Genomic DNA, 122,426 nt, shown 5'->3' with positions numbered 1-122,426 from the left:
GACTGCAGTAGACTGAGCAGAAGATGACTGCAGATTACAATGCTACATGCCACCTCACTCTGCAGAGTTAGTTTTTGCAAGTGGCAACACACAACTGTGTAACTGATGCAAGTTTTGTTGCTGACTGCTGTAGGGTAGCTGCACACACAAACATGAACTGCAGGTAGACACAGAACTGCTATACTGGTGATATGGACAATTCCAAACCCATAAACATGTACCCATCTTTTACTCTGGGATTGCAGATGTCTGTGTAAACTCCCTCATCTGGTTCTGATAAGGAGAAACAAAATTACTTCTGTGGGGCTGTTGGGACCTGGGATTAAAATTTCTTTGTTCTCTCCCTGAAAAACAGTATTCACTAAGCAACTCTGACAGTATGTAAGATTAAATGAAGAGAAAGAGAGACAGCGTATTCTTTTTCAGGAAACAGTATTTTTTAGTTTTGTGCCCAAATACTCACGCACAATTACAATTTTTCCAAACTAAAGCCAGCCTAACAAGCATGGTTCTTGTCCTCATTTCCATCTATGCACATCACGATTACAAGCTGTTAACAAGTGTATTTAGAAACCAGATCAAAATTTTATGACACAGATTTGGAGACTGCAGCAATTAAAACAAACAGAAATCTCTCTCCAAATTGGAATCACAAATCATAATTAAAATGGTTAAATATAGCTCTCAAGGAAAAGCAGATGCTACCAAGGTCTGGTATAATAAATCACCAACAGTTATCCTCAATTTTGAGTGTCCAGTGTGAGCTTGCTGCAGAGCCACATCAGAAGTGTTGCTGCCACATAATGCAAAGTACTGAACTAGCAGAAAATCATTCTGTCTGTGGTAAATTGCTGAAGGAGTTCTGAAGGGGCAATTTTTATCCTCACAGACATTATAACTGCTCAGGTATTAAGCAAGTAATAAATATAATATGAGCATAAACACTAAGATTCAGTGTAAATTATTTCCAAGTCTCAAAGCCTCAACATTCATGCTGATCTGTGATTGATCTTAAAAACCTTTTAGATTTTTTTTCCCCAAAAGTCAGGCAGATCAGGTAGGGAAGATAAATTTGCAAAGCGAGTTCTTTAGCAAACTGAGCCATAAAGCTGGGGGAAAAGAGCAAGATCTTAAACAAAAAAGCACAGTTCTTCAAACTGCCCAAAAGCTCTCTTCTATTTTGAAATATGTCAGTGAGTCCAATAAGAAGTATTTCATCTTCAGACCTTCAAGGCCTCACTCAGACCTTCAACTATCAATATTAAATAACTCCCCTGAGGGAATGAAAGAAAAAGCTGAATCATTTAATTTCTCCTATAAAAATATCTTTAGTCACTGAATATATAGTTGTTTCTGTCAATGGATGATACTTATTGCATATACCTCACTATGTACCTTGATGGAAATATTGTTCTATGTAAACTTGGATAATCGAGTTCACATAAATTGCTAAAAAGGGAAATATTTTCTTAGATTTGTTCATTGCTTCTTGGAGAAAGAACTTAAAATTTACTTAGCACGATGGGCTGCCTATGTAATTGCTGCTGCTGTTGAAGGATAATTTAGCTCATCAATATATTAACTTTATCGAGAAAATTCACACAATACCAACCTTTGTCAAATCCCTTCCCTCTCAGTCTGCTCCGTATCTTTCTTTTCTTTGCCTTGCAAACCTTGCAAATGAGAGACTTCAGATTTTGGAAGGGTGTGTACAGTGACTCCTGCAGAGAACACAGTTAAAAATCCATGACCCTTCTGCTCTTCTTTCTTCTGGTGTAGCACAAATTAAACACATACAAAACAACTATAAGACTTAGCCACATTTGTGCACACATGAAGGTGGTAGATCTGGTTCACACTTTTACAGGAAATAAAGTTTGATCATTTAATATTAAATGTGGATACTTGGAGGGATGAGTGTGGGTGCAGAAGAAATGCTTCCCCCTTTCTTAGTGAAGTATTTTTTCCTTCTCTGCTCACATCTGTAAATCTCTTGCTGTCCTATTCTATGACCTTGCACCTGCAGATATACTTAACTAGACTTCCATCAGCAATACCTCACGCAGAGATGGTTAAAGCCTCCAGATAAGGACTGATGAACTCATGGAAAATACACCAGTTAAAATCAGTCTCTTAATCTCATACATTAGAAACAAAACTTAACCCAACAGCAATACATCTGCTGCAACTCCTGACTGATAAAACATACCTAAGTCAAAAAAGAAATAGAGGGCTTGAATATAAGTGTTTACCTTGTGGTGTGATAAAAAATTCTACTGTCAAAAGGACAAACTGAAGCTATTTAAGGATGCAATATTGAGAGATGTGATATATCCTTAACTTTCTCCAATTTCTGTGAGATTTGAAAAAGTGACATATCTTAGAATGTATTTTTTATTTCCTCATTGGTACAGGGCATGTCAGATTTTCTACACAATGAAGAGAATTAGGGAAAAGAGAGATTTTAGAACAATAGCATAATTTGTGATTTTCATAAAATTGAACTCATTTTTACAGGATGACAATTCCTTTTTTTAGGAGCAGGAAGGAGAAAAGAAGATGACAGGATAAGCTAAAAAATCTAATAGGTAGCAAGACCGCAGTAACTAGAGAGGTTTCTGAAATTAGAGGTAGAATCTGACTCCCTGAACCCTGCTGAAAACTTCCTTGATATATTTTTTTGAGTTAACAAACCTCTTTAGAGAGACTTAACTAAAACCCACAGATTTTTAAAAAAATTTGGTTTTACCACACAGACTGAGTCCAGCCTGTGAAGAACACCCTCTACTGAGAAAAACTTTTCATTTTATTCTTGGGAGAATGAATTCAGAATGTATGGAGGTTGGATGAAAAACAAGATCAGAAAAGAACAAAACATATCATTTACGCTGACCCCATGATATAATTTGGTTTTAATTTTAAAAAATTGATCATGAACATACTCATTAGTGAGAAGCACAATAAAAAGGCTAATAAAGTGATAATATCATTGCCTCACTTCTTTATGAGACTATTATATGCAATTTTCTGTGTGGATAAACAAACTAATATGATTACAGTTTTGAAAAACAGAACTAGCATAATATGAGCTTAGCATAATTTTTTAAAAAAACAAGGTGGCTCTATTTTTAATCTTATCAGAAGCTGTCCATTTTTTAAATCTTTAACAGCTGTTAGGCTACCAAGAGCTGAGCTACATAAAAAATTGCCCACAAAAATATCAACTGTATTTAATGCATACATTTTCTTCTTTAAGCAAAGAACCTGTAGGAAGCAAACCCTAAAATGTTCAAAATTTTTGACATACATGTAAATATTTAACCAGGATTGTATTTCCATTGTAATTGTCAGAAACCTATTAACTGTATTTAAGCCTATCATATTCAAAACAACACTGATTCAGAGATTGCCTCAAGTCCCTGAAATAATGCAACTGTCCAGATAACAGAAAATGGACCCTAAGAGCTAGGAGACAAGCATTGAACAACCAAAGGAAATACTTTTTCAGATTATTTTTCTTTTCCCTAACAAAACATCCCATGTAGAATAACTTTTTTTCCGAGTACTAACACCAGATTAGATTTATGGTGCTCAAGGTTAGACTGTTAACAAACAAGTGCTGAAAGATCTTGGCTTCCAGCAGTACATTAAGCTCTGCCAGTAACTAAGTACCATTTTTATTTATTAAAGTTGAACTTATAATAGGAAGAACCAATCACATATACTTGTTGCCTTGCCAGTGTTCCCAGCTAAACTGGCATCTCTTGGCAATTCTCCCCAGAACAGATTCTTGCCTCAAACTGATAAGCTGGAAAGCTATTTTATTAGTCTGGGTACGTATCTCTGCCATATACGTACCATAAAATTGTACCTAAAAAAGAAAAAGGTATTTAAGTGACTCTAAAAGTTCACATAGCTAGAGTATTTTTCCTCACAACAGAACAGTTTATCTGGGGTTTGTTTAAAACAGAGCATCAGGCTTTTAAAAACCCTAACCTAGATATTTCAGTTGACCAAGCACATTTCTAACTCTGGTCTAGGAAAGTAAGATCTTTCTTCATCTCCATTATAACACAGAATAAAACAGAACTCCCAGAGTATCACAAGATTTTAAAATGTTAGCTAAAACCTACTACATAACACATTTAAAAATACCTGTATCAATTAATATAAAAGTTGTACAGATTTAAATATGCATTGTCAAAGTTATCCACGAAACTGAATTCTACCCAAATGGAAAACAAGGATCAATTTCACAAAGATATGGATACTTTTACATTTTCCCATTTATTCTTTAAACCCTCTATTGTTTTGCTAAAGTCCTGCACAAAATTCCTGGATGAACCATTAGCCCAATCCAAAATCTACTGAAATCAACAGACCAATTAATAGGAACCACAGGATTTGGATAGAGGTTACGGTCCTAATCATATGATTGAACACATGTGGAAAGGATTATTCTTCTCCTTCATGCTAAAAACATGTTCATTCCACCCACCCACAAGAGCTGCACTCCTCAGTCCAGACCAGCATGGTATGCTGGACACAAAATCACAAAAGAAAACCAGTTATACAAAAACAACTGGCATTGAATGCATGAGATTAAAATAGATCAAAACTGAAACATTTTTTCTCTGTGATTACTTTAACCTCACATGATACATTCAGTAGCAGGTAAAAGCATTTCAAAGGTAAGATTTTCAAAAGTAATTAAATGATACAGGCTTTTCAGACACATTCATTGAAAAAGACACATCAATTGAAGGTCTTTAGAGCTACCTTCCCAGATGGGTACAGATCTACCCAAGCATCTCTCCACATATTCTGTGCTGGTGGGGCACGAGGCAGGTCTGGTTTGAGGCTTCACCAGCGCATCAGTAGTCTTGCACCGAGTCTAGCTGACCCTACCTCTGAGCCTGGACACAATGCCACTGCAAGGCACAGTGCTCAGCAGGACCCTCCCTGCCCAGACATGTCTGAAATCATACTGGCCTTCTGGTAACACAGCATGCAAATCTTATAAATCCTCAGATTTGTAAGACAGAATGGGACTGAGAACTAAATAAGTACTGAGAGCCACAGGGAGGTACTTGGTGAGGTGCTAAAAGAAATACCCATATTTGACTATTCTAAAAGAATGTACCTTCTTCTGATTTCCAGTTTCTCTTTCAATTTGCCAAAACTTCATTTCAAAATTTAGGTTCCTTAATGCCTTTAAAAATACCAGTCTTAAACTTTTTTTTTTTTTTTTAACTTTTTTTTTTAAAAGGTGTTCTTAATATGTTGCTTAAAATCTTACAGGAGAAAGATCTCACCAATATCTCAGTACTAGAAAACTATTTTCTTTTTTGAAACTGACAACTATTTTCCTTCTATTATTTTCTGAGTAGCGGGAGCAAAAATAAAGGTAAAACTACAGCTTTCCTCATAAGCTTGGTATTTCTACCTTTTTTTAAAAATTATTTTCTGTGGAGAGAATGAAAAAGGAATAAGAAAGAGAAGAAAAATACACAGAAAGGGGAAGAGTGTAAACATAAATATTAAAACAACAAACAAAATGGACAGGTACATTTTTACAAAGACTGCAGAACTAAAAGGAAGTGATTACTTACATTGCCTTCCAAAAGTTCTTCCATAGAGCAACCTCGGTGTGACTGCTGGTATTTTTCTTGAAAAAGTTTTCCATCAAACACTGCCCAAGGCATCAGATCATCCATCCTGAATGGAAAGCCACAGGCACTGTTGGCCATGAGCAAAGTCGTAAGGCCACGGATAAGGACAGCACCCAGATGCACAGCTCTGGAGTCTACCTCTTCAAGCTGTGAACACACAACACACACACAGACACACACACACACAGAGGTAGGTCTCAGAAATCAGGAAATATGAGCCATCTTACCATCATCTTACCATAAAAACATGCAAACAGCAGAGAAAATTATCAACTGTCCTGATGTTGTGGCAATGATGGCCCTCTATTCCACAGCAGAATTTGTCTAAGGGTTCTGTATCTAGTTTTATTCAATAAAGTGAAAGAAGTGAATTTTAACAAATACAGCATCTCATTTGAATTTTTAAAACAAATACATTCAAAATGTAAATGGAAAGGCAAAATAAATGGCTCCACAGTAGTGTTCAAGCATGAGCAGTTCTGCAGAAAAAAAAGTTCTGTTAGTGGAATGCAAAACATGAACTGGGAGTACAAATTGATGTGTACAGTAATCCACTGACCTCCCAGAGTTTGCCTACCCCGGAAATGTTACAGCATTTAGAGATCATTTAAATTGTAGGATCTGACAGAACAAAGTTCAAGTATCCAAGCTTTTATTTTAAACACTCTAGAATTTCCTTTGACTGTAATCTGAAAGTTAAATTATTTCACTTCAACCTGGATGTCTCCAGAAAAAAATACTGGAATCATGTGACAGCATTTAGAAGATGTAAAATGAGAAACTCAACAAGACGATTAAACCTCACAGCCAAAATAAACTCCATGGGTGAATTTAACATCCTGTTGTGGTAGAGGAGAGCAAAATATAAAAATCTTGAATCCAGTATGAGGAAAACTCTGGTTTTAAGTATTTTTCAAACAGTACAAAGCTCCTCAGTGGGCAATACCTTTTCCAAAGCAGTCTGTTAGGATCAGGAGAGATTCATAACAGTGTGATCATCAATACCGTAATTCATGGTAGCTGTTGTGCCCTTACAGTATAAATTACACCAGATAAGCAATAGTATCCAAAACACTGCAGAACAGAAAGGGCAAAAAGTGACTCATTGTCTTAGCCCGAGCTCCTGGAGGGCTGTGAACGGTTTGTCTGAAATGCAATGGAAAGGGCTGGTCATTATTACTGCATCTTACATCTTGAAAGATCTCCAAAAGACTTACAGGTATGAACATACACCATCACTGCCATATGTTTTAAAAAACGACGAGTAGTAGCAAAATCTGTGAAATGTAGTAGTAATGAATCAGAATTCTTCCTTCCTTAAGGTCCACACAACAAAATCAGGAAACCTTTGATAGCGATAAAGAGCTACAAAACTTCTTCCAAAAATGAAAATAACAAATCATTTGGAGAATAGAGCCAGACCCTGGTGAAGGAGTTAGGTTTTTTGCACTATTATGCAATGAGCTAAATTCTGTTGCATAATTTGCCTAGGTGAAGCTGACTTCTGTGATGGGGTTCTCCCTAACCACAGAACAAGGGGCAGCAGGGCTCTGTTAAGCTGCCTTCAAGATACGAGGTGCATCTCCACGGGCTGCTCTGTGAAATGCAAAAGCAAAAGAGGACTCAGATATGAAAATGCAGGCAGGGAGATGCCAGGCAGGGAGGTTCAGAGCCCTCTGGGAAGAACAGCTTCTGTCTCTAGCGATTCCTGGAAAGGCATCAGGCTGGCCACCAGGGCACTGACCCAACATGACAGTCAGTAGCTGAAATCCATCCAGTGCAGACAACTGGAGACATCCACTGACATTCAGACAAATGCAGACAACACAAGCTAATTTCACAGAATTGTACAATGGTTCTGGTTGAAAGGGACCCTAAAGTTCATCTCGCTTCAAGCCTCCTGTCATGGGCAGGGACACCTCCCTCTAGAATTTGAGCAGTCATTTAGAAAATGAAAGGTCCATATTTTTCTGATTGTGACACTTCATATTTGAGTAAGGAGACTCTCTTTTGCCCTCCCTTTAAAACAAATGTATTTTCAGTAGGGGATCAGGCCATTGAGCTTCAGGAAGTTATTGGCTCCAGATGTCAGCTACCATTTTGCCAGCTGAGACAAGTAACTACGTGCACACTCGTAACTGTCTTGCTCTGGCAAGTAGAGCAGGGGTTTGCAAACTGTTCTAACAATGCTAAAGGGTACTTGAAAGAGGAATGTGGTGTAAGTGAACCAGTATTTGTACTACAGTAAACTGCTAGAGTGCACACGGTCACTTACCATGTTGCAGCTGAGATTCTTACATTGCATTTACTAGATTGTTTCTGATCACCACATCAAATCTTAAGACCTGCTAAGGAAGTGTGTCCACATCATTCACAACCCTAGCTGTGCTCTTTTCAGTTAAACTTGAGACACATTGACCAAAAAGATAAAATCATGTTGATGGTGACAGGGTTCACAATTAGAAGACTTCACTGTCTAGGGATATCAGTCCAGAACTTTCCTAAAGCACTATAGTATCGGGGGGTGCAGGGTTTGTGTGTGTGTTTGCATGTGAAGATATCAGGTAAGGCTTAGTGTTTTAATGGAAATCAGTATGAACAAGACCAACGCAAGAACTATCAACAGTGATTTCTTTATTTTAATAGGACAGAAAATACATTCACTAAAGGGTAGTTTCTGTCTTCCGTGTCTGGCAATGAAAACCAAAGAAAATGAAAGCACAGTGAGTCTGTAACAATGAGGCTGTGCACATGGCAAACCACAGAGTTGCCTTGCCATGGGAATGCTCACAACTGCTTGGTGTCTGCAATGTTAAGACATCACGATGAGAAGTGGAAAATTCCAAAAGAAAAGAAGTCTTGTCTCCCAGGGCATTACACCCTAGAGATTACTTCCTTTCGGAAATTGTGTCTGTTCTTTTTACCATTTCTATAAACTCAGGACCCCAGTGAACCACGTGAGACACAGCCCTGAGATCTCGCTGCTGCTACTCCTACCACCAGCTGATGACATTTGTGAGAGAGACACAGGGAATGTGTGAGAACTGCTCCTCCTACACCAGCTGCCTGTGCTGTGCTCCTGCTGCTGAGCCTACCAATGGCAGCTCCACACCATCCCAGCACTTGGGGAAAAGGATAACTTTTTCCTATTTGGCAGTATTAACTGAAGACTGAGAACTCAAAAGTTCACAGTGCTCTAGCATCATTGCAGCACAGGTTACTGATAACAGAGGCCTGATCTCAACTGGGTAAGCTACTTGAAAAGAGCAAGAGAAGTGCTACAGCATCCACAACACTATGTATAAAGTTTTTTTCTAACAATTTCAGACACCTCTTTGCTAGAAGACTTACAGATTTATCTCGTATCACCGAGTTCAGGCTGATCTCTGTGGCTATGTGCATGTGCACTGGCGACAGAAAGAGACTTGGCAGGGTGGAAGGTGTTTGCTCACAGCAGCACTTTGCAAGTCTAGACTGAGAGACTGCATATCCTGCTGATTTTAACTTACAGGAAGAGAAAACACATAGATCTTGTATATGAAATGCAAATTTCCAGTTCAAATTTCATCTAATGAAACAGTAATTTTAAAAATAATCAGGATGTAAAAATACCTTTATGTTTTAAGGAAATGCTATTAGTCTTCTGACTCTTCTTTGTAGATTCGCAAGGGATTTTTTGATAGTGTAAATCTTATACTATGCATTTTGAAAGCTGCACAAACTATTTCCTGGAGCATACAAAATACCCCAAAACTATTGCCCCTCAACTAATTGGAGCTTAAAGACTTCAAATTCTGTCAAAATGACAAATAGGTTCTATGACAGTTGAAATGTGTGGGCAAGTATCTAAACACACCAGATGTCAGCAGATACAGCAAAGCCATCTCAGCATCTGAATTTCTTGAAACCAAGAAGAAAAGATACGATGAAAATTTCACAGTTCTTTACTTGTGCTACTTTACATGTCCTCTGTATCTCAATGTACTAAATACAACACTTCATTTAAAAACTGGTTCCTTTAGTAGGATTTTCAACAACAGTCTGGGCATGCTCTTTTTCAATGTAAAAAGACTTCATTAATAATTGTTACTTAGATTAGAGCTTACTTTTTTCCTGTTCTGTTCCCTTCTTCCTGTGGTGAAGTCAAATACAGAAGATATGGCTATGGCTAACATTTTGATATAGAAATTTTAAAAGAAAAAGCTTTAAAATTACATAAGGCATTTCTCTCACTCCTCCCTTCCCCACCTTCTCCACCCACCTACAAAAGAACATATCTGTTTCTGTGATAAAAGGGAAAACGTAACACTCAAGGACAGGTTAGTATTTGATGATTTCTGGTTGAAATGAATCAACTCAATAACAATAGTTACAAATCAATGTAATTTGTCCCATGCAATAAACTGCTGGAATTCAAGTGGTAGTGATCAAAATCTGTGTACTTGTCTAGTTTAACCAGTTCCTTTTAGATCCATTTGAACTCAGTCGGTACATTATCAGTATTACTGCTTCTTACATTAACTCCCCCGGCAGCCACCTGTATCTTAAATTATCAAATATTTAACCATAGGCAATTTGTGCTTGAGCAATAAAGGCAGCAGGTAGATCCTATCTCAGGAACTTGTCATTAAAACAGTAAGGCTTAGCTTTGCCAGAGAGCACTAAGGCACAGTGTGCTCTAAATATAGAGAGATCAAGGCTCAGCTGATGACAAGCGTTTGCAATGGAAAGCATCACTAAACAACCTCAACCCGAAGACAGAGACCAGACTGTCCTGCCTTCAGCCATTAGTATAAATTCCCAGTGGGAGCTGGCAAAGCATGCTAAAGCCCCTGCACACTGGAGCTCTATTCTCTGTTGTTGAGGAAAAGACAATTCAAACTGGTGCAATGTTGGTACATTACAGGAATGTCACTCTGCAGAGGTGGGCTGGTGAAACAGTGCATTTACTAGGCATCAGTCAGCTCTAAGCAATGAACTGCTGGGTCCTGTCAAACTGAGGGGGGAGAGGAGCACCAGTATTTTGAAAACAGACTAAGGTTTATTCTGATAAAAGATTATGGCTTAAATTAAGCTCTTCCTGCTTAAACAAGGTGCGTGCAAAGGAAAACAGGGTTTGAAAAGAGATCCTATGAGGGCATTGGCTGCAACAGAAACTAGAAAAACCAGTTTTTAAACACTTCTAAGACTTTGAAGTAAATATTTAGCTGTAAACAACCCAATTGTTTAGTATTTATATGTTCAGGAAAGTTTATTTACTGGGTTTTATCAGGACTTTGATGTAAAATGATACCTCTCTGTGGAACAACACTCATATTTACATTAAGCCAAAACCACTACTGAAGTAAACTTAAAAAAAAAAAAAAAAATTTAAAAATTGCTTTTACCACTAAGCTCTCTACAAATAATAACACAAAAGTACTACTGCTAACCAATTTGCAACTAGAAAAAAATTTCCTTCTGTTCCAAAAAGATTACATCTCATATCTTGTTTAATTTTCAGAAACAGTTGCCTTTTTAAGAACTCTTAATCGTACCCACAACAAACCCCAGCATAAATGACTCTTCTGTGATAATAAATTACACAATTAAAAATTTAGTCCTCTCAGCTTATTTATTCAGTTCTGCAATGGACAGCACATTAACACCTGCAGAAAGACTGAAATAACATTACTTCTCTTATTTTAGCCACAACTGCTCAACTCTGATCTACAGTGCTAGTGGCAGTCCACAATACCTCTGACATCTCCAGAATGCTGACATTAACTCTGGATTATAGTCACCAGGCTAACCATCTGATTGTAGCCCAGCCAGCAGCCATGTCCCTTCTACAAAAGTGAATAGATTCATCTGGATTTTAATTTTTCATGTCTTAAATATCTACTCATGTTTTTGGTGACATACTTATCCTCGAACCTCCTCACCTTTCCATCACATAATTAATACTGAATTTAGTTGGTAGGAAAATACATTTTATTTTTTTGGGACTCTGAAAATTCTTGTAGCCTGTAGCGATGTCTCCCTTTCACATGGATTCCCTGATAAAAGTGAAGCCACAATAAAGTTTTATCCTGTTGGGCAACTTAGAGCACCTTCTCCAATCTTCCCGGCTGTCTATTTAAACAACCAGCACTAAGTATTGCTCTCCCAGACTCCTACATCTCTGTCAAATGCAGCTGAATTTGGCCAACACATTCAAACGTTATTAGGGGACACAGAGAAAAAATTTAGAAAGCACACAAAAGGTCACTTCTCTCCCAGTAACTTTCCATGGTAAGCCTTCAAACACCAAACTTTTTCCAATCTTACTTTCTGACACTCACTATATATTTCTGTATTCTACTCTACACTGTCTAGCTCCATTACCAGAATCTTCAAAATGAGGGTCTTCATTTGCTGCTGCCTCATCCTGACCATAGTCCTGAACTGAAGTCCTTATCCACACCTTAATCCAGTGCTATACCTTTGTTTAATCATGGGACTGGTCCACAGAACACAGTTTTAGGTGTAAAAATTCTACCATCAACAGAACTACTCAGCAGAGTGTGCCTGGCTGCCTTTGCTAATGCAGTCTGTCCTTCCACAGCCTCAGACTCTGTTGGCAAATGGCAGATAGTTAGGCCTGCAACTGCTCAGTTCACTGCTACAACTGTCCCAGGCTAAATTAACCAAGCTTAAAAATTAGTGTTCTTTATTTTCCTCCCTAGATTCAGAGAGGAAGTTCAAGATTTATTCAACTGTCCTAATGTAGGACCACCCCCTCTCTTAAGCTGTTTGAGCTTGTATTTCTTAAGGGTCTGATTTATTTCCCACTGAAACAAACAGAAAGATCAGCGAATTTCAGCAGAATTAGATCAGGCAAAATTTAGCATATCTGAAGCACTGCAGCTTCCAGAAACATTATCACAACTGTTATTCATGTAATAAGCTCTTCAAATAAAACTGTCATTGAACCAAGATACCTTGTGTAGAGAATTCCAGTAGAGCAAATATTGTTTGCCAGTGCAATATAGGTTTTGCTGGCTTTTTTTTTTTTTTTTTTTTCCTTTTCTTTTCCTCCTTGGGTTTCTTTGTATTGCAAAGCAGCTGCACAATAAGATTGTTGATACTGCGGTTCCCCCTTTGAAGTGATATGGTCCACAGTAAACAGTTCTGGCTAAGGAATTTTCTAGGTGTTAAGTCCACAGGTTGAGGAGGAAAAAAGTACTTGTCTGCTTCTATTTCATGACAATCCCAAGCTCCAAGACAAATCCAATGAGTCATGCAGCAGCATCTCAGATGAGCTGTGAAGGGAACTGACAAACTCTAACCTGTGATCAGGTATGTTGAAGATATCAGGATTTCATTTCTAACTAAGCTACAATAGAGTGTCTACTTCCAGAACGCCTATTCCTTTTAAAATGGAAAATTGTCATACACAACTTGAAAGTTGTGTACGCCTTTTGGCATGCAATGCCAACCCCGTGCTATGGTTCAGATGCATACATACAGAGAAATTAGAGAATCCTTGTTTGGTGCACACAGCTGTTGTCCATAAAGTTGGTCTTCTGAGCTATTCAAGAACTGACTATAAATTTAGATTTTAAAGAAAACAAAATTATTTACAGGTAGCAGTCTACATTTTCTAGTATTAGCACTATGTTGGAACAAATTAAAAATAAATGGGGAAGGAGTTTATGTGAGAGTAATTTGGCCAAAGACTTATCGAATACAGAGAAGAATGCTGTTTTAAAGAAAATGCATGCTTTGTAATAAGCCAAACTTTGGCATTGCAGCCCTTCAGCCAGCATTTAGGCACTTTGCTGATAACATTTCAGCCTCAGGAACTGATCCACAGATCCACAGCCATTTTAAAACAAAGGGTACCTTTTTTTTTTTTTAAATGCAGAAGGTGCTGTGCCAAAACAAACTTCCTGCAGAACACTACTACGCTTTCAGCCTCCTGTAATTGAAAAATACTACGTACCATTGCTCCTAGCCTGAACTATTCCTCTATTGTACTGAAGCCTCAGGGTACAAATACAACATACAACTGTATGATTTTGCTAGAAAGTTAAAAGCACTGAGCAAGTTGAGGGATAGACTTTTAAAAGTGTATTGGCAGAGCTCAGCTTTTATTACATTCAAAAGTAAAGCTCTCATTGAGGATCTTATATAACTTAAGTCCTAGCATGGTAACATTTTCTGCCAAGATGTGTTTGTGTATTCTATACAGGGAGAGTATATAGAAAGTTATTGTTAAATAGGAAAAGATACTTAGGAACACATTATCTGTCCTTGCTAAAACCAATACCAGCATAGTTTTGTACTTGGCAAGGAACTGAATGTCTCTTCTTTTAAATCTGTCAGGGTAATATATAGCAGCCTAGATGAATGTAGTACAGCTTTTTAGTTAACGTGCATAGCGCTGGTGTGACACTAGACATGCTGATAAGATTACTAAACAATTAACTAAATTTCTTCATAAATCACTAATTTTCTTTGGAGGTAATACACAACTACCTTTACACACTTCTTGTTTATTGTCCTTGTATGTTCTTTTCTCATGTGTAACACTGGAATGAGAATGTCTTAACAAATGATGATGTCTTGAGATGCTAAAAAAACAATGCTGGTAAGCGATATTATAATGTACTTTTATCACTTTTCTCTTAACACAGCTCCATTTCTTTATAAAAAAATCCTTTAACCACATCTCAGCTGTTTCTCAGTTAACATCAAGTGAAATAACCCGAAAACAAAGATGAAGGGGGGGAGAATATTTGTATAACATCAACATTAATGTTAATATATTAAAAATTCACATTTACACAGCACTTTTGGCTAATAAACTTACATTAGTGAGACTGCTGCTTATGACTGTTACAATCAACAACTAAAATACAAGAAAGAACTGAACGATTTGACTAAACTCATAGAGGAAGCAACAGATAGGAACTAGGCACTGCCTTGACTTTTAACTCCTGGACAATGGCCGTGTCAATCAAGAATATACTTGAAAAGAAAGGCAACAAATCAGTTCTTAGTTAGCCTTGCTGTTTCTGATATCTTACAGATGAACATTTCTACTATAGTGATCTGAAAACCTCCAGTACGTCCACCAAAGCACCGTAACCACACGCCTAAAAATGCATCCACCTCTACCAAAATGGCCCATTTCAGAAAACACCGGCCTTCTCTGAAGCTGCACACAGCCATCTGCTTCTGCAGGGAAAGCCTGGACAGATGTGCAGCTCGCATTCCCGCTCAGGCGTGACAGAGGCGCGCGGGCAGGTGCAGCCGGCCCCGAGCAGATGACGGGCAGGTGCGCGCGTGCCACCGCTTCCCGATAGCTCCGTTCCCTCTCTGCTCCAGCCCCTGGATGTCACCTGCCCCGGGGGACACAGGTCAGCCCTCAAAGGCAGTGGGGAGCAATCCCGCCAACGCCACGCAAACACCACCTCCGAGCCTCGTGGGCTGCTCGCTCCTTCCAGCGTACAATATGCAAGGAAGCGAGAACTCTTGAACTCGGGAGTAAACGTACACTTTGACCAGCACGCACTTGGCACGAAAATGTCAGTTGATACCAGAAATATTTATTTTCCCCTCTCTATAATAAGTTATCTCTGGCTTTTTCAAAGCTGTCAGTTTGCTTGATATTTTGGGAGAGCTTTATTACCCTCACTGCTAATAACCATGTTTCACTTCCTGCAATATTATTTGGCGTGGATTAAAAATTAACAGCAATTTTTTTATCTGATTCCAGAGTGTCTTTTACCTTAAGCATCCTGAAATATTCTTTAAGCTATATGCAGTCTAAAATCAATTTATAACTGAAACATTGCTGCTACTTCCATGTTGTTGAAATCTTGCTAATTATTAGCTACAGGACGGTAAAGGGGAAAACTCACGGAAACACGCAGCAAACTTAGTTATGCCGAAAAATGCAAGACAATCTTCCACAGAGGAATAAAAATCCTCTTTTTAAGACCCTTGCTCAAAACTTAGTGCATGATTTTCTCCCTGGGTGAACAGAATCCATCTAAAAAATTAGTATTTTTCACAAAGTAGAAGAGATGACCTACAACTCAGCTCTCTACAGCTACCTGAAAGGATGCTGTAGTGAGGTGGGGGTTGGTCTCTTCTGCCATGCTTCAAGTGAAAGGATGAGAGAAAAATGGCCTTTAGCTGCACCAGGAGACATAAAGAATAGATAACATAAAATTTTTTTCACTGCAAGAGTGGTTAGGCACTGAAGTAAGCTGCCCAGGGAGGCGGTGAAGTCGCCATCTCTGGAAGTGTTCAAGAAGCATCTGAAGGCAGCACTTGAGGATGTTGTTTAGGAGTGAATATGGTGGTGCTAGGCTGATGGGTGGACTAGGTGATCTTGGAGGTCTATTCCAACCATGACAATTCTGTGATCTAGTTATGCTGTGGTTTATATTTGTGCCAATTTTATATAATAGAATTTTACGCAGCTATGTGAATTCTGGTACTGGGGCTCACATCAACTGCAAAAAATATTCACAGAAATAGACTCTAATGATACTAATAAATATACCAAATTTTGTCAAGAAGAAAATGGGGAGAGATGGGCAGAACACCAATCTTTTCTGCAAATTGAATAGGTTAGTTAAGCCTAAGATTTCTTTTAATATGCTTATAAATCAAGAGCAGCAAAAAAGGCAGAGCTAATTGTCAGCGGACTAAGAAAACTTTCTTCAGAACTTCAAAAGATGCTTATGAAAATAGCCACATATTTAGAGATGGGTCTTGGAAAAGTGCTCTAAGCAGTGAGTAACTACAGCTCCTGAGACTTAATTGTATTTGCACTAATGCTTGACCCATGTAAGTGCAGTGGAACCGTTCTATTTGGACTGGTTCATCTAAGACTATCCTGACTATATGAGAATAGTATTTCTAATTTTGAACAGGGACGGAACCAATCCCAACTCGAAATCACATCCCATACTGCGCACTTTAGTTCCAGATTAGCCCAGAACACTGAAGAAACCCAAAGACCACAGATGAGAAAACGGGCTGGGAAGAAATGCCAAGATCAGCAAATCACCTCAATCCCTCCTGTTATCCACCACCTGCCAGTTACAATCTTGCCTATAATTTTTAAAACACTTTTGACAGATGCAAATTTTGAGGGAATATAAATCCTGATGCAGTAAATCATCTGGGAATGCACTCAAATTCCATTTTCGTTAATACTAATGTACATCACAGAAGCAGGTCCTTTGTATATAAAGAGGGTTTATCGCTAAGATCTTTACAATATTCTTACTTGCATTTTATGTTTTACTCAACCCAATTAGACTTCAAAAAATATTAGTTAGGAAGCAGTAACAAGACACAACAAACATACACTGCCTGAGGGAAAAAAGGATTTTTTTCAACAATCATATTTTGAAAAATACAGATAGCTCACAAAGGCTGTTTGGGCGTCTCTTTGAAAAATATCACACATAATGGTGTTGAAAAACATAGCTTGGCTTGCCAACACATCAGGAGATTGAAATTATCAAGTGTTCAGATTCTGGGTATTATTTATGCTTTTCTGTCTGCATGGCATAGAAGAAAAAACACAGAATAGATGTAGCAACATCCTTCTTTAAATCTGAGGGATCCCAACCAAGACATCTACACTATTACTTATGACTCTAAAATATGCTGCTGTTTTAAATGGATGTGGCCAAGTATACCTCAGGAAAATATTCAGAGAGAAATAGCTTGTGTAATATTGGTATAATACCAAGGTAAACCAAGGTATAAAACCGAGGTGATTTTGCTTCCAAAATGAAAAATGAAAGAAGAGTCAAAAGTTCTGTGCACCTAAAATTCTTGCTAAAGTTATTTCCAGCTTTTAAGCTAATTAGTTTGCTGAGTATTTATTATTATTATTACTATTCCAAAAGCAAATTAAATACCTAATACATATTGTGTGAAAGATAATTTGCAAAAAAATTGCAAAGACTCTCTGAATCTTATAATTTCATCTAAAATGATTGTGCTCATTTCACATCAGTAACAATTTTAAATAACAAAAAGCTCTTAAAAAATTGAAGGAATATATTTCAGCGCTTGACTGTTTTGTACCTCATACACAGCCAAACTGCTCCTTTTACAGGTGGTACAAAAGATGTTAATACTCTTAAGCAGATATTCTACTGCATAATGGGACATTTTAAAGCAAAGCTATAAAGGGTTTGCAAATGCCCTAAATTCCAGCAGTGATGTGTATGCTCACCCATGCACCTGCTATTAACTTTGATTTCCTATTTTCTGACATACATTTCACTTTTAAAATAATTTATCAGGACCCAACATTCATCTACCAATTTCCTTTGTTTGTATTTCCTTTTTAACCAATTTTTTCCATCTCATCTTTGACCACAACTTTCAGAAAAGATGTGATTCACAGCTTTACACTTCCAATATGAATTTTTCATATAGTCACGTATTTAGAGAAATCTTAGAAAAAATGTGATTGTGTTTTTAAGTCATTATGGTTTTTCCTGTTTGGACAGTATCTTACATGCATTACTGGTGAAAGTCGACCCGTAATTGTACTTGTAAACAATCAGGGCCAGCACAATATAAGAAACAAGTCTGGAAGCACAACTGCTGGTGCCTCTTTTTCTCTGCAGTGGCCTCAAAGTTAGACTTATGGCTCTCCGGGCTTTTTGCCAACACCACACACCAGATTAAAATAGAAAGAAGGGAAATAGACAACCTGGGGTCCAAAATTTAATTCTGACCTTATGTATAAGCTCTATGGGAGGCTTAGGCAAAGTAGAATGCTAATCTACCATATAAGGGGGCAGAACAAGAAAACTAGAAAAAAAATCTAACCAGAAAAATATCTTTTCTATCATGTGCACATTTTGGTATTTTGAAACCATCGGTCTTGAAAAATAATCAAATCTTCGTGTATAAACATTATGTTATTCTCAGAAAGTAATATTTAATGTACAGTGTAGTTACATGTTCACAGCCCACTTTCTTTCAGCATGAGATAAACTATATTTTTTATGGCTTTAACCCACTTTATTCAAACCATAGACTTTTCTGTTCCATAGACTTGTGGGTTTATGGATCTCATTAACTATGAAATATGGACAGCATATTAGAAAGTAGATTTGAAAGTGAAGGCTGAAATGCTCTCTTCATTCCATCAGAATGGGCTCTATTTATATTTTCTCTCATATTTCATAGTGGAAGTTAAGTATTCAGCTAAAACATATTTGTTAATGGACCTCTTCACAGAAAGAGAGAAACTTCCTTTTAAATCAAATTAGTGTTCTTCATAGAATTGTTTACAAGAAATAAACATTTTTTTTTCTACATTTAAATAATACTATAATGTTAAATCCAAAATGGCAAATGTGAAAATATCTTTATAAAATATTGCAGATGCTGACTAATTTTACCATAACTTCTTTGGAAGCTCTGTGATTAAGCTGCTTCTAGGGATCGTTTTTAACTTTTCAATGGAAAATAAAAAGTACGATAAACAGATTAAACTCTATTCCTGATTTCTTAATACAAACTCCATTTATTAATCAACTATATGGTAGTGTAATTTATTGCACTTGGATCCTTTGATTTTAAACACAAATATCTAGAAAATTAAGCTGTTCATTATCCATTGATACCTTATTCACTATTAAAATAATAACTCTATCAAAGATAACTCAATTTTGTAAAATTACAAAATAAACACAGTAATGAGTAAAAACAGTTTGAGCTATTCTGAGATGGGATTTTGAAAATTAGATGCTTGAATGGTAATTCTCAGAAAGCTTGCTTTATTGACCATTATTCTTAGAATATTTGTATAAGATATTCTGTTTATTTAGTCTCCTGCCCTTTCAAGAGAGAATTCCCAGGACATTATTAAATTCTCTGTTCTTGATAGAGCTTGACAAGACACAGATACATGTAGAACTGAGAAACAGCAATTTTTTTCCACAGGGAAATTCAGGTCATCAAAACACAGGAAAAGAGGTTAATTTGAAGGCAATGAGGGAAAGTTTTGAAACTCTTATTTATGTATTTACAACCTCAGAAGAGAAAGAGACCAAGATCTTTTCTCACTATTCCCTTCAGAAGGATTTATTCTGGCTCAAACCACTACCAAAGGCACTATTGTGAATTTTGTTAGAATAAGACAAGGAACAGATCTCTAAAGTGGCCTGGTACAAAAAATTTCAGCTATGTTACAATAATCTTGCGTTGGTTTCTAGCACAGCAGACAGAAGGCATCGTAGGACAGTGCATGAAGTGCTTATATAAGCAGCAGAGTGACATAACTTTGGAAAGGACTTGCCAATGGCATGCAGAAGTCAATTCCAACAACATTCTGTCTACTTCATAAAGTGCTACATGACAGTGTAAGACCAGCTTCACACTTCATGCACAGCTGATCTGCCATAAGCTTTGTGGGCAAGCAACATCAGCACAATGCTGGTAAGTAGCATACATTGATTAATGTCATGTGTTTGAATGCAGATTGATATTTTCAAAGAGCCACAACACAAATGAATCACACAAAGACCTCTAATTCAAGCAGAATAAACTCTGAAACACTTTAGAAACTTAAGTAATAATCCCTGTAAGTGCATCCATAAACAAGTTGTTTCAACACTCCCTGCTTGGGCTTGATTTCCTTTACGCTGTTGCTGAGCGACTGCCATGCAGACTTGACGAAGTACTGATCCTCCAATGCTGAGTGCAACACTATGTGCAGTAATGTATCTGACAGAAATAAATCCTACATTTCTGCTGTATCCCATACTGCCTTCACTTCATTGCTCCCTTTTGTTACACAGTCAGCTACAAATCAAATTTGTGATGAGTATGAAGAAACCCGGCTCCTTATAGGAACCTGGACTTCATCTGTTATAAGGAATCAAATAATGGAACTAGAATGGAACTGGTTTTGTTATTTTGGTACTTGTGCACTAGAAACAAATGGATAGTAACAGGAGCGGTACCTTGAGATCAACAAAAAGCACTTTCAAAATTCTCATTCTCTCATTCCTGTTCAAAGAAACAGGGAATTTCTTGAAAATACAAGCAAGATTTACAGAATGAAGATAAGTTAAGGTTCTACCCATTTCTAACCCTTTTCCACTTACTTTTATGTAAACCTACAACTCAAATAGCAATTGACATGTGGAGTCTGCTATACACTGCTAATACTTTAATTACAATTTCAGGCTATGAAATTGAAAATACTCTTGTATAATTCCACATGCAGGAAGAACTATTTAAATGGTTCTTCTGCAATAACCATCTAGGAACCTTCAATCCACATGTGGAAAGGCAGAAGATAAAAAGGAAAGAAGAGATTTGCATGGAGTACAAATAAAATATTTAAAAGAACTTCCAAATAGTTACAGAACAGTGTAATCCAAATGGTTTTCACCACAGTGAGTCACATTAGGTAACTTTTTTCTGGTTAGGTTTATACTGTTTATATTCTTCCTCAAGTAATAATACCAAAGTTTAATTTAATCTAGAGATTTTCATACAACCTATGTACAAAAAAAATCCTCCTCAGTAAAAAAAATGAAACAACGTAGTAAGGCAGGATTCACCATTACCAGTTTTTCACCAGACAAAGTTTGGAAGCTAAGGAAGGAAAAAACTGAGAATAACTTACTCACTCTAGGACTGCAACCACTACAAAATGTGCCCTCCATTTTAATTTTTTCTGTGATTAGCAAATATAAATATTCACACAAAATATAGCACATGAAAAGCCTATATATTTACCTTGACCCTTAGCTCCTTATCTGTAAAAAACCTAATGTAGAATGATTTAGCCCCAAAACATTTATCGCAATGTTACCATGAGTATTTCACTCAATTATTCCAGTCCATACCTGCAGGCCTGTCAGTTGAGCTGCTGACTTCCCTTTGAGGCAGAGAAGGAGTGCCAGAAATGCATTTAAGTCCTCCAGAGAGAGGCTACTGACCTAAAATGGATGAAAAAATGACACATTATCTGAAGGCTCTGAAGAGGAGCTTTCTGAACATGGAATCCTCTTGCTGAAGCACATCAAACTTCAAACAGTGACCTCATGAATGATGACCACCATGAATGCATCATCTAGGGAAACACACAGGGTACAAAACACTTTCTTTCACAGCTTGAATAAAGTGCACACCCAACATCTGTGTCTAGTGTATACACATGGATTTCCACACACCAAACAAAAACCCCATCCTTCATTTATTCCCTTCTCCACTTCCCTTGGAGTTTCCTCCCTTTCTGTAACATCAAGCATAGTAAAAAAAAAAAAAAAAAATCAAGACATAAGATAAACCCACCTCAATGAGCGACAGATATGATGACCATTAGGAATTTTTAAAAATGCTTATACATTTATCAGTTAGAAATTTCAAAAATACCCTAAAATATTTCAATTACCTATTTTAACCCAAATTTCAGGATTTATCAATACATTTTTGATTTCTTTCAGATTTTAAGGCTACATAGGGAGACAGGGAAAACTCTAAACTAAAACCTAAAATGTTTAAGCGGGGACACGGAAATAAGAATTCTAAACTGATGTAACAGTTCAGTTCCATCAGTAAAAGGGGAATGGGCACTTTTCTGCTGTGAAAAAGTGTTTTAAGATTTTGCAGAGGCACGTGATCAGCTCAGAAGAAAGACAGCACCCTGAGAGCAGCTGGCATGATTCCATGACAGTACCAGTCGAGCTCTAATTCTCTCCTTCCTCTTATAAAACCCTGTGTATTATACAAGTGCACCTAGACCACATATCTGTTACAGCAGTTGAGGATATACAGAGAGCTCCAAAGTGAGATTCATAAAGCATTACAATTCCTTATCAATTGGAACTTGAGGGAAGGTTTCTCTTGCAAAGTGTGGAAATGTTCATTGTGGGCGTACAGAACACTTAAGAGACTGCCTAAAACTCTGCATTGCCTTTCTTTTACAGGATAAAAATCATTCAACTGCTATTCAACTTTTTTTTTTTTTTCTTTTTTTAAGTCAGGCCCCACTGCTTGTTCCACTGTAAAATACTTTCCCCTCTATGATGCCGTTAAATCTTGCATAAAGCACAAGAATGTGAGGGATATCAGAAACATTTTAAGCTTTCAAAATGCTCCTTGGTATTCATTAACTCCACCTGTCTGCTAAGATCTGATAATGGCCCTACTTTACCCTGTAATTCAAGTCAAGTGTCACCTTTGTGTAGATGACAACAAGAGAGGTTTACTAAACCTGCACATTTTATACAATGAGGTAACAGAAAAAGTGACTTTTATGTACAAAACAATTCTTAATACTTGCACAATTTTGTCCTAAGAAAAGGAAATCAAAGATTGCTCGCAAGTACAACAGCAAGAAAATGCCCTTAACAGAGCAGATCAGTCAAAAAATACTCATGAACGTAGAAACACTTTTTTAGAGAAATACTTTATTCAGTAATCAAACTTGGTGAGTTATCACAATTCCACTGTCAGAATTAATCAAAATCTGTTAGAGATTGAAAGAGAAAACTCCCCTTTGTCTGGAGGCTTCACTGTTTGATTTGAACTCATTCACTCCTTTGCCAACTTTAAAGACAGACCCAATATTTAGTAATTTTTTCACTATTTTTGTTCTTTATTTAGAGAATATTTGAAAGGTACCCTTGAAAAAAAACATTTTTCATATCAACACTTTTTTTTACATAGTTAAAGTTTGTTCATTGGATTTTTTTCTTACTTTAAAAAAACGTATCTGAAGTTTTCATTGAATACTTGCACATACATTCTGAGGAAGCCAGATGGGTTGGTCAGTATGCTGGTTCCCGCAAAACCCTCACTTTTAGCTTAGATAAAATTATAAGTAATTAAATTTTTAAGAAGTTTATTTTCCCTTATATGAGCTGAAGGAAGACTTCAGGCCTGTTTCAAGGTAAACTACAATTTTCTCAACTGAAATAATTTCTGAGGAAACAATTCACCTTCCTTCTCTAATAAAAATTTAAGACTAAAGTGTAAAGACTAGAGTCAGAACATAGCTAGACAAGCCTTGTTTTCTCAGCTATAAAACAAATGGAAGCAATATGGCCAGCTCAAAGCATGGCTACTGACACTCTTGCCCTCATGTTTTCCTCTCAAACATCCCAAGAGAACAAACAGACAATATCGGAGAAATAACAGAAGTTTAAAATAATTCAGCAATGAAAAACATTTTACTCCAAATTGATTCCCCACTCTGGTTCCCAGGGTAGATTGTGCCAGGTAACCAAGGGCAGAAGAGAATCAGGAAAATGGGGCAGTTCTTGAGAAACTGGCACTGCCATGAAAAACCTTCCATCAAACTGAGCCCTTTGCATGATCTCTCTGCTATTACTCCTGTTGAAAGCAAGAGCTGTAAATCTGATTTAACCTCCGTTTATAACAGTGGCCATTGGATAGTAAGTTCTGAAATCCATTTTCCTGACAAGCATTTTTTTCTATTTTATTAATGTCCTGTGATCAAGGTTCAGTAAATCCAGAAATTCTGTAGGTGTTCCGTCCTGTTACTCCTCTTCTTAACCCCATTGAAGAAACCCTTCTCAATTAATTTAGTTATCATGCTATGAAAGGGTGCACAGAATAACTCAATAAATAAGTGAAACAGTGATAAATGAAACTGCATTTTCATATTCTAATAGGAAAAACACTTCAAGTATGTTAAAACGTAGGTACACGATACATCTCTGGCTGACTTGAAATTGCAAGGCATGAAATGATGTTTAGTAAGTATTATCTTTGAAAAAATTTCAATTTGTATTCTATTATACAAAAATTAAAGGGGAAAAAACCCCTATACGGATCATTTGTGTAATTCCCATATGTACTTACTCAATATGTCATCGAACTTTGAGTAAACACATGAAGGGAAGTGAAAGGAAAAGTCAGGGAGAACTTGTTTTCACATATCACACACCAGTACAAATCTGTTATTGAGGAAATTGAAGTCTAAAAAAGCAAAGCAAAAGACAAAATGCAGTTCAGTTTAAGTACAAGTGAAGCTGAATTTATCAGATTAGATAAATGCCTAATTTGCTCATTCTCAGAGAGGAAAATCTGCTTGTGAGATCACCATTTGAAATGTGGCAAGTACAGACAATATATTAAATACCTAAGAAAAAAGTGAATAATGAAGCAATATTATATTTAATCTTGTGTCCCTTTTTATTACAAGTAAGGTAGTCTGCAGGCTGCCAAGTATTTGGAATTATAACAGAAGTGCTACCTAATGATTCCCTATTACTCAGAATTTAATGAGAAGAGACATAGCCTCAATTCTGGCTTGAAAATTAGTAGACTGACAAGAAGGCATGAAAAAGTAGTGAGAACTGACTAAATATTTATATTGTCTGTTTGCAGAGTCTGCATAGTCACCTCAGGGAACATCTCTTTTTGATGACACAAAGGAAACACAAAAGGAGTAACTTTAATTTGCAAACAGGTCCCAAAGAGCAGGGGAAATCCCTCAGTTTATACTCTCCCTGCTCGACTGCCCCAGGGGTTTTGTCATGGGCATGTGAGAGTTATGATTAGCTACTAAAAACCCCAAGTATTTCTTGAACAGGATGGTGCACGTTAAGTGGAGTAATTAAAAATACTGTAATGCAGTACTATTATATTTGATCAGCTATGCCTAGAGTAAGGATTAAGAGAAATGCCCAGCATGGGCTAGCAAAAACCAGTTTATTTGTCCTTTATACTCATCAGGGCTGACAGCTGAGCAAAAAGCAACTGTCCCTCTTACCTGCATCATAAGATAAGCCAGCAAGCAGCAGAATCCTGCAACAGGTGCTTCCAGAGCTTGGAATTCTTCCATCTCATCTTGAAGGTAAAAGCATGCCAGAAATGTACTATACCGTTGCTTCTCCACGTCAGGCCCTTTGGCAAACCACAGTGTTTTCAAATTAGGTGTTCCACCTACAAAAGAAATCCATTATTTTATTTTGGCAGCAACAAGATAAAACATGTCTACCTCATTACAATCTGAAAGGAAATGACTGCTCTAGCAGGAAAGGAAATGAAAGGCTCTTGGCACTTGCCAGGACCACAGAGTCAAAAATAAAATGTATTTGACAAAACTCGCATTTGAAAAAAAACCCAAAAAAACGGCCTGTAATTTAAACAAAATTTATTGAATACAGGCATGTTTAAGCCGAGTGGACTGAATTCAAGCCTTACAATAACACAGACAGCCTTCAGACAGCAAGCATGTAGCCTGTGCAAGGGCAAAGTTTGCTTGCAAGCGTGTTCTTCCCCTTGGGGCGGCACAGCATTAAATGAGGCTCACTTTATCAAAAAACAGCGATTCAGCAGAGAATGACCAGGTCTGTTTTTCTCTCTCTCTGCTAGAATCAACATATCAGGGCTCCCTGAAGGATGCTCACATTGTCTCCCTCGTGATCAGCTGTTTCAATGAACACCTGTACCACTGGTGGTGAGGAGGCATTCTCCACAGGGCACGCGGAGCTTTGACTCCCCTGCAGCACGTTCCGGTTTGGGAACAAAAACCAAGGCGATCCTGGTATTTTTCACTTCCTAGGCTACTGTATGGAACACTCTTGCAAACACACACAAAAGAACCGTCATCAGTTATGAATAATGGATCTTTCCAGACTTTCTCTAATATCATTCACGCTCGTCTCTAAATCCTTTATATTTACCCCATGCTGCCATCTCCCAGCTTGTCACATGTGTGGGCTAATGCAAAATTTGCTCCTCATTTAAATTACATTTAATCTGCTATCAAAATAAACACTAATGCACGTGAAATAACAGAACAGCTAACTGGCTATGCCTGAGAATCTCAATAAAAGACAGGAATTGTACCATAAAGTACGGCTGCTTCTGCAGTTAAATAAAATGAGGTGTGAATTTTAAATGTGGACTAATTAAGCTACATTTGGTAACACCTCTTCCTTCTTTATGTGACATGCAGCAGCTGCAGACCAGTTAGGAACACTTGGTGATAATAAATGGTTAAAGTGACAAGGTGCTGAAATCTACATAGATGATGTTTATTTAGCCAGGAAAGCCCATTAACCAAATGGTCCTAATTCTTTGGAGAGGGGGAAAGTAGAAGAAAAGTTAGTATTTTCTTTCTTTATCTCCCTAATGGATGTTTCTTTACTATTTTTAAGGCTAACTCTCCTGTCAAAGTTTTAACCATAAAAAGAATTACTATCATATAAACTGTAAGTTTCTAACCTTATTTCTAAGGGAAATGTATTATTAAGAAAAAAACCCAGTTGCTTGACTGGAGGTTGAAATGCAGGTGAGAGATAACACCAATAGTGGCAGTGAGTGGGGTAGTAGAGACAGCAGAGTAAGACTCACATTGCTTTGATTTTGGGAATTGCTGCCCTAAGAAAAAAAAGAACAGCAGAGACCGACTTCCAGGAAGAAAATCAAATATAACATGCACGAAACCAAAACAAAGCCAGCTCTTCCTACCAAGCCTAAGTAACCCATATATGTGAGACAATCTGTACGTGGGTAAACTCCAATAGTTTTGATGGTTTCTGCATACAAAGAGATACGCAAAGAATCAGTTAAAAGGAAAGTTCTCTTCTGCATTCAGGGGCATATCTAAAACCAGAAATCCTTCTTTCTTCAGAGTAAAACCATTAACTACGTCAGTATTCAAGATTATAGATCTATACTGAGAGAGCTCAACAAAAAATTCAAGACGTCTCTTCCACAAACAGTTTCTTATACTTTCAGAAACATGTACTTCTGCCTGGGAAAAAAGATACTGATAAATTATGAGTTATTTACTCTGGGAAAGAAAACCTGATGAAGTCTCCTTTTGGGACACACCAACAAAAGGCACTGTTTTTCTGAAGAGTTCTCTTCTTCAAGTAATAAAATTCCATGTAATACCCAAGACCAATCTATTATATAAAATGAAGATAAGTAAAACAAAGAAACAAATATCCTAAAGTTTAATTACTGTTCCACCATAGTTGCAGTCCACAGCAGCTCTAAGATTCATCTACTGTAGTCCCTCAAAATATGCTCTGCTTTAGGTACATCCTCACTACATTATTTACAGCAATTAGAAAACATTTCTGAAATAGAAATTTGCTTGGATAGGCAAGAGAAGTATTTTATTTTCTGACCATGTCTATATATTTACTAAATTAACATTAAAAACAACAAAAACTGAGCAACAAAAGGAAAACACACCGAAACATATCTACATGTACCTAACTGAAACATCTTTACTATAAAGACTAGTAATGATAAAATTATCTGTTGGGGTTGTAGGAACTACCATTTCTGATAAATTACACAAACATATGCAAACATAGTCACTCTCAACATGCACAAAATTGTGTGAAAACCATATTCAGCACTATGTGAACTGCACTCCACAGGAACCTCAAGAAGCAGAGGTTTAAAAAGACCTCCATGGAGGTGAGATACTACTCGCCTAAACACAAAACCAGACAACCCACAAGTTAAAAGAAAAAAGCACGGACAAATGCCTTTTTACCTTTTTCCTTTATACCGACACATTTAATACCATTATCATATAGAAAGCAGCATGAGAAACAAAAGCACTTCAAAGGGACTACATAAACATTTATTTCATCTGTTTGGATTTCAATAATTGATTTACGGATGTGCAATACATGCAAAAGTTGTGCAATGCATTAATTCTATGATATCATTTAACTCAACACTTAAACAAAGGTGATCCTCATGTTTGTGTCAACTTTAAACACATCTTTACTGAGTATACAGTTGTAAATGCATAACAGAAAATGCTCATGTACACTTGAAGTAATGACTATTGAAATTTTATTTTATAACACCAGTAATAGAATTTATTACTTCTTCATTTTTACATGCTCATGTAAATACCAAGCAATAAAAGTAAGTTTATAAAAATGTACTTGCTAGGAACAGTCAACAGTAACTTCTCAACAACTGTGGCCAAAAACTCAAATGCCAATTAAATATGACCATTAAAGACAGACAGCATTTTGAACTTAATTCATGAAGGATGCAATGATTAGAATACTGAATTACATCCAAATTCTGTGGTATGAAGCTACAATAGCCTATGCATTTTCAGAAATATAATGAACAGCAGAATCTATGCATTTCCAGCAAAGACTTTGGAACTTTTTCTGTTACACATAAACTGCACACATTTCAAATGTACCTGCTACGTTCACAAGATATTAATGTGAAACAGTATTTTCCTAGATCATGGATCTTCTAACATAATTGATTTGCCAGTGACACTTTTTATCAATATAAGTGCTGCTGTCAATGTGTGTAAATCATTAGAATATCCATTCCATTGAAAAGAAACATTCTAGAAGGCACACAGACAATGCAAGCAAGCACAGATGCTAATTCAGAAGACTGTCTCTCAATGAAAAATATAAATAATATACACTATATGTTAAATATATTTAAAGTTATGATCTTACTTACCATCCTGCCTTTAGGATTCAATATTTAATTTTTTTAAAAAACTAACATTCAATCTTTCACCTGCAATCTTTCCAGATGAAAGGCACTTCTGCTGTTTTATACATAAACAAAAAGCTAGTAGGATTTCTACATTTTTTTAAGATCAATGCAAACTTTAAAGTATATATCATATGTACAATAAAGTTTAAAGCTCACAGTTTCTTTAGACTTCTGAAACTAAATCACACTGGAAAAGAGTTAGGATTTTCCATTTTTTCTCAGTACAGCTCTAAAGTAGTTTTGATGATCAGGTTATCAGTTTTTTCAAAAAAGATAAAGAGCTTTCCCAAATTAATTGCACTTTTGATGTTTCAAATAGGTTTTTAGTAATTTTTTTTTTGAGTAACCTGATCTTGATTGACAGCCTTGAACTCTAGCTTCCTAAAACAACTTTAAATTTAGCTCTAAATATGATCCCTGTCTGAAAAATGTGATGTGCTGTTGAGAACCTTATTTGGTGAATTAGAAAGTCATGCTGTGGAAAATCAAAGATGCATGAGCAAATATAAGTATACAAATATGGACTGCAAAAATTTTAGAAAAATATTTGTCTGCTGAAGGAATGACAACAGAGCACTAAAAATAAACACTAAAAGTCCTCCTCCCATTTTTTAACAGTCTGCTTGAACAGCCTTTCATTACTGAGTTAGTAAAGATTGTATCTGAGAAGATTCTGTTTTTATAAACTCCGCTTATGTGGTTGCTATAAACAAACACACTTAAAATCCTGTTTATTGTCAACATGAAGGTGGGTTCTATGTGTTGTATGTTTACAGAGCTATAGATCCAGAGTACATGAGAATAACTGGATTCCTCTCCAGAAAGAGAGGAAGTATACCATCAGGTATGGAAGAATTCGAAAGAAATACAGTATAGCCAGACAACTTGAAATGTAACTACATAGGTACAGTTTATACTTTGTTGAGTTTTGTTTCCTTGTGTTGCAGCATGTTCCCAGAGCACTGCATGCCGAAATAAAACAGTTGCATAGGATGGACTGATCAATTTTTACTCTGCATATTCATATTCCATTTGGAAAATTTCACAGCAATTTTGAGCTACTATGGAGCCAATTAGATAATTACTCTCCTAATATTGTGTCAGGGGTACTGGACAGTGAAAGTACTGTATATCAAATAAAAATTCATTTGTACTTTGTCTATACAACCTATTTCTTTCAAAACAGTCCTTCAAAAAGGATTTTGAAGAGGCTGATATCTAAAAGGCAACTGGGTTTCCTTCATCTTTGAATTCAAAGACTCTCACTAAATATATGAGCTTCAAATATGAAGATAAATGTGTAATCTTTGGACACTTAAAAAGAAAATTTACTATAAATTTACAAAGAAGTGCCTGCATTTCAGCTTCCGAATCTGGATTTAGACCAGATCAGTATGAAGACTACTACAGAAGGCACTGGATCCTGAGGGAAAATGTGCTGGTAATTACTCTCCAAAACTTGACTTTTCTTAACAAGATATCAATGGTATTGTGTATCAATGGAACAAATACATTTCATGTGAAAGACTAGAAAAACCTCGGAGCTGCTGATCCATTCGATAACAGATGACAGAGAGAAAGCTCTGAGAACAAGGATTACTACAACTGCATGGAAAAATGAAGACCTAGAACAATTTTCCCCCGGCATAACAAAATTGTTTACTTCCCATCCTAAATTTATACTGCACGACACAATTGTGTGTGTGTGTGTGTATATATATATATATATATATATATATATATACATATATGCACACAAGTCTATATACACAGTACTCAATCTTTTCACTGAAATGCATGATACTTCCTCATAAATATAACACATTTCTCTAAACTCTAATTTCACTAAGAGTGTTCATTAATGTGTTTTTTAACCAAAGGGAAGAAGACAAAACACACAAAATATGTAAGGCTTAGGACAGTGCTTTTTTTTTTTTTAAGCTGTAATTTCTCTCTGGGTTTTCAGAGAGGATCTAAAAATTACTTTTTTTTTTTTTACATTCTCCACTATTCTCATAAACACAATCTGTCAAACAGCTTAATGGATGAGTTTTAATATGGTCCTACACACCACTCTTTAGAACTTCTAAGAAATGCGTCTGCATTTTAGACTGATTTTTGAATTAGCACTGGGTTCAACAAGACCCAGCAACAACATGTATCTCAAAGCTGAATCCTATCATAATTACAAAGGGTAATTAAAAGCAATTACAAGTGTGCAGCTCTTTAGCTCCTTGTTCTCGACAGTCATCCTGGATTCTCTATCAAACATATGATGGATTGTCCAACGTCATTTTATTGAAGTGATTCTTTCAGTTTAGATTTATACACATTTTTACTCTACCTGTGACAGAAGGTTGTACAGGTTGTATCAGGTCCGGTTGCCTGAGAGAATTTCCAAAATAGACAAACCACTCTTTTACCAAAGGATAGGTTCCATCTAAAAGAGACAGAATTGGATCAGTAAGTCAAATGCAAGTATTGACACTAGTGTAACAGCTGGAATCAGCTGTGGTCAGGATTCTAAAGTAATAGAAGGCACTTCTTGATGACTTGTTTGCTCAGCTTTAGAAACAAACCAAGAAAAAATAGTTTTAGTATCTTTATGACTAATCATCAGAACAAATAGAGTTTCAATTATGTACTATAAACATGAGTTTGGACTGGGGAATACAACCAAAAATTTAAGTACAAGAGTCTGCGGAAAACATTCTCCAACAGACTTAGGCCTTCCCACTCCATGGCAGCTCAAGAAGCTCTGGAGGCATGTGGCACAGCTCAGGGACCTGCACGAGCTACCTCAGTCTCTCAGCACTGTCACACAGCCGCATATCCAGGCAGCGCTTACTATGAGTCACCTCCCAACTCGCTCCAACATTTCCTGGGTCAGGGTTTGAGCCAAAATCTTCATAGGGAGGCCTTGATGCCTATTTAAAAGCTGACAGCAATGGAGTCATCCCGCCATCAGATGCACAGCTTTTACTGTTTATTGAGCATAAAGGAATTGCTTATATATAATACTTCAAGTGGCTTTCCTAGTCTCTAACCTCAACCCTGCTCAGCCCCTTAAAGATGCCCCTTAAATTAAAGAATTCACTACAGGAATTGTGCATCTACCTGATGCTTAACAAAACCCAAACAAATCAACCCTCAAAAAAAAAAAAAAAAAAAAAAAAAAAATCACACATTTAAGAATTTTTGAAATGCAGGCTATCCAATTTACAATATTCAGCTCAAAATCATTCCAATGCAAGTCTTCATTAAAAAAAAAAATCTAAACAAACATAGAATCAATGTTACTGTCCAGATTTTTGCTTATGGTAGCCATGTCATAGTGCCCTAAATTTCCACCCTCTGTAGTCTGGTAAACAGAATGAAATAAAGAGGTTTAGCTAGTCCTGGGCACTTGGAGTAGTGTTTTCAAATATTTTATTTTTTGCCTTTCCTTGTCCCTTTCCAGATTCACAGAATTGTATCTCTAATTTCTTCAAGCTCTCAATCAGTACTGAAGCCACTATTCTTAAAAAGTCCTGTCTTTTATCACAAATCCAACCTCCCTGAAATTTACTGCACAAGTATTTCTGAAGCCACATTGTGAACCTTAATCAAAAACTTCCACTAGATTAAAACAAACCTTTCCAAAAAAATCTTTCCAACACTGTCCTTTCCTTGTCCACCCAAAGAGGTTTTGTCACGTTAATTTCCTGATCTCACTTATAGCTCAACAGCTGGAGATAACTGTTGGCATGAATCAACAAGTAGTGTGCTATGGTGCAAGGGCAGAAATTCCTCAGATGTATAGCTAGTGTCAGGTGTAAGAGAAGGGAAAAAGAATACGACAAATCTGTTTTATAACCCTGCTCCTTCCTTCCTTCTTCCTCCCTCCCTCCCTCCCCCCTGCAGGGACCTGCAGCACAAACATTTCACCTCAATAAAGGTGAGGAATTGAAGAACAAACACATGGACTATGAGGGACAGTATTACATCTGGCCTGCCATGCTTATCTGTTCAAAAACCTGATGACATTAAAAATAAAATTTAAAATGACTACACTAGGCTGGGGGAAAGCCTTAAACTGTACATTCCAGTAGCTGAATAGTCTCACATCTTCATTATAAATCATTGTCTATGATAATGCTACTTCACGAACAAAACCCTCCAATTAAACAACCCCAAATCACTTTCAGAAACATTCTGATGTTTTAGCATTTGGTTTTAAGATTTAGTGTGTAGATTACTCTGCTTTATTCAATTTATTCAGCTCACTCAGACTCCTAAATTTTAGCCTTGATTTCTTAAGGAGGCAGAGCTAATACAATTAGGACATCTGTCTTATAATTAATTCCTGGATGCACTGCTCTTTTTCAACAAAATCTGACAAAGGAGAAGTTGATTTCAAATGGATTAAAGTCCTATAAACATTTTCTGAACCTGGAGACTCAGCTGACAGAAGGATCCTATTAGGGCACTAACTGAAAGAAAGGCAGGAAGTCCACTTACCTATTGTATCCAAACAGACTGAATGGCAAATCAATACACAAATAGCTGTAGAAGAGCTAGAGCTGAGCAAAAAGGTAGATGGATTTGGGAAGGGCAGGAGGCAATAGGGAACCTGCTTAGGAACACCATATACTGCAGGACGTGAGGGGAAGTTAAGATCGTAAAAAGAAGCATGGAAATAGAAAAGCTTTGCTGGTGGGGTGTATTGCTCTTTATGAGTTCCACAACTCACAGAAAAACTTATTAAATGTGTCTTGACTCTAAATACCAGCAAGGGATTATTTTTGACAAGAACCATTGAACTCATGCACAGCAAAAAGTCGGTAGGAAGTCGACAGTTTCATTCTTTTAATGTTTGTGAACGTAGGTACGGGACACAGCACCACATCAGCTAAGTGCTATGCTACTATACTCCATTAGTAACAAAAGTACATTACTGTTCACATAAACAGCCAAATAAAGACAGCTAAAAGCAAGGTTCTGCAAACTGACAGCACATTAACATACCAAGAACAAAATGGAGATGTGATTACTAAATGTCAACCCTCCCTGCATGGAAACGTCTTGGGGAAAAAAACCCACTAATTTTTCAAACTTCTTTTCTCCACAATGCATGTAAAGAATATCACCAACGAAATGGAAAAAAAAAAAAATAGCAGTTCCTTTGTTTAAATAGATTCTGAATGACCTGTGGAAGCACTGCTTAGGCAGCCAAAGGAAAGCTTCAGCTATGTGCAAAACATGAGACACTTGGAAAATGTTGTTCTGTGTGTTCCTCTACCCCTTCAACAACGCCAACTCTGCTGAGCGGTCACTGGTGATAAATGGCAAAAATTCTGCTAATGGACTGCTTTTGACAGTGTCAAAGCAAGGATCAGTCTGGCTTGCTAATGTTAGAACTGGGAGTGATGCCAGGACTTCGAGGAGCTGGCCACGGGCTCAGGCTACATTACATAACCTCCTAATGGGTAATGGACATGCAGGTGCAGGTATTTCCATGGACTGCACTAGTGCCAAAACCTGCTGGCTTTGTTCTGAACTCTTTGCATACATAAGAAAGCTTGGCTGGCCTATCAGGGGGTATTGTTTACTGTCATTTCCCCCTCCTACTTGAATTTTTCCAAAAGTACTTTTTCTCAGAAAGATGCTTAAGTGTTGACAATTTCTATCACTATGTAATATTTTACATATTAATCAGAAATGGCTCGATTGATTATAAATGTACTTTTGAAATACACAGGCAACAAATGCCATGTTGTCAGAATCACCATGAGCCCCCCATTTAATTCTGTAGCATCAAAAATAAGGCTGTGATTCTCCAACATTTCCATGAGTAAAGGTACACGCATGCTTACCATATACCAAACTATACCAAAAGCAATGTTATATAAACAATTCTTTCAGCAGCACTGCTACCTTTTACAGGCAGGCACTGATTTGCTTATTCCCAACCACTGCCATTCCCTCGGGGTGTTTCACCACAGCTGTTCGTGGATTCACAGAGCCAGATAGGGAAACAGGCCAGGTTAGTTACCTGACTACAAGAAAGGCAGGAAAGAGAGACAGAGGCTATTTTCAGTTTCTCAAACTAGGCCACCACACAGCTGCACAAACAGCTGCACCAGCACAACTGAGACGATGCACAGGGACAGAAACGAGTGGCTGTGCAAGAGTATTATTTAAAGTGGCACTAATAGCAAAAGCAACACTTATCCCACTATGGCTTCAGGCAAAGTGGCATGGTATGGGCTGATAGTTTCAAGGATATGATATCCTGCTCCTATGGATTTGTGGGTCTCTTAGGCACCCTTGGAAATCACAACCTAGACATTCAAAACTAAGTCTCCTGTTGCCAGAGTAGGGCAAACAGCTTACATTATCTTTAACCTGTTCTTACTAAACCTGTAACCACTGCTTTTACCAAATTTTGGCTGCTTTGCCAATTAACAGTAAATAAGAAGACCTGCAAACTGCAAAGAGATCAGTTTACACCATATTTTAATTGACAATATCAAGGAATAAAAAAGAGGATCACTAACACATACATCACCACTGCAAACTGGAACGTTGCAGAGTTAGTCAAGTTAGCTTCAAATGTGCTACATCAGCAGCTGTATAACAGTGGCAAACGCCACATGGAATAATTTAATTTGTTGTCTTGTTCCAGTAAGCTCTTTTTTAATGCTAATTCTACGTGATTCTACATTACACTACAACCTACAGACAGTGTAGACTACTTCTTCCCATTCTATCTCTTATCAAATTACAAAAACCAGTCTACCTGACCTCATCTGAGGGAAACTGGCAAAGGATTCTACTTATTTTGTAAAGAGTAGAACTTCTTCATAGGTCTGTCAGTGAATCCATAAAAAGATAATGCTTACACATACCTATGCATTCCAATACAGACTGTGACTAATGATCTACACTCTTGACTCAGAAGCAACTATACACCAGAATAAAAAAACAACCCACAAACTACTAAGAAGTGGCATGGCTAAAACAATTAGAGGTAGATACATGCACTGAAAATGCAGATTTAATAGAGGCACCCATGCAGACACAAATCTACCTACCTTTCTGGAAGGGTTAAGAATTGAGTGTGTACTATGACTTTAGAAAATTTTCTCTGGAGTTGGAAGCCTGAACTGAGAATAAATAACACATGCTCTCTGTGGTTTTATTCTAAAATCACTTCCTTAAAAGAAGACAACATTCATATTAAAATTTCATTTTCAATATGGCTGTAAATAAGTGTTTCTGTATTTCAATTCTAATCTTCTTTGAGTACTAAAACCACTGTAACACAAATGCTAACCTGCCTACTACCCCGCCACCTCGCAGCAACAATTACTAATTAGGAATTTTGGTCTGGGTGTTTCTGAAAACATCAATGAATGTCCTGCTGTTTAGATGAATAAGTAAAACCCAACCAAGTTATAATTATCTACAAAATTTGGAGGCAGTACACCAAAAAATGAAAAATGACAGATGTGCATGCTTACTGCTGAGATTTTTGTTATTCTCTCCAAATTGCTATGTAAACTCTGATTCAGTTTTTCCTATTATGGCACAACTTCAACCTCTGGCTGCTGAGGGAAGTCGTGTACTTAATTACCTTTTTGTGCCTTTCTAAGCAAATAGTTTGGATATTAGGTTTGACGGCGGTGCACTTTCATCAATAAGCAAATAGTTTGGATATTAGGTTTAATGGCAGTGCACTTTCAGGGAGAAATCAACACATTCAAGAGAATAAAAGTATGGTACACTTTTAATTTTCAACTTACTGGCTGAAAGACACGGTAAAGATAACGCTTAACTAATGGAAGTCTTAAGAACATGAAATTGGTCCAATGATGTGAATAAAGAACTCTCTGTCTTCAAGGAGATGAATGCAAGCACAGATACAAGTACCTGCTACTGAATCTGTTTATACCCCTGGATAAGGAAATTGCATTTTCTAGCACTTGGATGAAAGAACTAATAATCGCTGGCACAACTACTTGCATTTGTGTTATTACAGTAACTGTATTTGACTGTTCCGAAAACTGCAGACTTAAAATCAACAGAAGGTAACACTTTAACACTGCATTATTGTTCTGTAAAAGGGTATTACAACTCACTAAATCATCCAGAACCACACTTACTGAAGAAACATTAGGCTTCATATACTCAAACTTTCAAGAATCTCCTACAGATCATTGTTTTGCTCAAACATTTGATCGTTAACAATTTTCACAACTTCCCATTTAGCAAGGAAAAGAGCCCCAGTTTTAAAATTTTTAAAAATTAGTTTAAAAGCACTGAAATGGAACAGCATGTAGAATAAGCCCACAATTTTACTCTCACATTTTCTCTTACTTCCACAATAATTACATTTCGGCTATCAGAGCTTTTATCCTAAATGCATTTTCTATCCTAAATGCTGATAGAGTCACTGAAACAATGAATTCAAGTTTGGCATTTCAAATTTGAAAGTATAGTTAAATAATGATGTTAGTAGTTTAATCCTTACCTTTTTCAGATTCCAACAAGATAGAATAAACATGCTGACGAACAGGGCGGTAGATAAGCGCCTGTCCAGGAATGTCTGTATCAAAGTCATCTTCCAAGGAGTTGCTGCAGTCAATCTCTCCATGACTCAGGATATTGAAGATCAAATAATTTTCAGATTGGATATGCTGCTCTTTAGCTAACTGTTCAAAGAAGGAAGAAGGCATTATCTCCAAAATTAAGAAGAATCAAAAAATAACAAAATGTATTCACTGTTTGAGGAAATAGATATTTCCCTATCAGTAGGAATGGAGGGAATAGCCAGGGAGGGAACAAGTGCTTTTTCAAATTACACCAGTATAGTATATTTTCAGACATCCACCTTTTTGTGGACAGGAATCCCCAGGAAAACCATCATTGCCTTTCTTAGCCCCTCCTTTAATTCCTAAAACTTGGGAGCTTGAATAACAATTTTCTAGAAAGTGATAATTCTTAAAATTAATTCTGAATTCTAGCATAGCTGCCCTCCTTCGGTCACCTGAAAATATATCTTCTTTCCTTAAACAGTGAGTGAAGGCACGACAAAATGAAAACTTTTAATTTTATTGCAGGATGAACTATTTAAGACAGCTGTATTTCTTTCCCAACCTGACTTGGCGTAGTTTACATTCTGGTAAAATTAGAATACTTAACTTCACCACACTTTTACTTTGCAATAGCTCTCCGCTGTCAAAAGAAATGCCATTTACTCTAGTGAGGAATACCAGGTCTGCAGGCACGATGCTGAAAAGCAGAATTAACAGCATCACCCAGGCTGCACACTAACCATGCAGTGGATGCAGATACATCTGGCTACAGCAGCTGGCTACAAGCAGCCTCAGTACCAGCAGGATCTGCTGGCCTGGAACAGCCTAGGTGAGAAAGCAACAAAGATGCTCTCAGGCAGCACAGAATTCCAGCCAGTAACACTGGCAATCTGGATAGGCCAAAGGCACAGCCAGACAGACTTTCTACTTCACAACTCCAGACCAAAACTCTGGGGGTCTTTGAACAGCTGAGCAGAGTGAATACTTCCATGGGGTGCCACTAATACATTCTCCAGGACCCGTGCCATATGGTGAGCAGGCACGGACGTTTCTCTGCTCTGCATTCCCTGCACGTGTTGCGCTATCTGTACTGTTTGGGTTGTGCCACCCACCACAGCCGCCACAGATGCTTTCACCGGGAGTTACTGGACCACTGGCCAGAAACAAATTCACCATTTCTGCAGAATTCCAGTATCTGCAAACATGGCAACTCAGCAGGTCAAAGCTGCAGTCATTCTCTAGGTCACTACTGATCAAACTGAAATGTCATACTTTCTGTGTACAGTGCCAGTCAACAGAGCACTTACACAATAAAGGCTTCCCTGCAAGAAATGCTTCAGTACTCCTAATGTGTGTAAACAATGTAATCCCCCAAGTATAGTTTTGTACACAATAAAAACAGAGCATCAAGTATTTCTAAGAATGATTTTAATCAAGCACTGAACTATTTCACAGAAACCAGCAACAGATATGAGATCACCACCAACGCTAGTTTGCTGCAATTTGCCAATAATCTACACATCTTTATGTACTGAAAAAAATACATGCTGATTTCAAAAGTATTACTGCATTCAATGTCTGTATCTTCAAAAAATATTTCTGATTCATACTTACAACCAGCTAGAAAGTTACGCTCTTCTGAGAGAAACAGCAACATGAGGCTATGCCCTCATGGTTGGAATTGAGTTTTGTCTGCCATTTATGTGCAGTTCAGACAACGTGCAAGATAAGCAGAACTACATATGGGTTTCAAAATATGAAGCAAAGCACACACATTACACATACAAATATTTGAACACTTGTAACAAAAACAAAAGAAAAGTTAACATGTCTAACATTTTGGCTGTAATTTCCCTGGCCCAGGGACTGGCTTCATGTAGGATTCATGCAGCAACAGTGAGGCATTCTTCAACAGAGTTTCTAAACATTTTTGTTTTAATAGAGCAGTAGCTCGGCATGGTGCTTCAGAACTTCAACCCTTCAAATTAAAGACCAAGCCAAGAAATAATGACCATTTGTCATAAAGACCACATGGTACATTCTCTTAAGGAATAAAGATATTGCCACTATTTTCCTGGCCATAATCCAACCTAGATAATTGCATTCTGGCTATTTTTTCCTTGCACTTCAAGCAGAAAGAGTATTTTTCAACACCTTATTATGATGTATGGCTGCTGATTTTTTAAAATATCTTCTATTTAACTACAACAGTCAAAAGTGATATATATCTATGTGTGATTAATATAAAAGCCCAAATATATCTACAGTTTAGCTGAAGTGAGCATTGCATAGGTTACGACGTAGTTATAAAATGTTTTATAGTCTTTTTAGAAAGGAAAATGTATATTATATTACTACTTTGGAGTAATATGAGGAAACACAAAAATAGTTTTAAAGAAAATGCTCAAGATAAGCAAGAAAAAGAAGAAAAAGTTCTGTGTTTGAAGTCTATAAGGACCTAATAAAACAGGGAGTAACAGATGGCTAATATAGGATCTAAAATACACTTCCTTGTACAGATTTTTTAAAAAAATCTCAATATGTTATCTTAATTGCCATGAATTTACAGAACTGTACTCTAGACCTACTACTATTCCATAAACTCTCATGCAAGGTAGCACATTTTCTATTAGCCAGGTACACCACGCTAAGATAATATATCCAATTTCCCAGAGTGACTCAATCTGACATACCATATCTCACCCCAATACTGGTGCATCCGTATCCCTGTGGGACGCCATAACGAAAACTTGCTACTACACCCCTGCCCTCTGGGAATTTATAAACCCATTGAAGTGCTTTTGGGTCATTCAGGGACAATGAAAACAAGGGCAATTTAACCTGAACCGAAAATGATAAAATGCAGACTTACTGCATTTGACACTGTCCTGCACAACATCCTTGTCCCTGGAGAGGCATGGATTTCACAGATGGACCCCTTAGTAGATGAGGAACTGCTTGGATGGTTGCACCAAAAGAGTTGTGGTCAACGGCTCGACGTGCAAGGGGAGGCCAGTGAGAAGCGGTGCCCTCAGGGTCGGTAGTGGGACCAGCACCGTTTATCATCTTTGCCAGGAGCACGGGCCGTGGGACTGAGTGCTCCCTCGGCGAGTCTGCTGGTGACACCAGGCTGTGCGGTGCCATTGACATGCAGCAGGGAAAGGATACACCCAGAGGAATCTGGACAGGTTTGAGAGGTGGGCCTGTGCAAACCTCGGCAATGTCAACAGGGCCAAGTACAAGGTCCTGCACTTGGGCCACTTCAACCCCGACCACAAATACAGGCAGGCTGGAGAACGGCTTGAGAGCAGCGCTAAGAAGGGCTTTAGGGTGTTGCTGAATATGCAGCTTGACCGATGAGCTTGACCAGCAACGTGTGCTCATAGCCAGAAAGCCAACTGAACCCTGGGCTGCGTCCAAAGCAGCGTGACCAGCAGGGCAAGGGAGGGGATTCTCCCTCTCTGCTCTGCCCTGGTGAGACCCTACCTGGAGCGCTGCGTCCAGCTCTGATGTCCCCAGAACAGGAAGGACTTAGACCTGTTGGAGTCAGTCCAGCAGGCTGCAAAGGTGATCAGAGGGCTGGAGCACCTCTGCTATGAGGCTGGGAGAGCTGGAGTTGTACAACTGGAGAAGAGAAGGCTCTGGAGACATCTCAGAGCAGCCTAAAGGGGGCTACAAAAGATCTGGAGAGGGACTTTTCACAAGGGTGTGCAGTGACAGGATGAGGGGAAATGTATTTAAACTGACAGAAAGTAGGTTTAGATGAGATATTAGGAAGAAGCCCTTTGCTCTGAAGGTGGTGAGGCACTGGCCCAAGTTGACAAGAGAGAAGTTGGATCACCCCTGGAAGTATTCAAGGCCAGGTTGGATGGCGGTCTGAGTGACCTGGTCTAGTGGAAGTCTCCCTGCTCAGGGCAGGGGTTTGAACTAGGTGATCTTTAAGGTCCCAACCCCAACCATTCTATGACCCTATGACGTGATTCTGTAGGAGTTTCCACGTCTCCACCATGAGCAATCTCAACTTCTGCATTCTTAGCACAGCTACCTTTGATACCTCCACTGTGAGACACAGCCAAGCAGATCACTGACCAGCTTATGGCTGACCTGTGGGTTCTCAAAGTAAAAACACAGTCAATATGCAAATCATATAAACATGGGAAATCATATAATACATGGGAAGTGCATTTCTGTGCCCAGCTGCTGGCCTGCACAGGAGCTGCTCCCCACTATTTGACCTACTTGACACTTCAGAGTGAAACTTCTTTTTATTAAAGGTGCTGCATCTGTGCTCATATTAATGCATGCAATAGTCCTAACTGGGGCTCTATTTAACAGACAAAAGATTTTTGCACAAGCAGACTTAAATCAATAGGATTGATGTACTCATTACTAACTTTCACTAACTAGTCATGGCAATCAAGTGGTAACTAAGCTTTTAAAAATAAGTTACCTGAAAGATTTCTTTATCTTGACAGAGTGCTGATTGTTGTTGAAGGGCTAACATTTGACAGTTCGTTACATCGGGAGGAATCCATGGAGACTGCTGCCCAGGCAAGAGATAGGAGTTCACTCCTCTGCAAAGCAACGTCTTGTCTGATCCCAGAGGCAGAATCTCTTCCAAGTGTTTCAGGCCGCTGTACGAGCACGGAATTTTTGAGATGTAATTCGCTACAGATAGCAGTATGTTTGCTCTTCTGTTGTAGCTGTTATTCCTGCAGGGACTGGTGGTCAAACATTTGTGCCAAAAGCCTTCCAACATGCTTTCTGGAACAATATCATTGCCAAGCAAGCATGCAAAGAGAGGAAGGTGTGTCAAACTAATACCCAGCACACGGCAAAGAACTTCTCGAGAGTACATAACAGTGACCAGTCTGTCCAAATGGAGGTTCTCAATGGAAAAGTAGGGACATGTATTATAGATGAGGTAGTCACTATCTTGCCCCAGAATTCCTATACAGTTGTGCTGCAAACCATATGCAGCCACCTCAAAGTCTGCCTCTTGCAATGTGCAGACTGTTTTTTGACCAAGTGATTTCAGGGCATAACGTGTAAAAGTAGGCAGAGCTGAAGGAAGAACAAACATTTCCTTCCCTGGCTGTTTCCTTTCAGTCTTGATAAACCAAAATAGTTTGGTTATTTCCCAAGTATTCTTCATCCTCCGCTTGATCCACTCATCTCTCTTTTTCTCTTCTACCACCCCGTCGAAGTAAAACACCAACTTGATACCGGCTGCCATAAAAGCATTGATAAAATCCTGTAAAACGGTAAGGTACTCGCGCCACTGGCCACCGCACACCCAGTATTCTGGTGTGTACCAGCGTCTAACGCAACTCATAGCATCTACTACGATAACAGGCGGGGAACCTGGATGATCAATGCGATGCTTTTCTGCCATTTCCCTCAGATCTACCGTTTGGCACGCATCAGGGCAAACTCTTGCCACAAATCCCTGCAAGCCTCTAACACCCATGGCTGATCTCTGAAACTCACAGCAGTCTGAAAGAAGAAAAATAAAGACAGCATTCTAAGATGCAATACTGAGAAACAATGAAATTCTACAGTAATAAAAAAAGCTGTTTGGAAACAGAACTGTTATTTTTCTGTTTTTGCTGATAGATCATTGCCATATCCTGTCTTTTAACAATTTGAAACAGTTTATTTCCCCTCAGCAAACCGAACACAAGTATTCATTAGCTCTCCCTTCCACTTCTATTTTTTGTATTAGTGAAAAACATAAATATCAAAAGATTGTCATAAATACGACCAAACAAAATCCACTAAATCACTGAATGAGTAACGCTGGGAGGAACCACAAGGTCCAACCTCCCTGCTCCAGCAGGGTCACCCTAGAGTACAAGGTACAGGATTGCATTTGGACAGTTCTTGACTACCTCCAGTGAGGGGGATTTCAGTTTAATAGCATATAGAAAAGTACACAATACTAGAAAAACAAGGATAGTGGGGGGGGGGGGGGGGGGTGTGTGTGTGTGGCGTAATTAAGAAATACACGTTTACAGTATTCAAAAGGGAAAAAAAAGAAAGCGAATTTACAAAGTATTGTGAACAGACAGCTTTTGAAAAGCATCCTCAAAAGCTATCAGTTAAAGCCAGAGTTCTGAACACCACTCTCTTTAATAACAGTTTGGTTTGAAAGGGGCCTTTCGGGACCGCGCAGCGCCGGCAGGGCCGAGCCCCCCGCCCCCAGGTTCGTGAGGCTCCCGGCCGGGCCGGGCCGGGCCGCGCTGCCCGCGCTGCCCGCGCACACGGGGGCTGCGGCCGGCCCTCCCCGGCCTCGCCCGGCCCCGGGGATCCCCGGCCCCACCGCCCAGCCCCACCGCCCAGCCCCACCGCGCAGCACTGACCCGAGCGCCGCTTCCGCTTCCCGCGGGGCGGGACTGCGCCTGCGCCGGGTGGCGGGGCAGGGCCGTGGGGCCGTGGGGCCGTGGGGCCGTGGGGCCGTGGGGCCGTGGGGCCGTGGGGCCGTGGGGCCGTGGGGCCGTGGGGCCGTGGGGCCGTGGGGCCGTGGGGCCGCCCCGCCCGCGGGCTGCGGTCCCTCGGCTTTGTACGGCCACAGTGGGGCCGGAGGGGCCTTTGTGCCCCCGAACAAACCCGGCCGGCACGGAGGGACGGGGGCATGAAAGCGTCGCGCACCGAAATCGCTTCAAACCTGCTCCCCCCGACCCCGAGTCGCACTCGGGAGATTTGTGTTCCCCCCCCCCGCAGCGCGACCTTGGGCAGGGGGCGGGTAGCGGGTTCGCTTTTCGTGCCCGGCGATTGGCAGCGGAGGGGAGCTCCCGTTTTCCCCGGGCCCACATCCCGGGATAACGCCCTGCGCGCGGGCCGGGAGCGAGACCCGCCCGCAGCCCGCCTGCAACAGGTGGGGACGTGAATAACTTCACATCTTTCCGGGAGGGGGAAGAGGGACACGGGGGAGCCCATGGGAAGATTAGATCAGATGTTATTGCCGGTGAAAAATTAAAGAGAGCGGTGCTCTGGGGAGCGCAGATTAATATATTTGGTGACTCCGAGAACACAAAGCCTCACCATTGTAGCGGTGTCTGAATGCCTGTGAATAGGATGGAGCATATGTGGCCTGTCACCGCAGGTGCCCACATCTGTTCGTCTCCGGGCAGATGCTCTCAGAAAAGGGGAGAGCATTTCCAAAAGCTCAGGCCCGCCCCATCCATAACCCATCCTCTTTCTCATAATCACCTTCTGCGGAGGAGTTTTTGCCCCCACCTTCTCCCACCCTCTGCCTACACTGAATGTGGAGAGATGCAAGAAGAAATAAAAACTGCACAAATTGGAAGTGGCTTGGAAAGCTCTGGAACCATACAATCAAACTGCTGCCCCCCTCTCCTCCCCCGGAGTTTATTAGCGGCAAGTTTTGCGCTGCAACCAACATACAGTGCACAAGATGCACACACTGTGCAAAGGAGGGGGAACACAAAAACCTTTAATGCATGGAATGCAGCGCATTACAGCAGCACTCTGTGCTGTCACAGGGCTCCAGAGAGCGACCTGTGCTGGAGTGGTAGTTTGCAGCTACTGTTTAGAGTTCTGGCTTAAGATTGCAATTAATAATGCTGGGCAAAAGGAGTTTTCCTACAAGAACTGGTGGAGGCAATGAATATTGCTGCCGAAGTTGGTAGCAGAAGGGGATCTTTCCAGCCATCCAGCAAAATCTCACAGATGCAATGCAGGACATTTTTTGAGGAGTGCCATCATTTTTTATCACCTGTACATGATCTGAGTCCTATCGCTCACCCTCCCTCTCTGTGACACTCCTGCCAAGACAAGCCAGGCCTCAGCACTGCATGGGGTTTGCTTGACAGGGCAAATCGGGTACTGAGGTGCTGGATAAATATCAGGATCAAGGGATATTTCATGTGGTAAGGCACTTCAGAAGGTTTTTTTTAGTTCAAATGTGGTCTGTGTCTTCTGGTATAGTGAAGATCTTGAGTATCCTTGAATTTAAAGGTGGGTAAAGATGCAAGGCCGGGGTGCTCCCGAGAGGGGCATGCAAGTTGAACCTGCCTGCCCCAGAGCAGGGGCCAGGAAAAGGAATGGAACCTGCCCAGCTCAGGGCACCCACGGGAACTTTTGGGAAAGGTTATGTCGCAGAGCAGGGAGAACCCGAGGGGTGAGAGAGGGCAGGGTGGGGGGAGACCCTCTTTCCCCGAACCCCTTTTGTCTCGTTGTTCCCTGGGGGGTTCCGCGGTTCTGTCCCCCGGGGCGGAGGCAAGCGGCCCTTCACCCTTCCGACTTTGGGAGCAATGACAGCTCATGCACACGAGTGACCAATTTTATCCCTCTTAGCCTCCCACAAGCAAAATCCCGTCGGAAGCGAGCCAGGGAGCAAACCCAAACAAACAAGTAGCGCCGGGAAACGGGGCCGGGGCGGGGGGCGGGGGTATCTGGCTTTCTCCTCGCATGCAATCAGTAAAACACATATAGGGGCCACTTCGGGATTTGCCCAGGGAAGGGTTGGAGAGCAGCTGGCTGCGGTAATCTCCTCGGGAGACAAAGGAATGCCCCGTCCCAGGATCACAGGTAAGCACACAACTATTGTAATGAAAATGAGGGGCTAGGATAGGGCCGGAGCAGATGATTTGCGATTTCAAAAAGGGGGCTGGGGGGAAGGGAAGACCCGGAGCTGCTTATCTATCATCTGGCCTCGCTGTGTGCCAGCTGAGCCACGCGACTGCCCTTTCTTATTCTAATCAGCACATGCCTTTGCAACTTTGGGCTAACCTACACGCTAAACTTCTTAATCCTCCTCCCCGCACACGGCAAGGGCGGCGGAGCGCCCCTCCGGCACCGCGGCCCCTCCGCGCCCGTCACGCACCCGCCTGGGAGCGGGGCGCCCGGCGGCGGGGCCCGGGGCAGCGCCAGCACCCCGCTCACGCCTCCGAGCCTGGGGCCAGCGGGGGAGCCAGAGCCCTGGCCCGACGGCACCCTGCCTGCCCTCTCCCCGCTTCCCATCCCCTCCCGGCGGCCCGGCTCGGCCCGGCGGAACAGGTGAAGGGGGCGTGCGGCGGAGGGGCAGCTACGCACACATACCTCCGTAGGGACTACAGACCTAATTAAAATATTATGCACACTCGGCTACACATAGCTCCACACGTACACGTCCCTCCGCCGACGCACCGTTCACCATATGCCCGGAGCCCTCCGTCCCGGGAAAAATCAGGGTTGCACGCCAGAGATGGCAGCGCGTCGCCCTAATTAACACACGCACATATTCCTCCCCCCCCATCCCTCCCCCCCCTTTTTAAGTGACTTTTCCCATAATCTGGCTCGCTTAGAGATAAAAGCTGCGGCTGATGGGGAGCTCTGGCCGCGCTGGTGCGCGGCGCGACCGTAAATACTCGCCGGAGCAGGAGAGGGGGGGCTGGCGTTGCGGGAAGGGTATCAATTAGGGGCAGGGAGGGAGAACACAATACCCCACCAGCCCCAGCGAGCCGCTGGCAGGCGGGGCCGGTCCCGCCGCGTCCCGGCCGTGCGGGGTCACCGCGCCCTGGCAGGGCCCCGGGCCCCGCTCCCGTCCCCGGGGGTCCCGCGGCCGGCTCACCCTGGCGGGGCGGGCGCGGCCGGCTAGGGCGTCGGGCGGGACGGGACGGGACGGGACGGGACGGGACGGGACGGGACGGGACGGGCAGCGGGGGCCGGTGGCGGTGCGCGGGCACGGCGAAGAGCGCGGGGGCGGCGGGGGGCGGCGGGGGGCGGCGGGCGAGCGCGGTGCGGAGACACGCGGTTGGGAGCGAAAAAGCGCCATTTGGTTGGGAGCAGATGGCTGGCTGGGGGGCTGATCGCGTCTAAAGGCGTGTCATCCCCCTTCAGCGAGAATCCCTAAGGGCTCCCCTTGTCTTCGAAATCAATGAAAATTAAAGTGCAGAGAATGGATGAATAGTTAGACCTCGAGTCCCTCCTTTGTTCGCCTCAGCTACTGGTGGGCAGGAGTTAAACTACAACAGCCTCCTATAGAAACACTTAAGTTAAACAGTCTCCCCGTTAGTCCAGCATCTGAAAGAGAGAGGGAGAGGGGGGAAAAAAGCAGAAAAAGGAGCTTTCTGCTTGATTTCCCCAATACAGAATCGCGTGGCATAAATTAAGCCAGAGAAGAATGAGCGCCGTGGGCAGGATCCTGCCGGCTCTCACGGCGCCTTTCAGTCACGCTCAGCAGCGGTAATCGAGAAATCTGTGCCACGTCAATTTAACAAATACCCGGTACCGAAGGGGGGTTGTTAAGGATTTGGGGGCAAGTTTTTTTCGGATTATTTTTTTCCTATCGCTAGGTTAAAGCCCTCGCGCGTGTAACTTTTTATTTCCAGTTTTTTAAGCGAGGGGATGCTAATGGACCAACTTTCTATCTCTCGTAGATTAAAAGATCCGCGTTGATATATCACTTCTCTCCTCCACCGACGGGCCACCACCCAAATTTCAAGACAGATATTGCCGCTCATCCCCGCCCCCCCCCTCCCCCCCCAGTAAACCTCATACGAAGTGATGTTTTTCTCCTCTCTCTTTTTTTTTTTTTTTTTTCCCCCGGGAATAACGCCGCAGCAAAGTTTGCGAAGCAGCGACAAGCCACTTGAAAAGATGTTGACGCTAGGTGGCAAAAGTAATGTGCAGTGAAAAGCGGCGCTGCTGCGGGATGCGCCCCCCCGCTCCCCGCTGCTGAGGCTGGGCACGGCGGGGGCGGGCGGCCGGGCCTCCGGGGATCCGCCGCCCGCTCCCCTCCGCTCCCTCCCGGGCCGCCTTCTCTGCATCCGCGCACGGTGCCTGCGGGATCGCTGGTCCCCTCTCTGCCCAGACACAACTCCGGGAAAAAAGAAAAAAAAAAAAAAAAAGAAAAAAAAAAATCAATCCGAAACATTCCTGTACATTTTAAACTTTTGGTTATGCCTCGAGGGGCGGCGAGAGGGGAGAGGAAGAGCACCTGGATGTAGATGGCTCGTTCGACTACATTTAGATGTAAAGGACACACGTTGAGTGGCAAAATGTTGCAAAGATCTGGATGTTTGTACCAGGGATTGGGGTAGGTGGCCTGGGTTTGGGGTAGGTGCCACAAACCCCTGGTAAATGAATGTGGGCAGCTACAGTCCTGGAACAGTCAAGAAGAGCTGGGCTGAATGAACTCATTAGTGATTTTCTTTTAATTGGTATTACTCAATGCTTTTACTTTAAGAAGTCTTTAAGATTTTTTCCTTTTTTCCTAGCGCATTGTAAGATAATTTGTGATCAAGACATGTGCTTCAATGGAAGTCACATTTTGCCATGCAAATGCACGTTTCAACCCAATAAAGTCTCCATAATAAGGCTTTTAGCACGGCATACCTACAGTGAGGTTATTGTAGCCAAATCCTCTCCTTTCGCACACAAGCTTAATCTGTGCTGAAATGATCTGTTACAATTAAAATGACATTTACAGAGACAGTTACACCTTGCATCCTAATGAATCCGCCTGCGCCTACCAAAGGTGTTTAAACAGAGGGCCTAAACAAAGTGGAAAACCCTGCTTCGGGTGACATGCCAGAGTCGCCCTCCAACTTTTATCCCCTGCTTCCATCCATCATTAAGAGTCTGCTCAAATGGTAATAGTCTCTATCCCTTTTTCACCGCACCAGTAAACTGCTTTCCGTGTTTTAAAGGTCAAAACAAAAGTTGTACTGTCTGATGGATATGTTAAAAATATATATATATATATATATATATATATAAAGGTGACGACTGGTGTAAATTTGGGCTAGTTTGTTTTGTGCGCGCGTGTGTGTATGTGAGAGTGTGTATGTGTGTTGCGGAGGGGGGAAGTGCTGGAAGGGATTTCTTTAAAAAATGTGCGGACATTGTTGTAGAGGCAGTAGCGTGCGCCGAGGGGAGCTCTTTCTCTCCCTCGCATTGTGCAGGGAGCAGGTGCTGTCTACATTACCATACAGCTGAGAGCACAAAGAGCTAACTGATTCAGCCCTCACACAATAACAAACGGCCTTAATGACAGCCACGCGAACGACACACACCAAACTCACTTTTTACTAAGCTGAAGGACGAAAAAAGAGGGAGGGAGAGAGAGAGAGAGACGGAGAGAGAGGGAGAGGTTGCTGGTGATGATGATAATAATCAGAGGGGTGCGGGACCCGGGAGCAGCGAGGGGCTCTCTCCGGCAGCGGTGGTGGCGGGGACGGGACCCGCGGAGCCCCGCGAACGGGTCCCCTCCCCGAGTCCCCGCCGCCAACCCGCCCGCGTCCTCCGTGGTCGCCGGACCCCCGGGGATCCCCCGTGCCTCCGCCGGCGGGATGCGCTCCGTGAGCGGAGCCAAGGGAAGAGCGAGCCCCGGGTCACTTCGTCCACGTTCGCTGTCCCCCTCCCCAATTACCCCGGTTGTGCCAGGGTGAATGCAGCATGAATTTCATGGGATGGGACTCCCCTCGTTGTGGCTCGCTGGCTCCCACCTCCCTCGTCCCTTTAACGCCGGAGATGCCCCTTGGAGTAGTCACGATCACCGAGTCACTTTTTGGGGTCACGGCAGCTGCTCTGCACGTTCCGAGAGGCAATTACAGCCCGCCGTCCCCGGGGCTGCTCTCTGGCCGGAGCGTGTTGCACTGCCTCTCCCCGGTGCAGAGGGGGTGTTGCCCTCTCCCGGGAGCAGAAGGGGGATTCTTGCGGTTACCAAATTTGCAGGAATGTAAATGAACACGTTTTGTGAGCGCGAAGGGGAGGGGGAGGAGGGTTGCACATTTTACAGCTCACTGACCATTTGGCGATCCATTGAGAGGAGGGTTTGGAAAAGTGGCTCCTTTGTGACAGCTCTAGCCAGATTGGGGGGCTGCTCATTTGCATCTCATTAGGCATGCAGTCGGCCGGCGGGATATAAGGGCGGCAGGCGCCCAAGGAGAGGCAGATCCTTAGTGCTTCACCCTCGGAGAGAGCCGCCGAGCCGAGCCGAGCTGCGGCACGGAGCGGAGCGGAGCAGGCGCCCCCTCCCCCGTAGGAGCACACCCGGACACGCTCTGTTCGCTGCTGTTGAGACACGAGCTTATTTTTGTTGGCTGGGATTCCTCTAAAAACAAAAGTAAACTCACAACAAGGAAAGAGAGCTTCGCTTCCTCTGAAAAAAAAAAAAAAAAAAAAAAAAATAAGGAAATGAAAAAAAAAAATAAAAAAGGGGATCAAGGCTCCGACGTGACCTGCCCGCCACCGCTGCTGTTTGACACCCACCAGCCCCGACGTGCGCACGGCGAGCGCAGCCGCGCAGAGCCGCTCCCGAATCGCACCGCCCCGGGAATTATCGCCGCTGCCTCCGCCGCTGCCTCTGCAGGGATTTCCAGATCGCCAATTTTTAATCTTCCTTGGGAAGCCTTTTCTCTGCCTCTGTTGGGAATTAAGTTGCTTTTTATTTTATTATTTTTATTTTTTTCTTCCTGGAGAAAAGGGAGAGCATCGTGGATTGCGAAAGAAAAAGAGTTTAACAGATAAATCTTAACTTTTTTTTTTTTTTTTTCCCCTTTTTTCCCGTCCTTTTTTCCTCTCTTTTTCTTTTGCCATCCGAAAGAGCTGTCAGTTGCCGACAGGCTACATCTAGAGGTATCGACAAAGGGGAAAAAAAGTCAGAGACACTCCTGAAAGAAGGAGACCGTGACATTAACTCTTCCAGCTCTGCTGGGACGAGCGGCTTTGGCCGCTGTGTTTTTTCCCTTACCCCGAGAGACACTTTCCCCTTTTCCCTCTGACGAGAAGATAAGGGGGAGGAAATCGAGGGCACCAGAGCTGCACCTCCAAAATGGGAGGTCGGTTCCTGCTGACGCTCGCCGTCCTCTCGGTGCTGCTGAGCCGCTGCCAGGTAAGTGCCCGCGGGGTGGGGGACAGGAATGCCTGCCCCGGGGGGTCCCCGCACCGAGGAGTCCCGCGGGGGATGCCAGGGACTGTCGCTGCCTGTTGCAGCCGCGAGGAGCGGGGAGAGGGTGCCGGTGCCGCCGGGGCCGCGGTGGGGCAGGGGAGCGGGCTGCTCGGTGCCTGACGGCCGCTGTCCTCGCCCCGCAGGTCGGCTCCTCCGGGGTCTTCGAGCTGAAGCTGCAGGAGTTTGTCAATAAGAAGGGGCTGCTCAGCAACCGCAACTGCTGCCGCGGGGGCGGCCCCGGCGCCGGCGGGCTCCAGCAGTGCGACTGCAAGACCTTCTTCCGAGTCTGCCTCAAGCACTACCAGGCCAGCGTGTCCCCCGAGCCGCCCTGCACCTACGGCAGCGCCATCACCCCCGTCCTCGGCGCCAACTCCTTCAGCGTCCCCGACGGCGCGGGCGGCGCCGACCCCGCCTTCAGCAATCCCATCCGCTTCCCCTTCGGCTTCACCTGGCCCGTAAGTGGGGGGCGATGCTGGAAGGGGCGGCACATACCCATCGCGACCCACCCCGTGCTATTCCAAGAGGCCGCCAATCCCCTTGAAGCGTCAAGAGGGGAGGGGGACAACGACTGAGGGGACTGGTGGCGCTGCCCCTTGTGCCTACCTGCTCTCACGCTCTCCTGGTGGGTTGTCTCTGCTCCTTCTTTCCACAGGGCACCTTCTCGCTCATCATTGAAGCTCTGCATACGGACTCACCTGATGACCTCACCACTGGTAAGTGTCCTGAAAGACGCTTTTCCCCACAATAATCCCAGCCCTGCAGCCCTATTTGGCCCCTTTCTCTGCAGCGTGTAGCACACTCTCCTCCACAGTAGACCTGTGGCAAGAGAGGCCAACCTGTTGGCATGCAGCCATCTCACCCTACCTCTGCAGTTCCCCTCCCACTGGAGACCAGAGACCCCACCATGCCCGGCCTGCTTTGGGCTCTCTAACCACTCTCCTCTCCACTTTCACACAGAAAACCCTGAGCGCCTCATCAGCCGCCTGGCCACCCAGAGACACTTGGCAGTGGGTGAAGAGTGGTCCCAGGACCTGCACAGCAGCGGCCGCACTGACCTCAAGTACTCCTATCGCTTCGTGTGCGACGAGCACTACTACGGAGAAGGCTGCTCTGTCTTCTGCCGCCCCCGGGACGATGCCTTTGGTCACTTCACCTGTGGAGAGCGTGGAGAGAAAGTCTGCAACCCGGGCTGGAAAGGCCAGTACTGCACGGAGCGTGAGTATCCACCTCCTTGTCTCCTTGGGTGCCCCTTGCAGCAGTGTCTCCTAAGCTCTTGGCGTTGGCAGAGAGGTGTTTCTCTGACATCAGGCCCCATGGGGAGGGAGAGCCAAGCAATGGTGGGTGGATGTCTGGTTCTGTGCTCAAGCTTTACCAGTGTGAGGGACGGGAGATCCTCAGAGTTGCCGCAGAGAGTTAATGCAGACAGCCCCCTCTCAAGCCAACAAAATGTCAATGCCAGCACTACACTCTTGCTCATTTGCTTTAGACCATTTAGTCTGGTAGCAAAATGTTCAGCAGCTGCTTGAGGATTTATTAAAACATATCAGGACTATTTTTTACACCTATCCACCCTCTGACCACACAACTTTGATATTATCACCTACAGGGTACATAGCTTCAGGGGAGGGAGCTAGGCTTTGGCAACATCCATGTGGCTTATGAGTAGGCTTGCTACGGTCTGATCCTCTGCAACCTTGTATTAAGAAAAGTATCGGGAAGTCCGAGACATTCTCTCTGGCTTCTAGACTGTGCATTTCTCTTTTGGGGTACTCACATACTGCTGCTAACAGAAATTGCTGCGCATGGGGCCACAAAAATGTTCAGCTTGTTCCTCATCTCTCTTCTGTGCCATTGCCATGATAATTGGTACAAAAAAAAGTAGTGAGGGACATGAAACATACCCCAGAGCTTGAAGTTTTTGAGGAATGTGGTGTATTAATACAGCAGGAAAAGCTGTGACAGTAAGCAGATCACAGACAGGATAGTCCAGGATGTCAGATACTTTCCGGTTGTACGAGATTCCGCCCTTTGTAGATCCACAGCGGTGTACACCCAAACGTGCACACAGAGCCCCCGCTGCAGCGTGTGATGGCATTCTCTGTTTGTGTGTATACACGGATCTGAAATATGCTGGCAGATGACGTACTGGGCCAGTGCTGCTCTGCAGTCATCAAAGGGCCACCAGGCAGGCAGGAAGAAAACAGTTCCAGGCTGTAAAGCAGCCTCTCAGCTTTCTTCTCCTTGTGTTTTTGTTTCTCTTTAAACCCACCTACACTGTGGTCTCAGCTGAGCTGCAATCAAACCGTTCCTGATTGATTATTCACACTGTTAGTGACTGCTAGGATGCTTTTAGCAGCTCGTGGTACGATGTTGCACAATAAACAGCAGGCAAAGGGGCTCGTCTTTTCTTTGATAATGTTTTAAAAAGAGCTACAACCTTTCCTATGATCAAAAGTGCCTAGCCCAGTTGTGTCAAGGGTGGGGGGGAAAGGAAGCATTTTGATAATGAGCTCTTTTGGGGCTGTCAGCACTTTTGAATGCCTGCACATCGCTGCTATTCCCACAGCGAAGCAGAAGGCTGTCCATCTTTCTTGACTCATTGCGTACGTTCTTTGCTGTGTTTTCCCTCTCAGGAAAAAAAAAAAACAAAACAAACCAAACCAGCTTACAACACTGACACAAACCTACTAGGCAGGGGAGATGTGTTTATGTGTGCATGCAAAAAGAATGTTTTGCCGTTAGTGAGTGGAGCTGCCAGTTGCAGATTGCTTCCCGTTGCCTTGCCCCCAGCTCCATTCTTTCCAACTTGGAGGCGATCTGATTATCAGCGCTGATTCTTTCTTTCTTTTTCTTCCCCCCTCCTTCCCCTCTCATGCCATTGTCTCCGGCCGGCTTTGTTGAATTAAAACTTTGCAGTGCCTGCTTAATGAGTTCCATAACCAGGCGAAGTAATGAGCAGAAGTCCTTTTTTCCCCTTCTCTCATCCTCCCTCCCGCTGGCCCGCTTACCTCTTTTACCAGGGCTGCACCCACCCGCCCGCCCCTTTTCGGAGCACGGCGGAGGGGGCGGGGGGGGGGGGGTGGGGAAGGAGGGAGGAAGAACTTTAGACTTATTTATTTGAATAAGGAAAAAAAAAAAAAAGTTTTTTTTGCAGCGAAATCACGCGCGTGCCATAGATTAGCTGTGGGCAGGGATAGGCTGCCCGGCCGCCGGCCGCCGGCCCCATTGGCTCCGGGGCCGGGGTATTGTTGCAGTGGGGCAGCTGCTGGGAGAGAATAGACAATAGAGCAGCTGTCTTGCACTGGCACCCTGCACACCAGCTGTCCACTCTTATCTGCACACACACTTTCGGGGGATATTAAGAGGTGGAGCTGTGTGCATAGAATTGGAAAAAAGGACTTCTGACCCTCACTGGGAAGGGAAGGGGGGGGGTGAGGGGCTGTGGGGAAGGGAGCAATTGTGAGTCCTCTTTTGTTTGTGCGCAACTGTATTAAGAAGAATGCTCATCCCTGGTGATAAGTAAAGTGCCCAGTTATGGGGCAAGATCAATACTCCTGCAGGCTCCAGAGATTAATTCAGCCGTGTTTAACTGCCCCAACCTAGTAAAAGGGACTCGCTCCCCACCTGCAAGGTGCTCTCAGACTCGGACTTGTAAAAGAGAGTTGTTTTGGCACCAGTGCTGATGTCTTTCCCTGCTTGGTTTGTTTACAGCGATTTGTTTGCCTGGATGTGACGAGCAACACGGCTTTTGCGACAAGCCTGGGGAATGCAAGTAAGTTTTCCACTCCCTTCCTGCTTCCTTCTTTGTCTTTCAGTGTTGATGCTCTGGTGTTAAATCAGCCATCGGGCATTTGAAGGGTTGGTTTAAAGGCCTTTCTTCATATTAGATGGAAATTTGAAATATCTGGTTGATGCCAGATTAAAGTATTATTCCATAAGCCACACATCAATGCCATTAACATTATCCTAAGGGGTTTACAGTGCTGTGTGTAAGGTTTGGCTCTTTGCTATTAAAGTAAACAAATTAACTATCTGGAACCATGATCCTATCTAAGGAAGTGGAAGAAATAGCTCGGACCGATGAAAGCTGATGCTACGGTTGGACTTGGTGACTTTCTCACTTGAAGGATCACCGAGGGCTTTTAGGAAACTTGATCCCTGGCATCAGTGTGCTTGCAGTGTTTGTGATAGGGTTTTCAGCTGTGAGAAGTCTAAATCTGATGAGACTTTGTTGTCAACTTTTTTTCAGATGCAGGGTGGGCTGGCAGGGGCGATACTGTGATGAGTGCATCCGATACCCAGGCTGCCTTCATGGTACCTGTCAGCAGCCGTGGCAGTGCAACTGCCAGGAAGGCTGGGGTGGCCTTTTCTGCAACCAAGGTGAGTCCTCAGTCCTTGCCTGAGCATCTGCTTTAAATTGCTGAAAGTAGGCAACTATTTTCAGCTCACCCACCCTATGCTAGCCTTGTAAAGTAGAAAGCATCTTGGCTGCCTCGCTTTAAAAAAAGAAAATATATTTTTTTACAGACCTGAACTACTGCACCCACCACAAGCCCTGCAAGAATGGTGCCACATGCACCAATACTGGTCAGGGGAGCTACACTTGTTCGTGCCGACCTGGGTATACAGGCTCCAACTGTGAGATTGAAATCAACGAATGTGACGCAAACCCTTGCAAGAATGGTGGAAGCTGCACTGTAAGTTCAAGTTGTTTGTGTCATCTGAAACTCCAAGGGAGGAGTTAATGTCAGTTTTACTAATTTTCAAAATCCCTTTTTGGATTTCTGGGCAAGTTCAGACAAATGTTTTGATCGTTTCTCATTTCTTCCCCCCAGGATCTCGAGAACAGCTATTCCTGTACCTGTCCCCCAGGCTTCTATGGGAAGAACTGTGAGCTGAGCGCGATGACTTGTGCTGATGGGCCGTGCTTCAATGGTGGGCGCTGCACCGACAACCCTGACGGGGGCTACAGCTGCCGCTGCCCGCTGGGTTATTCTGGGTTCAACTGTGAAAAGAAAATTGATTACTGCAGTTCCAGCCCTTGTGCTAATGGTAAGGCCAAACACGCTACAGTGGTCTTCTGGAAGGAGACCATAGACGTACTTTGGCTTCTGGTCTGGAGTTCATAACAAGGCACACTGATCAAGGCATACTGATCAGTCATAGAGTCGTGGAATGGAATGAGTTGGAAGGGACCTTAAAGGTCATCTAGTTCCAAGCCCCTGCCATGGGCAAGGACACCTTTCACTAGACCAGGCTGTTCAAAGCCCCATCCAACCTGGTCTTGAGCCCTGCCAGGGATGGAACATCTACCCCTTCTCTGGGCAACTTGCTCCCTCCCAGTAAAGAATTTTTTCATAGTATTTTATCTAAACCCGCTCTCTTTCAGTTTAAAGCCATTCTGCCTTGCCCTATCACTACATCCTCTCGTAAAAAAGTCCTTGTCATGTCAATAGCTGACTTGGTGGAGGAGGATCTGTACTAAGAAAGCAATGGTGTGGCTTGGGCCACTGCTGCAGATTGCATTTTCTGATGGGGTGGCAGTGGCCAAGTAACTTGGTCTGAAGCTTCATGCATGAAAATGTGGAAGACTATACTTTCAGATCCTTTACAAAGAGTCTTAGAGCTCTGTGGATGCAAATAGCACACAAGTGCTAAACATTATTACTTGTAATCTGGTAACAGTAATTTTCCTGTTTTGATTAAACTAGTGAAGACTTCCTGTACTGTAGTTCTCGTTATTCATTGCCACTCAAACTCTGTGACATGAGATGTGGTGTTAACCTGACGTGGACTAGCGTTCTGGTTTGAGCTGAGTGAAATGTTAAAAAAGGAATAGGATTGAGAACGAAAAATAAATCTGCTTAACAAAAATCTTTCTTAAAAAGATGTGCTTTTTATGTTGGATTAGACTTGGCAAAGGTTGAGCTAACCTCTCAAAAAGAAAGCTTTCCTCAGCTGCTGGTTGTGCCTTTTGCCTCGAGAGCAGTGAGTGCGGGGGGCCATTGTGTCTGGCTTCCCACCGCTCAGCTCGTTCCCCTTCCTGTCTTGCAGGAGCCCAGTGTGTCGATCTGGGGAACTCCTATATCTGCCAGTGCCAGGCTGGCTTCACTGGGAGACACTGCGATGACAACGTGGACGACTGCGCCTCCTTCCCCTGTGTCAATGGAGGGACCTGCCAGGATGGCATCAATGACTATTCCTGCACCTGTCCTCCAGGATACAACGGGAAGAACTGCAGCACCCCGGTGAGCAGATGCGAACACAACCCTTGCCACAATGGGGCCACCTGCCACGAAAGAAACAACCGCTACGTCTGTGAGTGTGCCCGGGGCTACGGCGGCCTCAACTGCCAGTTCCTGCTCCCTGAGCCACCTCAGGGACCCGTCATCGTTGACTTCACCGAAAAGTACACGGAGGGCCAGAACTCCCAGTTCCCCTGGATCGCTGTCTGTGCTGGGATTATTCTGGTCCTCATGCTGCTGCTGGGGTGTGCTGCTGTGGTCGTCTGCGTCAGGCTCAGAGTGCAGAAGAGGCACCACCAGCCTGATGCCTGCAGGAGTGAGACCGAGACGATGAACAACCTGGCAAACTGCCAGCGCGAGAAGGACATTTCCATAAGTGTCATCGGTGCCACTCAGATTAAAAACACAAATAAGAAAGTAGACTTTCACAGCGATAACTCTGATAAAAATGGCTACAAAGTCAGATACCCGTCAGTGGATTACAATTTGGTGCATGAACTCAAGAATGAGGACTCAGTTAAGGAGGAGCACAGCAAATGTGAAGCCAAGTGTGAAACGTATGATTCAGAGGCAGAGGAGAAAAGTGCAGTACAACTAAAGAGGTATCTCACATCTGAGTGCACGGGGCAGCTTGGCTTTGAAGGGGGAGTGTATATCTCATAGGTAGCATTAAGCAACAGACATCTGACTTGTTCTTTCTCTTTTTGCCTTCAATAGTGATACTTCTGAAAGAAAGCGACCAGATTCAGTATACTCCACTTCAAAGGACACAAAGTACCAGTCGGTGTATGTCATATCAGAAGAGAAAGATGAGTGCATCATAGCAACTGAGGTTAGTAGGGTTGGAACAGCAGAGAAAAGTCTCAGACTGCAGCTCCCATCCAATACATGCCAGGGCAGATAAACTCCTTTCCATAATGCCACGGTGATTTGTACTTGTTGAAATCCAGCCAGCTTGAGTTTGTGATGCTGTGGATGTTGTAAAGACAAGCTCAGTGGCTTGCTGCTCTGGATGTTGTGGGTTTGACAAGTTTTATAGACTAGGGTACAAAGGTAGTGTGGTTGAGGTGTGCTGACCCACCCCTCGGTGTGCTTCATGCAGCGTCCTGACCCTCTGCAGTCTTACAGCCCTCTTCATATATTTCATTAACCTCTCCTGACCTCCGCTTGTGTCTTCTCTTTCCAGGTGTAAACCAGAGGTGATATGGCGAGGTGGTTGTCAAGAACAATTTCAGAGGAGATGTGCCCCGATGAATGCTGCTGAAAGAGGAATGGGAGATAGATTCCTTCACTGACTGCTGCTGAGAAACTAAATTCAGGCTTGAGCTGGTTCTCTACTGAAGTTAGCAAAGTGACTGCAAAATAAAGAAACAAGATGGACACCAGGCAAGGGTCTGTGTTCAAGGATTACTGTTGCACTGCCTTTTATGAATTTTATCATTGCACTATGGTCAGTTGCTTTTCTATATATATTTAAATGAATGGACTTAATTACTACATAAGAAGCATGCACTGCCTGAAGTGTATATTTTGGATTATTATGAGCCAGTCTTTTCTTGAATTAGAGACACAAACACTGCCTTTATTGTCTTTTTTGATACTAAAATGTGTTTTTACTAGGTGAGAAAAAGTGTGTTATTTTTTTGAATCTGTAAAAATATTTTCATGATAATTGTAAAGCTTGAGTATTTTGTGATGTTCATTTTTTTATAATTTAAATTTTTTGGTAAATATGTACAAAGGCACTTCGGGTCTATGTGACTATATTTTTTTGTATATAAATGTATTTATGGAATATTGTGCAAATGTTATTTGATTTTTTTTACCGTTTTGTTAATGAAGAAATTCATTTTTAAAATATTTTTCCAAAATAAATATTATTAATGATAACCAGAGTGCTATGCTTATTCCATATCTGATGATGAACCGACTGAACTTTGTAACCAGGCATCTGACAGGCCTCTGTGGACTCATGGAGGCATTGAGTAGGACTGAGACTTATTACAAGACTGGAGAACAACTTGTTGTGTGTAGAAACACAGCACAAAAATACATCTTTCTCCTCCCAGCCTTCTGACCTGTTGACCCCATGGTTGTGCTCAGTCTTACCCCAAAGGCAAACAGCAAAACCTTGAGTAATATTTGCCCAGTCATGTTGGGCTGTGTGTTTATATAAACACATATGGAGTCACTTCCTGAGGAAGAGCAAGGGTTGAGCGCACTCCATCGCAATCCAGACATGGGGCTTGTCATGACTCAGCTCCCCATTTTTTGCAAGCTCAAACACTTGCTTGGAGTCCAGGGGAGATTGGGACAAACCAGTGAGGGAGGTCCCCAAGCTCAGGTCCTGTCTTCATAGTGGGAAAGAATGTGATTCCATCCCCTGGCTTGCCTCTGAATGCTCAGGCAATTTCCCCAATTTAGTTTGCTCACCTCATTGTGCTGCATGTTAATCAGTACAGACCCTTCAGAAACAGGCAAAGGATTCTTCCACTTCAGGAAAATAAAGATAATCTAGGGAATAATCTCATTTTTACTCCATTAAAAACGAACCCCAATCACCTTCTGCAGCTTTGCAAAGATGGTCAAAATCCTTTGTCCCCATTCACTTCAGGGGAGGGGGATGATATCCTAAACACAAAGACTGGGACAGCAGATACAATTAAGAAATTATTGCAGCTGGTGGTCTTTATGTATTCCCCTTATTTTAGTGCGCATAAGTATATGGACCACTGGAACCCCACTCTTATGTGAGGTCTGTGTAAAACTCACACAGACTGCAGAGGCTTGTCCATTTATAAGCTTAGCTTTTTGCTAAGTGAAGCCTTAGACAAGGCATACAGGCTCACTTCTCACAAAGTGTCCTGACATGGTTATCGTCCTCATCTATCCCAAAGTGTTCTTTTAAGGAAAGCTTTCATAAGGAGAGTGATGAGAGGTATTCAAAACCAGCCTGTCAGTGACAGTCTGAACAGCAGTTTCAATTTGAGCAGTGACATAACAACCTGCCAATAATCAGTCAATGCATCATATATTAAATGAGGCATGATGGTGTGTATGGTGGCAGGTGCTCAGTGCAACATAATCTCACAGACTGGACAGAAAAGCCTATCTTGGAAGGTGTTGCTGCTGTCTTTGTTGCTCATTTGTTTTTCAAGCTTGGCCAAAACACTTTATTTCTCTGCATTTCCTCTTCTTCCCAAGCTTTATGGAGCAGGCTCGTCTCTTATGATGTACTGCACTTTGCAGTCAGTGCCATGGTCTTGGCTAGGCCTTCTTAATGCTGCTTCTGTAGAAACAGCAGTAACAGAAGGAAGGCCATCAGTGGTTGAGTACCTCTGTAACATCAGGTCTTTGGTACTACAGCAAGATCTACTTTAATTTACTGTCAGGTAAAGGTCTAGAAAAGCACACAGCTCCTTGCTCTTGTGAAAATGCACAACATTGGCATCTACCTATCTTTGCTTAAAAAAAACCCCAAAAAACATCTTTGGAAAGATAAATTTGTCCGAGTGTGCTAATTATGAGCAGTGCTGAGTTTGGTGAGTGACAGAAAACTATGGGCAAAGAGAAGGGCATGGTCCTGTCCTTCCGAAACACCTCCTGAAATTATGGCTACACAAATGAGCCCAATGGCTTCTTCTGTTTCTGTCTCAAGCAGGATTAGGGCTACAGTCACTCACAGGATTTATTTCTTCTACAGGATTACCAATTCCCCCAGTCCTGAGTATGTGTGTATACAATGGCTCTGAGTGACCGGAGCAGGCTGAGGTATGCAGTGTGGAGCCCTGGTTCCACTGTCCTCACTTGTAGTACTTGGGCCTTACTGAGATAAAAAAATGGATGATCTGGGCAGGGAGTGGAAGTGGAGCTTGTCTTGTGTGAGACAGAGGATGGCAGATGCAGGTGTGGAGCCATGTGTGCAGGTGGTGCACACCGTGGCCAAGGGGCAGTGACGGGGCTGTGCTCACTCCAGGACGGGAGCTCTGCTGCCAAAGAACGGCAGGAAGCTCCTGGTCAGCAGGGGCTCCGAAAGGCCTCCTCATTCTGAAATGAGAGGAGAGCCTGCCTGGGGAGTCTGTTTAGCTGGGACAGCTGAGAATGCAGGGCCCAATCCAAAGCCCATTAAATTAATGGAAAGGTTCCAGCAAACTGCAGGGACACATGGCACCGTGCCCCTCCTGACACAGCACATCTCCGTCTCTCCCCAGGGACGCTGCATGCACCGATGCAGTGCGTGGCCCTCCGGGTGGTGGATATGACAGCCTGTGGCTGGCTTAGCCAGGTGTGTGCCCTGGGCACTCCTCCCCCTGGAGCCAGGACTTTGGGGGCCTGGGGTCCCTCCTTAGGCTGTCACTGTGGCGCTGTTAATTCACACCCATACCTTGACCGGCAACGTCTCCTTCTCTCCATCCTGTAAGAGCCAAGGAGGACTTGGCCTCCTTGTTTGGGGCCAGCTCTCAACAGGGTGGCTGGAGAGGGCACTCCTCAACCCACACCTCTGCCAGCCTGTGTCTCTGTGGCAAGTGGCATTTGCATTGCTGGCACAGACAGAACATGTCAAGAAATTAGAAGCACTGAAGAAGCAGGAGAGATTAGCTGCTGGGAGATACTAGCTGCCCTGGTGGTGGACAGAGATTTCTTAAGAGTGTCCTTCAATACATAGAAAACTTTAGGTTCAGACAGCAGTCTTAGGTTTAATTGCAAGGCACATCTTTACAAATGGATTAAAATTTATATTTGTGCTTACTTTGTACACAGTGCAGGACATTTTGTGTGTCAGGAAACTTGGGTGCTATTCCTGGCTCCACCACAGACCTGATGCATAACCTTGGGAGAGGAAGGATGGTCTTGTGGTCAAGGCGTTGCAGAGGGACTCAGCAGGGCCCCCTTCTATTTCCAGCACTCCCTCCAGACTTCCTGTGCAACCTTGGACCTATGTCACTTAATCTTTCCAGGACCTTAGGAAAATGGGGGCCTCCTGGTTGTTCTAATAGGGAGAAGGTCATTTGTGCTTGTGAGAGGATACCGTGGTGGTGGGGAATGTTAAAACACCCTTTGAGGCAAGTAAGGCTGTTTCCTATTTCTGCGCATCAGACTGCTTGTCTGTGAGGTGGTGAGCTATTTTTGCAAAGCACTTTCAGATGCTCGCATGGAATAGAGACCCCTCTCACAATTGAAACATCCATCATCTCAGAGAGGATATGCAAACCCTGCACTGGCAGCGAGGAGACAAACTGGAAGGGGGAGGGAGGCAGTGGTACGTGTGTGCACAGTGTGTACAGGGGGAATGTAATACAGCTGTGTGTCCATGGCCCAGAAAGGATATCACACACCGCAGCGTTGACATGGATGGCCACAGTGCCATCAGCCTTCTCTTGCAGGTCAGCATCTGCAATCGAGGTCTGTAGTCATCTCTGCTGCGGTAGGTTCTCTTACAGCAAAACAATTTTGCAGGTAGAGATATGGATTAAACTCAGCTTGGAACTATGAGGGTCAAGGAGGAAAGTGCAGAAATGATACAGATGGGAATTTTTTACTGACAGACTCTGGGGAACTTCCCTCTTGGACCAGCCTAACATCCAAAGTCATGTACTCCAAATAGAATTACCTGAGAACTATTCCTAGGCCAAATCCTAAATTGAGAAGCAGTCCCTTCTGACACCTGACATCTACTTGTGTCAGAAGAATGAGGAACCTCTCTGTTCCCTTCCCTTCCCTCCTTGGGAGGTACATTTTTCACCTGGCTGTTAAGACCTGGCCTTTTGCCTGTGTCTGTGCTACCTGCTATCCTGCTATGCAAATCAGAGACATCAAGAGCCTGGCTGGAAAAGACCCAACATGTACTGTGAGGCAGATCTTCAGATGAGACCTGGAGCCTACTGCTGTGACAACAGGACAGCTGATCCTGCTGCTCTCGGTGGAGCAGAGGTGGATGACAGACCCACTGCCACGTGGAGGTGGGGCTGGAGGTCACAGCATCCTCGTGACAGGTTGGCTTTTTTCTTTAGGAAGAACCATCCTTAATCTTTTCTCCTGCTGCTCCAGCCTCATCTCCTGCACCAATAAATTCAACAGTTCTGGGCCTGCTCTCTGGCCCTGAAGCCAGTCAGTATGGATCAGTCTGCACCCATGGTGTTAAACTGCCTTACTGCACCAAATCAACTGCTTACGTCCACCCTGTCAGTGAGGGATGGCTCCTGTTTTGTGCCAAGGAACAGCCTGGGACGCTGATAACTGTGGGGGAAAAAGCTTGACAGGACTACATTGCAATGCAACCCTACAAATGATTGCATTTTAGAGATCAGAAGCTGCTTAGTTTTCCAGGACAAGTGTATCCAAAGTATCTTAGTGACATGTTCAGGAATGCCTTACTCCTTGGCACAGATGAGAAATGGTGCGTGTCAGCTGTGGGAGGAACTCTGAGGGTCAGTGTAGATCCATTTTACCTGCCAGGGAACAATATAAACTGGTATTGCTTACTTTAAAGCTTGTCTTATGCATGTGTTACATATGAGGGCAATTTTTTCCCCATGGTATAAAACAATACCATCTGAATGGCTGGTGTGGATGAAGCTATATCGAAAAAGTCACGCAAACCAGTGCGGATACCTACCCTTCCCTTGTTTATTTATCTAAAGTGTGCCAGTAAAGGCAAGTTTGTACCACTGTGTGCTGCAGAGCATGGCTGTGCAGCTATAAAGAAGCAAGCATCATTCAAAAAAATACATGGCTGTTCAGACAAGGTTCGAGTGTTTACAGCAAGTTAGTGTATCTTCACATGGTAATTTCCCAGGCTGCTGGAAGCTGAGCAGGAGAAAGGATCAGAACTGGGCTGACCCGTGTTCTTTTTCATAACATGAAACTGGAACTTTGTGAGGACAGCACTTTTCTGTGGGAAAGAACACAACAGATAGACAAATCTGACCAGCCCTTATTGCAGCAAGGATGTGCTGCAGAGCCATTTCTGCTCCCACTGGTGCCAAGACATTCATGCTGGAGGCAGCTGATGGTCATTTCTAATTGGAGTTTTTACCTACCAGAAAACTGTGTTTTCCCATAACGCTTACAAGTCAATTGTTTACAAAGGAGATTTTCAGTGGGGAAATTGTTTTTCAGCAATGGTAAACTGAAATACCCTCTTGAAAACCTCTTATGAGTTTCATTTTCTTTGTGAAGCAAGATAGCAAAATGACAAGTGTTTCCCAGCAAACAACAAATTATCTGGAAACTTCCTTTCTCTCTCGCTCTCTTTTTTTTTTTTTTTTTTTCTCCCAAAAATAGAACTCATTAAAAAGTTGTATATTTTACTTTTGATTTTGCTTTAGAATGTGAGCATTTTTAAAGATAAGTTCTCCCCCTTATCCCATTTTCTGGCCCTAAGTAGCACTTCAGTGTCCTGAGGAGGGTTGCACTTAGTATAAGCAAACTGCATTTTTGGCCAGATATCAGAAAATACTTTTAATGGTAGCCTGGATAAGGAAAAATTTGTATTCTCATGAACAACCAATTACATGAGGCAAAAAGTGTTATGAACTTTACCATAACACTTTACCATTAGTCTAAATAATTCAGAAAGTTTTCAATATCCACTGAGTGAAAATACCTTACCTAAAAACCAAGCTATGTCAAACCACATTTTAATAGACATTCATCTATTAAAATAAAAGTTGTATGGAGGAGAATTAGGCCTTCTGCATGATCCAACCAAAAAAAATTGGCAATTAGTCATGTACTTTCCTTTTTAAGGCACCAAGAGATTTTCCTTTACATGGTTTTCCATACATGCAAACGGGGGTGTTTACCAAGGCCACCTGTCTGAAAAATGTAAGCCTCTCACTTCAGTCTGGTTTTACCTTAGTGTGAATCAAAGGGCCCATGGAATTCTCCTTTGCCCTGCAGCGGTGATGGTTTGGCACAGCTGCTGCTTCTGTGACTGGGCGTCTTTGGAAAAGTCGGATGCCCGTTACTCTCACTCAAAGCGAGCAGGATTGCGCAGAGCAAAAACTAACATGGAACAACTACGTATCCCGCTTGTCATAGCCTGTATCTTAATTTTCTTTCTTTCTTTCTGTATCAATTTAAAGAAAGGAACCGTGAAAAATGTATGATGTTGTGTAAGTTCTTCTAATTGACTTCAGGAAGTGTTATCTGGAATGGCAGTTGTGAGCACACAAACTCAGCAGACTTATCTGCGTTATCTAATTACCAGACTATAAAGTTCTGCTGACATTTCCTTTTGATAAATACAATACACTGCTTTCTTTATCTATCTGTATTAAAGAAACAATGTTCTCCTAAATCCAGCCCCATGCATACTTTTTACTAAAACAACATTATAAACCCCAAGACTAACAGAAATGTTGTCACAACTTCAACAGTCTTAAATGAAAACAGTGGCTTTCAGATGAAAAGCATTATCTAAAGGTGGTAGGAAACCACGACAAATCTCAATGTTTTCACTGTGAATAAGCATGAAACAGATTTCACAGATATTTATTATTAAGCAAAAAGAGAGACCTAGAAAAAGAAAATGGTGACAAAGAGCAGCAGTATTACATGTATGCTTACATTTCTTCACTGGTGCTGTGTTTAACTAAGCACAGAAATAGAGAATCATAGAGTCATTTAGGTTGGAAAAGATCCTTACTATCAAGTCCAACTGTTAACCCAGCGCTGCCAAATCCACCCCTAAACCATGTCCCCAAATACCACATCTACACATCTTTACATGTTATTTTATACTATAAATTACTGTTTACCGTAAGGTTTTTTAACCAGGCTTGCCTTTCAGACCTTACTTCTGCACATGCACAGGAGGGTTTTTTGGATGATTGTGGAAAGCAGTTGTGCCAAACTAGGTTTGCTGCTGGAAGTCTACAGGTAATGGACAAAAAGGAAAGTGTTTCTAAACAATGCTTGTTACTGTTTGATTTTCTGTTTTCTCCTGATTCCCCAGGTTTAGATGCCTCCTGCAAGTAGAAGAAAAAGGTCATGAGGCAGCCAAGGATTGTTGTGAGAAGAGGTAAGGCGGGACATGGTTTTGCAATGGAGCCCTGCTCCTCTAGACAGCGTCGAGGGGGGAAGGCAGGTGAGGAGCCTCCCCTGCCGCTCTGTGGGGTACCCTGGCTATGCTTGATCTGAGCAGGGAGGCTCTGAGAGAAGACAAAACTGACACAGGAACGTTGCAACACCTGCAGCATTGAACCCCCAGTTTGCATGCTCTCTGCATTTCCAGTTACCTCAATGAGAATTAGGCACTGAGGGGGCCACATTGGTTGGGAATCCTTTGGCACTTGTACACACCCCACAGGCACTGTGTGCCGCCGCTTCTGTGACCAGCTAACCAGGACACACCAACAATTAGAGGCTGCACAAATACTCGACAAAAGATATGGCATGTTCAGTGATTCTAGAATCTACATTTTAAAGAAAGAAGGAGCTCACAAGTGAGACAGAATAGCTGCGATAAGATGTAAACACACGTTGTAGATCAAATGTAGTCCCGAGTTCTGGGGATGTTCCAAAGATCACTTTTCTATCAGTTAGAAAAGATACCCATTTCTGTCAGAAATGCTAAAGGAAGTGTTAATGACGGGAATAAATAACAGGTGCTGGGAGCAGCTGTTACTGATTAATGACTTGTCTTTTTTTTTAAATAGGTTTTCTGTTGGGGGAATCAGAAGTTTTAGTAATACTCCATTGTAAGACATTGGAGGAATGTGTTTTCCTTTTTCTAATAATGTGCTCCCCAATTATTTCTAAGGCTAAACAGACTCAAGATTTAATCTAAATTAATATTTGAATTTCAGGCCATCAAAAATTGAGGGGGATTCAAACCATAATGCTTCTCAATTACACTGATTACTTGCTTTCTTTAATTTCTTTTTTTTCCCCTGCCAATTTCCTTCTTTTCTCTCACTCTTTTTGTTCCCCTCTCTCTCCTCCCTTTTCTCTCCTCCCCTTTCTCTCCTCCCCTTTACTTCTTCACACCCATTTTTCTTTTTACCTGAGATATCTGGAGATGGTGGTTCTGATGCTGGTTACATTTGGCCCTGAAGTTGTTTTTTTATAAGCATATGAACAATGATGAGATTGGATATCACGAGAAAGACTGCCACTGTTGCCATTTCTTCAATGACGAAGTAATTTAAAAGTCACTGATGAGAGCTCAGTGAAAACATCTGCTCTGTTCCTTGGGGCCATCAGGGAAACAAACAAAACAATGTGATGGAAAATACTACGGAAAATACAGTAATAATGAGAATTAATCCTTATTTAATATTTTTATCAACGGTAAATAAAATAAGATTATTATAATATTATTAAGTTAAAATAAAATTAAATGTATTATTATATGCATGTAAACCCACTTCAGAAATATTGGCAAGTACCATAATATCTCATTTTTAGTAGAAATGGCACAGGGGCTTCTATCCTGGCCCCCCTGAAGTCAATGGCAAGGCTGGTATTGACTCAGATTGAGACAGAATTTCTTACAGAAATCTAGGTCACTCAAGCCTGCCTTTCCAGTAGTCTCCCTGCATCCTAAAAATTAACAGAATCCACAGTCAATTCTCATCTCTGCATTTCAAAGCAGGTGGCCTCATAACCGAATGGATTTCATGGATTGGTGGAGGTGGTGAGACATATGGAAAAGCTTCCATGCCATAATAAAATGTTAGAGTTTCCTCACTAAAAGGTAGGTAAATATGAACAATAGGAACAATTTCAAGAGCTTAGCATGCTATAGAAAAGCATTCTTGTTCTTATCAATTGTGAGGCAACAGTAGAGACAATAAACAATAGAATACAAGCCTTAATATAGTGAAGCAAAACTTTACCATAGCTGGGGCATGTAATGTGTTACATACTCTTCCTAGGTGAGTTTCTGAGCTTACTGTTCATTAAAATTCTTTTTCTCTTTCTTTTAAAGTGGTTATTTAAAAACATCACCAAGACAAGAAATAAACACAATGTTTTTTTCCAGTTTAGGGACAGAGCTGAAGTTTTGATTTTCATCCTGTCTATGAGCATGCAGAAACTCTGAGTTATCTTCATCTGATCTTGTTTTTCACACTCATCTGAAGATAATGTTAAAAATAACTTCCATATACTAACCCATATAATTTTGAATTCCATATACTGACCCACTTTGCTCACATATAGAAAACACACTTATTTTGCAACAGAGCCCTAACTGGGGAGAACACTGCACTATTCCATACAACACCAGTTAGTTGTGACAGATTTGAAGAGAAAAGCAGAGAGAACTGTAAATATGAGGGGAGGAGAAGAAGGTTATGGCTAGGCAGAAGGAAATTACATGGATGACAAGGGGGCCAGTAGCTCATGATCTAGGAGGACAAATCAGCCAGCCCCTGTTGTGTGCTGTGCACCATGGCACCCACTGAGTGTGGTTCCAGGTGTAATGCCACTTGCTACGTCTCCACTGCCATCTCCCAAGTGCTGTGACACCAGGGCTGTGTGTGGCCCCACTGCAAACCCAGCACAGCCCTCAGCCCCTTTGCAAAATGCAGAGATTGCAGGTCGATGGAGCAGACACATGGATATGGTGCCAATTCTAGAAAATCTTGCACAGTGGTGTCTATCTGCCATCCACCCATTGTATTTCTCACCTGTAACCACATCTCAGATTGTTCTTTTTAAGCTGACATGACCAAAACAAAAAAGGTCTCTACATTTAGAATTACTGATTGCTATTTAGAATTACTGATTGCTATTAACACTTCACAGTTGTTCCAAGAAAACATCCTGGGCTTAAAATAATTTTCAAAAACATGAAGTACCAACCGTAAGGGATGTCTTTGGATGTGCATCCTCGTCAATACCATCCCCAACTGGTTTAAAATTCTTCAAGAAGTATTCCCTCTCCCCAAAGAAATCCATTCCACAGTTTTCAGCATCCCTCTCTGACAACCAGGATTTCAAATCCCTTTATCTGGAGACAAACAGAAAGAGTGTGCTTGTGGTGAATAATTTGAGCTGATATTCTTGCCAGCTGTTAAGGGACACATGCAAAAAAAGAAAAAAAAAAAAAAAAAAAAAAAAAAAAAAAAAATCAGTGACATCTGGTCAGCAGTGATATGTCCTAACAGAAGTATTTGTTTGGGAGTGGGGAAGGGGTGGTGGGGGTAAAGAGAAATACCATCTCCATGCACCTCCTTGCCCCCTTTTGAAAAGTGAAAGCGATAACATTGACCACAGCAACTGGAACAAAAATTGCAACTTACATCATGGGGAAACAGTGACATTACATTAGCCCATATAACACAATGGGTGAGCAGTTGCTTTCACACACTAAGCTTTCAACTTTAACTTTTTTTTCCCCTTAAGCTACACAATGGATTTTTTTGCCGAGTTGGAAAATATCAGGAGACAGGCAGAAAACCTTCCTTTTGTTCCTTCATCCTGCCAAGCACCTCATCATAAAGATTTTTTCCCTTCTGTTCTGTTTTTCTTTCCTAACTTCCTTTCCCCTTTTCACCCTCCCCCACTTTTTTTGTCAAATAAATGTGACTAATTAACAGCACGGCTTCTCTCCACTAAATTGCAAAATCACCTCCTTTAACTTTATGAAGGTGATAACACTACATCCTGGTTTCTTCTTGGGAAGTAGGCTCATAAACTACCTTCTAAAATGCTTTGATTCAAGTGATGGTTTTCAAACTGGAAGACAGGTTGGCTTTAATTCAATAGGAACCTCAGCTCTCTCCCTCTTTTTCAGGCCTGTTCACTGAGGTACACCCAGCACAAGTCAGTAGATAATAGAAATCCCAGAATGGAAACACATAAAAAAAGTTGTTTCCTGGGGTCAACAAAGGACAGGAAAAGAGCCAACAATCACTTAAATAAACAGTATTCAGAGAAACAAAAAAAAAAAAACCCACCAAAAAACCAAAACCAAACAAAAACCCAAAACCGACAAACCACCATACAAAAAAATCAAACCCTCCAAAAAAACCAAAAACCAAAAAACCAAAAAATCACCCCCAACAACAACAAAATCCCAAACAAACAAACAAAAACAAACCAAAAACCCCAACCAAATGCCCAACCCCCACCCCCCCCCAACACACCGGCTTACATATGAGGGAAGCAATGGTTTAAAGCAACCCGCTGCTCATTCTGCTTACATTTAATACCGGTAGGAAAAGAAAATCTAAACCAAATAAAATTTGGAGGGCACTTACTCTCAGAAAAACAACCTTTTCCTCCGCTTCCCACCTCATAATTATAGTCTGTTTTTATGTAACACTTTTCATCATCAGAGCAGTAATGTCCGCAGGGTGGACATTTCCTGGGAATTAGTGACTAGGTGAAGGTTAACGATTTTCTGCTGCACCTCAAACCCACAGCTCCTCCCAACTTCTCAGTAACTCTTTAAAAGTACTGCTTATCAAGATTAGAAGAGTGGAAGACTACTCATGAGTTTTGTACCCCATGTATATCTTAGAAGAAGCGTGACAAGAAAGAGCGAGATGAAAAATGTCTTTAGCTTCAAGAAAAAGACACAACAGAGGGAATTCATATTTCCTTGCCGATGACTTCAATTTACTGTCAACATGGCAAAAATCACCCATACTAGCAATAACTCTAATAATTTCTGGTTTCTCAGAGAAACCATAAAGCAATTGCAGGGGAGAACAGGCAAGTGGATTTACCCTGTTGTGAGAAAATGCTTTGCATGCTCACGGAAAAATCCAGATTTGACAATAGGCAGATGATCTGTGAATTTAAAGTGTGGAAAGCCATTTGCTCTGCATATCCACTGGCTCAGCTGTCTAAAGATGTCCTTAGAGAGTTTCCTCGTTGGAAAAATTTAATAGCCTTTTTCAGAAAACTGTGTTAAGGCAGGAGACGAGAGCCAGGGCTCCGAGAAGTCTGTGGAAATGGTTGGTCTGGCTCTTCTTGAGAACCTGCTTAAAGAAGGGCATGTGAGGACACATGATTTATCTTTGTTATACTTTTGAGCTCTGCTTCCTACATTTCCCTCTGCACTTTGGTGTTAGAAACTGGCTCTCTGCCCACAAGGTGGGTGAGGTGCTCTGACAGAACCCATTTGCTATGATAGACCTGGAGTCTCCTGTAAAGGAAGGATCCCTAACTCTCTTGAACAGCTACTTCCAGAAACACAAAACCTATCAGAACACAGGTGAAGATTAGCTGAGCCACTCAATTCTATCTAATCTGCTTCTTCCTAATTTCAATCTCTTCTTGGAAATGGGAGTTCAAATGGGTGAGAGATTTCATGCCAAGCGAGAAGAGACGTTGGTCTCCAGTTTGCTACAGTGCCACTTTTTACCTTGTGAAGCCTTGTGCATGGAACTCATGTCTTGCAGAATATCAGTAAAAAGCTACAGGTCCCTAGCATTTAAGTCATCAAAACAAGAATTCACTGGCACACTAATTCCTTCTTTCCATATGTTCAGAGGTTGTCTTTGCTCTATAAGAAAAATCCAGTATATTCCATATCAACATCAAAAGGCTCAAGAAAAGTAATTCTTGACTTAGAATTACTTATTTCTTTTAAATTTATTTATCAAACATCTAGAAATAAAGAAACAAAGCAATAAAACTAGTGAGAATAGTTAGGGAGAGACTATGTATTTTTTTTTCTACACATGTATCTTTATCTGTATCCATATCTCTGACATACATGCACACATAAACCACACACATCACCGTATTCTGCTTCTTTCTTTGAACTTCTCAGAGATTTTAAAACTTATTTAATAAAATTGAATTGTTCCTTCAAATATTTTTGAGACTGTCTTATCTTCAATGAATTTCTGGCAGAGCTAGTGGCAGCTATTATCTTCCTCAGAGGTCCCATGACTAGAGTATGTTTTTGGACAAAGGTGTTCTCACAACCAGCAGAAGGGTCTAGTACTTCTGGATCATAGTTCTCACACTGAATTGAGGACAAGGTATTGGGCTAACTGCTGTGCTCCAATTTCCTATCTCCAAAAAGGGAATTGTTGTACATCTTGTAGTGTTGTAGAAGCACCTCTGAACATTAGCAATTCAGTTATTCTCTCAAAAACAAAGTAGAAATAGCAATGGGATCACTTCCATCAGGAAGAAAGCAGCAGCCTCACGGAGATGGCAAACAGTCCTTCAGAGAACATACAGGACTCCAAGTACAGAATAATCAGCACTTCAGGTGCAATGGCTTGGGAAAGAAAGTGTTGCATAATTAGGTGAGCAGAAGTGGTGAGGTTCAGTGGTGACCAGCAGTGAAAGCCTTTTGGATTATGAGTTCTTCTAGAGCAGTCAGAACTATTTTTTAAAATTGTTGATCTTGTGTAGTTAATTTTCAATATTTTTGTCACTGAAGCAGCATTGAATTACAGAATGTCACAGGTTGAATATGAGAACAGAACTATCAGATCATCTGACTGATAAGAAACATTTCTGCAGTAGAATAACTGAAAAAAATAAAAGCTACTCACATCAAGAAGGTTGCTCAGAACTGAGCTTAACTTTATGAGGATCAGTCTGAAAGTTGTGATAACAAATAACCAAATCTTAATCTTATGTACATGAGTCATTCAACTGTAGATTCTTGAGTCAGCAGTGAAGGATCAGGTACTAACACAAAATAAAGGCATAGGGTGGGATTGAAATTACCCCTTCCAGGACCTTATACAGGAGCTAATCAAGACTGAGGCACAAAGGGATTGATTCAGAAACCCATCTCCTCGTTGTGGGGGAGGTGCTTGGTATGATTCAGCTTCTGAGCTTTGGATCACATAATTTCCTAAAATTCCCCCATTGCTACAGGAGCTTTATGATTCTGGGGGCAGGCACGTGCCTCCAGGCCGAGCTCATTGAACTCTGGAGATATCTATGCTCTGCCTGAGAACCCTAACAGGGCTGACCTCGCAGTGTGTCTGGATCCTAAAGCACCCCAAGACATGGAGGCCTGTACAAAGGATGCTAGGTGGGGTGGGAGTGGGTGTTTACTTAACTCATTGAGCACACAAAGAAAGACAAAACGTGAGCATAGAAGGATAAAATGTATGGTTTGCAGACATCGAAGTTTGCTGATAAACTGGCAGCAGCAGAAATGATGCAAATGATCCTCTTAGCTGAAGAATTAGGAAATTTAGTGGGGAAGAAGGTAAACGTAGTCCTACATTGTGACCTCCCCAGGAGAAAGTCCAGTTGAAGACAGTGGCATTCATGCAAGCAGTTCATCACTCATAACCTGTGATGGTCAAGCTGTTAGCCAAATTAAATAGCTGAAAAAGATTCTTGTTTAAGGAGTGATTGAGGGAAGAAATCCTGCTTTGACAGAACTAAAGACTGGCCTATCCAAACCAGAAATAGAAACAAATGCAGGTAACTTCTGTGAAGTTCAGATGGAAAAATCTGAGAAAATAGAACGTGCTGGAAAAAAGCCTCCTGGGGACAGTTTGCCAGTAATCTGTAACTACAGTATTCCTATGAACCTTGCAGAACTTTACAATCAACTCAGAATTAGCACTAATAGAGGCTATTTTGTATCACAGAGGGTTTTCAACTGTGAGGCATTTCAGATTTTCCTATTCCTCTTTATCTCTTGATGCTTTCTGATCCTCAGCTGCATTGCAGAGCCTGACATGGCAGTGAGGTCAGCTTCAGCAGGTAAGATCAAAGCCCACGGGCAAGCACAGCTTGACACTGTGCTCTCCAGCCAACCCATTTTCATTAATGGAGGCTCAATCCAAAGACTGCTGCAATTCTTGGCATATATGTACTTGTGGGACTAAATCCCTCCATACTGGTTTTTGCAGAAACACAACAGGGATCTCTGCTCCTTGCTTGGGCCTGTCATCTTTTCAGTGATTTCAAGTAACCCAAAAGAAAAGTGTGTGTGTTTAGGTAGAGAATACCACATTCTGCAGTAGGTGGATGGGGTCATGGCACGTGTGCATGGCCCGAGTGGCAGTGTGCAGTGTACGCCTGAAGCAATGTGCACTTACAATTAGTTGAATTTCACTGTGTTGGAGATGGAAGCTGACAGGCCACCACACAAAACCTCCCTGCAGCCAGACTCATGCTGAGATCCAGAGCGGAAAAGGATTTTAACTGAAAGGCTTTGAAGGCTTTAAATATGGAGGCAGTGAATTCATGCACTGTTTACCTTTGCAGGCCTGGCTTTGAATCTGTCTTTCATTTTGTTTTAATGAAGTAGGTGGTCTTGTGTAATTCCCAATTACCGTAAAACTCCAGTGCCCTAAACCCCATGGCTTACAAGTTATGAATATTCACTGAGGCTCACCCAAATTCTGAAAAGCTGACAATATAGCAATATTTAGACATAAACAGCTCAAAACAGGTGTATCTTCATAGAACTGTCTATTACAGGCACGTAATAACTTCTGAAGAAGCATGTGCTGGTGATTCCACTGGGATACTGAATTAAGTGGACCAGAGGTCTGAGCCACTGTGGAAATTTCTCTGTTTCCAACTGAAACAGCATTCTGCCATTTACAGCCTATCTATTCCAGTACTGATATAACTTATGAATAGATCAAATTATTCAGAGGAAGGTCAGAAACCTCTGGATGATGTTTCTATCTGCCTCTGAACTTTTTTTTCTGGTCTGTAGTCTAAGAGATGAAGAATAGCATATAATGCATGTTTTAGCTTATCCATTATGATATCTGAATGACATTCCTCTTAATATAAATCCTCATTCTTTTGTGAATCACAAACCTTATATCCTACAACATACCATGGAGTTGGGCTCATCCTACAAACTCTACAATCTCACTCTGCCATTTAACTTCCTTGCCCACGGCAGGACATTAATTTCAACCCTTTATCCATGGCAGCAAAATTAATCTTGTACCTATCCTACTGGAAAGCCTCTGAGCAAAGCAAGCTTAACTTCATTTGCACAGAGAAAGGATCATAGAAAGTAAAAGACTTCAGCCAAAGCCCAGATAGCTCAGCTGTCATCACATGTACCTCTGACTTGCAGTCCTCTACGTCCTTGCTCTTCATCCTCCTGCCTAGAGATGGACTCAGGTTTGGGTGAGACCAATGCCTACTAAACCATTACCTCTTCCTATGGCCTTCTGAATAATTTTAGCTAGCAGGCAAGCAAGAGCTTCCTTTTAGATTCTGGATACACCCTGAGAATTCCCACTCTTCAGACTGTGAGCTACAAGGGAATTCAGTGTGCACAGACAACTTAGCTTGTGGACCATGTTCATTAGTGTCCAGACTGAAGCTGCTGAAAGTCTCCAGGAGTTTTCTTTTCTTGAAATCAAATTGGGGGATCACCAATGAAAACTGAAAAATAATATCTTCCATGCAAGTGTATCATTTATTTCTCTCCAGCTCTAGAGAAATGCAGTAGAGATTATATATGCCAGTGAGGACCATTTCCAGCCTTCCACATGGATTGCCTCTAGCCACAGTCCATCTGATGATGGAAAGGGAATTGTAGGAGCTCAGGAGGGCACCACATGAGGGACAACCATGTCTTTTTTTGGATCTACTTTGAGAATTGAGGTGCTGTTTTCCTTAGTACCTAGTCTGCCAATTAACAATGATGCATGATATAGGTGCTGAAAAGGACATTTGTGTGTGAGAGGAGAGAGGAGCACGTATGGTAAAGACTTGCAGTGTGCACAAGTGCAAAAGATAGATTCCTCCTAATTTTTTAAGGCCTCCTTCATTCCTTGTCCATATTCCATGCACCTATGTCTCATAGCTGTTCTAGCACAAAATCTTCTTGCAAAGTGCAATGTTGGCAGTAGCTCTTTCAGATGTCAGGTAATTCACGAGCAGCATGGATCCTTCCACTTGGAGATTGCCTGATGGGAACTCACCCTCTTAATACCTCTGTATGTGTCCCCAAAAAGGAAAACAGATACTTGCAAGGTGCATTTTCAAACCAAACTTTTTGAGGTTTGGTTTGACAGATTTGCTGGCAGTTCTGACACCCTTTACTGCTTTTCCTCTTGTCTGCAGTTGGGCAGACAGAGATTTGCCTTGTGGAAAACATCACTGGCCAGCACCATGTGGACAGGCTTTTAAGCACCTGTTGATGCCCCAGTTAGCCAGACCATCCTGGCATCTCTGATGTCCCATGGCAAAATCAACATTCTCAGGAAGTGCCTGAGGGCCACAAAGTAGGTGGCTGTGGCTTACAGTGCAATTGAAAGTCCTCCTCATAATATCCTCTTCCTAATACTTTATCTCCTTAAAACAGGGGAGGTATCAGCTGCTCAGAGAAACAATGATCAAATCAAAGATTAAAGCTGTCCTCTCCAGGGCATTATTTTTTATTAAGCTCTCAAAATTCATCTTTTATTTCTTCCCACATCATTTTAACATCTCAGATTGAGCTCACTTTGTCAGGTCTCCCCTCACATAAGCTTATTAAAGTTCTTTGGACATACCCGCATGTGAGCCCCAACGTCTCTCCGCTGACATCAGTGAAAGGTTGGCGTAGGCCTTGGTCCTGTTTTGCAGACAGAATTTTAACTATAGACCCTTAGGACCCGGGGACTGGGCTTGATACCCTGATGGGTCCTTTCAGAGCCCCATGCTCACACCAACACTCTCCTGGGGCCACCAACAAACAATGCTATCCACCTGCAGGGCACTGCAGACCTGGGGCCTTACTACTCCTCAGCCGCCCCAAGATCTGCACTGACAAGAGGTCTTTACCACTTCTGAGGACACCCCTTTGCCCTGAAGTCTTTTGTTGGCTCAAAGAGCAGATGTGGTGCAGGCAACAGCAGTGCCAGCTTTCCCCAGCACTCACCTGGAGGGAGCAGCTGAACAAGAGGAGGAGGTGGTTCAGCCCTACTGATTTTTCTATTCTTCAGCCTTTTAGCTGAGCTGGCCTCAAAAAAGCACCAATTACTGCCACCTGTAGCAATGGCCTTGATGTTGGGGAGAGCTGTCAGCTGGGAAGTGGACTGACACAACCAGTTCATTTCACACAGGTCAGCAAACAGCCATCAGATTAAAATGATTTTTGTTCGCTATCGACCTGGGCTCGATTGGAACCAGTGACCCGGAGATGAAAGGCTCAGAAAGAAGGGTTTCTATCTGGTGGATGGTCACACATCACTTCTGTCTCCATCTCACTCATTCTCTTGTCCAAAATGCTTTCTTTTCTTTTTCTTTTCTCCACCCAAAAACTTAGAAAACCATCCTCTACTCTTTTAATTGCAATGCACCATATGGGGATCTGTTGAGGTTTTGTTAAGGCTTCAGTAATCTATTAGTCATTCTCCCCTTTGTGTTATAAAAGATCTATCCTTCAAGAGGCATGTATTGATTTTAGCATTTCTGCAGCTTGTTTGAATTTGGAGGGTACTTGGTGAAGTAAAGCAGAGCATAGGTTGAAATCAAAAAAGGTTGAAAGCAAAAAGCATGAACAAGAATCAGTCTTACAGAAACTTCAACATGCAATCTATACATAACAAGGAAAAGTTAAATGAATGGGACAGGAGGTATGCTAGTGGCCCAGATCTGCTTCTTTTGGTGAGTAAAACGACGTTCTCTTGGATCTGAACTATTTCTATCCATTTTTAAAACGTGGATGACTCTTCAGTTTTATCTTATCACCCCATTCTCTCTCATTTTTTTGTTCCTTAGTCTCCCCGTACAATATATAAACGAAGCTTCTAACCTGTTTTTGTTAGAAAAAAGAACATATGCTAGGAAATGAATATGCTTAACAATTTTTTTTTTGTGATAATATACTGTTCTGGAGCCTCTCCATTTATTCTTTGTTAGAGAGAGCTTCCCTCTCATCTACGCTTAAGTCCCACTGCAATAATAGGAGCTTCAACAGTCTCTTGAACTGTTGCTTATAAAATTCACAAGTTATCACAAATCTTAGTTTTATGTTAGCAAATGCATAGTTTTTTTCTTTTGATGTCAGGGACAAAATAAATAATGGGACTCAAGTAAAATTTTAGAGTTTATATAAGTTATATCAATAAAGATGTGGAACTCTGCAGCAGTTCTCCTTGCCACGATCATGACATTAATACCCATTTTTTAAGGATGGCAAAGAATATCTACATAAAAATGCTGCATCCTCTCTTCTCCTAAATGAATAGTGCAAATATGGTCGCCCACTACTTAAATCAATGTAATTTCCAGGCATTCAGAAGAAGGCATTTTTTTCTAGGGCCATATTCTCCTGTAAAAATCATTATCTGTGATAAACTATTCATTTTGATTAAACCTGCAATCCGTCCCCTAAAACACTGGTTATTATCATCCTTGCTACAGTTCAGCAGTACCATCATCATCCTCACCACCATCATTACCATATGAATCACTGGTAATAACTGATTTTGTTGGGCTAATTGCTTCTTTGTCATGTCTGCAGTTGCATTTCCAGCTCATGGGTGATGGTTGAGAACCAGGAATGGGCAGCAGTTAATTCCTCCAGACACTTTCATTTAACCCACAGAAATCTGCTGGCACTAGCCCTTATTCTGAAGCTTTTAGCACTTAGAAGCTGGAGCTTCCTAGTACAGGGGTCTTTGGGTCTTTAGAGGGAGAATTCTTTCTTTTTCATGGAGAGTGAGCCCTTTACATTCAGGTTGAAACACTGAAAACACAGAAAAATAGTCCTGGAAGGTACCCTGGGAGATCTCCAAGTCCATAGCACTGCACCAAGACAGGATCATCCCCCTTCCTCAGAAATATTTTTTCTCTGCTCCTTTCAGACTTTTAGTGACACTTTCAGATCCCGCAACCACTCCTAGTGATCCAGTTGGATGCTTCAGTGTCACGACTGTCAGAAAGTTTTTCTAACGTCTGAATAAGCTCCTGACTTGTGGATAAGGAGAGCAGGTTATTACCTTCTTAACTGGAGACCTTTTGTGTATTTGGAGACTCTTATCCTAGTGCCAACCAGACTTTTCTGAATGTGACCAGCTGATATTATTCAGCCTTCTCTCATCTTCTTTGGGATTCCTCCAATTTCTGTGCATCTTGCTTCAACAGCTATGCTCAAATTTGCACAGAGCACCAATGGTGAGCTAAATTCAGGACTGTCACACACTGACAATACCTCCTGTAAAGTCCATATATATGTATAACATAGAAGATACACTACAAAATTACATGCATTTATGAAAATAAACAGAACCTCTTCTTATCCAAGCCAAATTAATACAGCAGTGGCATTATTCTTTTGGAGTGTACAACTGCGGTCTGGCACGGCCCAGCATGGAGCTGGTACCTGTGGCTTTACCAGTTGTTTTTCTTGGGAAGAACACTATTCTGCCCTTGAAAAACTGCTAGACTAGATATTTTTTGCCTCTTTCCTGGAGAAGTCACTTCCAGATTAGAAGATTTTGACCTGCTTTTGTCTAACTACAACAAATTCTAGAAACACGATTTTTTTCTTATGAATTGTTCAGCAGTATTTTTTGCTGAGAGGTTTTATGCAATGGACTTTTGAGGGGTTTTTGCCCATCTCTTGTGCACACAAGAGTACACAGAATACCTTTTTGCACGGTGCTGTGTGATAATCTGCTTGTTCAGTGAGGAAACTGGACCCATGGCAGCTCCAAACTGAAATCTGTGGCTAAAGGGATGCTGAGCCTTTGATAGGAAGTCCTGTTGAGAGATGTAGGAGAAACCACCTTGAATACATGTAGTACTAATACAGCTGCATGGCCGCTAAAACAAAGTTTCCTTGGTTTTGAGTAGGCTGGAAAGAGTTTGTGCTTGCCTGGAGTGTGGGCAGAGCGAGTTTGTGTCAGCCTACAAAGGTTTTTGCAGCCAAACCCTAAGACAGTGATGCAGAGTCTAGGCATTTCTTTAATATGTTCTGATTCATTTAAAAAACTCCGTCCCCTGGAGCTTTTATGAAATATTGCCTAATCAGTTGTTTTCCAGCCTGAGTGCAGTACACCATCAGCTGTCCAAGGAGCTAGTTTATGAAACAATATTCCAATTGGAGTGCATTGAGTTAAAAGGTGAATGTTTAAGGTTACCTCATGACAGAAGTGTGAATGGCTGTCACAAGTCTCTGATGCAGAAAGCCTGATAACTTCCACACTGACAAAATCTCCCAACTCTGCATTACTTCTTCTCCAACCAGTAGCCGGTTTGCAAGACCACAAAATCTGGTATTGTTCAACAGAGTGCTGATGCCTAAATATAATGGGTCCACAAATAGTACTCTGCAATGTTACAGAAACATAAACAACACTGGAGGCAGTGCACAACACAACTAAAGATGGAGTAGTTCAAGCTTAAAAAAGTGTTTATTGCTAGATATTGTGCAATTTTTTGAAAAATGTACACATATCACCAAAGTCTCTTTTTTATTGTGTTTAGTTCCCTTGCTGACTTATTTTTAGGCACAGATTCTGTCTACAAGCTATTTTTGGGTAAACCAGGGATTGCATGGTATGCTGACCAAAGCAAATTGTGTGAAGGCTGGTAAATGGAAACTGTAGTTTTGTTCAGCTTTCCTGACTATCTGCTGTGACAGGAAGTTCACTGTCTCTGGCTGAAGCACTAGGAATAAAAATAATGTATAATAATAACAGCAAATATTATTATATAATTAATATACAGAACTATAGCCACTTTTGCTCTTTCTTCATTGATTTCCAAGAACAGTTGTCTTCTTCACTTTTTATAACATTATATTGGGTTGCAGTTTTTTGCTATAAGAGGCTTTAGTGCTGAACAACGTGGTGACTCTTCTTAATATCCAATAGCTTCCTCTAAAGGATATAATAAAGGACAAAATTTAGAAAATTAACAAGGAAAAGCCAAAGTTCAAAGCCAAAGTAAACTGGTATTTGGAATTGCTAAAGACAATGAACAGGAATTTTTAAACTACAGTAGGAACAAAAGAAATCTTATTGATATTAAAAGATGAAGTTTACAAAAATTGATTACTTGGACATGGAAAAATAGATATTTCACATTTTTTTTCCATTTTCTTCATGTACTCCTATTTTCATAGAAGTATCTTTTAGACACTGAGTTACTGGAAGAAAAACAAGGCAACACCTTTCAGTGATAGTTGTTTATGAGACACCAGGATCAGTAACTTACACACAGAAATTCGGAAACCACTGACTGACGAAATCCTCAGTTTGCTGACATTCAGTTTTAAATTCACCTCAGAGCCGGCTACTCCAGCTGTAAAGAGCGAAAAACATTCTAAGAGAGCAAGTAGGATGATTCAAGAAACAGTGACCCAATTAGCCTGCTAGATACCTGAGGGGGAATAATGCTTAGACTGGTAAAGATTTTAAACAGTACAGAATTAGATGATGGAAATAGTTTTTGGATTAATGGCACCAAAGAAAGCTGAACTTGCCAGGTAACTGTCAACTCCTTTAATGAGATTCAAAGTTCAACTTCTAAAGATAACCACGAAAATATAATATACTTCATACAGAACTGATGCTATGGGACACTAAATAAGACTGTAATCCTTTAAAATATCACAATAGATCATAATATAAACAGATCAATAGCTAGACATTGACCTGTATGGAAAAGAAGGTGTCCCTGGGTTAATTATCTTTCAATGAGATTGTTCCTAGTGTGCTTGACAACAGCCAGATGCAAGCCTCATCCTGCTTACTTTGGAGTAAAAAAATTGCCCTTCTTAATATAAATTTACCTAAAAAGATTAGTGAAATGCTTGAGGACACAGCTGTTCATATGGAGCAATGTGATCATGTGTCAGACAAAAAAAATCTTTAAAACTATAAAATGGTGTATACTTAGGGGCAAATAGGTAAAAAAACCTCCTGGAAAAAGTGGGTTTGCCTCCTGAAATATGACAACTTTAGAAAGGGGTGGCACTTGCAGTGGACAAGTTGCTTGAGCTATGGCAAAGGGATCAAAGCAGTCCTTGGGTGCCTGCACAGGATTTGCAAGCGACACCAGTCAAACCTCTTACTTGATTAAGTCAAACTTAATAGCCAAGAAAGATCAAGGAAGTAGCTTTCATGGAACCCCTTAAGGAGTTTAACCAGTTTATATTGTCCAAAAAAATTAAATATAGATTTATTACAAATTTGCAAAGAAATCTACATATTTTTACAAGGTGAAAATGTCATATTCAGGATGGCCAAATCAGGCAAAAAATGGACATGGAAGCAAGGCCCACTCAAATGAGAAACTAGGTACGTGTTTTTCAAACTCAGTCATTAAAATACTGGCACAAACTACTACAGGAGCTGGCTGTTTCCTTTGTTTTTTTTTTTTTTAATTTCTACTCATTAAAGCAGAATGGGTGATCTGTTTTAATCAAGTACAGGTAATTAGGCTCAATATGGGAATAACTGGGAAAAATATGATGGCATATGGTATGCAGAAAGTCAGAGCAGATGATTTAAAAATCCCTGTGGTCTTTGTGCAATTATGAAATCTGTCTGATCAAATTTAGTGCTAGCCAAGGGCAGACGTCCAAATCTAGGCTTGGCCCAGGACTGTCTTCAATGTCTTTGGACCCAGGCAGATCAGGCACCTTAGGCATCACAAGTGGATGGACTCATTGAAGTAATGGAATGTTGAAAGTGAGCAAGTTTACAGCATCTACCAGCTGTGACTGTATACAGTGGTAGGCCAAATCTAGAAAACCAGCGAGATCTGTGGGAAGATTCATGCCGATTTAAGTTGATTTAGGATTATGCCAAACCAGGGTGATGATATTTCCACTTGTTTAAATAGGAACAATTCAAATCCAGAGGAAGTGACAAAGGGTTTAAAATAAATACCATACACATGCTGCTAATGGAAGTTGATGGTGCAGTCATTCTAATTCAGCAGCTACTATGTGCTGAATGCACCTCTCTGACATGTCAGACATATTAGGCTTTTAAATATTTAGTATACTGTAGACTCATAGATTGCAATGTCATCTTTGCTGTTACCTGCAACGACAGAGCCAAGGCTTCGATTACGAAAAAGCTGTGGGGGGAAACACTGCAAAACTAAAGAGCACTTAGGGTCAGGTCCAAGGTAACAGGAGGCACAAACCACCAAGCCCAGAGTGACACCGCAGCCCCCTCCCTGCTCCCCTTGATGCCGTAGAGCAAATGGCCTTACAACTTATGCTGGCCACAGGACTGTGTCCTTCCATCCCAATGACACTGCAGGACATGCTGTGGTGTTGAGTCAAGCTGCCCTCTCCAGGACTAGCCGGCAACACTCCCTTCCCCTTCGTATTTCATCCAAGGAATGTATTAAAACTAATCCAAGCCATCTCCTTTAGCAGGCACTCATTGTCTGCAAGTTAAAAAAAGTGAACGAGTTAAAGGCAGGACATCAGACATGATGTTGAATTTCCTGTCTTTTGTGGTCATTATCTTACAAGACTCAGACATTATTTCCAGGCTGTAGTGGAGAACGATATAGATTTCTATTTATTAATGATTTTAGTGAATGCAGGGGCTAGTCACTCTTGTGTGCAGTTTTGCTTTTTAGGATTTTTTTTTTTTTTTTTTTCATGTTCTGTTGTCCTTGCTGCTGCAAACACTTGTGCCTGGAGAAAAAAAGAATTAAAACGGGGGAGGAAAATAGATCAGCCTCTATCAATTGGCCTGTTCAGCAAAGAAGGAATAGATTTTACTCTAATCTGTACGATTAGCATAACAAGAGAAATGCTGGAGCAGTTGTTAATAACAGCAAAGAGGTTGTTTAAGTCAAGCATGTGTTTCAGCTCCACGGGCTGATTAATCTTGTCACCATTTTTTTCCTTTTTTTTTTTTTTTTTCCAGAAAACTTTTCACTGGAGGCAGTGGGGAAGGGAGGGAGAAGGGAGTTAAAAAAAAAAAAAAAAAAAAAAAAAAAAAAAAAAAAAAAAAAAAAGGCAGGAGAATAGCCACGTCCCCGCCTTCAAACCTGTCTCTGTGTCTACCCTTACTTCTGCCTGGATTAGTCGACATAAAGCTGTTTTCTACAGGCAGGGCCCTCAATGGCAAGTTAAATTCAGACAGATTGTGAGGAGTGGAGAACATGGGCCTGAGAAAAGGGACCCGGCTCCCGCCCTGACCCCGCTTTGTTCCCCCGCCACGGTCACCTGCCACCCCGCACAAAGGCCCGCGCCGCCGCGGCCGCCGCCGTGCCGCCCTGACCCGCCATGGCCCCATTGGCTGCCGCCCCGCTGTTGCCGGGGAAGGAAGGCCGGCGAGAGGCCAGGGAAGGCCGGGAAAGGCCTTAGGAGGCTGGGGGAAGGATCCCGGCCGACCCCGCTGCTGGGCGCTGCCGCAGCGGTGGAGGCGCTGGCCGATGCCTCACGGGCGATGGGAAGGAGGTCGCTCATGGCCCGGAGAGCTGGGACGGGCACCGCTGCTGGGCGGCCGCTGCCGAGGTGGGGTGGGCGATCACCCGTGATCTGCTCCCATTGTGACCCCTTCCCCGTGCAGTACGGGCCTCTCCTGCCGCTACTGTGCTGTGTTTCCAGCTCCGTTTCGCGGGGCGGGAGCTGGAGCCGCTTGTCCAAACCCACAGCAAACAGAGAGTGGGTGAGCGGGAGCGGCCAGCAGCTCTCGCTTGCCATCCAAACCTGCCTGCACACAGCAGGGGCCCTTTTCTAGTTCACGAACCGATCTGCTGGCAGTAATGCTGCAGGGAGGAGGAGAGGCAACAGCTCCTCACCTAAATACCCTGCACACCCATCCTAAAAGGAATTTTGTCCATACTTGTTCCTGCTGCTGGAACAACAGGGAAGAAAATCACCGCGGCCTCCCTGCAGTATTTCCTGACGCGTGAAAACATTTATACGCAGGCTGTTCTGTAAATGTGCCAGCGCTGCTCTTCACTCGGGGGAGCTGCTGGCAGGCTGGCTGACGCTAGTCCAGGTGGGGCTTGTGCCCCTGGCTGGCACCTCTCACAGGAGCCATGTGCTGGCTTCAGCCAGGCCACCAGCAGAGAGTGGTGAAAATGAAGAGCATCGGGGTCTGTATGGTCGGCCTGAAACTGGAAAAAATACCCAGTGAGGCTCGTTGAAGCCATATTATGCCATTAGGGTGCAAATCTCTTTCTGTTGAAAGCAGCGCTTGTGTGCCTCCTCGCATCACATCTAAGGTTTGCTGTGTTTTACTGAAGATCTTGGGAAAGTCATAGTGCCCTTCATGACAGGTCTTACCTTGGTTCACCTGGTTATAGGAAATTGTAAAATTAGGAAATAATAAACACACAGGTTTTCCTGCAAAAGAAGCTGTCAGTAAAGGATCCCGTATCGTAATGGCAATAGCGAAGGATACAGTGGTGCCTCAGGGAACTACAGACTCGGGAATGGTGGGTGGTAGTTTTGCAGCAACTTAGCTCTCACAGCCGACCGGGGAAGAATCTGTAGCTTCAAATCTATCATTCAGAGCATTTGTATGTTATAATCCTGCTCAGTGTCACAAGTCACGTCCCCTGGCTGCTAAGATAATTTTATTGCTTTCTTCCTACGGATGTAGAATTGTACAAAAGTGGATCATACACAGTTTGTACGTATGAATTTCTTCACGTGCACACTTTCTCATCCTCCATTTCTAAAAAATAAATGATGATTTTCTCCAAGCAAATGAACTTGTTCAGATTTTGTAGCCATTGTGGAGACTAGATACTAAGTCCAGGAGTCCAGCTCTAGATTGTCTGTGCTTCCCCGAGCTCATCTCATTTTAGTGGTAGAGAAGCTGCAAGTGAGTTGCCCAGACATGTTGTCTGTTGCATGTGGAAAAAGGATTTCAGACTGCTGAGGACCTTGATCATGGATTCAGCAATGTATTTTAAATGGTCTTAACCAGCAGCAACTCAGCAGATCTGTTGTCTAACGTTATACCTGGCTTAGATTGTAAAGTGCCCTCATTTTCCCTAAACTTGATAGATGCACAGAGAGAACACAAACCAGTTTTAAATCAGAAGTCCTCATTTAAATTGACGATAAAACTGAAAATGGACCTTAAATAACTTGCAAGTGTGTGAAGGCAAGGCGATCTGGTGCTAAAGAGCATGTATGTCTGTACAGTACTTGTTCTTCACGTTCCTTGCGTGCTGGTGCTGCACTTGGCCTTATTGGAGCTGGCAGTGTACAAACACTGTTAAAATAGCACAAGTCCCCATTTAAAATAGGAATCACAGATATGTTAAATGCCACAATTTTTCCTTTCCCTCAGTATTTTTCCACCCAAAAATATTACAGAGATGATGCAAAATATAATACAAATGAGACTAAGAGAAGCAATAGCAAAATGCAGCCTTGTTAATGCTTCTCTGATATTTGTTTTGTCACCATGTGCTGTATTGCACTGCCTGACAGTTCCTTGAGACTAGGCAGAAGGAGAGATGATGATTTGAGGAGGGGGGGCTTAGTTTTAAAATCCTTCTTCACAAGTTCCATGGTTATTTCCCTTCCCTCTCTGCAGTATTTTGGTCAGCACTAAAATGGATTTAAAGGTTTTAGCTAATTATCATTACTACCTTGAGAGTCAGCCACTTTGGTTACTTTAACTACTATGAAATTTTAAAAGTACCTCTGAGGGGGTAAAGTGTGATTTTATGTGTAGTAAGTGCCTCCAAATTAATGAACAGTTGAAGAGGAAAAAAAGAGGATAAGAGATGCATGACTACATTAGGGGTGGTAAAACATCTCTTGCGATTTATGTATTATAGGGAGTGATATTTACAATGCTCATGTGGATGTAGAAATTGCCATAAACACACATGTAAGTGATAACTATATTATTTGAAAGTCCACAGTGTTACAGATGGTTCAGGGGGAACGGGAGAGACACATACATATGAGAGATGTGATGTCTATTTTAATAGTACCTGTTCTCTACGTGAAGATTTATGTGAACAGAATTGACTTAAAAAATCCAACCGCTAGGAACCTGGCCGACTTCTAAGTGGGTTTTGGTCAGAAGGTACATAAGGGCAATAACTTTTCCGAATTGTAAACATGGTTTTACTAGTAACATCTGTTGTGCTTTCTTTCTCCTAGCCCCATAGTGGGCTATTCTGAGCTGACACCAAGGATATTGTCGTGAGTTAAAAGTGGCTCTCTGGAGACGGGACCGTTCTGCGCTTCCAGTCTCGTACTCTAAAAGTTCCCAGGAGAAGTGCTTGACACACTAACTGTTTGACAGAAGGACAAGGCAAGATGACAGCTTGGGACGCCTATGTCCATCAGAAGTCTCAGTCTGTATCCCACTAGCAGAGGGTATTTAAAGATCAGACACATAAATAATAGCATTCACACACATTTGGTTACAATGCTTAATAGCCGTATCAGGAATCAGGAGAAAAAACAATGCATCCTTTATAGTATTTTTAAAGGAATTAAAACTGCTAGTTGGGGCATATTTTGCTTTTTGTATCTTTGTTTGTTTTTAAACCTTGACTTAATGCCAAACTGTCACTATTTTAAAAGCAAAAAGACCAAACCCCCAAACCAAAACAACCTAAAAAAAAAAAAAAAAAAAAAAAAAAGGTCTGCTTCATTTTCCCATCCATTGCAAGCTCTGAAGCTTTTCCTACCAAAAATGGTCCAGCCTGTTTCTTTTTATTTTAATGGTTTGATGCATAGGAAAAAGGTTAACTGCATAACTCAATCACACAATATCTTAGATTACAGATAGCCTGCAAGAAAAGGTTTTGCAGCGTGGTAATAACTACCACTGCATCGTGGGAACAGGCTGTGGCAGACAATGATGGAATTGACAATGGTGCATACAAAGGCCACCTTTGGGAGAAACCATATCTCACAGCATGCTGGGAAAAGTGAGAAATAGTAGCAGATGCTGTCAGGACTATAAGCAACAGATGCCTCCTGGCCAGCGTTCAGCCAGTACAACCAGATCACACCATTCATAAGCAGGGAACATTTTTTTTTTCTCCCTCTCTTTGTAGGAGGGAGGTAGCAAATACAAATATTGCAGAGGAATTAAAAACAGCAGATGGTGGCAGCAGGATTTGATGAGATCAGGGTCAGGTATGGGTATACATTTGGTAGTGGCATTAATCATCCTTTCCCTTTGGGAACTGAAAGTTCAGGCCACTAACACAGCATTAAATTGACCACCTTCAGGTTATGTTTTACTTACCCAGTCACCCTCAATACCCCCTTGTCATCCTCCCCCCTCTTGAACAGCATGGCCGCATAGCTCTCTCGTGCAAGGCTCTGGTAGATTTAAGAGAGTTTAAAAGAACATATGTTCAATATTTGGTTAATTCAATTTGTGCTTAAATCATTAATAAGCCAGCCAATCCTGAACAGGAAACGTTAAAAGCCTCCTATTAAACCCACTGCATTACCTCCCTCTCTCTCTCTGTGTCTCTCCCTCTCTCGCTCTCTCTCTCTCTCATGCCAAGCTGGTTGTTTTCACCTACAAATGCTCTCTGTTTATTATCCGCTTGAATATATTTGGTCACCTTTCATCTTCCATGTATTGCTCGAAACATTTAGCTTATAGGTCCTGTCGTAAATGCTCCAAAGGAAATGAAGAGGTAAATAATACAGCTCTCTTGGAAAAACAAAGTTGGAAGTGTAAATGGGCTTTCTTGCATGGGTTGCTCAGTGTATTGAGCAATACAGTCAGATCATTAAAGGAATGTAAATGAACAGTTCAGTTCAGAAAGTGACACAGATTCCTTTTCAGAAGCTTGTTTCAGATTTTAGTTTTAAGAGTGGTTTGAACTTGTTACATGTCTCTGCGTGAGGACTTGTCAAACCTCTGAGATAATTTTACAAAACCAAAGTGTATTTTCTCCCAGTCATTGCTCTATTACTGGATTGTTGAGTAAACAGGATGGTGATGACGGTATAATCATTCCAGTGCTGGGGTTGTGGGTTTATTTGGCAATTAGAAGAACACAGTCCAGTAATTAGAGGTTCTGCATTCTAGCATTGTCTGTAATGCTGGTTTCCTCACCTTAGGTAGGTGATATATTTTCCATTCCTCAGTTTTCTCTGTTGTGAAATTGACATTTTCATTATACCCGCATCAAAGGAGTAGTGTGGATGGTTAAACAAATTATTCTTCATTTGCCCAGTGAGTTTCTGGAGTCTGAAAAACATGCCCAGTAGGCATGTTGTGTCAGGTGCCAAAGTCTGACAGTAAGGCGCTTGTAATCTGAAACTTTGACACATAAAATGTAGGTTCTGAAATTCAAGGTGCAGGACTTGACTTCCCTTTATTTAATTCCTTTTTTTCAAACTCTGATCCCAGGCTTGTGCAAAATGTTCTGGGAAGACACCCAGCATTGCTCCAGCACCCTGACTTCCCAGGCCACCCAAAGCATTGATTCTCTAGAGAAATAACAGGGTACCTGGCAATGAGTTGTGGGTCAAATCAGGTCCGCCAATAAAACCCTCAGATTTAACTTGAGATGATTTGGTCAATATTTGCTATGTGGATGATACACTTCTGCATCCTCATTAGAGGTTTTTCTTTTGATTTTTATTCTAAAATCATCCCATCCATGCTGGGGATGGACTGGAGATTAGGAAGGTACTGTTTAATTTATTAATCTGTTGCATAAATGTGCTGAGATGAGCAAGAATGAAGAAGATATTTTGTGCCCAGCAGGGGAAGAAAATATTTGCAATCTCCTTTTCATATGTTTTCCTTCTCCCAGACTGCTATCTTTGGCATCATCAAGTTCATTTGCCCCAGGGTCTACTCCTGCTAAGGCCAGGTGACTCATCACTACTGAACGGGTAGAAAAACTGAGCTTTCATTATCCAACATACTCTTCTGTTGTAACTATTTAACAAAAAATGGGGGAAATCTGTGTTTTCAATGGGAGATTGCACTGGAGATAGATGGTATTTCCTACTTACTCTAGGACACAGAGCACATGAAAAATGAATTGTCTCCGTTAAAAGGCAGAGGGTGTAAAATGAGCAGAAGGGAATGATTTTTTTATGCTAAATTGTTTCACGGAGCTGTGGGCCAGATGGGACAACTAGAAAATTTAGTTTGACCTCATGTTAATCAGAAAAGATTACATTTTTTTCCAGTTACCTTTCTCTCAATCCTCGTTCAATGCATGCTTGCCTAAAGCACAGCTTGTGCTGTCCTGATGCACAGGTGATTATCTGATAAAATTCACAGCTTTGGGATATTAATAAGTAAAATAAATAAAAAAGCAATAGAGACCTGTATGAATAAAAATATTACCTACATGAATGCTATCCAGTCTTTTATTATGGATGATAAGGCCCTTCTAGGACATTAACATTCAAGGTGTCTACAGCTACAGTATTGAGGGATTAATTACACATTTTATTATTCTTTTAAAGGCTCTGGCTTTGACCAATATATTTATGATACGGGCAAAATTATGAGAGAGGAGTATTTATTCTGTTACTGCTGTGATATCCTGCTATATGGCAGGCCTCTGCTGGACCTTATTGGAGGAAGTATTTGTATCACAATCTGGGCAAGCACTCAGTTTACAACTACCAGGAGCTAAATGTCTACACAGTAGCATAATCAGAGAGACTGCTTTTACTAGATAGATATAGTTCCTCTGACTGAAGTAAACCAAGCAATCATGTTGGCTCTGACACCTTTGAAATTTTAAAATGCAGGTGATTTTGTTGTACAAAGTACAACAAAGTGCCAGACTGAAAGTGAATTTTTGTGGGGTCTAAACCAGACCTTTCTTTCCCAGAGACATGGATAACATTCTAAACTAATCCCTAAAACACTACAGAGCCCTGTAAATATGAATTTGAATGATGGTGTTTTGGAATCCACATTGGGCTGTGGAGCCAGTTGTTCAGAAATGAAAAAAGATTGTCCTGAATCCCGGACTTTGAGGTACTGAAATATTGCAAACAGGGTTATAGATTTGTTCTCCTGAAATAACTTCGCTTGTAATAAAATGACATGTTTAAATGTGTTGGCTAAATGATCCTATTCCATATTACCCTTTGACAGGATAAGAAAGAAGGATGTTCAGTATTAAGTACATGCCACCTGGCCCATAAAAAGACATGCTGGGGACTGGCAACAAAGACATTTCCCAGCAGAGAAGGCAGAGCCATGTCCAGGGTGGTGTTGGTGGGCTTTGCAGCATAGAGACAGAGATGAATGTAGTCAAGGTTGTGGGCCAGACAAGACATGTCCGTGCTCCAGCGGGAATATGGGGATGCAGCTTTGGAGTCTTTGAAGCGACTGCAATGCTCTGTGACTCTGGCAGAGTGCAATCCATGTTAAGATGCAGGTATCTAGAGTTACCTCCTCAAAGATCTGGCCTGTCTTTAAGAATACTGAGCTCCCTTTTAACTTATGTGAAGGTTACCAAAAGCTTTTTAGTGCCTCTGTAGATCATGTACTTGATTGAAGTTCTAACAGCTGGATGAAGCTCTGACCTCCCACACGTGTCTCAGATGATCAGCAAGATCCATTCTTTTTACAAGATCCATGCTTTTAATTTCCAAATTGAAAGAGAATGGCTTGAGAATGTTGTTTGTTTTTTTTCTTTTTTTTTTTTGTTTTTTTAAATAGTCAGTTTTGTGTGGTCAACACAATTCTTTTCCCTTGCTCTTTCCACGAAGTTTGAAACTCCTGTGATTGCTGGTGAAAGCAAAAATTAAACCTAGATCTTCTGAAGCCTTAACAAGCTTGCGTATTTGTTTTCCTGCTAGTTTTGGGATAAATCTTTACACCCAATAGGAAGTTCTTTTGTTTTAACTTTCTGTCTCGAGGAGCCAATCGTCAAACTTGCCTCAGTGCCCACAAGTTCAGCTGTCATTAGTCCTTTCTTCTGAAATGACTAATTTCCATCACTCCATGTCATCCATGAATGGGAAAGTAATCAGCACCATTTAGAGAGAAAAACCACTTGAGCTGCAGGATCCTTTTCTCTCTGTCGGCTGATTGTGATTTCATATCTTTTATGTAAAGCAGACTTTCAGAGCTGTTACCTATTTAAGGAATTTTTCAATTAACATTTTTTTTCTTCAAGAGTGACCAGGGCCTTTCGATTCCATCACAAAGGATTGGCTTACTTTTCATATAACACTGTGCTCAGCTCAGTTCCTTCATCCTGAAGGTCTTTTATTTGGCGGTGATAATTTAGTTTAAACCCTCACCAATCAATAGCTGATCAATGCACAGCAGGAGAGGATTTCTATTGAAAACCTATTACACTTCAAGGGACTAAAAATTTCTCATTTGAACAAAAAGTCCTCCAACCTTATTCAAAATCTGTCTAATTGGCTCTTGGTTAATAGCAAAAATGAGCCTAAAAGGGGAAGAAAGTTCCATATGAACATTAAGGAGAGACTGAGGGCCGGTCCTGAAAGGTAATGAGAACTTTTAGTTTTGGAAGAACTTGGTATATGAGGACGTGCCAAGGTTAGTTTCCAATGTTAAAGTGCATATTATGAAAATGGTCATATTTATTTTTAAACATGTTAGGATTTGATTTTTCTGGAGTGTGAATGATATTTTTTCTGAATAATAAATGCTTCACAGTTTTTCTGCCTTCACAGGACAGGACAAAATCAAATCTCAAACAACATGTGTAATCCATTATTGCTAGCTAGTTCTTCTCTTAACCAGGGAGTATCATAACCACAGGGTGTAAATTTTGTAAAGCTGGGCTCAACACTACTTGTGATGTAGAGGTTTGTGATTTCCTGCAGAATGATCTTCAGCTTTCTCCTGTGCTGTGAACCTCGTGTAACTGACACTGTGGGAAATTTGTCATTGCTTTCTGTGTCATTGCTTCTCTGTGCAGCCAAGATCACAGAACCACACTGACAACAGTTTTATGATCATTTCTGAGGTTGCTCTGTGAAATGCCCATTGCAAACTCCTGTTTTGGCAGATGCTGGTGGTATCCTGCTCTGATTCCCCATGGTTTTGTCTCCATCTCACTTCTCGTTCCTGAGCTACTTCTCTCCACTATCTCAGGCAGATGAGGTGAGACATCACAGCTGCAAGAGCATGTGCTCCTGGCAAAACCACTAGCTGTATCAGTGCCCCAGCTGCATGACTGCTGCCACAGGGCAGTGGTGGCTGCCTTCTAGCCTCAGAAAGAGCAGGAGTACCAGGAGTGCACCTGTGCAGGTGGTGCCCTAAGGAAGCCTTCTGCTGAGTGTTACCTCTCTGAAAAGGGGATCCCCTGTGCTCCAGCTCCAGGACAGGCTGTGCCCCACGTCACCTCCGTGAATCAGGAATGGCCACAGGCTTCTCGGAGGTGAGGGAAAACTGTATTTCTCCAGGTGATCTGCAGAGAGAAGGGGACACCTTGATTTCTCATCTTTAACTCCACTGGGCAGCAGATGCTTGGGCTCTTTGGGTCTGCTTTGTCCAACCAGATTAACCCAGAGGCCCCACAGAACACTGGTAGCATCTTTGACCATTCCTGCAGTAGGTCTCCTGATGTGGGAGACTCCATGTCAGTGAAAATCCTTCTCCTCCCAGCTCCCCTCTTTTGTAATCCATGTTCTCTGGCACTACTGATTAACCCCAAACTCGGAGACCCTTACCAGCCTCACCACAGAGACCTGAATGTCCTTTGTGTCACAGTGGAGTTCAGATTGCCCCTCCTAGTTTGGCATGATCCAGAGATGGACTTAGGCTCCTCTACATGGAGTTAATGCCCCAGTTTTCATGCCAGAAGCTTCCTTTTGAAAAAGATCCTTTAAATGCCAGAGACAGATCAGACAGATATTAGGTAAAATGAGGAAGCATGGGAAATCTCAGACCAAAATAATAGTAGTGTAGTAATAATAGCAAGAGAAGTAACAGTTGCACATGATGCCTACTTTTCAGCAATTTACTCAGGAAGTCACACTGTAACGCTGGTTCTTGAGCAGTTTTTGCAAGAAGTGAGGTTTCACAGGTTGTCATTTTAGTGCTTTTGATCTTCAATGACACTTTCTTGCCCATTAGCCAAGATTTATTTTGTAGGGTGATGTTTTGCTTCAGAGAAGATTTGGTGCCCACATCTTTATCTTTCTTTCTCTTTCTTTCTTTCTTTCTTTCTTTCTTTCTTTCTTTCTTTCTTTCTGTCTGTCTGTCTGTCTGTCTGTCTGTCTGTCTGTCTGTCTTTCTGTCTTTCTGATTTAGCAGCAATCCAGTAAAGCTGCTGACATTTCCGGGAATGCAATCTTCCATACTGATATAAAATCATGACTATCAACTTTGTACTTGTCTTTCTATACACTGAAAAAAATGCCAGTCTAAGCACCTCCAATGATGGTTAAAAAGTAGATAAACAAGCATAAGGAAGAGAATTTTTTTAATGACAAGACAAAGTTTTGGCACCTTTACCCACTCTCTAATCTGTTAACCAGAGCACTGGCTTCAGCAGGCTCCTGGGACAAGGTACTATTCAAGAGGGTAGACTGAAAGCCCTTACTTTAGTTCTGAGTAGTTAAAATCCAAAAAGGTGCATTGTGCTAATAGTCCTTTCATAGCCCCTGTGCCTTTAATGATAGCCATTTCTCCTTATTGAACCCTTTCTACTCCTTTTCTTCTCTGTTTCTCTCTCCTCCTTTAAAGGTTTCTTTGAGTAAGTGCTGTGCGTCTTATTTTTCTTTTCCTTTTCCTGCTTCCTCCCTTTTATTTGTTTAAACCATTCCCTTGTTCATCTGCTCTCATTTTCTTTCTGCCTTTAACACCCCATTCAGTGTTATTCTCTCTCTCTTTTTTTTTTTTTTCCCCTGTGTGGGTGTGAGCACATTCTCCTGCCTTATCAGCTCTCTGGCCCTTTCTCTACAACATCTGAGTGGATGCTGGAATGATCTTTAGCCAGAATCTCCCTAGGGGTCTCAGTCCCAGACTCCAGAGCTTCTGAAATGAGATGGAAAAAGAGAGACACCCTGGCAGCAGCTTGTCCCTAATGGCCAGATGGCCAGCACTCACATTAATACAATATCAGGCATTGCTGTAGTTCTGCCTTGGAAACTGCTTGCCTGTGCTGGCATCTTCTCACACTCCTCTGACAGCCATGCCAGTCCCAGCACCCTCTTGGGAAAAGAAATGGAAATGACCATAGAAATACTTTGAATTCAAGTCACTGTGCAACAAGAATCGTCTAATATTTTCATGCGTGAATGTTTACGTTATCCCCTCCCCCTGCACACCCTCCCTTCTGTTCCCCTCCACTTCCATTATTGTCCTTTCCTGTATGTTTTGCTGATATTGAATTCAGCTCCCTTGCAGCCTGGGACTGATGTTTTTGAATTTACCCTAGCTTTCATGTGTACATCCTTTCACACTGTGCTTTGTCGGGTGGGACACCAGAAAGTGATTGCACATGTTAGGGCTGGAAGCAGTCAACTATCTACAAAGGAACAGTCAGTTGCTGATGTTTGGCTGTGGTGAGATGGAGGAACAAGCAAGCAGGCAGTAATTTTTTTTAAATTTTTTTTTTTTTAGGTTGCCTGGTTTTTGTGACTTTGTAATACTATGGGGCTTTGCTTTGTGTCATTCCATTCTCAGAAAAATACAGGTGTGAAACAGAAAGTTTTGTGGCTGATGGCAGATCAGAGGAGGCAGAGGTGGAAAAAAGCTGTCGAGTTCACCTGTGCTCACAACCACTCTTTCTTGTGCCACCAGGAGTGCATGACTCAGCCTACCTCCAGGGCCAGAGCTGCCCCTCTGGGTTTAGCTTACCAAGAAGTACGTGGACCTGCCTGGGTGGGAACATTGTCTCCTCCCGTGGATCCTAGAACTTCCCACACTCACTTGCAGGAATGAGTGGGCAGCCCGAGCTTGTAGGAGCACCGAACACCTCAGTGCAGCATCAAAGCATAAACCACTGCACAGAGACGTGAATGTGAGGCACACTTTAATTCTTCCAGAGAGGCTGTGCATGGTGTCCCTCATTCCTGTTGGTCAGGGACTGCTCAGGTGGACATTCCCCTGCTGGTGTGAATAGGGGCACCACCCAGTGCTACGCATGCAGCTTTGTTTGCTTTTTAACCTCTGCTTGTCTCTTGCTTGTCTGTCTCCCTGACAGCTTTCTAATCTTTCCTGGTTTTCTTTTTCACGGAGTGGCAAGGGGAGGGAGACTTAATCCTATACCGCTTCTTTTTTTTTTTTTTTTTTAGGATAATCCTTGCTTCTTTAGGATCTGACCCTGTTCCCCTGAAGTTAAGTCCCTAAACTCTCCCATCTAGTTCAGTGTGTAAACAAGAGTAGACTCTTAAACCACTACTGTTATTAATTACAATGATGCTAAATGCAATGACTGTGATGTCTTTTATAACTTTTTTTTTTTTTTTTGCCAGTGTTGTATTGCTAGTATCGTTATTGTGACTAATAATATGGCATTGCCTATTGCTTTTCTCTTTGGAGCTCTTTGTCAAGGCTGGGAGCAACCTATGCACTTTCAAGGATTTTTGATTGAGAAGACAGAAATTATTTGGTGAGAAGCAAGACAGGAAATTACCTCATGCTGAAAGAGGCAACAGCATGCAGTTGAGTTTGCATCTAGGGAGTGTACAATAAGTGGAGTTAAAAAAGATGGAGGCTGAAACAAATAGAGCTTGGCAGATCTGGCTCAGCTTTGTTGAAGATGTTTATGAGCCTCTGAAGTGGCTTGAATGTTGTACGTCTAACCAGGCAGTGTTACCTTTAGACTTAGAGAGGCATAATGAGAGGGGAGAACAGGTGGCCTGTCACTTTATGCACAGAGGGTTAGTAAATATTTGTCTGCAAACAGGGCTGGCATTAGCACACAAGTCTGAGTGGGGCTTCATTAAACACAGTTTCTGCCTCAAATCATTAATTCATTTTAACTATGTGTCCACTGGTCAGCGTGGGTTGGGGCAGATGTGGGAGACACGTGGGAGTCTGCAGGGATGCCCCGTGCTTGACAGCCGGAAGGGCACCCTCCATGCACCCAGCCCACGTGCACCTCTCTCCTCCCTCTTCCTCTCGCCCAAGAGCTAACAAATTTTGCACAGGACATTTCCTCTGGGATTAAATAATGCCTGGCTGGGGTTAATGGCACTTGGCTGTGCTTCATGTCAGCAGCTCCACCTAGCTGGTCATTAATCCATGGCCTCGGGGGAAGTCCTGTATTTCAATTATTGTTGGATTAATGAGATTAGATCTAGTCTGTACCACTCAACACTAATTTCCTCATTTGAGTGTTTAAAATTGTGTGAGTGATGGGAAAAATTTTATGCTCTTAATATATGAAAAAAATTCTCCTCCATGTAAACCACATCTTGGGCCTTTGTTTGATTGAGGCAGCACCTGAGGAGACAGTGGGTACTGAGAGAATCAGAAAGTGCAAGGAAGGTTAAGGTCCGTGTTAGAAACAGAAATTGCACTAACCATGGCTGTCACATTAGAGCTGGTGCAATGGACTGACAGCGAGTTCCACTTAAACACCAATCAATATTTATGGCAATGGAGAGAGCAGTTTCTGGACTGAGTAGCGTGTGCAGTAGTTTTTGTGCATATTTATTAGGACACATGTATGTATGTGGGATCCTCCTCTGCTGATCTAATCTGATTATATTGTCCCAGACAGCTTAATATACATAGATAATAAAAGCACATGCTGATATATCATTAACTTCAACAACAAATATGCTATTCGATTTTCCTCTGTGGTGGTGGGAGATAATCTTGATTCATCTATTATCATTTCTATCTCTGGTTTGCTGAGCTTGTATAGCTTTTATTCGTGTCTTTGCTCCAGGTATAACGTATTAACCTCCAAGTATTAATCTCAAATGCTAACATATGTGCACCTTTGTGTACAAGTATCCTGAAGCCATTTGAGTTGGTCTTCTCTCCTTGCTGGCCTCTGCCTTTACATTTCATGCCCAGTAGTTAAAAGCACCACTGCTGCCCACTTTTCTTTCCTCCATGATAGATACTGCACACTGTTAAGGTGCTGCTGTGTCCCTTCCTGGACTCCAGACTTGCCCTCCTGTCCTCTGCTCTTGGCAGGAGATGCACCCTGTGGGGTGCTGTGCAACACTGCACACTGACCCTTGACTTTCCTGAGAAAGAGCAGGGAAGCTCACTGATTTCTTTAAACTTCTGATGTGTTTTCAGGCAAAACTGAAGCAGCTGTGAGAGTTCTGTGAGAAGAAATACAATATAGGCCTAATGTTCTTTTCAAAAGCCTAACTAAAGACAGGGATATCCCCATTACAAATCAAAATGAGCAACTTCTGTCCAAAGACCGGATCATATTAAGTATAAATCCACAGAGGGGTAAGGCTGAGAAATTGAGACTCAAGTATGCCTTTAAATGTGAGGACTGCAGCACAGGGTTCTGTTTGACACTGCTTCTCCTTCTGGCCCTTGAAGCCTTCAGGCATTGGCCTCTTGTGGGAGGAAAGATGGAGGCATTGCCTCTATGCTCAACCTCTTCCTTAAGGCTCTCCCTTCTCAGACTGGTGAGAGCATGGGATCGAGTCCTGTGGGAGCAGGGAAAGGAACAGAAAGTGGGTTTTCCACTTTCTTGAAGGGCGTTCCTAGTCCAAGTACACAACATCAGAAGGCCAGAGGAGCTGCTGACATTTATCCTTCAGCTGTGTTTAAAGGGTAAGAAGGTTCTGTTCAGTCCTGTGACATAAAGCATTGCGGCATTAGCCTTTAGAAGGGCAGTCAAGAGTGGTAGGTAAGTGTGTGGTTTGTACAATCCTCAGTAGTGTAGAGATTTAAGACATAGTTTTTCCCTAGCTGCTCTATGAGTCCATCATAGCATAAACTGTTTGGTCACTTGCGGGCAAAAAGTGTGCAAAGTGCCTGGGGTGTGCAGAGGCTCTGCACTTCCTCCTTCTTAATGCAGGTGTTGCCGGGTCCAAGGGCTGCAGAAACCTCACTGGAGCTGAGGCCAAAGAAGGAGAAATGAACGGATAAGGCTGTCCACCATTCCTTTTATCAATATGAAAATTTTCAGTTAAAAAATAGAAGCAGGTAAAACCTTCAGGTATCACGGGATCTCATCAATGATCTTATCTAGCCCATTGTCCTGTCTTGATAATGCTACTATTAGGAGCTTGTCTTCATTAGAGGAAGGCGTATTAGTCTTCTCAAAATAGTTACAAAATAACTAATTCTGACAACGTCAGTCATTGTCTGAATTACACTGAAAGCCCACAGTTATGTATATCACATATATATATATGTACGTAAAATGATTCTGTCTGCTGTAACCAGATGTCCCCATTATCCATGTAAAGGATAGAGGGCATCGTGAATTTTTCATGCAGAGTGATTTCCATTTAAGTGCTGATCTGGATAACATTGATCTGTAGTCCCCTGGCCATGCTATTATTCTTTCGTAGACATGAACAGTTTTGATTCTTCTAAGGGAAATATAATTTTTTTTTTTTTTTTTTTTTTTTTGCCTCTAGATTGGCATAGTGAATAGGACACAGAAAGAAAAAGAAAGGTTGAATGGAGCAGGAAACCTGCGTGTGATATAACAAAGAGAATAGTTTTATACAGAACTTTCTAAAAAACGCAAAATGTTGACCAGAAGGATCCTTTAGGAAAGTGATACATTTGATTATTATAGCCGTAACAATGAGCTTTAGTTACAGGAGTGGTAAATTGAGTATCTCACTGGGGACAAGGCTGCAGATTAGACTTCAACTTGGAAATGATATACATTCAAGTAAGCTGAATTTGATCCCAGTCTGACTGTGTAATGTGGTTAGGGGTGGGGGGCGGGGTTGGGGGAGGGCAGGGAATGCAAGAAGAAAAAGAGATTATGGAGTGTGTGGACCATATAATGCTTGTGTTTGAACTTGATCCACCTGAGGAACCAGCAGGATGATATGGTAGGGGCCCACCTTGTCCTTTTCGTCTTAAAGTTCAGGAAAAGGAACTGTTTGCATCAAAATGGTCCTCTATTAGAGGTCTATTTTGTCATAATGCTCATCTATGCTAGACGAAGATGGGCAAATATCCACTTCCCTGTAATTATCTGCATTCTCAAACACACATCAAACATAAGGAGAGCTTCTAACTTGCTCAGAAAGGTGGCAGAACATGGTCAGGGAGAAGATCTTTACTATCTTGCTTGAAAGTCAAACTGAGGGGAACAAGAAAACCACCACTCGGTTTGCCCAGGCCATTTTTTCTGGGTAGAGATGACAAATATCCACCTCACCTTATGACTGTGGCCCATATCCTGTGTGATGAGATGCTGCTGAGCAATGGAAAACAGCATCTGTGAGAAGTGTCCCACATGCTCAGACTCTCTCGAATGTTAGTCACTGTTCCTGGCACTGGTTCCCCTGTGTCCGAGCTGAGCACTTTCCCAAGCATGTGATGCAAGGCTTTGCCTGCTCTCTTGCCACAGCAGAGCCAAAGCTGAGAGGTGGAGGGTTCTGTGGCAGATTTAAGACTGTAGCATCCGCCCCCAGAGAAAAGGAGCAGTGTGTTTAGTCTCTCACTCTTTTGTACAAACATTCCCTGAAATCAGCGGATTTGCTCATTTCCATGAATTTTTCACTTTAGCTTCCTGTGTTGAGGATGTTGTTTGAACAGACCCCTGGGTACCAGGTACCAAGAGGGCCAAGGCAGTAAGATGTCCCTCCCTCTTTCCCCACCCCCCCCCTTTCTCTTTTGGAAGCCACCAAATTTTACACAATCTGTTCAACTCATCACCAGAGGTAAAAGACAGAAACAGTTGCCAGTTATGTGGGGCGCAGTGATCAGCGGTATCAATGCAGTCCCTTCATTTGCCTCCTGGCTCTGGCTTCCTGATCGGTATGGCCGTTAGCAGAGACAATGCCAGCAGAGCAGATGCAGAACTACAAACCACTGAAGGATGAAAGGGAAAGAGAAAAGTCTGTTTATTGCAGCCAGCTCTAAAGGAGGGGGGAAAAATGACCCAAACTCCATCCAATTAAATTTTCTAATTAAACTGGGGACACACACATTTTCTCCCCCTCGCATTCCCTTTCTGCACACACGCACACGCTCACGCACACGCGCATCCCGGTGCTTTTGGAGTGGGGGTCCTGCCGTGGAGCTCATCCTCCCAGTTCCTAGCGGGGCACAGTGTAACAAAGAGAGGAGCCTGGTCAGGCTGTAGAAATAATAGTGATTTTTTTTTTTCCTTTAATGGAAAAACTTCACTGTTTCAGCAACAGCGTTTATGGGAAGAACAGCTGATAAGAAAAATATAGAAGAAGCAGTATGGGAAAAGAAAAAACAACGAGAAATAGGTCAAGCCCCCATGTTTTATTAGCAGAATCATAAATTTAAACAAACTTTCTGGAAGACTTAAACATTCTCTGTGCTGACACAGTGTTTTGTTACTTTTCCAGTTCTGTGTGTGGCTGGAGAAGTCCTGATGTGACTAGCTGAAAGTCCTTGGCCATGCAGCTGGCCCTCACAGCCCCCTGCTTTGGCCCTGTCATTGGCAGAGGATGGCTGGGGTGACACACTGCTGGAGCCAGCCTCTGCCTATTAATACCGTAAGAGTCTTCAGGGTAACTTTTCTTAAATAGGGCTTGGAGATGGATCAGTCTCACTAGAGCACTGAGGAACTCCTGTTCCCTTGAGCACCTCTTTCCAAAATCGTGGCAAGGGAAATGCACAAGGTCAGTCAATTTAGAAAAAGGATAGCTGTAATAATTGATAATAAATACATCCAAGCTAAGCATGAGTCCCTCTGGTAGTTCAGCTGTGCTTTGAAATAGGCAAAAAAATTGTCTCGATTTGAGACTTAAAAAAAAAACATAGCCAAAACACAATATATGATCTCAGCCATCATTTGTCAGCCTGAGCAACAAGCATCTGTTGATGAGTGTCTTTGGACTTATCGCCATAAACATGCAGGATGCTGCTCAAAACAGGAACTTGAATTTTCAGGGTTATACTGAAACACCAAGTGTAAATGAGAATCTGAATTAAAGTGTGTCCAGCGTGCTGAGGATAACAGAGGCCAGTGCAATGGCACTGCAAGCATATCATGACAACATCCAAAGCTACAATCAAGCCAATCAAGCACCGGTCACCTCCATCTCTTTCCTTTGGGAGATCCCAGAGACTTCAAGTGTCCAGTCCCTGAGGGCAAGCCAGCAAACACCAAGAGCGGTGTCTGCAGCATGGGGCTGAAACCTAATGGGACGTTTCCACCACAGCTGATGTTGCTGGTGTGGTGGAAAAGATGATCTCATATTTACAGAAGGTTTGGGCTGGGATGAAGGTTAACTGGCAGGAGTTCACACAAGATGACACAGAGGGAATGATTTGCTACAGACAATAACGTGTAATTGTATCCAGAGGGGCTGGGTACAATTATATCACTCCCACCAATTATGTATAGGAAGCTGTGATTTATAAATCAGGCTAAAATGATGTCACTGGATTCTAGGCTGCCTCTTGAGTTCCCAAGTAAGCCTCTGTGTTGAAGACCCCACCTGGGCTTGGTGGTGGTGCTTGCGTGTTCACCCAGGAATGTGGCACCTTCAGGTGAGACAAGCTGGGTTGGGGGTACCATGATCTCTCCAGTGCAAAGGCACTGAGACTGATTCTGAGATTTGGTGTCCTGCCTCAGTTGTCCCTTCCCATGGAATGGGCCATGGTTTGGGATTGGCACAGCCTAATAAAACACTGAGCCCAGCCTGATTATGGTTTTCTGTGCAGTTGATCAAAGTGAGTTAACATGGATTTGCAGACTTTGCTTTTGTTCTAGTCAACAGAAACTTGAGGTCGACAGCTCTCAGTTTGGCAGTTTCTAAATCAAAATGGGTAGCACCCGAAGCTTTCTGGTTGTGGGCAGTTCTGAGTACAGGATTGACACAAAAATATAATAAAACTGAGAAGCAGCAGCAAGCCCTCTTTAATGTGTCATCACACAGGTGACCAGAAGTGAAACTGATATAAACTCAATATGTACTCAGCCTTATAGAATATGTTTTTCAAAATCAGTCCCCTTTTCAGTCTTTTCCAGCTGCCCTCCATGTAGTCTTTTACCTGAGCATCTGCTCAGGGGACACTGCAAATTATACCTGTTGACACTATGGACACATCTGTTTGGTGGGAGAATCGTTGCGTGTCTCAGGATGTAATTCTGCAAAGGCTGCCGAGATCCTACATTTCAATAGGATGAACCACATAGGTTTGGTGCCCCATAGATAGTAATTCTCTGATATAGGTGCTGGTGTTCTGCCCTATTAATCTGCAAGACTGACATAGATTAGAAAAGTAGTTTTTGCTGACTGTCACCAGTGAAAGGAGGCAGATAAGAGAAGAAAATAACAGTTGACCCAGTTTTCAAATCAGGACCAAGTGCCAAATTACTGTGTCTGAACATTCAAATGAGTGCACTGGTCCCTAAATACCTGTTTTACTAATCTAAAAGACATTTGAGGAATGTGTTGCAGGGTCAGGGTGCTGAACTTCATTGTCTGAGTTTGAAAATGGGGCATTTCATCCCAGGAGTGCAGAAGCAGAAAGGAGCTCTGGTCACCATCCACTCCAGTCGCAGAGCTTCACTGGCAGCATTCAGGCAGTGTGCCTCAGGCAGGGGCTGAAGCAGAGAGACAGAACTCTAATTTTGGAGGGAAGGAAAAGCCTGGGATCTGGGGACAGGGCTGAGTCTAAGGGCTGCAGGAGGGATCAGGCCGTGTTTGGGTGGTATGGCCTGTGGGGAAAGAAGAGGTAGTGTTAGTTGAGTTTAATGGCAGAAATATTTAACAGCTTTCTTGGCATTTGGATAGGCTGTGGTTTAATACCCAGGCAGTTGATCAAGCCACCTTCAAGACACCTTTGGTCCTGAAAATCTGCTCTGAGTCATCTGACCAGACACAAGCAAATAGGATTTGTGCCATTGACATCTATGTGGACACACTGTCTGCACCAGAGATAGATAAGGGAGCTATTTTCTGAACAGATGATACTTTTGCTTATGTTTCTAAATATAAATGACTTCCACTTAAGGTGATCAAATGCCTGTTGTTAGCTGTGTTGATCCATGCTGCTCCTGTAGACAGCCTCTGGCCTTCCCTTTTTCTGCATTCTTTTGGACAAATTGGAAAATACATAATTACTTTTTTAATGTAGCTCTCTTCTGATTCCAGCTGACAGTGGGACCCTTGGATGCTTCTGTTCAGTGTTCCACCTCACCTCCTTGGTGAGAAAGTGGTATTCCTCACCAAAAGCATAAGTTGCTCTCACCTTTCTGAGGAGTTTGAACTTACTTACATTTGAGGTGTTACAAGTATCTCTGTGGGGAGAACAGAAGTAAATGGACAGACAGAAAGATATACAGAAGAATAATCTATGGTCAGATTAGAAAGAAGTACCAGGAACCCACTATTTTCAGAAAAACAAGTTTTCGTTGTGTAAAGGAGCAATGGTTTAATATTGCAAGATAAGCACCTTCCTTAGGAGTTGGTGTTAATCAGCATGTAGTAGGTTTTGATTCTCTGCAAGGTTTTCTTCATTCAACCTTAACTTTTTTGTTGCCATGAGGTTAGGGCAGTATTTTTTATACTTGAACAGAGCAAAAGCCATATCACATTTACATTCTTTCCATGAAAAAACTAGTGTCATCAGATTTTGCACCAGATTTCCTTGTGGGAGGGGATTCACCTGCTGCTTCCATCAGACACCTGTCTCCATTCTGTTTCCATTCCCCCCCTCCCCCCATCTCTGAGGTCCCCTTCTTCTGCCTGATGTGGTGAGATGGTAGGGGATCCTCTGCTTCTTGTGATGCAGCCTGCTGGTGCATTTGCCACAGGGATGGCGTACAGTGGCTCCACCAGACAATCTCCTCCTCAGGGTCCCTGATGATTCTTAACCCTTGCTCCTCCTCTCAGCGCTGCCACGGTGATGAGCAGATCATCTGCCTGCTCACATTTCGCACAGCTGTTGTCTCTGCTGTCATCCCATTCCAGTGCCAGACGCTGGCACTCCCTGCAGCCTGAGACCTGGACAGCCTTCTGGTTCTGTAGGAGCTTAGTCTGCCCCACCTCATCCTTTCCAGTGACTGCAGAGGACATCACTCCCTGCCAAGTGGGTACCACAGCTGAGCTGCTTCCGAGAGACTGATGGCCACCAACTCAGCCCCTCTTTTGAGCTGGTGGTAGACTGCATCCTCCCTGCCTGTCCCTCCTGTGCAAGCTGCTGTGCAAGCTGCTGCAGGGAGTTGGGATTGAAGATGGGATCGTCAAAGGTTCTAAAAGGAAGTGAGGTGCTGGCTTTCTACCTTCAGCTCCTTTGAAAACTACCACCTGGATTCATTTCAGTGTTGCAATAATGTATAAAACACTTCATTTGGAAGATGTCTTTTAGCAGCGAGGTAAAGAGTGGAACAGTGGAAAGACAGCCAGACAGAAAATAAAGCTGTTGGAGCATTCGAGAGGGTTAGTGTCTTCAGGAAATAAATCAAACATTTGCAGGTAATACTGAGCCATGCAATATTTTTCTTGTGTCTTTGAGAGTTCCCAGTGAGCCTTCTGCCTTGCAGCCTTGAGTAAATCTAAAGCTAAGCTGATCAAAAGATAATGACACTTAGCTTTTTGGATTGCTTTTTTTTTTTTTTTTTTTTTTTTTTTTTTTCCCCTCCCCAACTGAAATGCCTTCTATTGGCCTTCTGAGAAGTCTGCTCCTGGTAGGAAGCTGGAGGGAGTTGTAGATACCTGCATGCTCAACTTTGGAGTGGAGCACAGTTCAGTAAGATGCAGACCAGACAGGTCTGGAGAAGGAATCTGATGTCTGCTTGGATTCTTTGATGTCTGCTTGGATTCTTTGATATCTGATAATGACTGAGAGACCCCAGAGAGCAGGGTCCTTCTGTATCAGAACTTAAGAGAGACTCTTTCTTCATAAAACCTTTCACAAACCTTACGAGAAGGTGAAGTACAAAACATCCCTACCCTTCTGACCAAATTTGTTAAAATTTTCCTATTAATTCAAAAGTTTTTAAACAAAAAATAAAAATCACAACCGGGTGAAATAAAAGGTAACTTGAGGTAGAAAACCTGCAGTGCAGGATTATATTTGCTTTTTCTGTAGCTGTTAATACTGCACCTTTGCTTCTCAACACTGTTCCTGTGACTGGGTATGTTTTCTGCCTGACACATGAACTGACAAGATGACATCCAAGAAGATATTTGAAGAAGCAGAGCACAGAGACAAGAAAGGTGAAAAATCTTTTTGAAGACAGAGTTTCTCTCACATGCATATCTGTGTCTCCCACCAAGGTGGAGATTACAAGTAAACAAGAGCTATTCATTCTCTAACCAAAGTTTGATCCGTCTCTGCCTCCAAATCAGCAGCTCAGCCCCACCAAGTCCCTGAAACACTGTTTGCATTGTTTACTCTATGTGGTACCAGGAAAAAGCTGGTGTTACTGTTATTTAGCACCAGCATTCTCCAGGCTGCCAGAATTCTTGTGCCAAAAAAGAAAGGTCATTTGAACCTCAGTGTCTGACAAAACAAGCTCAAACTGTCTACTGTGGGAACATGCTTTTTCTTGGGCTGATCCCATTCTGCAGCCAGAATGGGTAATGGCAAGCTCTTCCCCTCCCGCTGTGTCTGGAGGTGAGTTCTAAAATCCCAATGAATCATTTTGTTTGTTTTGTGACGCCTTTTATTTTTTAATAGACACCGCCTTTTGTTAATGACAAAAAAAAATGGCTCCTTCCATCCCTGTGAATAGCAGTTGCTGCTGCGGGCGGCGTGTGCGTCTCGTGGCTGCTGCGCTGCGCACCGGGGCTGCGCTGGGCCAGCCGGCCCGGAGGAAGAGGCTTTTTCCAAACAGCTCTTTCCCTCCAGGTGTCAGTTTTACACAGCTGCGTTGCTGATGAGACCTTTACGTGGCCACAGTCCACAGAAGGCTGACCCCTGGTTGCTATATGCTCCTCCGGCTAAGCCTGTGAACACTGTAGAGGGGTTAAAGTGGATGATCATGGGGAATAAAAGCTCCCAAATCCACGAGTGCCTACAGCTCCCGTTACTCGGAGCAGACACTGGACCTATTCAATGGGTCTGGGAAAATGAAGCCACAGAATCACTTAGGAAAATGAGGAACTTGCTTTGTGGTCTCATGTGCGGTCTTGTGAACCTGCCCGTGGTCTCGTGGAACAGGCCATGTTTTGGAGAAGGAAGGAAGCCCTCTCTTGCAGGCATGTCCACCTGAAGCAGCCACAGTAGGGTTGGGACTGTTTTCCAGCCTGGCTGGAGGCACATGCAAGTGGCATAGCGGCGTGCAGCACTTGCTGTTTCCTGCAGAATGGCAGCTTGGCCCAGCTGAGAGAGGCACTGACTGGGAATTTGGCAAGGCCAAAGGGCTATAGGCTCCTTCAAACCTCAGGGGCATCCATGCCCAGCTCAAGAAGATTCGGTGGCTAGAGGAAGGCCAGGTGACTTTCATTTGTAGGATACTTTGTCTCCAAGGAGGAGAAATTCAAGTAAGGTAGTACTTGAAGTCACTCCCAATGGTAACTGAGCTTCAGGGGAGTAGTTTGTGGCAATTCCCACATCTAGGAATGATTTCTCAGTGAGTAGAAAAAGTCTCATTGGGGGTCAGTGTTTCCAAATGCCAAGGCTTGGGAAGACTTTCACTCTGCCAAATGCAGACTCGCTCCTCTTCCAAACACTAGTGCCTGGGAAGCACCTCACATCATCTGGCACATTGCTCTGAGGGTATCACCAAAGAGTCCACGACGGCCTCAGTGATAATGCTCACTGATGTTTACTAATGTGCATTTTAATGGTTTCTGAACCACTGTGGCTGTGGAGTGTCCTTCACTGGAGATACTCAAGAAATGCCTAGACACAAAGCTGTGCAATGTGCTCTAGGATGACCCTGCTTGAGCAGAGACGTTGGGCCAGATGATCTCTTGTGATCCCTTCCAACCTGACCCATTCTGTGGTTCTGTGAACTAGTGTCCATTTATCTCCTCATGCAAAGCCTAAGCAGTAAAAGATCCATAAAAAGAACCCTACTGAGGGAGTAGGGGTATTGACTTTGTGGTCTAAGCGCAAATTTATTTTATCTCCGTACTCTGGAACTGTAGATACAAATCTAGGTAAAACTGACATTGCCTTAAGCCACTCTGAAACTGATAAACTGAGCAGTTTGCTATGCTGAAGTGGCTAAGCCATGCAGTTCATGGTGTTTCTTATAAAAGTAGGGGTTTACTCAGAAGGACCATGAATAAGTTTCCTTTTCTCTGAATCAGGCTTGTTGGCTGCATATACTTTGTCTCCTTAGCTTTCTTGATATGCAATGTGCAATGCTGTACGTGAATTTTCAAGCCTCGCAGGATGCCTGTGCTGTATAACTATAACTAACTATCTATATCTATATCTATGTCTATAAACATAAACATAAACATAAACATAAACATAAACATAAATATTTCAAAATAGCCTTACACTTTTTTCCAAAGACATGGATAGCTCCTGCTCTTTCCATGTTTCTCTTGGTCTTTATTCATATATCTAAAGAATAACCTCTCTGTCCTGTCTTTTGTAATGCTGCCAGGTCCCTTCCAGCATTGTGTATACATCTTGTTTACTTTTTTGGAAAAGCCTTTCCACCATAAAAAATATCCCATCAGAAGTAGTTGTGTGACCTTGAAGAGGGTATCCCAACGTGGAGAAGTTCATTTGCAGAGCTCTGCCTTCAGCCTAGTCCCAAGCACTGCAGTGTCCTGCAGGAATGTTGCTACCCCTCAGCACTGTGGCTGTTTTCCTTGAACGTAACACCAGAAAGGGCAACGGGGCTTGTTTTACTGAAGCAGAAGTTGGGGGAATCACTTATTAATATCCAGCACTATCCCCTGGAAGTGGGTTTTCAGTGTGTCACACAGGCTGGCAAACTGTCACTGTCCTTGTGGAAATTGTGAGTGCCAGCTGAGCACTATTAACCAGTAACCAAACCATTGGTGCTGCAGATTATTTGCAATATAACAGCTGAATATGGGCACATTTTCAGTCACCTCCAGGGGAATTTGGTATGTAGATAAAGGGTAATAAATGGTGCCTTGCTTCGCTATGGAACAAACCAATACGTTGTTAAAGTGTAAGTAGCAACAGACCTACACTGTGATGAAGACTCACATGGGGTATGTTCTTGAAGAATAACTGGGCGTCAGCTAGGTGAAAGCTTCCATCATGGAATGTAGGACACTGCTTTCACAGGAGACTGCAGTGACCAGAGATTTCAAAGCAAAGACCAAGATAGGAGAAAATCTTGTTCTGAGTGCCTCTGAACCTGCCCCGGTAAAACAAAGGTGCTTACAGACTAGAAGAGCACAGAAGAAAAGAACAAACAAAATGGTACCCTGTATTTCAAGAATCTCTTTGTACATAGCTCTCCTCTACTGAGGGTTAGCATACTCCAGCTTTGCCTTCCCCTCCAGGAGGAATGCCATAACACTAGCAAGGACATTTACCTGCAGCTTCCAAACAACTGGTCTAACATAGTCAAGACTGTCAGCATAAAGACTTCTGTGGCAAAGCCTAGTTTGCAACTATTGGTGCCTGTTCGTAATGGCCAAACCCTGGTGTAACACTTTCCCTCCCTGTTGGGGAGTGTGTTGTGTTCAGACTTGGCTTAGAGCCCAGAGCAGCCTGGGTTTTATTTTCCTTTTGTATGAACATGGAGAAGATTTTCCAGTAGGATGGATGGCTTAGCAGATAATGTACTGGCCTTTCAAAGCTCAGAACGTGGTTTGGGTTCAGCTTGAGGTCTCAAGCAAAACGATATTACTGGTCTAGGCAGTTCATGGTCAATTTTACACAACAGTCTGTATGCTGTAAATTTGCCTCTGATTTGCCTTGCACAAGTTTACTGTACTTAAAGCACAATGCCAGCAAGGTAGTGGTGTTACATCAGCCTTAGCTACTTCCACCCCACTCTCTGCCCTTCTATGGCAGTTCATACTAGTATTTGAATTCTGTTTGTGTGCAAAACTCCAGAGCGCTGGGATCTTCCACTTTTTTCATCTGCGCTCGGCTTCCTCTTTTATTGTTTGGGTTTGTTAACTGGCTGCTGTTGTCCTTCTCAAGTCCCAGTAACCATTTTTCAACCCCCTTGTTTTTCCACAGGAAAGCCAGGAAGAAAGGCGTTTTCAGCAAGGCCTCCCTCCTTGCTGGGTTTCATGCACAGACTTTAATCATTGCCTTGCCTGGAAAAGGGAAAGAGCTTTTCTTAGAATGTCCTACTGCAGCATATAAAGACTTCCCCCCTTCTCCCTTCCTACTCATTAAAGCACAATTGTTGACTGCTTTGGGGTCCCTCTGGGTAAGGCTTGTTTGTAATGTCAATTACCTTGAGTTTATGAGTTAAGAGCTGTTGCCGGTCCTCTGGAAAAAGGAATCCTTCATTTAGCTGTCACTGGCATACACTGTGGTTCATTCGGCCAAGAGGAAATGGGGATTAAAAGACCTGGTCCTGCTCCCGCTGGAGGCGGTGGTATGGCTCCTGGTGAGAACAATGGGAGCAGACCCCAGCCTCAGAGGAGAGGGTGGTCCTAGCTAGGGTGCTCCCTGCTCCCCCTCTTCCCTAAGTGAGTGATGATAATTACTGCAGGAGCGTCTGCTTGGTTCACTTCCTCCAATTGTTCCCAAGCTCTTATTTTGCGTGATGCTCAGAAAGGGTCACTTGCTTAGCTGCATAGCAAAGCTTGTCTAGAATGACTTAATGTGTTCCTGAAGTGCTTGAAATGGTGGGTGACCGCTGCAGAGTGAGGCAGAGAGAGTAGCTGAAAAGAGGTTCCTTGCATAGTTTGGCCCATCCTGGTCAAAGTGATAGGGGCAGTTGATAATGTTGGTGGCACGAGGCCAGTTGTGTGATGAGATATAAGGGAACTGTGACCTCATTTCCAGACAGAAACCTACACTGGGATAACTTGAGTCAGTGTTCAAGAGCTCTTTTTGAGGAATTAAAGTGCTTCACCTGTCCACTAACCAGGTGCTTTGATAAAGGACTGCTTTTTGTCTGTGCTGGTTCCCCACTGCCCTCTTAGGGAAAAGACAGAGTGATAAAGCATGAAAGAGGGAAGTTCTGTCAGCCACACAAAGCTAATGAAGGCTCAGTTATGACACTTTTCACCCCAGATGACTTCATTGTCACTGGAATGGGCAGGTCTGAATGGGATGGAAAAAAACCCCTTTTGTTTCAGTTACTCAATGAGTAGGGACTGCCTTTATCACACCACTATGGTATAATCAGTTGGTGTAGTCAAGTAGACTTGCAGCCTGGTGAGCTAAGCATTGCTTGCAAATGCTTCCTCTGCTGCTGGTAAGACACTGGGTATTTGTGTTTGTTTTTCCACTGTGGAAATGTGTTGGGAAACATCCTTAATAACAGCTGAGCTTTAATTGCTGAGAAAGCCAGCAGCTCCACTCTACATCACAAGTTCAAGTAACAACATTTGGAAAGTGCAAAGATTTTATTTTTTCTGTAGCAAGAAATATTCTCACCCCACGGACAATACTTGTTAATAATAACCCTTCATTGCATTGCTTTTTCATTCTTTCTGAGGGCCTTATGTTGCTGAGCAGGCAAGAAAAAAATCTCAGAAGACCTCCAGTGAGGAATTCTGGAGTTACTTCTTTTCTTTAGAGAAAGGATGTCAAGGTACAGAAAGAAAATCAAATGCTTAAAGTTGTGCTGTGGAACTGTGATTGCAGTGAGCCATGATGGGAGATGAAACTGAGACAGACTTCCAAGTGTCCTAGGCATTTCATGGTGGAAATGTGGTCTATCTCCTTCCAGCTTAAATGGGATCTCTCAGCTCCCTTATCCTCACACAGCAGCATTTTCCTATGCTATTCCCCTTGGCAGAGTGATGGGCTTTTTTTTTTTAGCTTTCAATTCCCATGAATACTCCTCACATGCAGGAAGTCACTGATGATGCACAGGCTGTATTACAGACTTAATTGAAACTGAGCATATCCAACATCTTATTGAGAATTTTGGAAATGTTATGACATCATTTATTTTTTGTAATCAGCCATAGTGCCTCTTGAGAACTCAGATCCTGTGCAGCCCCAACATTCAGTGGCTTCAGGTTTATGATTTCATTGTAAAGATTGCCTACTACATCATTAAAGTCTTCACAAAGAGTGCTTTGCTTTGAAGCAGGGAATACTTCACTACTCCATCCTCAGCTCCTAGGTTTCTCTAGTTCCAGGCAGCAAAACTTCTAGTGAAAACCTTCATATTGAAAATATATCAGTGGCATCAGATTAATAATGCAACCTCCTGAGCCTTTTGGATTTCAGAAAGAAAATGTTAAAGGACTGGGGTAGTCTTCACCCACCATTCTTCATTTTCTCATGATTGTGAGAGCCTCCTCTACTTACTGCCCTTGTACACGAGCCATGTGTCAGCTGAGCTGTGGCACCTTGATAGCTGTTTGCCATGCATGGTTTGGGTCTTCCCTAGATGTGAGGCAATGCCATTTGGCTGAAAATTTGCTGAAAGAAGCTTAAACTGAAACCTTAAAAACACAGACTCAGACAATTACAGAGGTTTGACTGACATACAGCAACTCCATGAGCCCTGCACACAGGCTGTGTCTCTGAACCCTTGAGCTGCTTGCTCACAAAACGTGGTTTGTTCACCACACTTGCACATGGGTTGTACTTTTTGAGAGGCAGAGGCAGTACTTTTTGAGAGACACTGGCTCTGGTGTGCCAAGTGCTCTGCCTGCTCGTCCTATACTCTCAGGGACAGGGTGATTTTTCTGGATGCAACCTAAAGGACTGACTGGTCTGGTTTTACCAAATGTGCTGATGGTATGATGATGTGTCTTTATGTGCTGATTGGGCACATTCTCATTTCCAGCGATCTTGGCTAGCAAGTGAGCTATTTTGTTTTAACAGTAGCAGCATGTTGAAAGTAACACCAGCAGAGCAGAAAAACTGTGCTGCTCACTTCAAACAGAACAAGACCAGGCTCTACTCATTTTTTAAACCAGTTGCTCCAGAGTGAAAAAATACTGGATATTTTTATCTAAGCAGGTCACATTTTGATGAGGAGCCATAGGGTCTAGGGTTCAGAGGGCAAGAGCGAGGATCTTGCTGTGCTGTAATCCCTCCTAAGCCATGGGTTTGCAGGGTCACCTTGGGCGTGACACTTGATCAGTCAGCTCAGCCTTAAGCAAGAGGCAGCCAGACTGTCCCCTGCCAGCCCAAATGTCACAGTGTCCAGCTCCGTAAGTGATTCTTCCCTTTCCCTAGCAGAAGTAGCTGTTGATAAGTTACAATGCAACAATCGATCCCTGGTTCCCAGTGCATTGCTAATAAATTGTTGACATCATTATGAGTATTGCGAATTTGAAAGACTTGACAGAGGAAAGCTCATTGTTGATAATAAAAGGCTGTTGTCTTAAATGGATGGGGATTTTGGGTGCTCCATTGCCAGGAGCTACAAGACAAGATTATTCTCAAGTATGGGAGTTTTTTTAAAAGACATCATCAGAGTTTTTAGAGTAGGAGAAGCAAATGTGGTTACTTAGAGGCTGGTAGCTCAGCCCAGAGGGAGGAAGAAATGTAGTACCTACACAGAGGCATGTAGTGCAATTCCCCACACCCACCTGGCATCCAACTCCCATTCCCAAAGGGTGCAGCTGTTCCCTAGATGTGCTGGATGGCCAGAGACGTCCCAAATGACACTGGACACCTATTTGTTCGACTTACTGTCCCAGCACTGGTGAAGCTGAGATAGGAGACAAATGTGTTTAACCCATTTCTTAAGCTGGTTATGTGGTCATATTAGACTGCATAAGAACAGCTGAGGACAGTGGAAACCTTCTCTGATTGCATGCATATGGGAGGATTGTTAAAACAGGAGTATGGCTGAGTCTCCTTTGGAGAAAGAGACAGCTCCAGATGCTGGCTGGCACTGTGGCCCTTCCTCCTCCTGAAATGCATCATTGTGAGAAGGACAAGGAGGAACTTGTCATGGTAGATAATGCTGATTGTCAGAAGGTCTCAAAGATTGCCATGAACAGATAAACAATAGCTTAAGTGGACTGCCCTTATCTATTCTGACCCATTGGTGATAGACAGAATTTGGTTACTTAATTTAACTACTCATGATTGTGGCAAGCATGACAAGATTTCATCTCAGAAATCATCTCTTAATAGCACTTTCATATTTTATCTCCTTGCCTTTACTTCCATGATATCTGGACCGTATTTTTTCATTAGGGATTTTGGCAAGACCAACTTTTCTATAGGTGTTTGCCGTTCTTCTGAAATCTCTGAGTATGCCTCTCATAAACCTAGATAGCCATCTTCTCTCCTTTCCCTTTACTTCCCCCCAAGATTTTTCCGTTTCTTATAATTTCTAATCTTAAGCTTAGTGAAAATGTTCTCAGAATCAAAACCATAGAGAAGTGTGTCAGGATGGGCTGATCTAATTGGGTCACAAACTCTAGGAACTGGCCTGTGGTTGAAAGAATGACTCAAAGTGTTCTCTTTTTACTAAAAAAGCTGTGTGGAGAGTGTGTTTGAAGAGATGTGGATAGTATTTTCATGTTGGTAAAATTTTAGCTGTGTGGCTGGTGATAGAGGAGTTTCTGCATGCATATTGTGTTTGAAAGAGAGTGAACTGTCTCTCTCTCATCTCTTTCCTGAAACATCACCCCACCTGCATGGAAGGATGGCACATGTGCTCGTGTTATGTGTGGTAGTGCCCTGTGCTGATTGTGAAGTCTCAGCATCAGCCACTGAGGTAGGCAGGACTCTGGGCAACAAAGACACAGCACATGGCAGGTCAGACACTTAAAATGTCAGTTTATGCGGTCCTTGGTGCTTAAGTAAGTTAAAAAAGAAATAGTTAGATGTAATTGGGGTATGAGAGGGAAGCGGAGATTCTGACCACAGAAACTTTCACTGTCTCTTTGGCAGCAGAAAGCAAATCTATTAGACACTGACCACAACAAAGCTTGCTGGGGCAGTGCACAGGCCCTGCCAAAACTGGAGATCAAGTCTTTCAACCTAACTGGTTCATCAGGCTGGTATGGGGCTGTTGGGCCAATCTTACACCCCAGCAGAGCCTGGCTCTGTTGTGCAGTGGTTCTGGCTTTCATTGCAGCTCTGAGCTCTCACCTCTTCACACTTCTGTTGTACTTGCTCATGTTTATCTTGTGGAGATCAAGACGTACTTGAACTTTAGAAATGAAAACGGAAATTTGAACAGGAAACATGGCAGATTGACATGTTCCTCATTATCACTGCTACATTTGTTAGGCATATGTTTTAAAAATCAAAACACTGCAGTATTCAGAGCACTGGGGGTGGGGGCAAGGAGGGAGACCCATCCATGCCCCAGCCAGGGTGTTGATTCTTGAGGATGATTCATCTGTGGATGAAACTACACAGCCAACCATAGCTGATGCTGAAAAGTACTTAGATACCGTTCAGATATTTCCTGACTGAAATCCCATCTTCTCCTCAAAAATGGTGTGAGCTTACTGTACAGAGAAAACACCATGGACCAGATTACAGGTCATAATCTGGTTCTTATCAACAAAGTGGGAAAAACTTCCACAGATAACAAGGAAAGGAAAGGGAAGGAAAGGGAAGGAAAGGGAAGGAAAGGGAAGGAAAGGGAAGGAAAGGGAAGGAAAGGGAAGGAAAGGAAAGGAAAGGAAAGGAAAGGAAAGGAAAGGAAAGGAAAGGAAAGGAAAGGAAAGGAAGGAAAGGAAAAGGAAAGGAAAGGAAAAGGAATAGGAAAGGAAAGGAAAGGGAAAGGAAAGGAAAGGAAAAGGAAAGGAAGAAAGGAAAGGAAAAAAAAAGGAAAAAAAAAGAAAAAAAAAATAAAAAAAAAAAAAAAAAAAAAAAAAGAAAAGAAAAAAGACCCAAACCCCAACAGTTCCCTAGGGAAAAATAAATCCACAAAATGCAGGCTGGGTACACCTGTTGGAGATGGATGTATGATGGTGGACATCTGATGGCTTTCAGATTAAGGTGGTTCCTCGCTGAACTTGTGCAGCAGGAATGCTGTCCCACTCTCATCGAGTTTTCTGGGCAGTAGGGCTGACCAGCACACACACCTGGTGGCTCTCACCTGCAGATCAGCAGCTCACGTATTGCCTTTCTGATGTGGGGCACACCAGGCTGCGCTGAGATTGCCCAGATCAGCAAAGTGTGGTGAGATAGAGCAGCCCCAAAAGAGAGAGTGAAAAGCACCTAAGAAAGGGCAGGCATTTCTCATGCTTCCTGGTAAAAAGAAAAGCAAGATAGATGTCTTGCTCCTCAGAGCTTCCCTGAGCTCGCTCTTCAGTTGCTACTGTGCTGAGAGAGTTGACCTTGGAGTGCCTTCAGGCAGCACAATATGGACTGATGCTCCCTTGGCATCTTAGGCACTGTATGCACTTTGGTCAACTTCAACATCAGCATAAGTCAGAGGAAGGAAGTACTTCAGAGAAAAGTTGTGCTCCTGATATACTGGCCCCTACACCTGAAAGATGCAACTTCATAACATTAGGAGAACCTCAGAAAGCAATCCTTGGAGAACAACAGCAATGTCATGGATACAGAACTTCCCACAACATGTTATTTCCACTAACTAAATTTGCATGGCTTCTCCTGGGCACACATAAATACAGGAGAGAAACTGGAAGGTACAGTCATTACCAGTCAGTAAATTGACTTAGGGGTCATTTTTATTTAATTGTTGAGGAAAAAAAGTCTTACAGAAGACGTGAACTACCTGAAGATGCACAGACTTTCCTGGTATTCAGTGAATGAGGGTATTCAGTGAATGAGAGGAGAGGTTCTATCATCAGCTTGTAGCTGTGTTCACCTAGCTGTGCTAGCCATGTACAGTGTTAGCTGAGGAGATCTGGAATGAGGTTTTAAAATGCTTCTGTCTGACACAAATCAGACTCTTAAAGACCTGGCCAGTAGGAAAGTGACAACAAGACTGCAGCAAAAACATGTCAAAATCAGTGGGGACAAAGCTGTTGAGATGGGTGGATTCAGAGCTGCAGGGCTGAAAAGCTCTGGATGGTCTCAGATGTGGAGGACTGTCTCTATATGTAAAACTACTTTTGGGAGCCACAGCCTTCTTACTTTCTGCTTTATGGATAGAAGAATGCAGACAAAAGGATTTAACTTGGAACACACCCCATTTTTAAGATGCAAAATACAAGAAACTCTTCTTGAGCACACAGCTGTGTCTCCTTGGTGTAAGCCATGCAGGTTTTTTAAGCACCCTGTGGTCATACAGGCATTGCTCTCCAGAGAAAATAGCAAGAACCCTGGAAACAGTCACCCAGTACCACTTCTGCAAGTAACTCTTAAGGACAAAGGAATTTGCTCAACAAAAATTGGGAGAGCTCATACATTTCTGATCCTTCATCTGTTCTTAAAATACAAGTTTGAATTAATTTTAATACTTGCTTTCCTGTGGTAAGTCTCGTTGAGGTAATACCTTTCCTGTGCGAGAAGATCCAAAACATGTACAAACCAATCACAGAATAAACTGAATGTAGGTAGTTTCTCAAATTCTTCACTGTTTAAAACTTTTGTGGCCTGCCCCTTGTAAATTTGTCTAGGTCACTGAGGGCTGCATTCTGATAGGCTTTATGGGGGAACGTGGTGGTGTCTGAAAAGCTGCAAATAACTCAGTTTTTCACATCACTTCTTCAGCAGGTGAGAGAATTCTTTCCAGAGTGGTATGAGGTAAGGAATAATCATAAGCTTGCCTTTTTTTTTTTTTTTTTTTTTTTTAAATGAGGGGCAGTGCACTCTGCTCAGAAGAGGTGTCAAAATTTCTGTGTCAGAGCATGTTCCCTCCACGGCTAGTGGTAGTGTTTTTTCTGTCTCCATGTGCTACTGGGCTGCCTGCTAGATTGGCTGAGGTCCTGGGAGCAAGCTGAGGCTCATCCCTCTCTTGACCACAGACATCATCCAAAGGCTGGTTTGTAATTTAGACACCAGTAGTAGCTGACCTGTGTGTGGACTTTACTCTCACTGCCGAGTTAAGAGGAGCCACCCATGGAGAAGAGAGACACATGTCTCCCAGACACCAGTCAGTCTGAGCTCCTATGAGGGGGCTCCCTTGAAAGGTTGCTGCTATGATTATGTGGCTTCTGGTGTCCAGGTGTAGCTTTTCCTCTGAGTTTATTTATTTCCATGTCCATGCAAGTGTACACTCACAATGCGATGGGAGAAATGAAGCCTCTGTTGAATGGTAAAAATACTTACAAGATGGTCACTCCAGTATAAACATGAGGTGATATTAAATTGCCATAATTATGTAATCATCTGCTCTGTTTAAAACCCCCGCAATTTATCATTTTCAGTAGTGGCTTTTCTGTGACCAAAGTCTGTGTGTTGGGAAGACGATGGAAGCAACTAACCCATCTCTCTCATTTTATGTTTTCTATTTTATCATTCTAGACTTCATTTTATATAGAGTTCCTTTTTTTTTTTTTTGGCAGCTTTTCAGGAAGGTTTCAAAAGGTAACAATTGGAGTCACCTAAAATAAGGACTATATTTCAATTGCCACAGATTTCCATAAATAGATGTGGGGAGAAAGGGAAAGGGAGATGCACAATTTCTTTTTCTTTTTTTTTGTTTTCTTAATTCAAGTGTGATTTGCTGGCTGAAAGCTGAAGGTATTGCCCCATAAGACAGAAGTATTTATTTCTTCTAAGTGTACCTACCAGTAAAGTGATGATATGCAAATTGCACATTGGAATTTTCTATGTACCCTCCAAAGACTGACATCCTAGCCAGCTCTTCCTGGACGAGGTGTCAGCTCAGAAAGAAAGCTGAGCCTATAATGTGTCAGTCTGATCCCCAGTGAGAGGGCAGGCTCCAAAGGGAGAGTAAAGATTTTAAAAGGAAAGGGTATTAATATTCCAGCAGGTTATATGATATGTAGCGTAATTTCTGGGGTCTAGGGTTGATTTCCTTGGCTATGCATGTGAGACTGACAAGTCCACTTGGTGACATGAAGTGCAAAGTTTTGGTTATAATAAATGCTCTTGCCTCTCTTTCCTGTGCCTGTGTTTCACTTGCATGTTTGCTTTTCTTGTGCTTTATTTTACAACACTGAAAGCAGCAAATCCCAGGTGCAGACTCTAATCACAGCTAGCTGTGAAAGAAACAGGCTGAAATACTGATTTCACATGTGAAATACTAATTTCACATGTACCAGGTTGAATCTAGAGTGTGCCTGCCAGCTCCAAGTTAGAGGTTTGAACTGGTAGCCTGGTTGAATTTTGTTACATTTTCTGTGGTTTGTGGTTTTCACTTCCCATGTTTTGTGAAGAGGGAAGCGAGGACTAAGGAGTGAGGCTTGATCTCTCTTAAAATAAAATCATGTTACAAGATGGGAGAGGTGATTCTGATTAGTGCCATGGGACTTCAAGCTGTGCTGGCTAAGTAGCTGCTGTAAAAGACTTGTCCACTGGTGTCTACTTTTCTCGTTTGCCCAGTGTGGTTTGTGGAAAGGCAGCATGCAGGAGGACACTGTTGTCATGAGCAGCAGCAAAGCAAGTGCAGCAGCATGCAGTATTAAAAGGAGATGGTAGAATTTTCATGTGTTTCAACCAATATGGAAACAAAACATCCTCCTGTAGTTATATTGGACAGGTCCCTGGACCCAAAAGTATAAATGACATGGTCACACTAGCTTATATCCATGTCCTGGGAGGTGCACGCTCTCCAGAGCTGATACAAAGAATAACTTACAGCTTTCTTTTCTATTATGGCCATTGCTTTTCATCTCTGGGGTAAGACTCAGATTGTAGGTCACCAAATTGATTCTTCAGCCAGCCTACAGTAGCCTCAAAACTGTGGAATGTTGTTTTAAAAATGCAAACATGTAAAATGAGAAGACATCTAATGCCAGACTTTTGGTGGGGACTAGATTTAGGCTTAAGACAGCTGGTGCCAGAGCATTTGCCTGTTTCTAGGCTCTGGAATCCCTTGCAAGAGGATATCAGAGCAACAGAATCAATTAGTGGTCTTAAAAGTAATGCTTAAACTTCTGGGTGTCACTAATTTTTTTACTCAGATGAGTGTATTTTATGAGCTGAACTGCTAGCTGGAGAGGTGCAATGTCTTTGTTATAAGGAAGCAGATAAACCATTATAAAATTCCTGTCCCACGACCAACAAAATTCTTCAGATGCTGATTTGCTTTTACTCTGTGTTTTACCATGTGGGAGCAGGGAAGAAGAAAGGAATTTTCATGTGAAATGCACAGATTCATACCTGCCCGACCATGCTCGGATGAGTTAGGACTAGGAGTTTATTCTGCTGATCTTTAACCCAGATTGCGTGCCGGTGCAAGGGAGTCAAGGTGCATAAGAATTCCCTGCAGACATCTAATAGGAAGATTCCATCTTTTATCCAAGCACATAAAAATATACAGGACTATTTCACTGATTATGTTTTTGCTGCAGCAAATGTTGCGCATTGCCAGGCAGAGGCATTGTCCCTTCCTACGTAGCTCCAGCTGCCCGTGACAGAGAGAAGCAGTGAATGCCTACCCTCCTGCAAGTTAGAGGAGAAGACTTGGTGGGTAGGGGAACCCAGAGGGATTTCTGTTCAAAACCATAGTGCTTCCCTCTAAGATTTAAGAGAATGTATTGCCATGCTTTTCTTCAAGAAGCATTGCTTCACCTCGGAGCGAGAAGACCCAGCTTTTCCCTTGTGCTGCTAGGACTGATGCCTGAGGAGGAGAAGGTGGGAGGGGTGAGACCTGTCATTTTTTCTTGTCCTTTGCTTACAGAGTGAATGATGCAGGGATCCCTTTCACAGAACCACAATGCAACCATGGAATAACCTGTGCTCACCGAGGTTGCAACATTTCATATCCTGCCTATGGAGTCAGTGCCCTAAGTGTTGTCCTATACCTCCTTCCCAGAAGAGCAGGCTGTGCAGAATTTAGCCCTACAGAATCACAAAATTGTCTCAAGTAATCGCACACTGGTGGTTTTGTCTTGATGCAGCAAGAGTAAAACCTCAGTTTTTCACTTCTCAATGACTTCCTGAACGATAGGATGGCATTGACTCTATGTCTATTAAGGGACAACCCTACAGTGGAGCCTATTGAAAGCAGAACTCCTTGGGAGAGTGCTCTGATAAGCAACAAAAACAATGAGTATAACAAATGTAGGCTGAGTGCTCGTAGTTGCTGACCTCTGTCCATAGTGATCATAGAAACAACTCAGGTAAGCCATAAAATTTCTCCAGATGGCAGTCACTGAACCCAGTTTATGGAGTTTACTCTATGAATAGTCCCAGGGATTTCAGCAGGACCACAAAATGCCATGTGAAGTGTCTAGTCTTCGTCTGCTCTTTAGTGTTTTTAATGAACACCAGTTTTTTGGTCGTGTAGGCAAATTCTTCATGGTGCACAATACCTTGATTTGGACAGGGGTTATGCCAAATGCTGCTATGTGCACCCTGTAGAAGGGGAAGGGCTGTAGAAAGCAGGTCAGAGGAAGGATCACTGCAATGGTGGCACTTTCTTTCTTGTGTCCTCCTAGATGAAAACACCACTAATAGGACAACAACTGCTGCTTATGTCTGCACAGTGAGTGTGCTTTCAACAGAACTCTCTGCAAGGCAAACATCTTTGGGGTCTG

The 122,426-nt window shown here is 42.3% G+C and overlaps 2 protein-coding genes across 4 annotated transcripts; one reads left to right on the top strand and one right to left on the bottom strand.

The window, feature by feature from the left end:
- Positions 1-1,547: 1,547 nt before the first annotated feature.
- FAM120B (family with sequence similarity 120 member B) lies at positions 1,548-44,159 on the bottom strand. Of its 3 annotated transcripts, none has more exons than XM_040060705.2 (8): positions 44,131-44,159; positions 42,219-43,264; positions 37,705-37,885; positions 31,534-31,629; positions 25,447-25,619; positions 21,551-21,643; positions 5,613-5,819; positions 1,548-1,721 (listed from the first exon to the last, which is right to left on the bottom strand). In XM_040060705.2, the coding sequence occupies exons 2-8, from the start codon at positions 43,236-43,238 to the stop codon at positions 1,563-1,565; spliced, it is 1,929 nt and encodes a 642-aa protein (XP_039916639.1). In that variant the 5' UTR covers positions 43,239-43,264; positions 44,131-44,159; the 3' UTR covers positions 1,548-1,562. The 3 variants fall into 3 exon arrangements, with proteins under 3 accessions (XP_039916639.1, XP_039916642.1, XP_039916638.1); XM_040060708.1 differs by having other exon boundaries at positions 42,219-42,402; positions 44,131-44,140; XM_040060704.2 differs by lacking the exon at positions 44,131-44,159 and adding an exon at positions 43,820-43,933.
- A 6,802-nt stretch (positions 44,160-50,961) lies between these two features.
- On the top strand, positions 50,962-59,580 carry DLL1 (delta like canonical Notch ligand 1). The gene is made up of 11 exons (XM_040058911.2): positions 50,962-51,608; positions 51,809-52,120; positions 52,318-52,378; positions 52,623-52,880; positions 55,377-55,437; positions 55,915-56,045; positions 56,193-56,362; positions 56,501-56,717; positions 57,720-58,512; positions 58,628-58,742; positions 59,097-59,580. Exons 1-11 carry the CDS (start codon positions 51,549-51,551, stop codon positions 59,100-59,102), a joined length of 2,184 nt encoding a protein of 727 aa, XP_039914845.1. The 5' UTR covers positions 50,962-51,548; the 3' UTR covers positions 59,103-59,580.
- Positions 59,581-122,426: the final 62,846 nt, after the last annotated feature.

Source organism: Hirundo rustica, chromosome 3 (assembly GCF_015227805.2).
Source record: "Hirundo rustica isolate bHirRus1 chromosome 3, bHirRus1.pri.v3, whole genome shotgun sequence".
NCBI classification, from domain to species: domain Eukaryota; kingdom Metazoa; phylum Chordata; class Aves; order Passeriformes; family Hirundinidae; genus Hirundo; species Hirundo rustica.
Note: the sequence above shows the minus strand (reverse complement) of the source record. Positions and strands in the feature narration are given on the sequence as shown.

Bases quoted from the DNA above. Each gene is read 5' to 3' on its own strand.
- DLL1 (XM_040058911.2), top strand. From the start codon at position 51,549: ATGGGAGGTCGGTTCCTGCTGACGCTCGCCGTCCTCTCGGTGCTGCTG. The intron at 52,881-55,376 runs GTGAGTATCCAC...GTTTGTTTACAG, and splicing joins AGGCCAGTACTGCACGGAGC to CGATTTGTTTGCCTGGATGT. The intron at 56,718-57,719 runs GTAAGGCCAAAC...CCTGTCTTGCAG, and splicing joins TTCCAGCCCTTGTGCTAATG to GAGCCCAGTGTGTCGATCTG.
- FAM120B (XM_040060704.2), bottom strand. From the start codon at position 43,853: ATGCTTTTCAAAAGCTGTCTGTTCACAATACTTT. The intron at 31,630-37,704 runs GTAAGGATTAAA...TGTCTCTTTTAG, and splicing joins CTTGTTGGAATCTGAAAAAG to ATGGAACCTATCCTTTGGTA. The intron at 5,820-21,550 runs GTATGGACTGGA...GTGTGTTCACAG, and splicing joins CTCAACTGACAGGCCTGCAG to CTTGAAGAGGTAGACTCCAG.